The sequence below is a fragment of the Pan troglodytes genome, chromosome 21 (assembly GCF_028858775.2).
Source record: "Pan troglodytes isolate AG18354 chromosome 21, NHGRI_mPanTro3-v2.0_pri, whole genome shotgun sequence".
In the NCBI taxonomy this organism is placed as follows: domain Eukaryota; kingdom Metazoa; phylum Chordata; class Mammalia; order Primates; family Hominidae; genus Pan; species Pan troglodytes.
In genome coordinates this window covers 64,895,968-65,040,146 of record NC_072419.2, presented here as the reverse complement: position 1 = coordinate 65,040,146, position 144,179 = coordinate 64,895,968, and the positions used below count along the sequence as shown (strand labels likewise).

At 48.3% G+C, this 144,179-nt stretch overlaps 1 protein-coding gene across 14 annotated transcripts; it reads right to left on the bottom strand.

The window, feature by feature from the left end:
* Positions 1–28,708: 28,708 nt before the first annotated feature.
* Positions 28,709–94,707, bottom strand: NPEPL1 (aminopeptidase like 1). Of its 14 annotated transcripts, none has more exons than XM_063802670.1 (20): positions 93,799–94,637; positions 86,261–86,272; positions 78,290–78,397; positions 77,760–77,900; positions 76,438–76,600; positions 75,289–75,380; positions 74,595–74,738; positions 72,097–72,177; positions 54,041–54,097; positions 51,913–52,098; positions 51,242–51,412; positions 45,822–45,911; positions 45,317–45,398; positions 43,440–43,582; positions 37,396–37,473; positions 31,966–32,066; positions 31,006–31,198; positions 30,456–30,632; positions 29,879–29,989; positions 28,709–29,381 (listed from the first exon to the last, which is right to left on the bottom strand). In XM_063802670.1, the coding sequence occupies exons 1-20, from the start codon at positions 93,877–93,879 to the stop codon at positions 29,223–29,225; spliced, it is 2,370 nt and encodes a 789-aa protein (XP_063658740.1). In that variant the 5' UTR covers positions 93,880–94,637; the 3' UTR covers positions 28,709–29,222. The 14 variants fall into 14 exon arrangements, with proteins under 14 accessions (XP_063658740.1, XP_063658738.1, XP_063658742.1 ...); XM_063802668.1 differs by having other exon boundaries at positions 93,748–94,024; XM_063802672.1 differs by having other exon boundaries at positions 31,006–31,129; positions 93,748–94,024.
* Between the last annotated feature and the right edge of the window lie 49,472 nt (positions 94,708–144,179).

Sequence of the window (144,179 nt, the reverse complement as noted above, 5' to 3'; positions counted from 1 at the left end):
CTACCCATCCATCCACTCACCCATCCATCCATCCATTCACCCACCCACCCACCCATCCTTATACCCATCCATCCACCCACCCACCCATCCATCCACCCACCCACCCATCCATTGACCCATCCATATACCCACCCATCTATCCATCTACCTACCTATTCACCCATCAAACCACCTACCCATCCATCCACTCACCCATCCACTCATCCATTCACCCACCCATCCCTCCACCCTCCTCCATCTATCCACCCACCCATCCACCCCCTATTCACCCAATCTACCTACCTCCCTACCTGCCCATCCTCTTTGCCCAACTGTGGAGATAATCACACATGCCCATAGCACTTTCTTATTCCCAGTGTGGCTTCACATTGACTCCAACGTTTCCCCTCAATATGCCCCCATGACATAGTCAGGCTAGGGCTCACCACTGCCATTCAGTGGTGAGAAACCTGAGGCTTAGAAACAGAGCAACTTGCTTAGTGTCACACAGTGGAGACATAAACCTGGTACCTGTTCTTCCCCAGCTGCACTGGACTAACCCTGCAGCGTCTGTGTTTGGGTTAGTGCTGTGCAACAGCACTCATGGTAGGAGGAATTCAGGTGTTGTGAGAAAGAAGCCCGGCATTCCCCTGAAGATCGGTCCCTGAACACCAGAGTACTTGCCTTCAGTGCTCTTCGCAAATACAAGCTTGGGAAAAATAAACACATGTGCCATCCTCAGCTTCCCCATCTGTCAAACCACGGAGTGCTCTATGGCATCCTCCTAGAACCTTCCAGCTGGTTGTGAGGAATTGTCCAAATTGGGGGTGGCCCACAGCATCCTCCTCTGCCTTCAGGACCTTCCAGGTCTACCACCCCGTCTGCCAATTCTTCCACAACTTCACCCACCTGCAGGCCAGCCGGAGGTTAAGTCCTCACGTTCCTGGTGGACGTGTTCAAGTTTGCCCTCATCCTCTTTGGGTACTGACTAGGCCTTCACGGTAAGCAAATGAGCCCCGGGCCTATGCAGCTCCCCCCAGACTGTCAAGCTCAGCACTTTGGTTTCCTGGGAATCACTGCCCAGGACTCTGGATTCGTGGAATTTCCTTCTGCAATTTCCTTCTGTTGTTGGGGGCGGGGGCAGCCATTAGTTATCCTTAATAACCAGGCAGACGACAGGATAGCATTGCCCTCAGCTTTCTTAAAAGCAGAGAGTGGTCACTCTCTCTCTTTAGAATAGCAATTCCACCGACTCCATTACCGAAATGGCTCTTGCCTTCTGTGCCCCGTCCAAGTTGCTATGTTGTTGTTTTATTGCTTCTCTGAAAAGCTCCTACTAATTAAGGGGAAAGCTGGATACAAATCGGGCTGGGGCTGCGGTGCAAAGGACAGGCCCTGTGCTAAGCTGGCTACAGGGGCTTCTCAGGGGCCCTGCAGCTGCTGCCTCCTCCCTGTCCAGGGCTCCTGGTCTCCTTGAGAAGTCATTAAAGACTCTGGGAACCTGAGATATTTGCCAGCCAGGATGGGGCTGGAAAGAGAGACCAGACTGCCTCACAATGCCCTCAGCTCCAGTCTGTGCTCAGTGGCTGGAGATGGGATGCAGTGACCGTGGGGACAGCCAGGGTTCCCTCCAGCTCTGGATTTCAAGGAGCATGTCTTGTTCTGTGTCTCAGGGCTCACGGAAGTGTCAAAGGCATCTGGACCCCTCAAGAGACTGAGAATGCCACTGAAGAGACAGGACATACATCTACTAACAGCAAACCACAGTCCAAGCCAGAGTCCATCAGGGTCCCTGGGTCCTGAGGCCTGTGCCAAATGGGTGACTGCTCTGCTTGGGGATGGGAGGGAAAGTCTGGAGGGTTTTCTGGAGTCAGGAGACATTGGAACAGGCCTTGGAGACCAAGTCAAAGGACAGGAAGAGAGACAGAGAGAGAGAGAGAGAGAGACAGAGAGACAGAAACAGAGTGAGAAAAAAGATATATATATATATGAATATATATATATATACACACACACACGCGTATATACATAGAGACAGAGGCAGAGAGAGACAGAAACAGACAGATACACAGAAAAAAGAAATACACACATTTAGAGACAGAGACAGAGAAACAGAAACAGAGAAAATATATATATACATATACATATATATACATATACATAGAAAGAGGCAGACATAGAGAAAGAGAGACAGAGAAACAGAGACAGATACAGAGAGAGAAAAAAGATATATACACACACACACACACACACACACATATATATATAGAGAGAGAGGCAGAAAGAGAGAGAGACAGAGACAGAAAGAGACAGAAACAGAGAGAGAAAAGAGGGGCCCTCTGTTCCTGGACGGTGTCCTGCTCTTTCTCTGCCTGGGCCAGCAGTCCTGAGAGCAGCTCCTTCCACCCTTCTGCTGCAGAGCTGGTTCTGTCTCATCCTCTGTGCCATCCTTCAGGTCTTGGCATAAAGGCTTTCCCCAAACCCCCAAGCTGACGTACCCGGCCACTGCCTGGTAACTTCCTTTGCAACGCTTACCACGATCATACCTGGCTCCCTGCAGGTCATCAGTGTCATCCTACTCCAATGTTCTGTCTTCCTTCTTCACCCACATATCCTGAATACTTAGCACATGGCCTGCTGGAGAATGTGATTATTTGTGGAAAGGGTGGTGAACAGATGGGATCGCTGTGGTGGCTGGGGCCTGAGGTGGATGGGGATGGGATAAATAGGGTATATTGGGTTTTGAAGGCATTGGGGTGGAGTGGAACATGATGGGATGGATGAGGTGATGGATGGGTTGGGTGACAGGATGGGGAGAGATGACATGGCATGGACAGATTGGATGGACCAGTGCCCCCTGGTGACCTCCTGGTGGTCCTCTGTGCTCCAGGTTCTGCCTCGAGCCTTTCCTCTTGGAGCCGAGAGCTGTCATAGACTGGGTATGAATGGACACTGCTCTCAGCCTCTCTAACTGGATCCATGTGGGGAACCTGTGTGCAAAGGTCTTCATCATGAAGCACTGGTGGGAGTCTGAGAAGGTGGGTGCGGGTGGGTGGCGTGGGGGTGGCAATTTTCCTTGCCTCAGTCCTGTCCCTACAGCAGTGAGACTCATGTCTTGCCCAGTGTGCCAGGTGCTTACCTGGCAGCTTGACCCTGGCTCCCAGGGCTCATGGAGTTTGTAGTGAATCCTCAGTAAAATGGCAGAGCCCATGTTGAATTCTCCCCACCATCACTTGGGAGTGCTCAAAACCACCTGGCAAAGCAGGTATCCTTTCATTCCCATTTTATGGAGGAGGAGGAGACTGAAGCTTAGAGTGGCTGTGTGTCCAAGGTCACAGAGCTGGTTAGTAGTGGCATTGGGACATGACTCCAGCTCCCCCTGACCCTAGCGTGACATTCTCTGAATCACCCACCCTCCTCCGACTTTTAAGAGTGATTTGCCAACCTGCCCTCCCTTGAGTCCATGTCTGTCTGATCCAAGGCATGGCCCTGACCTGCCTGCCCTCTTCAGCAGAAACACCCCAGTCTCCTGAGCAGAAGAGGAGGCTGGGAAACATGGAGTTGGGGGTGTCATCACATTTGCTTTGATCTTCCTCATGCGGTTCCCCCTGGTTTTTATGTCCCTGTTGAAGACAGCAGGTGACATGACCAACTAGCCCCTGCACATGCCTGTCAAGATTGCCATTTATAGTTACAAGATCCCCAGAGTGGAGGAAGGGAGGTGCCTGTCCGTAGTGCTGTGGGGGTGCCAGTGCCTGCTCCCCAGCCTGAAGCCTTTGCTCCTCCAGCTATTGTCCTAGAGGAGGACTCAAAGCTCAGACAAGCCTCTGAGCTTTTTTGCCTTATTATCTATTTTGTGTTTTGTCGTGGATTTTTTTGAGGAGCAAATTTGGAACATTAAATGGGGCATATGAGGATGTGATGACGTTAATTGAAGGTTGAACAATATGTTTTCAACAATGTGATAACAATATGTCATAACTTTTTATTGAGATGAAATTTACATACAGTCAATTCACAGATAAGTGTACAATTTTATGAGTTGTGAGTGACACAAATAACCATGTAATCACTACCCCAATCAAGATAGATATCATTGCCATTGCTCCGGAAAGTTCCCTCATGATTCTTCCAGTCCACACTCACTAGACTGGACTAGCCTAATTTCCATAATCATAGATCAGTCTTCTCTGATCTGAACTATGTCATCATAGAATATGTACTTATTTATAGAACATGACAGTTTTGAGATTCATCTGTATTATTGCATATGTCAGTTTGTTTTAATGCTGAGTAATATATCATCATATAAATATATACAACAATTTTTCATTCTTCTATTAATAGATATTGGGTTGTGCCTGTTTTTGTGGACATACATTGTCTTTTAAGTAAACATGTAAGAGTGGGATTGTTTTGTGATGGGGTAGTTGTATGTTTAACTTTTAAAGAAATCTAGAAAGTTTCCAAAGTGGCTGCACCATTTTGCACTCTCACCAGCAATGTCTGAGAGTTCCAGTTGCTCCACGTTTTCACCAACAGCAGGTATCATCAATCTTTTGAATTTCGAACTTTCTGATAGGTATGACGTGGTATCTCATTGTGCTTTTAATTTGCATTTCCCTGATAACTAATGATATCGAGTAACTTTACATGTTTTTATCCATTTGTGTATCTTCTTTTCTGAAATATCTATCCAAGTCTTTTTCTGTTTGTTGTTGTTTATGTTGTTTTATTATTGAACTGTAGGGGCTCTTTAAATATTCTGGGTATAAATTCTTTGTCAGACATATGTATTGCAAATATTTTCTCCCAGTCTGTGGCTTGCCTTTTCATATTCTTAATGTTGACTTTTGATAAGCAGAAGTTTTTTATTTTGATGAGGCCAATTTGTTAGTATTTCTTTTTGTGATCAGTGCTTTTGGGGTCTAAGAAATCTTTGCTTACCTCACGTCCATGAAGATATTTTCCCATGTATTCTGCAAGGAGCTTTAGAGTTCTAGCTCTTATGTTAGGTCTATGATCCATCCATCTCAAATTAATTTTTCTGTGTAATGTGAAGTAGGAGTCAAGACTCTTTCCTCTATATATGTTCCTAGTTTTTCTAGCCCATTTGCTGAAAAGATGCTTTTTTTCCTCACTTGGCGTGATACTTCTGTAAAAAATCAGTTAACTGAGTATGTCTAAGTCTATATTTGGATTATCTATTATGATCCGTTGATCTGTCTATGATTCCATCAGTTCCACGCCACCTTGATTACTGTAGCTTCTGATATATTTTTAAACCAGTAAGTTCAAGTTCTCCAACTTGGTTGTTTATTTTAAAGGTTGAGTATTTTTTCTTTTTAACTATTCTAAGCCTTTTGCATTTCCATTTAAATCTTAGAAACAATTTGTCAATTTTATTTAAAAATTCTATTCATATTTGGATTAGAATTGTGTTGAAGCTAGGGAAATCTGTTCAGTCTGGGAAGAATTTGCATCTAAACAATATTGAGTCTCTAAGGCATACATGTGGTTTTTATCCATTTATTCAGGTTTTTAATTTCTCTGAGAAATATGTTCTACTTTTCTACATATAAGGCTTGTACATATTTAAAGTTATTCCTAAATATTTTATGGGCTTTGATACTACTGTAAATGGAATTGTTTTAAAATTTCATTTCTAATTACTTGCTGCTAAAATTAAAAATGTAATTTCATATATGTAGTTTGTATCCTATTACCTTGCTTAATGTGCTTATTAGTTCTAACGGTTATTGTTGTACATTCTTTAACTTTTTTTTTATGTAGGCAGTCATTTTTAAGTATAGGGAGGATTATTCTTTTTTCTCAGTCTATATGCTTCTTATTTTTCTTGCCTTATTGCACTAGCTAGACTTTCAGTGCATTGGTGAAGAGGAATGGTGAGTTCAGGCATCCTTACCGTGTTCCCAATCTTAGGAGAAAAGCCTTTAATGTTTCAGCAATAAATATGATGTTTACTAGAATTTTCATAGATGTCCCTTATCCTTTTGAAAAAGTTCTCTTCTTGTCCAAGTTTGCTGAGAATTTGTCATAAGTGGGCACTGAATTTTGTCAGACACTTTTTCTGTATTTTTTGAAATGAACATATTGTTTTGCCTGCTTATTTTGTTAATATGGTGAGTTATATTGGTTGATTTTTAACTGTTCCTTGGAAAAAACACTTAATAATGATGTATTATTATTTTGTATATCACTGACTTCAATTTGCTAATGTTATCTTAGGGATTTTTTGTGTCTGCTTCATGAGGCACATTGGTCTATAATTTTCTTATAATGTCTTTTTCAGGTTTTGGTATCTAGATTATACTAACTTTCTAAGATGATTTGAGAACAATTTTCTTCTCCATTTTCTGAAAGAGTTTATGTAAGAGTTGTATTATTTCTTCTTTGAGTGTTTGATAGTATTTACCAGTAAAACACTCTGGGCTGAAATTTCCTTGTGGAAAGGATTTAAAAACAAATTCAATTTTAATAGATATTGGAACAATCTGAGTATCTTTTCCAAGTTGTGTCAGTTTGGGTAAATTGTGTTTTCAAAGAATTTTCCCACTTCATATAAGTAGTTGAATTTATTGGCATAGAATCTCTCATAATATATTTTATGATCCTTTTGATGTCTGTAGGATCTATAATGATAACCCTCCTTTATTTCTGATACTGGCAATTTGTGGGGTTTCCCCTTTTTTCCTGATCAATCCTTCTAGGAATTTTAAAAGAGATTTATCAAGGTATACTTGGTATACAATAAACTGCACATATGTAAAGTATATAATTTGATAAATGCTGACACACTGTGAATGCTGACATCTGTGAAAATATCACCATCATCAAGATAATATTTTCATCACATATAAAAGTTGATTCATGTCTTACTATAATTCCTTTCTCTCTCCACCTCCGTCCCCATGCAGCCATTTTCTCTCTGTAACTATAGATTCATTTGCATTTTCTAGAAATTTATATAGATAAATCTACATAGTCTGTGCTATATTATTTAATCTGGCTTCTTAAGAAATACCAAAATTTTAGGTCATATTGCTTCATGAAAAAAATAAATATCAAAATTTGTTTCTTTATCACATGGTGATGGACATTGGCGTTGTTTCCAGTTTTTGTCCATGAAAAATAAAACTGATGTAAACGTTCAGGTGTAGTAAGCCTTTATAGGGATAAGGCTTTCATTTGTCTTGCATAAATGCCTAGAAGTAGAATGACTGGATTTTGTGATAGGTCTTGGTTAACTTAAAAAAAAAAAAAAGATTCAACTGTTTACCAAAGCAGTTGTATAATTTTACATTCTTACAACAGTGTAGAAGAGTCCCAAGTGCTCTACATCTTCTCCAATATTTTATGGCCAGTTTAAAAATTTGTAGCTATTCCAATGGGTGTGTAATAGTATTAGGTTATAGTTTTAATTTGCAATTACCTACTGACAAATGATGCTGAGCATCTTTTTATGTGCTCATTTGCCATCTACATATGTTTTTAGTGAAGCGTCTTCTGAAATCTTTAGGACATTTTAAAGTTGGTTGCCTGTTTTCTTATTAATGAATTGTAAGAGGTCTTTATTATGAATAAAAGTGTTTGTCAATTATGTTTTGCAAATATTTTCTCCCAAATTGTGGATTGCCTTTGCCTTTTCTTAACAGTGCTTTTTGGGGGAAACAGGGTGCTATTCTTTCTTTTCTCTCTCTCTCTTTTTTTTTTTTTTTTTTTTTTTGAGACAGGGTCTTGCTCTGTTGCCCAGGCTGGAGTGCAGTGGCACAATCATGACCCACTTCAGCCTTGACCTCCTAGCCACCCAAGGTGCTGGAATTACAGGTGTGAGCCACCATGCCCAGCCTTTTGGTCTTTTTAAAAGAATTTAATTTTATTTTTAATTGACAAATAATAATTGTATATATTTATGGGGTCAAATGTGATGTTTTGATACATGCACACATTATGGAATGATTAAATCAGGCTGATTAACATATCCAACACCTCACATACTTATCACTTTATGGTGAGAACATTTAAAATTTACTCTTTTAGTAATTTTGAAATATAAATTATTAACTATAGTCACTGTGCTATGCAATAGATCACTGGAACTTATTCCTCTCAAATGAAACTTTGTACCCTTTCACTAACATCTCTCCCTTCCCCAATGACTTCTCCCACTCTGCTCTCTTGTATCCACCATTCTACTCTCTACTTGTTTGAGTTCAACTTGTTCTGATTCCACATAAAAGTAAGACCATGTGATATTTGTCCTTCTCTTAACAGTTTCTTTTGAAGAACAAAACTCTTTAATTTTGATGAAATCCACTCAGCATAATTATCTTGTGATCCATCCAAGTTGTTGCATAAATCAATGCTTCGTTCCTTTCCATTGTTGAGAAGTATTCCATGTTATGGATGTTATCACAGTTTGTCCAACCATTTACCCACTGAAGTTCATCTGGGTTGTTTCTTTTTTGGTTGTTACAAATGAGGCTGCTATGAACATATGCATACAGGTTTTTTCATGAACATACATTTCCATTTGTGTTCAGCTGGTGGGTCATATTGCGTGTTTAATCTCACAAGAAACTACCAAACTGTTTTCCAGATTGGCTGTACCATTTTATATTTCCACTATCAATACAGAGTGATCTATTTTCTCTGTAAATAGTGATAATCGTGTTATTGCTATTTTTTATTTTAGTCATTCTGCTAGGTGTGTTAGTGATATCTCATTGTGGGTTTAATTTGCATTTCCTTAATGGCTAATGATGTTAAACAACTTTCCATGTGTTTATTTGTTCTCTGTATATCCTCTTCAGTGAAATCTCTATGCATGTCTTTGGCCCAGATTTCAATTCGGTTGCTTTTTGCTGTTTAGTTTTGAGAATTCTTTATGTATTTCAGATACTAGTTTATTTTTTGTTGAACATATGGCTTGCAAATATTTTTTTACAGTCCATATCTTATCTTTTCATTCTCTTAGCATGGCCTTTGGTAAAACAAAGATTTTAAATTTTGATGAGGTTCAATTTATCCATTTTTCTTTTTATGGATCATGCTTTTGGTATTAAGTTTAAGAATTCTTTGTCTAGCCCTAGATCCTGAAGATTCTCTCCCATGTCTTTTTCTAAAAGTTTATAGTTCAATAATAACTCCATAATCATTTTGAGTTAGTGTTGTGTAAAGTGTGGGATTTAGGTAGATATTCATTTTCTTGCCTATGGATATCCAGTTACTCCAATACCATTTGTTGAAAAGATGATCCTTCTTCTGTTGAATAGCCTTTGTGCCTTTGTTAAATATCAGTTTTGAGCATATTTGTGTGGGGTCTGTTTCTGGGTTCTCTAATCTATTCCATTCATTGATGTGGTTCCCTCCACCAGTACCGTACTGTCTTGATTACTGTAGCTAAAGTGTAAACCTTAAATATCAGAGTGTGTCCTCTCATTTTATTGTTCTTTGTTGTTTTAGCTATCCTTGGGTGGTGTCTTTCCATATATATTTTATTTTATTTTATTTATTTTGAGATGGAGTCTTGCTCTGTCTCCCAGGCTGGAGTGCAGTGGCACGATCTTGACTCACTGCAACCTCTGCCTCCCGGGTTCAAGTGATTCTCCTTCCTCAGCCTCCCGAGTAGCTGGGATTATAGGTGCCCACCACCATGCCTGGCTAATTATTTTGTATTTTTAGTAGATATGGGGTTTCACCATGTTAGCCAGGCTGATTTCAAACTCCTGACCTCCAGTGATCCACCCGCCTCAGCCTCCCAAAATGCCATATAAATTTTAGAATAAGCTTGTCTATGTGTATTTTAAAACTTAGAATTTTGATAGAAATTATATTAAACCTAAAGACCTATTTGAGGTGAATTTGCATCTTTATTATATTGAATTTTCCAATCCATGAATATGATATGTCTCGCCATTTAGTTAGGTCTTTTATTTCCTCAGCATTTTATAATTTTCAGCATAGAGATCATGCACATATTTTGTTAAGCTGATACTTATAGCATAGGCCTGTTTTGTTTTTTCTGTTTTGTTTTTGCTTTATTACAGTAGCTGGGACTTCTTGGACTCTGTTGAATAAGATGGTGAGAGTGTACATCCTTGCCTTGCTCTTAATCTTAAGAAGAAAGCATTCCGTAATTTACCATAAACCATAATATTAGCTGAAGATTTTTGTAGTTGCTCATTATTGGGTTAAGGAAGTTTCCTTCTATTCCTAATTTGCCAAGAATTTAAAAAATTGTGAATGAACATTAAATTTTGTCAAAGGACTTTTTCACACATGTTGAGGTGATTGTGTGTCATTGATATATGCATTTCACTGATTTTCCAACAATAAACCAGCCCTTTTGAATTCCCAGGATAAACTCCATTTGGTCATGAGGTATCTCATGTATATATATATATGTCTTTTATATATATACACACACATTATACATACATATTTCAATACACATATATATTGAATTTATATATAAATATATATTTATAAATACATCTATTTTATTTTTGTTTTTACAGTTTGTAAGTACATTGATAATTTTTGCACCTGTATTTATGAGGGATATTGTTCTGTAGTTTTCTATTCTTGTGATGTGTATGTCTCAGAGCAAAGCTAGCTTCATAAAAGAGTTTGAAAGTGGAACTTCCTCTTCTGTTTTCTGGAAGAATTAGCATGGAATTGATATTATTTCTTAAATATTTGGTAGAATTCACCAGCAAAGTCATCTGGCCCTGGGGTTGTCTTTGTGAGAAGGCTTTAAGGTACAAAATCAGCTTCAATTCATTCAAATTCAAATTTAAATTCAATTTATTTAGTAGTTATATTGTTATTCAGGTTATATATTTCATCCTGAGTGAGTTTTTATTCTTTGTGTCTTTTAAGATATTTGTTCATCTGACCTGTTGCTAAATTTATTGACAAAAAGGTGTTCATAATATTCACTTATTATCCTTTTCATTCCTATATGATTTGTAGTAATCATCTCTAATTCTCTTATTGCTAATTTATATCTTTCTTGTTTCCTCTCTGATGAATCTGGTCAGAGGCTTATCAATTTTATTGATATTCTGAAAAAAAAGCTTTTGCAGCCAGGCATGGTGGCCCATGCCTGTAATCCCAGCAGTTTGGGAGGCCAGGGCGGGCAGATCACTTTGAGGTCGGGAGTTCAAAACCAGCCTGGCCAACATGGTGAAACCCCATCTCTACTAAAAATACAAAAATTAGCCAGGTGTGGTGGCAGGTGCCTGTAATCCCAGCTACTCAGGAGGCTGAGACACAAAAATCACTTGAACCCAGGGGGGCAGGGTTTGCAGTGAGCTGAGATCATGCCACTGCACTCTAGCCTCGCAACAGAGTGAGACTCCATCTTAAAAATTAAAATAAGTTTTGTTTTGATTGATTTCTCTATAATCTTTTCTCTATTTTCTCTTGTACTTTGGGTTTAATTTATCCTTTTTTTCTAGTTTATTAAGGTAGAAGTTTAGATCATTGATTTGGGTTCTTTCTACTTTTCTAATGTAATCATCTAATGTTTGACATTTTCTTCTAAGCTTTAGCTGCCTACCACTAATTTAAGTCTTGCATTAATTTTTATTTAGTACAAATATTTTATATTTATTCTTGTAATTTCTACCTTAACCCATGGAATTTTTTTTAAAGAATGCTCTTTAGTTTCTACACATTTAGTGAGTTTCCAGAGATTTTTGCTATTAATTTTTAATTTCATTTCATTATGGTCAAAGAATATTATTTGTACAATTTCAGTTCTTTTAAATTTATTGAGAGGCTGGACATGGTGGCTCACACCTGTAATCCCAGCACTTTGGGAGGCTGAGGTGGGAGGATCAATTGAGGCCAGGAGTTTCAGACAAGCCTGGGCAACATAGTAACACATCTCTACAAATAAAAGCAAACAAACAAATAAATAAATTTATTGAGAGTTGTTTTATGATGCTGAACATGATCTATCTTAGTGAATGTTTTATGTGCCCTTGAAAATAATGTGTATTCTGCTGTCGTTGTTCAAGTCTTCCGTATATTTACTGTCTACCTGTTTTATCGAAAGGTTTCAAGAACTCCAACTAACTGTGAATTTGTCTATTTCTCTTTTGAAATCTGCCAGTTTTTGCTTCATGTATTTTGAAGCTCTATTATTTGGTGTATAAATTTAGGATGATTTGGTCTTCTTCAGGAATGGTCCTTTTTATGACTCTAAAATTATCCTCCTTTTCCTTCTAATATTTCCTGCCCTTAAATCCCCATTATCTTTATACTAACACAGCAACTCCAGATTTCTTTTGATAAGTGTTAGCATATACCTTTTTCCATCCTTTTACTATTTCTTACTTTCAGCTTTTGAAGTGGATTTCTTGTAAACAGCTTAGAGTTGGGTATTGTTTCTGTATCCAAGCTTATCATCTCTTACTTTTAACTGGTGTGTTTATACTATTTACATTTATTGTAATATGGTTGAATTTAAATTTATTATCTTGTTATATATTTTTATATGTTTCATTTGTTTCTTATTTCCTTTTTCCTCTTTTTGCGCCTGAAAAGATTTTTCTACCCCACAGCACAGGGAGTGGGTATGCAAAATTCAGTGGACTCTATGAGTTGAACAGAGAGTCTGAAGTTTAGAGAAGCCAGGGTGCTGATAATTTCTGAATAAGAGTATTTGATACTGTACTTCATCTAAAATATATAAACATTACAACAATATAGTTCCACTTATCCCCTCTCACATCATCCTTTGTTCTTTGTTGCTATATGCTTTACATATACACATGTCATACACCTTGCCATATGATGTCATAATTTTTGGTTAAGCAGTCAGTTGTCTTCTAAGAAAATTCAAAAAAAATTATTTTAAATAATCCATGTTTTACCATTTTAGTTGCTTTTTATTTCTTCCTTTAGATCTGAGTTCTACCTGCTGTCATTTACCTTCAGTCACAACATCCTTTAGAATGAGCCTGTCCAACCCGTGGCCCATGGGCTGCATGCAGCCCAGGACAGCTTAGAGTGCGGCTCAACAGAAATTCATACGCTTTCTTAAAACATTATGAGTTTTTTTGTGATTTTTTTTTTTTTAGCTCATCAGCTATCATTAGTGTGAGTATATTTTATGTGTGGCCCAAGACAATTCTTCTGTTGTGGCCCAGGGAAGCCAAAAGATTGGACACCCTGCTTTAGAAGATCTTGTGGGGCAAGACTACTAGTAATAAATTCTCAGTTTTTTGTTGTTTCTATTGTTACTGTTTTCAACATTTGGAAATGTCACTATTGGCTGGGCACGGTGGCTCATGCCTGTAATCCCAGCACTTTGGGAGGCCAAGGCAGGCAGATCATGAGGTCAGGAGATCGAGACAATCATGGCCAACATGGTGAAATCCCGCCTCTACCAAAAAAATACAAAAATTAGGTGGGTGTGGGGGCACACTCCTGTAGTCCCAGCTACTTGGGAGGCTGAGGCAGGAGAATTGCTTGAACCCGGGAGGTGAAGATTGCAGTGAGCTGAGGTCACGCCACTGCACTCCAGCCTGGTGACTGAGGGAGACTCCATCTCAAAAAAAGAAAAAAAGAAAATGTGGTGTGCGCCTGTAATCCCAGCTACTCGGGAAGCTGAGGCAGGAGAATCACTTGAACCTGGGAAATGGAAGTTGCAGTGAGCCAAGATTGTGCCACTGCACTCCAGCCTGGGTGACAGAGGAAGGCTCCATCTCAAAAAAAAGAAAAGAAAAAAATAAAAGCAAATGTCACTATTTCATCCTCATTTTTAAAGATGTATTTTTTGTTTGTTTGTTTGTTTGAGACCGAGTTTCACTCTTGTTGCCCAGGCTGGAGTGCAATGGTATGATCTTGGTTCAAAGCAACCTCTGCCTTTTGGGTTCAAGCGATTCTCCTAGCTCAGCCTCTTGAGTAGCTGGGATTACAGGCGGCCACCACCACGCCCAGGTAGTTTTTGTATTTTTAGTAGAGACGAGGTTTCACCATGTTGGCCAGACTGGTCTTGAACTCCTGACCTCAGGTGATCCACCCGCCTTGGCCTCCCAAAGTGCTGGGATTATGGGCTTGAGCCACTGCGCCCAGCCAAGATATTTTTGCTGCCTATAGAATTCTGAGTTGAGAGGTTTGCAAATTTTTTTCCTAATGCAGAAATTTGAAGATGTTGTTCTCTTATCTCCTAATCTTCACTGTTCCTGAGAAAAGTCGGTGTCATTTGTACTGTCACCCTTGATTGTAACGTCTTTTATCTCTGCTTTTGAAACTTTTTTTAATCTTGGGTTTTCAGCAACATGATTATGACCTTCTTTTCATGGTTTTCTTTACATTCATCTTGCTTGTGTTTTTGCTGGTCATTCTGGATCTTAATTGATTTTTTTCTACCAAATTTGGGGAATTTTTGGCGATTTTTCTTCAAATATTCTTTCAGTTCCATCCTCTCCCTCTAAATATATATATATGTGTGTGTGCCTGTGTGTGTGTGTGTGTGTGTGTGTGTGTGTGTAGCTGATTTATATTGTCTGAAAGGTCACTGGAACTCGATTCATTCTCCTTCATCTTTCTTTTCTGTGTTATGCTATTTACCTGTTTTAAGTCTACTGACCCTCTCTTTTGCTGTCTCTGCTATGTTGTTAAGTACATTTAGTGAATTTTTCATGTGAGATATTGCAATTTTTTAGCTCTAGACTTCCCATTTAAACCTGACTTTTGAAATTTTTCAAAATGGTGGTACAATGAACATATAAAATGTATCTTACCATTTTTAACTGTACAATTCAGTGGTAGTAAGTACATTCACATGGTGTGCTACCATCACCACCATCCATCCACAGAACTCTTTTCCATGATGTAAAACTAAACCTGTCCCTGTTAAACATGAACTCTTTAGTGTCCCTTCCCCTATCCCTTGGAAACCCCATAATGCTTTCCGTCTCTATGAATCTGACTAGGGAACTCATATAAGTGGAATAATAATAGTATTTGTCCTTTCATGACAATCTTATTTTACTTAAGCATAATGTCTTCAAGGTTCATCCAAGTTGAACCATAAGTCAGAATTTCCTTCCTCTTTAATGCTGAATATACATACATTGTATGCATGTATCACATTTTATTTATCCATTCATCCATTGATGGAGACTTGGTTTGCTTCTACCTTTTGGCTATTGAAAATAAAGCTGCTATGAACATGGGTATGATGCTGATTTTTAAAATTAATATTTGAAATATTCATTGTTAATATATAGAAATACAACTGATTTTTGATATTGGCCTTGTGTCCTCTGGCCTTACTAAAATCACTTAGTATTCTAGAGACTTTTCTGTAGAATACAGTAGATTATAGCATTTTCTACACAGATAGTCATGTTATCTGCCTTTATTTCCTCCTTGCAAGTTTTTTTTTTTTTTAAACTTTTTCATGCATTATTGCACATTCTAGGGCTTTCAGTATGGTGGTGAATAGATATCCTTGCCTTGGGAGAACTTTGAGTCTTTTGCCATTAAGTGCAATGTTAGCTGTAGTTCTTTTGTAGATACCCTTTACCAGGTTGAAAACCTTTGTGTTCATAGTTTGCTGAGAGGTTTTTTAATTTTTTTTTTTTTTTTTTGAGACAGAGTCATGCTGTGTCGCTCAGGCTGGAGCACAGTGGTGTGATCTTGACTCACTGAAACCTCTGCCTCCCGGGTTCAAGCAATTCTCCTGCCTCAGCCTCCCAAGTAGCTGGGATTACAGGTGGCTGCCACCATGCCCAGCTAATTTTTTTATGTTTTTATTAGAGATGGGGTTTCACCATCTTGGCCAAGCTGGCCTTGAACTCCCGGCCTCAAGTGATCTGCCTGCCTCAGCCTCCCAAAGTGCTGGGATTACAGGTGTGAGCTGCTGCACCCAGCCTGCTGAGAGGTTTTTTTAAATCATAAATGGATGTTGAATTTTCTCAAGTACTGTTCCCTCATTTATTGAAATGATCACATGATTTTCCTTCTTTAGCATGCTAACATGATGAATTACATTAATGTATTTTCTAATGCTGAACCAGCTTTGCATTCCCAGGATAAACCTCGTTTGGTCATAATACATTGTCTTTTTGTATATCGCTGGGTTTGACTTACCACTACTTTGTTGAGGATTTTTGTGCAGATGTGTATGAGTTATCGACCTTTAGTTTCCTTCTAAGGTCTTTGTTTTTGATATCAGGAAGGATAATGTTGGCCTCATTAAATGAGTTAGAAAGTGCTCTCTTATTTTCTGAAAGAGCTTGGATATAATTGGTATTATTACATCATTAAATGTTTAGTAGGATTTGCCTATGAAAGCATCTGGGCCTGGAGTTTTGTGTATTGGAATGTCTTAAAATAAGAATTCAATTTCTTTAGTACAAAGGCATATCAGGTTAACACTTTCTTCTTGGGTGAATTTTGGTGTTTTGTGTCTTTCAATGAATCCATCATTTTATATAGATTGTTAATTTATGAGTAGAGTTCTTCATAGTATCACCTTGTTATTCTTTTAATATCTGTAGTGTCTGTAGTGGTATCTCCTTTTTTATTTCTGATATTTATAATTTGTGTTTTTTCTCTTTTTATTGCAGTCAGTCTCCCTAGAGAGTTATCAAGTGTATTAAATATTTTCAAAAACCTAACATTTGGTTTAATTTATTTTTCTGTTTTCAGTATACTAATTTCTGCCCTTATCGTTATCATTTCTTTTATTCTATTTTCTTTGGGTTTAATTTGTTCTTTTTCTGGTTTCTTAAAGTATAATCTTAGATCATTTGTTTGGCACTTTCTGTTTGACACACAAATTATTTAGAGGTATGTTGTGTAATTTCCAAATGTTTGTGAATTTTCCAGATATCCTTCTGTTGTCGATTTCTAGTTTAAGTCCTTGATGGTCAGAGACTATACATCATATAATTTTTAATTCTTTTAAGGTTGTTAAGCTTTTAATGGCCCAGAATATGATCTATTTTGGTGAACGTTCCATTTGTACTTGAAAAGAATACATGTTCCATTACTGTTGGCTGAAGTGGCTGATAAACATCAGTTAGGTCAAGTTGACAGTGTTATTCAGGTCTTCTAAATTTGTGTTGAATTTCCATCTATGTATTCTATACTGAGAAAGAAGTGATGAAGTCTCCAAACATAACTGGATTTCTTGTTTTAGTTCTATCAGTTTTTGTCTCATATAGTTTGAAGCTCTGTCATTGGGGAATCTACTGTTTAGGACTGTTACATCTTCTTGGTGAATTGATTATTTTATTATTATGTAACACCCCTATTTGTACCTGGTAATTTTTTGTTGTTCTGAAGTCTTATTTATCTGATAGTAACATAGCCACTTCTGCTTTGTTTTGATGAGTATTTGCTTGGTATATCATTTTTATCCTTTTACTTTTAATCTATCAATTGAGGGGCCAGCAAACTTTTTTCTGCAAAGGGCCAGTTATTAATAGTAAATATTTTAGGTTTTGTGGCTATCTATGGTTTCTATTACCTCTTTCTTCCCCTCCTTTTCTTCTTCACGACCCTTAAGAAATGTAAAAACCATTCTTAAAAACAGGCCATGGGCTGCATTTGCCCTCTGAGCCATAGTTTACTAATTTCCAGTCTATACAATTATATTTAAAGTGTATTTCTTTTTTTTTTTTTTTTTTTTTTTTTTTTTTTTTTTTTTTTTTTGAGACGGAGTCTCGCTCAGTCGCCCAGGCTGGAGTGCAGTGGCGCGATCTCGGCTCACTGCAAGCTCCGCCTCCCGGGTTCACGCCATTCTCCTGCCTCAGCCTCCCGAGTAGCTGGGACTACAGGCGCCCGCTACCACGCCCGGCTAATTTTTTTTTTGTATTTTTAGTAGAGACGGGGTTTCACCGTGTTAGCCAGGATGGTCTCGATCTCCTGACCTTGTGATCTGCCCGCCTCGGCCTCCCAAAGTGCTGGGATTACAGGCGTGAGCCACCGCGCCCGGCCAAAGTGTATTTCTTATATATAGTGTATTAGTCTGTTTTCATGTGGCTGATAAAGACATATCTGAGACTGGGCAATTTACAAAAGAAAGAAGTTTAATTGGACTTACAGTTCCACGTGGCTGGGAAAGCCTCACAGTCATGGCACAAGGCAAGGAGGAGCAAATCATGTCTTACATGGATGGCAGCAGGCAAAGAGAGAGCTTGTGTAGGGAGACTCCTGTTTCTCAAAACCATCAGATCTCATGAGAGTAATTCACTATCATGAGAATAGCATGGGAAAGGCCTGCCCCCATGATTCAATTACGTCCCACTGGGTCGCTCCCATAACATCTGGGAATTCAAGATGAGATTTTGGTGGGGACACAGCCAAACCATATCATGTAGCATATGATTGGATCCTGTTTTTTTTTTTTTTAATCCAATGTGACAATTTTTTTTCATTGCTATATTTAGACTGTTTCAAGTTAATGTCATTATTGATATAGTTACATTTAGGTCTACCATTTTATTATTTTTCTATTTTCTCATTTTTTTCTATGTTCCTTTTTCTGGCTTCTTTTGAATTATGTGAATATTTTTAACATTCTATTTTATTTATTGGCTTTTGTTGCTGTATCTCTTTGCATTACTTTTTAGTTGCTGCTTTAGGCATTATATACATACCTAACTTTTCATAATCTATTTAGAGTTAGTATTTCATCGTAGCATGTAAAATATAGAAGGCTTATAACTATGTGGTTATCTTTACCTTCTCTGTGTCATACTTTACCCTCTTTATGTTATACTTTTAACTCCTCTGTTATAATTGTCATAAGTATTAAATCTACATACATTTAATCCCCTTGATAATGTTATAATATTTGCTTTTTATAGCTTATATACATTTTAGGTACTTTGGAGAAGGAAAGTAACCCATTATATTTACCAGATATTTACCTTTTCTGTTGTTCTCCCTTCATTCCTGAAGTTCCAAGTCTTATACCGGTGTAATTCCTTTGTCTGAACAACATCCTTTCTTTTAGAGTAGGCCTACTGGTGTTTTTGTTTTTTTTTTTTGAGACAGAGTCTCTGTCGCCCAGGCTGGAGTGCAGTGGCGTGATCTCGGCTCACTGCAAGCTCCGCCTCCTGGGTTCACGCCATTCTCCTGCCTCAGCCTCCAAAGTAGCTGGGACTACAGGCACCTGCCACCACACCCGGCTAATTTTTTGTATTTTTAGTAGAGACGGGGTTTCACCATGTTGACCAGGATGGTCTTGATCTCCTGACCTCGTGATCCACCCACCTCGGCCTCCCAAAATGCTGGGATTACAGGCGTGAGCCACCGCGCCTGGCCGGATTCTTTAAGTCTTTTCTTCTTCTTCCTCAGAGTGTCTTTTTTTTTTTTTTTTTTTTGCTTTCATTCTTGACAATTTTTGCTCTATGTAGAATTCTGAGTTGACAGTTCTTTTGTTTCATGTTTTTAAAGATGTGTTCCCATGTCTTCTGACAACCATGTTTTCTGGTTAATCGTCAGTCATTGTTTATCACTGCAGTAGGTATGTTTTTTCTCTGGCTGGTTTTTAGATTTTTCTTTATCTTTGGTTTTCAGTAATCTGATTATGTTGTGTTTGGGTGTGCATTTTTTTGAATTCATCCTGTTTGGAGTGCTCTAAACTTCTTGAACCTGTAAATTTATGTCTTTTCCCATATTTGGAAAGGTTCTGCTATCATTCTTTTCAAAAAATATTTATCTCCACCAATCTGTCTTCTCTTAGGGATTCCAATTATAAGAGTATTAGATGTTTTGATATTGTCTAACAAGTCCCTGAGGCACTCATATTTTGATATCTTTTTGTTCTGTTAGTTCTTCAGTTAGAATAATTTCTATTGATCTATATTCAAGTTTACTGGCTCTTTCTTCTGCCATATTGATTCTTTAGACTTTTTATTTTGTAATAATTTTCCATTTACAGAAAAGTTGCAAAGATAAAACACAGAGCATTTCCATTTACTTCTCACCCGGTTTTCCCTAATTTTGACATCTTACATTAACATACCATAGAATGTTTGTCAAAACCAACAGGCCAACATTGGTAGGTTCCTACCAACAAAACTCCAGATTCCACTTAGATTTCACCAGTTTTTACATTAATGTCCTTTTTTGTTCTAGGATACCACATCACACTTAGTGGTTCTTTTTTATAGTTTTTCTTTGTCAAACTCCTATTTTTCCATCCATTTCAATGTTTTTAAGTTTTACTTCGTGAAGGATAGTTATAATCATTTCTCTGAAGTCTTCATCTGACAATTCCAGCATCAGGGTCATCTCAGGATTGGCATCTTTTGATTGTATTTTCTCTTAAGAATTGGTCAGATTTTCCTGATTCTTGGTATGTCAAATAATGTTGGGTTTTCATCCTGGACTTGTAGTTTTTGTATGTTAGAAGACTGGATCCTGTTTAAATCTTCTGGAGAATGCTAATTGATTTCTCCTTCTTTTCCACCTTTCTCTTCTTCTTCCTCCTCTTCCTTCTGTCCTCCTTCCCCCACTCCTCATCATCCGACTCCTCCTCCTCCTCCTCCTCTTTAGCAGGCAATGAATCCAGTGAAATTCACACTGCACGTTCTTTCTCTCCCATGAGCGGTGGTTCAGATGTTAGTTCTCTCTTAAGAGCTTTGGCTGTGTGACTTGCAGGTGACCAGTGCATGCGCTGCTCAGAGGTGAGCCTGGAGCTTGAGTGCTGTTGTATATGGCAGTTCAGACCTCAAAGCCTTTGCTGTGCTCCTGCCTCTTGGGAATGTGGCCTGTTTGGGTGCTGTGTGAGTGGTCCTTGTCCCCTCTGCACCTTAGGATGGTTCCTTCCCTAGCTTGGGGTAGTGTCCTCCTCACATGTGCTGAGGAGTACTCAGTACTCCATGAAGACTCAGGGGAACCCCCTGCCCGTCTCTGGATTTCTTTCTCTCCGTGCCACTCTCTTCTTCCGAGTTCTCTGTCCAGCAAACTCCAGCTGCCTTGGCCATCCTGGATGTTCAACTCTGTCCCTTGAGCTCATGGAGGCCACCTGCCTGGGCTTGGCTTGGGTTTCTCCTCCCTGGGCCACACCTGGAAACTCTCCCCAGGCAGGGAGCTGGGCTGGTTGGAGGCGCATCTCATTTGTTCCATTTCTCGCAGGCATCACTCTGGGGCTGCATGTTTCTTGTGTCTGAAACAATGCTTTCTATATATTTGTCTGGCTTTCTAACTCATCTAAAGCAGTAGTTAAATGCAGCCCCTGCAGCTCTACCATGACCAGAAACAGGAGTCAGACCAAGCTTCAGGGTGCTCTGTCTCTTGCCTTGCAGGACATTCTCACTTCCCCCCATCCCTGGGACTTCCCTGGGCTCTGACAGCCCAAATTCCACTCCCTCACTCTCAAGCCAGTAAGCCTGTGGCTCTCTGCGGGAATTCCAGCCACCCCGTGCTGAGGACTGGGGCGTCCTCAGGGAAATGGTCATATTCACACAGCACTCTCTCGTGACCTGCAAGGCCTGTGTCCACCTCTCCCACCCCATCTCACTCCCCCATCCCCATGCCCCCCTCTCCTTTTCAGCAGCAGTGGCCTCCTTTGCATTTCTGTAACTTGTCACAGCCCACTCCAGCCCTGGGCTTTTGCACATGCTGCACCCTGCACTGGAACTGATTTCTCCCATCTTCTGCACCATTGAGTACTCACATCCTTGCACTCTCAGCTCATATATCTATACCTCCAGGGAGGCGTTCCCTACCTGGTCCCCTCCCCAAGCAAGGACAGGCCTCCCTTTAAAATGTCCTGATCACACCACCTGCCCATACTTCACGGCAGTCATCCCAGTTTGTGGTGTATTTCTTTGGGTAATACTGTGATGAGCACCTGTCCTCCTGGCGGGACTGTGAACCCTGGGAGGGCAGGGGCCATCTCTCCTCAACTTCGTCTCTCAGCACCTGACACAGAGCAGGAGCACAATGAATGTTCATTGAATGAATGAGTGAATACAAAACTACACACGGAGGGGAGGTGGGGGCCTGCAGTGTTCCCTGACACCATTCCCTCTGCCTAGAACTGCTGTCTGTGAGTCGTTTATTTATAGCATGGGGAGGAAATGGGACTGCGACATCTCCCAGCCATAGGAAGATACCATGTCTTCCTTCGGGGGCCCACGAGTTTGCACAGGAGTGGGCAGGAGCCATGTGTGTCTATTCTGCCTGGAATTTTCAGGGCCAAGCGAAGATTGGATGGAGGAAGCAGAGCTGAGAGGGCAGAGGGTGCAGGGTGCAGACTGGGATGGGGAAGGAAGCTGGGCCCGAGCATCTGGGGCTACCTTTGTTTCTCTGGATCTGCACTTGGCTTTTCCTTCCCCAATTCAGGAATGAGTCTCTGGTCATGAATGTGGAAGTAGCCAGCGAGCACGTGGTATACTACGTGGATAAGGAAACACGAGACCCACTGGCCTGCATGCTCACGCACACCCGAGAGAGCCTGTATGAGCCCCTCCTTGCTCCAGCAGTGCCCTGGCAGAGAGGGTTTTCTGCCGAGCACAACTGTTGCAGGGTGGGGTTTACCACGTGAGCAAAGGAGTCGTCTTTTGCCCATTTACATGGCACTTTCATGGACATATGTCCCCCTTGCACAAGTGAAGAATCTGGCTGACTGACGCCAGGACTCAAAGCTACAAAAGTGGCAGAGTCGGGATTTGAGCCCAGTTCTGCTGACCCGGGCATGGCACACGGACCCATCCTGCCTCCCGGGGCACAGGTGGCCAGAGGAGTCCAGGGCCCATCTATATTTTTTAAAATGTATTATCTTTTTATTGTGGTAAAATACACATAACATAAAATCTGCCATCTTCCCCATTTCTGAATGTATAGTCAAGTGGCATTAAGTGCATTCATAATGTACAACCCGCACCACCATCATCTCCACGACCCCTTTCATCTCGTAAAATGGAAATTCTATCCCCGTTCAACACTAACTGCTCATTCCCTCCTCCCTTCAGCTCCTGGCAACCACCCTCCTACTTTCTGTCTCTATGATTTTGACTGCTCTAACTTACCTCGTAAAAGTGGAATCCTACAGTATTTGTGTTTTTGTGACTGGCTTATTTGACTTAGCATAATTCCTCAAGGTTCATCCACGGTGTAGCCTGTGTTGGAACTTCCTTTTTAAGGCTGAACATCCACACCTTGTATTTGTGACATTTGATTATTACTTGTTCATCCACTGATGGGTATTTGGGTTGCATCCACATTTGAGCGATTGTGAATAATGCTTCTGTGAACCTGAGTGTGCAAATATCTCTTCGAGGCCCTGCTTTCAATTCTTTGGGGTGTATACCCCGAAGTGGAGTTGCTGCATCGCGTGGTCATTCTATTTGTAATCTTTTGAGGAACCGCCATACTGTTTCTCACAGCACCTGACCCATTTTCCATTCCCACCGGCCGTGAGCCAGGGTTGTGATTCCCCTACATTTTTACCAACACCTGTTATTTTCTGTTTTTGTGATAGTGGCCCTCCTAATGAGTGCAGCGTGGTTTCTCACCGGGGTTTTAATTTCTATTTTTTGAATGACGGTGATGCCGAGCATCTTTTCCTGTGCTTATGAGCCATTTGTGTACTTTTTTATCTATTGAGGAGTCCTTTGAGTGTTTTTGAATCAGATTCTTTTATTGTTGTTGCACTTTAGGAGTTTATATATTCTAAATATCAATGCCTTATCAGGTATATGATTTGTAAATGTTTTTCCCATTGTGTGGGTTGCCTTTTTACTCTGTGAATACTGTCTTTTGATGTGCAAAATTTCTTAATTTGCATGAAGTCCAATTTGTCTATTTATTCTTTTGCTGCCTGTGCCTTTGGTGTCATAGCCAAGAAATCAATGACAAATCCAAAGTCATGAAGGTTTTTGTTTTGCAAGGCCCATCCATTTTACAGATGAGGAGACCGAGGCCCGGGGTATTCAACAGTAATGAGTCTGGGATATTCAACAGTAATGAGTCCTTTTGGCCTGGCTGTATGTCTCTGTCCGGCCATCTATTTATTCACTTCCCTCCCTCCCTCCCACCTTCATCAGCCAGCATACGTGAATCTGCTGGGCCATCGGGGTTTAGATGCCCCCTTCCCTTTCACAAACAACCTGTGCGACCTGGGGCTTCTGCACCTGCTGGAATAGGGGGGAAGATAACAGCACCTCCCAGGGGCTGCCTTGCATGTGGCAAATTGCTTATGACACATTAGCTCTTCTGGTAATGGCTAATAACATCCCGATGAGGGGGGGGAGTCCTCAGTCACCCCCGCCCCTGTGGGTGCCAGGGGCACAGCCCTCCTCCAGCTTCCTGCAGGGCCGTGCCGGCTCCTCCTTCCGGAAGCCGTTCCACTTGCAGGCTGGGAAGACACACCTGCAGGAGGGATCTGCTTTTCAGGGACTGCATGCCAGTAGTGCTTAGCAAATATTGTTGGACAAGGAAGCTGGCTTTGGGCCTTCATGCACTGGAACAAGCTGGGTCATGGATGCCACAGAAACTTATCCAACTCATTAGGAGAAAGGGGGTCTCAGGCCCTCAAAAGAACTCACGGTTGTGAAGTTGGGGTAACTGCTAAACTGATTTAAGGGAGGCAAAGGGGTCCATGACATCACTGAGTTTCTTATGCAGCCAATGGGAACAGATCGTTTCAGCTGGAGGCTGCCGTGGGTTCTAACTGTGCCATCGGTGAACGTAAACCAGGCTTCTACGCTTTGTAATTGTGGGTTTTGGTTTTCAATGTTGTTTTCCTGACTGCAGAATGCTGCCTGGACTGATCCCCAAAGCCCTCGGGACTCCAGCAGGCACTGAAAGCAAAGATGGCCCATCGGTTGGATGTCAGGAAGGACTGTCACCTCCCTGAGGGTGTGTTAGCATCTCCTCTGCTGCATCCTTGTCCCCTTGGCCCTGTGCAAGGGAAGAAAGCAAGCCCAGGCCATGGGGAGGGGCACAGGTCTGGGCTTTGGGGACCAGCCTAGCAGCAGGGTTGCATGAAGGCAGCCCCACCCCTCCTGAGCCCTATTTGTGAGGCCGTGGGGAAGGACCCCCGCCTGGGCCAATGTTCCCCAGAAGCTGAGCCTAATGTGGGTGAGGTGGGAGCTTTGTGTGCTGCTGGCCTTGCCTCCGAGAGCTGCATGATGACAATGCCGTCCATGTGCGTGGGGCCTGGGCTGTACATGTGCGCGGGGCCTGGTACTTTTCCAAGGGCTTTTCAATGCATTATCTTGTTGAAGGCTCATTTGAGGCAAGGACTCGAAGCAGACGGGAAAACAACCAATTTACTGAATCCTGAATGGAGAGGAAGCTGAATGCAGTGTGTATTTTTGCTGAATCTCAAACCAAAACAACTTTTGTTAAAGAACAAACAAATAAACAAAAATGCTGAACACTAATTCGCCAGGGAACACAGTCTGGACCGAGGCTCTGGGCAGAGAATCAGGGCAGCGAATTCCACAGCCACTTGGGTTCTGGTGGGGGCTGTGGATGGCAGGCGAGCTCATGAACAAGAGCTTTTGGGGACCTGGCAGCAGGAGCGAGGCAGGAGATGCTGGTGGGAGGGGGTATTTCAGGTGGGGGACCTGAGCCTTGAGCGAGGCAGGAACGAGGAGCCTGTCAGGGGCCTCGGGTCCTGGTGTGCCAGAGTGGAGGTCCCATGTTGGGAACAGCCTGGGACAGCTTCAGAGGTTTCCTGGGGGGTCACCAGCCCGATTGGAGTTGCACTTACAGTAATTAATCTGCAGCGGGAGGTGGGGTGGGATTTTCTAAGATGATTGAACGTCTGAGCATTCCCCAACAGAAACGATTTCATTCCATTTGAGTTGCTTCTTTTAAGTGTCTATCTCTTCCATTTTTGGTGGCACAGAAGGGGAAGGCACAGATGGGTGTCTGTGTGGCACAGGGAGGGCCCGAATGGGAGGGGAGGTGGAAGACCCTCCACCTCACATGGGTCCTAGTGGAACTCACGCACCACAGGCCACAGACCAGTGCACACGCATGCACTCACGCACGCACCGCCATGGTGACACACGATCACAGAGATGTGCGCTTGGCCTGGGTTCCTGCTGGAGACGCATGCTCTCACGCACGCACCGCCATGGTGACACACGATCACAGAGATGTGCGCTTGGCCTGGAGTTCCTGCTGGAGACGGACTTCCCGGAACCCAGCTCACACGAGTCTGCTCCCTTAGGCAGCAGGGGCCAGAGGATGGCTGGTGAGAAATCCTCCTCACCACCAGCCAGAGGCCGAGTCCACAGGGACCAACACCCAGTCCCTTCTGAATGGGTCTCAGTGGCCTCTCCTGCACTCCTGAGAGTCAGGTGACCATCGATCCCTTCCTTAAACATCTGTCACAGCCTGTCAGGGGCAGCTGTCCGATGTGGTCACCCTGAGTGGCCCTGGGTCTTCTGAAGTCATTTCAAATGTCTCTGGAGCCTGGTGCCGCCGTTCCCCTGGTTTCCCACCTTTGCTGACAAAGACCTGACCTCTGGGGAGAGACTTTTCCGTCAGTTCTGGGGGCCTGCATCTGGGTCCCCTCCCAGGCCAGGGCCTGTACCCCTCACACAGCGCATCCTCGTAGGCTGCAGGATGTGGACTGGCCAGCCTTCCACAACGCCAGGGTCTGGCTGCAGCAGCTGAGGCTGGCCGATGCCCTGAAGACGGCCCGATGGCTAAGTGGTGGGTGGCGCAGGAGGATTGGTGGCCCAGCTGTGACCAGAACCGGGGCTGTGGCCACGACCTGGAAATGGTCATCTACAATGACACAGCCCCAGAGCCCAGGCTTCCTGGCGGATGCCGGTAAAGCTCTCTTCAGCCTGGAGGTGCAGCCTTCAGCCGGGCTTTCCACAGCCCTCTGGCCCTGCTCACCTGTTCTCACAGTGGCCTTGAGTGTGTACGTGCAGCCCTGTGTGCCCTCAGCCCCAGGTGTGCACAAGCTGCTGGTGGCCAGATCTAGGGCTCCCTTCTCTAACATGGAGGGAGGAGGGGCCTCCCTTTCCTTCGCCTGCTCTGCTCATCACCTCCAGCTCCTGCAGCCTTTTTCCCAGAGACATTTCCATCCTCTCATCTCTTGTCCCTGTCTCTGGGATAACATCACCCAGGTGGGCCCTGGGATTCCAGGGAGGGGGTGTGGGTGGGGTCCTAGCCCCGCCTACTTGGTGTGGCCATGGTGATGCTCTCGGCCAAGTTCATCTGGGAGCACTTCCTTGGGGCTGTGCGCTAGCCTGCCTGTGGGGGCTCTGCACCAAGCTCGTCTTCCTGCACTGCTCCCCGAAACCATGATCAAGTGGACCCAGAGCACCCACCTGCCCCCCAGCACCGCCAGCCGCCCCATGACCCTGTCGCCAGGGCTCTGGTGGGGCCTGGGGAAGCAGCCGTTGCCTCCTAGAGCCCTTTGGCCCCGGGGAAAGCCAGGCCTCTGGCTCACCCCCGTGGGCCCCCCGACGCCGGCAGGCAGGCCAGGCCAGCCAGCAGCTGGTGCCCAGCTGGGTCCCTGGTCCTGAGGCCGCCTTTGTGCCTGCACAAGGGAGACTCAGTTCCTCCCCTGCTCCCTGACCCTGCATCCTGTGTCCATGCGGGCGCACCCCTGGTAGCGGGAGCAGACGGTGCCAGCTGCCCTGGAGAAGGAGCCAGCCACCTCGTGACCTCTGCCTCCTCTGGGTGTCTCAGGGGAGGCCGGCAAGCGGGGCCTACTGCAGCACCATTAAGCAAGCTAATGACCCGTGAAGGCTCCTAACCCCGGCTGCAGCCGCCCCTGCTCGGGAGCTCCGGCTCCGTCTCCCCGGCTGCTGCCCACAATTGCTGTCATTGTGTTGGGTGACAGTTTCCTCAGACAGGGCCAGGACCTTGCAGCCAGTTCTTGCCTTTTCAGGCCCAGCCAGGGCTGTGTACACAGCAGGCAGTTAATAAATATTTGCTTGGGATCAGGCCCAGAAAGTCACCTTGATTTCCAGGGCTGTGGGGGCACATGGATTCTGGGGACCCTTGGGGTGGGGTGGCCAGGGGCTCAGGACACAGCCTAGGGCCACGTGTCCCACAGATCTGCAGCCAGGTCCTCACCCTCGGCCCTAGCTGAAGAGAGGTGGGCACTGTCCCCTTCCCTGTGGGGCCTCAGACCCAATCCCTTCCTGGGGGGCCCCAGGCAGCCCTGCTGCGACTGACAGCAAAGGGGATGTATGGCAGGGACAAGGTCCTGGCCTGTACTGTCACCCAAGCCAGTGGGAGCCTGGCTCCTGGGTGCCTTGGACCCGCCTCACCTGCTTTTCCTGGAGCCCAGGTTCAGGGGTTCCCTGAATCCTGGCGGGGCTCCCGGGAGATCCGAATTGGCTTCGGGGCCCTGCCCTTTATCACCTAGGACAGTGCCCAGGGGCACGGAAGCACAGTCGACCTCACACAGCGCAGGCTCCAGGACCCTCGAGAGACAGAACGGCCTCCGTGCAGGCTGCCGGGCTGTAGAGAGTTCAGGAGCCCACAGCACTTCCACCTGGAGTCTGTGCTGTGTGCACCCAGAAAATCAAAATGGTCAGGAAGGCCAGGCCTAGGCCCAGTGGCCCCCTGTCCTCCTCCCCAGGTCCTGGGCTCCTGTCATCAACACTGGGTTGACCAGCTGGGGCTCAAAGCCAGAGCCGGTCTGGGAGAAGCAGGAGGCAGCCCTGCACTACATTCCCTAGATGGGCTCCAGGACCCGTTTCTAAAATGGAGGGGGAGAAAGAAGAACGAGGCCAGGTGAGGGGGTGGTGTGACTGTATTTAATTGAACCTCAAGTGAATTCTGAGAGGCCAGAGTGTGACTTCTCTTGCCCTATAAATCAGGTCCCCTGCAGCAAGTCAGCTCCATCTTTCACAGGGCTGGGCTGGCTGGATGCGCTGGCAGCCCCGGCTGGAGTAAGAGCCTGGCTGTCAGCCACGCAGGTGCCCTGCACAGGACCTGGGGCTGGGACAGGGCACCAGGCAGGCAGGAGGCCTCACCCCGGGGTGCAGAAGGCCCCAGGGGTAGCAGTTTACAGAAGATGTCTCAGTCCTGTAAGTAACAGAAACAAGCCCCAGCGCTTCCCGGTCCCCTCCCCGTGGCCCGCACCAAACCCTAAGCCGTCTCCTAAAACTTTAGCTGTTTCCACCACCATGCTGACGACCAGAAAGACAAACCAAAACCCATATGAAGGGCAATCTTTCAATTGCTTAAAATTAATCAGTGCAAAGTGAGGTAAAAGATCCCCGTTTGTCAGGGCCGAGGCAGGAGGCTCACACAAGCCTGCGTCTCTTGGAGTCCCTCCCCACGTCCCCCTCCTCGACATCCACCTCACAGCCCAGTGGGGACACCAGGTTCAGCAGAGGGTCCTCAGAGGCACGGCCAAAGAGCGCCAGCAGGAGGGCCACACCGAAGCCTGTGGCTCGCTCACCCTGCAAGCAAAGGGCAGGACACAGACTCTGGGCGTGGGGCTGCAGCACAGGAGGGGTTCCTGGGGACCCCTCACCTCCTGGGTCCCCTCCACGTGCCCCACAGTCCCCTTCTCAGGAAGGAGATCCTGAGCACCAGCCGGAGCCCAGAGCCTTCCATGCTGCTGGCTGGACACGTTCAGGGCCGGCAGGCCAGGCATAGGCAGGGGGCAAGGCCCTGTGTGCTCTGCCTTCACCCCGGGAGCTCCTCAGGGTGGGGATGGGTGAGACAGGGCCCAGGATCCCCTATGGAGGACAGGCTGGCTGGGGAAGGGTCGTACACAGCAGCCACTCTGTTCCCAGGGAGGATGAGACCTGGGGGTGGTGGGGACAGTGGGCTGGAAGCTGGGTCACAGACAGAAGTTTCTGATGAGCTCTGCCAGCAGCTCCAGAGCCAGAGGGGTGCTGTTTGGACAAGAGGGCGGGAGCAGCCAGGGCCAGTGGGGAGGGGGGACACTCACGGCATGCACCGGTGCAGCAATGTCCAGGTGGACCCAGACTCCGGGCCAGTCGAAGCCGATGTGTGAGGCGATGAAGAGGCCAGCACAGGAGCTGGGGCTGTTGTCTCGGTCCTAGGGAGGCCAGGAGGACACAGTGCCTGTGGGTTGCTCCGGCCGGGCCCTCTCCACCCTGCCCCATCGCCTGTCACTATTGCTGTCTGCAAGGAGCTCGGGGTGGCTGGGAGGGAGCGTGTGGGGAGGCAGCTGAAGCTGGGCTGGGAGGGCCTTGACCATGAGCTAAGGAGTCTGCCCCCACCATAGGCCAAGGGGGAAGCCAGCAAAGGGCCTGATGGGGCAACTGAGCCAGACCCAAGACTGGGGGAGAAACCCCTGGCTGTGTGGCAGGGAAGCCAGTGAGTGGCCCACGCTGTCTGGGATGACTCCTGTACCCTGACGCCTGCCTCTCAAGCCCTCGTCTGCACTGTGGTTGCTTCTGGGGGGCCCCAGCTCCCTGGGTGCACCAGCACCCTGAAGGCAGGGCTCCGCCTGCCCGGCTCCACCCATGTGGCAGGCTCCAGGTTCAAGGCTCCAAACCTACCGCCACTGAGTTCTTCATGTCCGCCACAGCTGAGGTGAACTCGCTGAAGTGCAGCTCGGGGCAGTAGACCAGCGGGTGCACCAGGTCCCCACACTTCCTGCCCGCCTTCACACAGGCGGCCTCCCACTCAGCGCTGTTGGTGAGCACCGCGGCGTGGTACTTCCCTGTGGCAATGCCCTGGGCGGGCAGGAACCCGGGAAGCGTGTGGACGGGACGGCAGGAGAGAAACACCCAAGGCAAAAGAGGGACCGGGAGGCAGACAGAGAAATAAGGGAGCCAGAAAAGAGACGGTTGAGAAAAAAAGAAAAAACACAGGCAGAAAGGACCATGGCCATGAAGCACACAGGAGGCGGTTCCCAGCTCTGCATCCAGCCTGGGCCTCGGCACTGCCCACACCAAGCTTGACGGGCAGCTCCTCCTGCCTCCTCGTGCCCAGTTATGAAAACTTCCTGACGGCAGCCCCCACGCGCTGCCTTCCCCACCTCGAGGTCAAGAGTGGGGTGGGGTTCCCTGGGACCACAGCTAAGGGGTGGATCCAGGGAGCACTCACCTGAGCCCCGGTCAGGGTGGCCATGTCCAGGATGATGTCGGCCCCCAGGTCCTTGCAAGCATAGGACACGCCATCTGCCAGCACCAGCCTGCCCTCGGCGTCCGTGTTGTTGATTTCCACCGTCCTGGGGCATGGTAGAGATCCCCGCTCAGGGACGGGATTTCCTGGGACACTGGCGTGAGCCCCTTTGAAACTGGGAAGACCCCATTTGGAGCTGTCCATCCCTGTGGCTCCCCAAACCCCAACACGTTCCCCACTGGGAAGGCCGGGATGCCCCCAGTCCCTACAGCAATGCAGTGCCTGGAGCAAAGGGCTTCCAGGTGACATCCCTGCCCCGCTGCTCTGGAGAGCCAGGGACCAGCCATTTGGCTCCCCCATGCCTCAGTTTCTTCTTCTATAAAGTGGGTGGCATGAACCGGCTGGGCTGGCCTTCAGCACACTGTGCCTGGCACCCGGCAGATGAGGAAGAGCAGGAGATGCGGGGAGGCGCCCACTCAGGCACCAGCTCATGGGGCTGGGGAGAGGGCTCTTCTCTTTTGAATTCTGGAGCCACTTGCTCCTCAGCTGCCAGCTCAGCTTTGACTTTCCAGGGTCAATCTCAAGGGGGAGATGCAGGAGGTGTCCCCGAGCAGGGAATCTGGGGGTCAGAGCTTCACACACCCAAAGGTTTCAGGCCTAAATTTTGGAAAGGCCTGTCCTGGTAATGCAGGGTAGACCACGAGCTCCTGGGCCAGGCACTGTACGGGAGCCTAGCACCTCATCCAGGTGCCATGGGCCCCTCAACGTGAGCTGCGCCTGCTACCAAAGCTCCCCAGCCCTCCGGGAAGCAAGGAGCCTGCTGCCCAGGGGACCCCAACGCTGAGTGCCCTCCCGATATGCCTGGAGTGAGCTGGCATTGCAGGCCGGGAAGGGTCGCGAGTTCCAACAGTGGGCAGGAAGGAGTGGGAGGGCCAGACGTACTTCCCTGAGTACAGCAGGTGGATGTCATCTGGCCTTGTCGCGTTGGGCCCCACCGAGTTCTCAGCCAAGCAGAACACAGCGTGGAGGTTGTCTTTGAAACCCTGGAGGGAGAAGTGGGCAGAGGCTCCAGTTGTAGGTCATAGGTTTGGGGAGTGGGGAGGACGAGCTGGGGGTTCTCAGACCCACAGACAGCAGGAGAGAGACAGATGGCTCCAAGTTGCAGGGACCAAAGCTCGCCCTCCCTGCCATCCCGGGTACAGTCCTGGCAGATCCCAAGGCCAAGGCTCACCACTGGGGTTTCCTAGCCTCCCCTGGCAGAGCCCACCCGCCGCAGTGGATGAGCCTGGGCATGGGCTGGGCTGTGGGACTCTTGGACTGCATGGGCTGGGCAGTCATGAAGCCTCGCCAACCTGTGCCGACGGAAGGTGGCCAGCAGCCGCGTCCCCTCAATACACACACACACACATACACACACACAGGGGCAGGAAGAGCTCAGCCTCGTGGAAGTTTAGGTGTGAGGTTATGGCTTTCTGATGCCAAAAGTCATTTGTTCACTGAGAAATGTGTGGCCAACAGATGGTGGCAGTTCCTGCCCTGCACAGGCTCTAAGGGTGCCCCCTGACCCCGAAGCGGGCCACACCCGGGCAGCAATGTCAAATGGAGTAGAGCTCCCAGACCCCTGTCCCTGCCCTTCCTCTGCTCCCGGAGACGAATCTTTAACCAGAATACATCCTCCTAGCATGGAGCATGCCTCGAGAGCGCGGACACACAGCTCTATAGGATCCAGCGTCTTTCTCATCTCCTGGAACAGCCGACTCTTCCACCACGGGTGCAGAGCCCTCACCAAAGGCAAACACTTGGGATGGTGGGGCAGGGGCAGCCAGCAGGGCAAGGAGTGGCCAGTGGCAGGAGCTGCAGCAGTGGTGCTGGGCATGGCAGCTGCGAGTCCCTGAGACCTCCCTGGGTCCCCGCTCAGTCCTTGAGCCTCACAGATGGCCCCGCACCCCCACGCAGCACAGGGGAAAGAACCCCACCAGCCTCAGGGTGATGATATCGGGGCCACCTGTCAGCTCCACAAGGGCCCCGAGTCCCCCGCTCCCACTCTCACAGCCCAGCCTGTGTCAGGGACACGGGGCAGGGGCTTCAGGACCCTCAGCCTCCTCCTCTCAGAGCTCCTCCCCAGATACCCCAGCACTGACATTCCATCTGTGTGTACAGTGACCATGGCCTGTCCCTGTGCTGAGGCCTCCTGTGGTCATTCCAGGGAGAAGTGGGTGTTTAGGAACAAACGAATAAATGACAGCATGACCCTGAGGTCACATGATGAGGCCATGGGGCTCCAGGCCATGGACGCCACAGAGATGAGCTCCACCAACAAAGGAGGGGAGCCCTGAAGTCCTCCTAGAAAGCAGGGTTCTGGATCTGTAGCTGCTGGGGTGGGGGGAGGAGGAGGAGGAGGAGGGAGGAGGAGGAGGAGGGGGGAGGAGGAGGGGGGGGAGGAGGAGGAGGAGGGGGGAGGAGGAGGAGGAGGGGGGAGGAGGAGGAGAGGAGGCGGGGGGGGAAGAGGGAGGAGCGGGGAGGAGGAGGATTCCCAAATGGATGCTTTCAGCCTCCCAGGGAGGGCTGCTACCCGCTGAAGCCTGGGCCCTGCCCCTAATTTCTGATCCAGCAGGTCTGGGGCGGAGCTGAGAACCCATATTACTAACAACATGGGGACCCCACTTGAGAAGTGCTGGCTTAGAAGACGAGCGAGCTGCAGTCCTGGGGCAAACAGTGCTGAGGTCTGCACGGCTGGAAGACGTGACACAGAGACAGCACAGGCACGGCCCTGCCCTTGCGGCCCTCACGACCAGTCTTGGGGGTTTCTCCAATCACCAGGAGCGGCTGAAAAAATCCAAGACTCAGCAGAGCTGGAGGTGAGCCCTGGAGCTGTCAATGTTCACACACTTCCTGGGTGTTACCTGGCACAGTTGGGACTTGCTGGTCTAACAGAAGAGGGTGGCCAAAGATGGGGCTGGACTGTGAGTGCTTCAGGGACAGCGTGGGAAGGGTCTCCAGTGCTACGCCAGGGCTTGGGCCTGGTCCCCCAGGGCGGCCAAGGGTTTTGGGTTGGTAAGTGGGGCAGGGGCTTTTTTTTGGTGCCAGGCTTGGAGGGTCGCTAACACCCCCAGAGCCCAGGGCCACCGAGCTCCTGGCGTGCCCTTCCATCTTTGAATGGCACATCCTCTTTCTAAAAAGTTCAAAACATTTCACTGTGAAATAATTTCAAACTTACGAAAAAATTGCAGAAATAGTCACAAACAGCCAGGAGCAGTGGCTCATGCCAGTAATCCTAGCACTTTGGGAGGCTGAGGTGGGTGGATCACTTGAGGTCAGGAGTTCAAGACCAGCCTGGCCAACAAGGTGAAACCCTGTCTCTACTAAAAATACAAAAATTAGCCAAGTGTGGTGGCACATGCCTGTAATCTCAGCTACTCTGGAGGCTGAGGCAGGAGAATCACTTAAACCTGGGAGGCGTTGCAGTGAGCCGAGATCGCACCACTGCACACCAGCCTGGGCAACAGAGCAAGACACCATCTCGGGAAAAAAAAAAAAAAAAAGAAACAGCCACAAACAATTCCTCAACACCCTTCACCCAGATTCTGCCAATGTCAGCATCTTGTCCAGCCATGGGACAATGGGCAGCGGGGGGTAGTAATCACCAACACAGGACCATCACCTCTCGGGACCATCCAGATTCCATGTGCTCCTCAGACGTCCAGATCGGATCAGAACACACAACATGCCCGGCCTGCTTGCTCTCCTTAATCTGGGCGACTGCATAGTCTGGCTTTGTCTTTTGTGGCCTTGGCACTTTCAGTGCTGGGTTTGTCTGACGTGTCCTTGTGACTACAGGCAGGCCATGCATTTTTGATGGGAATCCTGCAGAAATGCTGTGTCCTTCCCTGCACACTGCCTCTGGAGGCATGTCAGGTGGCTCTGTCCCTGCCCTGGTGACATGCCCTGGGACACGTGGTTAGGCTGGGTCATGAGTGTCACCACTATAAAGCTGCGAGAGGCACTCTGAGAGCATTTGACTGTCCTGTTCCCATCCCACTCTCATGCTCCAGTTCCAGCACAGTGGGCCACTCTCACCTGGAATGAGGCCTGGCTGTGGGGTGACGACTTCCTGTTTCCATCACTACCTCTGCAGCCTGAAACTGGGATTCAGTGTGAGAAACGGTTCTCTCCCATTCATTTATTCCTTCAGTGATCTATTCCTACCAGTGTGGACACGTGGATGCTGATTTTATTCTCTGGGTAAATGCATAACCCTGAGGATTGATTCTGTGGCTCAGACAGAGGTGTATTCCTTTCTAAGAGGCCAACAAGGATATGTGAAGGCCAAGCAGGACATTCGCGTTCACAGTGGAGCCTCCAGGCTGGAGCTCTTGTGGGAGGGGGATCTTTGTCCAGAGTGGGGGTGGGGTGTCCTCAGCACCCCTCAAATCTAGAGGTGCTCCTCCACCTCTAGAGGCCGCAGCACCTCTAGAGGTGGAGGAGTGCTGAGAACACTCACGGCTGCTGCCTGATGAATCTGTGATCATTGTCAAGCGGCTTCCTGTGAACAGGGAATTCAAGCTCAGAAGAGTCTTCCTGCTGGGGCATTCCCAGACAGCCTGTCCCAGAGGCAGGACAGACCCTCTGTTGGAGGAGTAACCAGGGGTGAACGGCAAAGATGGCCACAGAGGGCTGGCCACATGGCTCCTCCAGAACCACTTGCCCACCCCTGCCCCCGTGCCACCCCAGAGCAGCAGCTGCTCCCTTCAGAGAGAGCTGCCCAGCGAGCACCACACAGCTGGGCCCGTCCGCCTCAGCATTCTTCCGGTGAGCCCATCTGCCACAGCCACGGGGCCTGGGCAGAGGCAAGGAGGAGGGCCAGGTAGTGGGAGCCCAGAGCCACCCTGCCCCGTGGCCTATGATGCTGGGGCAGTCAAGACCCTCCTTGAGTGCCAGCCGTGTCCCTTGGTAGTTTATAACCAGTGAAGGAGTAGCGCACAGAGGACACATGCTCCTCCTCCAGCCTCTTCCGACAGGCTCTGCAGTGGACGGGCCACGGCAGGTGCTCATGGAGGCATGGGGCTTGCAGGCTGCGTACAGCCCCAGCTGTGTGCTCAGCACGAGAGAAACACCCGTGAGCCCTAAGAGGCCGTTTCCAAACCTGTGCAGAGCACAGGTGAGGGCCTGCCAGCCCCTCCTGCCCAGGCCACCTCACCCCCGCACCTCCGTGTCCCCACCGGCTGGCCCTGTCAGCAGAAGCCCATCACACAGTCTGGAATGTGCACGGCCAGCTGGGAAGCCCCGGCAGAAGGAGCTCCTTCCTCCTGGGATTCCTCCTCCTCCCTCAAGGCCAGGAGCAGGACCCTCCAGATTGGAAACTACTTGCCAAGGCCTTTTTGTTTTTCCATTTCAAGTTTACCCCAAGGAACTGGGTTGCTGGCCTGAGAAAGGTAGCCTAGGAAGGTAAAACCTCGGCTGATGAGTCAGTGCACACTCCTCATTGGCCTGTTTCTTTAGACAGGGTCTCGCTCTATCTCCCAGGCTGCAGTGCAGCAGTGGGATCTTAGCTCACTGCAGCCTCAACCTCCCGGGCTCAATCGATCCTCCGCCACCTCAGCCTCCCAAGTAGCTGAGACTACAGGTGCGCGCCACCACGCCTGGCTAGTTTAAAAATTTTTTTTTGTAGAAACGGGGTCTTGCAAGGTTGCTATGGGTAGTCTTGAATTTCTGGCTTTCAAGCCATCCTCCTGCCTCCGCCTCCCAAAGTACTGGGATTACCAGCATGAGCTGGCCTCTTCATTTGTTTAATAAGCACTTTTTATGGCCCCAGGGACATCTGGGCTCCATGGGAAGGTCACTCAAGGTCACCCCCCCCCCACTCCCCCCGAGTGATTACTGCCACTGAGCAAGGGCTAAGCACTGGGGCACCTGCCCACGCAAGAGAGGAAGGGGGCCTGGCCAGGCCTGGGGGTTGGAGGTGGTGACTTGGCGAGACCAGTCACCAGAGGCAGCTCTGCTGCAAAGAAGGGTTGTGGGAGGGGTACGCAGAACAACGTGCCCCTGCCATGAGCTTCTGCCTGCCACATGCCATGCGGGTCTAGGCCAGGCTTCCTCATTGAGCCAACCGCTCATGGGGCTCTGGAGCCAAGTCAGGCCCTGAGCAGAGAACATGGCTGCACCTTGCCCTTGGGGCCTCCCAGAGCAGCTCTGATGAAGGCAGGAAGCTCTGGGGGCCCCAGAAGAGCCTGGGGGCAGAGGGGGGACAGGCATCCGCTGGGGAGACTCGGGTAGGACCCTGGTGGGGCCTGTGGCGGGACGGACAGGGGAGAGGGGAGCACCCACGAGGCACACCCAGGATGCCCCTGCAGAGGGCGGGCAGGGCCCACTCACCTGCTTGATTGCGGCTCTGAAGGCCCCCAGGACGGCCGCAGCACCCCCGCAGTCTCGCTTCATCCCCGGCATGGTAGTCTGCGGGTGGTACAAAGGGACCAGGACAAAGGTGAGCTGTGAGGTCCAGGCCTGGCAGCGGCAGCCCCCCACCCCCACCCGGCCCCACGCTAGCCCCACCTTCCCCAGCTCTCAGGCCTGGGCAGCCCCCACACCAGGCCTCCTGGGCACCCACAGAACTCATGAACCTCCTATTGGCCAAGCGGGGTGTTCTCCAGAAGCAACAGGGAGTCATGGCCATAGATGGTGAGGCTCCCTTTTGTTTTGACAGAACTTTGGGGTTATCAAACAGTAACTGCATGGAGGGGGAACCCGAGGAGATGCCCGGAGCTGCAGAATTCGCTGTGGCCGGTCTCTGACATTGAAACAGGGACCCCGTGCTTTGAGGCCGGGCACCCTGACCTCAGTCCCGGGCTGCCACGCCGCCTGGGGGTCTGTCTGCAGGGCTACTCTCTCTCCACTCCTCCGCACAGCGTGAGAAGGAAGCTGAGGTCCAGGGAGCCTCTGGGGCTTGCTGGAGGTCCCTGGCCAGCACCTCAGGGACCTGGGTGGGCTTGGGTGCTTCCTGCACCCATTGCAGATTCCTAGTGTGCTTATGGCAGGGAGGAAGCCTGAGGGGCTGCTGCCGCGATGCAAACCTGCCCTGGCCACCTGTCGCCCCCAGAACAGGGCCTAGCTTCCTCTCCCTGGCATTTAGAGGGCTTTACCACCTAACGAGACTTAGGCTCAGCATTCTCTGCCCCTCATCACAACCTTAAATGATGGTGAGGGTTGATTTGAACTCTTCGCCAAAATCAGTCACATCCACCCCCACTGACACCACCAGCAGTGAGGACACCTGTCGCTCCTTCATGTCACTGCCAGGTCTATCGCCAGAAGAAGGGGCCACCTCTGCCCTCCTGCTAGTTCACACCTCCTGGTTAATAGTTCACACCTCCCGGTTAACCTGGGTCTACAGAGGGGCCACCCTTCCCCCGCAGTGTCCACGCTGTTTCCTATACGCTGGTTGACAGTGTTACACATTTTTACATTTTACAGGTTCCCAAATCAAATTCACAAGTTCATATTTTAAATTAACAGCAGGTCCTCAGAGGTAAAGGTTTGGGTATGAAATTTACTGAATCATTTTTGAACCCTTATCTTATTACACAAGCTTTGAATTTTAGTGCAAAGTATTTTTAGATGTAAATTGAGCTGCTTTTATAATTGAGTGAAAATGACCCATCTTGTAGTACTGAAAATAAGCCATCTCTTCTGAGCTAATCTGTGAGAAAGCACAGGATTGTTTAAATGGAAAAACAGGGCCTCCGATCTGGAATCAAACCATGTGCAAAATGGGTCACACAGAAATGCCTGGAAACAGCTGCTCACTGTACACCATGTCTCCCCCGTCACAGCTGCCAGCTCCTTCCCATTTGCAGGTGGAGCCAGGACTGGGCTTGCAAATACAGCTCAATTGATTGATTGTGCAAAGTTTCACCAGCCCCCATATGTTGTTTCTGTTTTTATAGAAGAAACCATTTTCGCAGTGATTTAAGACGGTCTCTGCCTTTTTCACGAGGCTGACACTTACACCCCCTGTGCTGGAGTATCAGGCCACAGTCCCAAAGAGGTCGGGGAGCCGCTGTATTCGTTTCCATGCCCTCTGGGAAAATGAACCAATGCCAATTTCACGTTAGAATTTCCTTGCTGAAGCAGTAAAATTAATTTTTAAAACTCTCAACCCTTGGGTACGATACATTTTCCATATTCCGTGTGACTCATAATGCACTCCTGCTGTTGCTGACGGGCAGTGGTCGGTCAGAGCAGAAGCTCAGCTGTGATTGCTGGGGGAGTTCTGAGCTCCATGAGCCACTCTGGCCACGACACCATTTTTACTTGAAAGAAAAACTGACAGACAAATGGCATTTAATTGGATTTAGGTATCTGGCAGGTATTTCCCAGAAAAGGAACAAACTGAGCCTCTTACTTCCAGAAACAGCTGACATTATTTATTGCCAATGGTATACATTTGAGCTTTTAAGCAAAAATCAGAATTTTGAAAAACTTTCTCCTATCACCATGACAACTTCCTCATACTCAATGAGTTTTCTGATGAGATGGATGGTGATATTAAGTGATTTTTTGATACTATATAATGTAATGTGTCAAAAATTTGAATTTCTGGAGAACTCTGTGAACCAACATTTTTCAAGTGAACATTCATTTTTCCATGAAAAACCACACGTTCAAAGTGAGAGAGAACAGTGGATTTAACTGCCACAGAGCCCAAAAGTCTATTTATGAGGCTTCAGATTCCATGTTATAACCAGCCTTTAAGAAGCTACCACTTGTTGAGTTTTGGTGTAATAGCAAAGAATGTTCATAGTTAGTTAGCTGAAAAAGGTACTAAAATCCTTTTCCCTGTTTCAACTATAAAATGCGTGAGGCCAGATTTTCTTGATACAGTTCAACTGAAACAACACATTTCCATAGACTACATCGGAAGCAGATGCAAGGTCCCTAGCTGTCTTCTATCAAGCCAGACACTGACAGGATTTGTGAAAATGTACAACAATGCTACTCTCTCAGTAAATTATTTTTTCATTTTGGAAGATGGTTATCTTCATAAAATTATTTATGATAACATGCAATGGATTTATATGTTATTTTTAATGAATTATACATGTTATAAATTTCTCACTTTTAATTTCCAGTAGAGTAAATATCAATAGACATCATTGTTATACAAAAAACCTCTTTGGGGTCGGTACTTGTTAAGAGCGTAAAGGGGTCTCCAGTAATGCATTTGAGGCCTGCTAGTCCAGGCTGGTCTTGAGCTGCCCTTGAAATCTTTGAAAATGGAGCTGTGATTTTTTTTCTTGCAAAACTGGGAGCTGGGCTGGCTCCAGCCAGCTTGCTTTTTGAGGAGTGACCATTTCTGCACCATTTGCTCTACAGGCAGCCACTGGGGAGAATGCCTGCTGCGTTGCGTCTGCGTTTCACACCAGGCTGTTGGGGAGAGATTGTGAGCGCCTTCAGGTCAGGATTGGGGTCTTTGCATCAATGGTTGGAGCCTCAGCGCCCACTCCACACAGTAACAGCTCAGGAAAGGCCTGCTGGTTGATCCCAAATCCACGTAGAACGGTTCCAACTGCAGCGGGGAAGATGGGCTGGTTTAAAATAAAAAACCAGGTATTGTTTCACTGGTGCCAGCACACCCAGCTCTTCCTGGTATTATGGGGTCTGCAGACCAGTTGGACCCCGGGAATAGGCAGGGGCTATAGTCGCATTTTCAGAAGGTGATCTGGAGCCATGGAAAATGCCCTACTCTCTGGCAGTTCTACCAGCCACCCTCAGACCACAGCTTCCCTGAAGGCTGTGCAGCTGTGGCCTCTAGGGAAGGCCTGTGTGGTCAGGTTTTTCCTTTGTGTTAATTTCCAGGCCGGGAGCTGACTAACTGCACAGGTCTACCCACAGCCACATGAGATGAAGTCAGGTGCAACGATATTTTCCCTAAGTGACTAGAGTTAGTGCCACAAGCAAGCGAATGAATTCCCAGGAAGCTCATCTTCTCACATTGGTCCACAACAAGCCGACATCAAAAACAAGCATCTGATCCAAGGAGAAGAGGGTCCACGACTCTACCAGCCAGAATGTAGCGGCTTCCAGGGCGACCGTGGGTATTGAGGGTGCGTGCGAGGGTGGGAGCAGCCAGTACCAGGTGCAGGCAGTAGGGGGTGCACTATCTGTGGCGAATTTAGGAATCCTAACCGACTAGAAGTCAGTTTGCTTATTACCACCGTGTGCCGGTATCTCTGAACAAAGTCAGCAATAACATATTCCTCCTCCGAAAATCTGTTGTTGATTGAAGTTTAAAAAATTGCTGTGGCTACGGTTGCGTTTTAATCACACAAACAAAAGCTTCAAATTCGCATATCTTTGTTACTTATCCTGAAAGTAACATTACATGGACGTTAACAATGACCCGACACAAAATCTACTACCCACATTCCTTCTGAGAATCGCTCTGACAGTCAGATCCTGTGGGCTGGCTCTGGGCACAGTCGGGGCCTCCAGGGCCCATGATTTCCTACCTCCCGGTGTCGAAACAGAGGACCCAAAACAAAACACCAGAGCGCAGGATGGTCAAAACGAAGACGTGGAACCTGTATTCCTTCACTTCCCTCATTCCATGTGAACACTTGGAGTTACTGTGTCCAAAATGCTTTTGTTCCGCAGACATCTGAAAGCCACAAGAATCCACCCTGAAGAACTGAACACACGGTGGGTGTTGTGATTGCTGGAATTTACTGTGAAATGGGATTTTTAGGAATCTCTGCCAAATGATACCGTATTAAAGACTTTTCCTAAGTATCTGTTGCCTCACGTGATTGGAGCTCTTCAAAATCAAAGTTAACAGATAGTATTCTTGGACCAACTATGAGTGAAGACAGCTGGCAACTCTGCCTACTGAACATACATTAGTAAAGAAGATCAATTTAAATGAAACCATTGTCAAATGTGTAGATGCTAAGACCCAAAGCCAGAAACATTCATTCCACCATCTATTACCCCAAGAGACCCATAGGGAGGCATGTTTTTTCTATTAAAAAAAAACACCCCTTTTTATGATTAGTGTCATTTCCTGCTTAGTTCTAAACAGTTTTGTGGTTTAGAGGAGGGATGGGAACTGCTCATCCTTTCCAGGTATGAAATAAACTGGGCGTGCTAGAGAGCGCGGCGAGCTGCACCAGCGCCACCCTGAACAGCAGCTGACACTAGGGCTCAGTGTCAGGAAGGCAGCAGCAAGTGGTGGGGCCTACCGCAAACCAAACTGGAGAATGGGTGACACCAGGGGCAGGCCCACTGGCTGCAGGGGAATGCTGCCAGGCGGGAACAGAACGCCAGCACTGGCAGACCTTCTGAGTGCACAAAAGGCCGGAAATCCAGGCTTTGATGAGAATCCTTCCTGGTTTCAAATATTGGTAGCTAATTCAAATTTTAAAAATGCCAGGCCTCCGTGAGCCTTGCAGGCTGCTAGTTTGCAGTGTCTGCTGCGGATGCACTCCCTGCTCCTTCCAGACCTCCTGAGGTATGTACTTCCCAGTCTGCTCCCTCCCTGTCCTTCCCAGCCCAGGCCTGAGCACAGAGGCTGCTCACATGGTGTGTAGGATGAATGGATGGAGATGGTGTGGAGGAGGGCAGGGCTTGCTGGGGCGGGCAGACTTGGCCACGACGGGGGCTCCACAAGCACCTGTCCTGGGATGGCAGGACAGAAAGCCGTACCACAGGACAGGCTTCTAGGGCCACCGCACCGGGATGTTCCTGGGTGACTCGCTTCTGTGCCGTGCCCAGATTCCCCTCGCTCTTGGGGGTCACGTGCCTTTGGAGAGTCTTGTGTGGCCACTCTGAGCGTTTTCTCGGTGGGGACCATGGGCAGACTCAGAGACACAGGCGTCCCCTTGCCCTTCCCTTCTTGGGACAAAGCCCCCAAGCAGCAAGCCCTGCCTCCCTGGCCCTGCTTGCCATTCCTTCCGTCATTTCCAGGGCTGCTCTTGGGCCCTGGCCAGGCTTTTGTTTCCAGACCCTTCTGAAGGGTGGGCATGAAACCCAGGGAGCCACGTGAAGCTGTTGCCTCAGCACATGGGAACCCGCCCTGCGCACTCTCCCCAAACCCACCCCAACCCAGAACCCCCAGAAACCTCGCCGCCCCCCACCCCATGACACCTCTCAGAGGGCTGGCTGGACCCAAACTGGGCCCCTCCCCACCCCCAGGGCACCCTGGAGAGCCTGCCGGCACCTCACCTTCCCCTCCCCACCCCACCCCCAGGGCACCCTGGAGAGCCGGGCCCGCACCTCACCTTCCCCTCCCCTCCCCCAGGGTACCCTGAGAGCCGCCGCACCTCACCTTCCCCTCCCCACCCCCAGGGCACCCTGAGAGCCGGCCGCACCTCACCTTCCCCTCCCCACCCCCAGGGCACCCTGAGAGCCAGCCTGCACCTCACCTTCCCTTTGATGCTGAGGCCTCCAGTGTCATAGACGATGCCTTTGCCCACCCAGGCGATGGTCTGCGTGGCTCCATCTGGGGTGTGGCTGAGGACGGCCAGGGCTGGGGGATGCAGGGCAGCTTTGCCAACCCCATAGATTCCTATGGAAAGCATGGGGAGAACTGGGTTAGGCTCGGGCTGAGCTGAGCGGGGAACTCCCAGAGGCCCCTGGAAACTCTGGCCGGCTGGTGTTTCTCCTGGAGAGCCGCCTGCCTCAGCCTGGGGCTCCCTGCCCCTTCTCCTGTCCCTGGCCAGTGTGGGATTGGGGAATGCAAATTAGCTCCAATGTCTGAGATTGCAAACAAATTCTATGCAAAGTATTGTTAAGCAAGAAAACCCACTAAGGGAAAAAAATATTGTATCCTTTCCAGAAAGAAAAGAACAGGATTGCAGAATGAAACGATGTTTGGATAACACCTCAAGGCTGCCCCAGCCCATGCTCGTCCCCACTTCCTGAATCCTTTGAGCACTCAGGGACCGCACCGCCCTTTCACACTCACTCCCACAGTCCCTGCACCACTGCCTCTTTGGTTTACATGACACATCTTCTCAAGAAAGCTGTGGCCTGTGCGTGTGCAGAGTCTATGGCTCAAAGTCCTGCAATAATTGAGTCAAACAATCATAGCAACAATGACGAGAGCTAATCATGGCTGCCTGACAAACTCCAACTCATCCTGTAAGATCCACAGCAAATGCCACCTCCTCTGTGAAGCTTTTCCTGACACAAGCGGCCTCTCCCTCCACTTGTAAATGGCTCCTGTCTAGGTAGACACCACCAGGATGGCCCCTGTGGCCCCCACGTCTGGGTATTCATGTCCTTGTGCAGTCCCTCCCCCTCATGTGAGCAGGTCCTGATGTCTCACCTCTAACCAAAAGAAAAAGGTAGAAGTGATGAGATATCACTCCTGGGATTAGGTCACAGAAAAAGATGGGAGTTTCCATCTTGTTTGCTCGCTCTTTATCCCTATCTCTCGCTCAGAGACCTTGCTCGGAGGGTGGCTCAAACAGCAAGGACCTGCTGTCTCCAGCTAATGGCCTGTGAGGCCCTGAGACCTGCCAGCAGCCTGTTGTAAGCCTGCCCGGAAGCACATCGCCAGCCCCAGGCAAGCCCTCAGATGACTGCAGCCCCAGCCAACAACCTGACAACAGCAGGCAGAGACGCTGCACCAGGGGAAGATTCCCCAACCCACAGCACAGGGAGGGGATAAGTGTTGCTGCGTTCAGCTGCTATCTTCCGAGTGATTTGTTTTGTAGCCACACATAACAGAGACAGCCGCCTTCCTCTTGCCAGTCTACAAGCACCACGGGGCAGCTGAGTCATACTTATCTGCCCCTCTGGTTCCTGGGCAGTGGGGAAAGGTGGGTCTGGGGACTTGGGGAAGGCCTCTCTGAGGAGGGGGCATTGGTTGAGATGGCCTCCACCAAAAATATATCTTGGGGGAAAGTATTCCAGATAGGGAGAGCCATCCGCACACAGGCCCTGCCTGCCGTGATGGGAACTTGTGTATTCAAGGAACAGAAAGGCCCTGCTGAGCCAGTCCCAGGAGTAAGGGTGTGCAGCACGCGAGGACGCTGGAGAGGCTGCAGGCAGGGAAGGACTTGGATCTAGCAGCTTCCAGAATCCAAATCAGAATCTGGATTGCCTCCCCTTCTCCCCCAGGGACGGCTGCTTCCCAGGGTCCGGCACTGGGCTTGGACACAGGCTGATTCCTTTCAGATCACAAGCAGGATGAAGTTTGGGACGATGTGCCATGTGGCCCGCCAACCCCCTGCCACCCAAGTGCCCCTGGCCACTGCCCGAGGCCAAGACCTGCAGGGATGCAGCCCCCACCCACCTCCAAATCCTCTCGTCTTCAGTTCCTCATCTCGGATGATGGTTGGGATGATCCCCAGCTCCTTTCCAACTTTGTTAATCTCCTGGACATGTTCATGGAAAAAACAACAGCACAACAACACATGAAGATGGCTGGAAACAAAAGAGGCCGAGGCTGGGGCCAGGGATGAATCGCTGCCTGTGTGGCGTCGGGGAGCCGGGCTTGGGAGCCAGCTTCGCGTGTGATGAAACCCAGAAGAGGGGGCTCACCCTCCACACACTCTCATTTCCTGTAGCTCTGGCTGTGGTCTTGCCAAGGGGCCTTGAAGAGGAGGCTCTGTCCTCCCCACACACCCTTTCCTGAGGCTTCCTGGAGCCCGGCAGACAGCAGCGCTCCACCGAGGGCAGCCCTGAGGTTCCCTGGCCACGTCAGGGTGTGGACAGCCCCAGGTTTCCTCTGGCTCTCCTGGGAGTCTATGACACCCACCCCAGCCTGGTCCCACCCCTGGCATGATGACGCCACAAACCTCGAGGAAGGTGTCGGTGTTCATCTCATTGCAGGGTGTGTCCACGATGCGGGCCGCTAGCCGCACGCCGTCTGTGGCATTCGCTAAGCACTAGGGAGAAAAAGGCCATCACTGGGGACCAGGTGGGAGGCAGATGTTCTCCACTTGTCCATCCCCCAGGAACAAAAGGCATCAGAGGCAAACACCACCCACAGGGCTACTGACAGGGCAGCAAAGAGAGGGGAGAGGGGGACCATGGCTCTCGCTGCCTGCCCCACCCCCAGCAACCCAGGGCCACCAGCCACCTGTAGAAAGAACCTTCAGCACAGCCACCACCCTGCGCCTCCACAAATATACAGGAGTCCCCAGCCTGGGGTCCTGCCCTTCTGTATCTGGATCTTTTCCAAGCCCTGTGTCCTGTTTCTCCCCTGATTCCAGCTACAACTGAAGGTAGGTGGCCCTCATGCCAGCCCCTGAGTATGCCCTGAGCTTCCCACGCCTCACCTCTGCAGATCCCACAGTCCTTTCCCTCCCACCAAGATCCCAGTCATCCTTCGAGGCACTTCTCATAGGCCGTATCTACCAGTAGCTTTTCCAGATCCTCCCCACCAAGCAGAAGCACTCTACATCCTGAGTGCTTGAACCTGCTGGCCCTCCCAGACGCCTTCCCTCTGGGCCGCTGCTTTCCTCATGAGTCCCACGCAAGTCCCTCATAAACCCTGCAAGACAGATAGGGGTCTGGCTGCCCTAGTACTGTCACTTGACACAGCACGGTTCTGGGCACGGAGGGGAAGGACACAGAGGGAGGTCTCGCCTCATGGAACTGACGTGTCCACCCAGGAACTGAAAACATGGGCCCTGCTGGCCTGGCAGGGCTTCAGAGCCCACACTCGAAGGCAGGGCAGAGAGGGGCACATGCACCAAAGCACACATCCCGTGGGTCCCAAAAATGTGTCCTTCAGCTCTGGCTTGGGCCATTCTTTGCCTTCTCATGTGTGTCTCACATCTGCCCTGGGAGCCTCACTCTCTCTCAGCTGAATCTGCGGGCACCCCTTCCCCACCCTGTTCCCCACCGTGCATCCCCAGGCACAGAAGCTTCAGACAGCTGGCTGCTTGCACGGCCTCCCTCGCTCACCAGAAAGACAATATTAAGAGAAGAGCAGCGCTGTTTTGCGGGGGTGCAGGACAGCAGCAAGTTTATCATCCCTGCCTCTAGTCTCATAATGTCAGGGCAGCAGGCGCCGGGTCGATACTGCAGCCTGGCCACCTCCCCCGCCCTGCCGAGGTAATTAAACCCCAAAGCCTCAAAGGTAGAAACCTGGACCTTGACAGCTCTGATATGAATGTGCCTGAGCCGTCCCTGCCGCCTGTCAGCGGGTTCTCTGTCTGTGAGGGCATGTGGGGACTCGACAAGGACTGTCTGAGAAGTGCGTCAATGCTGTGTGACTTCCAGGTGTCACCTGGAAGACCCCAGACCACGGCGAGCTCGGGGCTCTGACGCAAGAGCGCTCCTGTGGGAGGGAGGGCAGGGCTGCGGGTGCCCTCCACCAACACACAGCCATGCTGTGCTGGGGAAGAGTGTCCCTTGCCATGAGAGGAGGACCGCTCATTCTGTCCACATGTGCCAGGCATCATGCAAGACTCTGAGAATTCAGAGACGTCCAAGGGAGTCAAGCTCAGCAGAGACTCACAGTACACAGTCCCAGTCCCTGCTACAGAAGAGGATGAGGCCACAGAATGCAGAGGGGACAGGGTCCTGGGTGGGGACTGGAAGGTTCCCGCAGGGAAGAAAAGGGAGAAGCTGAGTACAGGCCACGTGGGTGTCAGATGATGGTGTGCTCAGGACCCAAGAGGGCTGCGTGGTGGCAGCTGCAGCTTAACACCTGGCTCTGCCCCTTGCTGCCGTGGCCCCGGGGAGCCACTCAATGTCGGCAAGCAGTTTGCTCAGCCCTAACCTGGGGACAACAGGATGTATCTCACAGGGCTGTAGTGAGAATTCAGTGCACCAGCACGTGCTGTGTGCACACTCCTGCCTCAGCGCAGGGCCTGACAGCTGACAGCACTCAGAAGATGCCACCTTGCACACACACAGATGTGCCTTTGGAAGGCGAGTGACCCAGGAGCTGGAAGGAGGCCATCTGTGGCAGGGTGACCAGGAGACTGCTGCCACAGCCCAGGAGAGCACCTCAAGGCATGGCACTGGGCAGAGCAAAGACAAGAAACAGGACACACTAGCTAGTTGGGACCAATGGGGTCGGGGGCCATGGGGACTGACTGCCCCCACTGGTTCCATCACCAGGTGTTTACTGGGCCTTTGTCATGTGTGGGGTCGGGTGCTGGGATCGCTGTGCACAAGGCCAGGTCCCTGCCCTCTGGGGACTCCCAGCCCAGTGGGGAGCACAGGAGATCAACACAGATGTGACATGTCTAGTAGTGATGCTTTAGCTGACAAATGGGAGGGTGGTGCTAGCCAAGAGGGCCAGGCCTCCCTGGGGAGGGAATGTGGGCAGAGGCCGGATGGAGACCATGCTGGGCTGGAGAGGGAAGGACCCCTGCAGAGGAGCAAGAGCAGGAGTGGGCGTGGCCAGTCTAAGGGACAGCAGGAAGTCCACAGGAGGGGAAGGGACTGAGGGCAGCAGAGGTCAGGGTGCCCTGCTGTCCTCGGAAATAAGGGTGATGCTTGAGCCCCCGGTGGGCTCTGCGGGCACCCGTGCCCACCTGGATGGCAGGCCTGGAAGTCAGAAGAAAATCCCTAAAGACAGAGAGAAGAGGCGGATGCTGGTGTCTGACCTGGAGAGGGCTGAGCAGGTCGGAACGCTGGAGAGGCCATGAAGGGGATGCTGAGAGGTGGCAGCAGTCTGGGGAGCAGCGGGAGGGAGGGAGACCTCTGGATGGGGCAGATGCACTTCAAGGAGGGACGGCAACACCCCATCCAGCAGTCCTTAGAAAACAATGTCAGGATGGGGGCAAAAACTATGTCTCCATGGGTTAAGAGGGAAAAGAGGATTAAGCAAGGCAAACCAGTTAGACTTTTTTAAAAGCTCAGAGACGAAGGGGAAAAAGGGGAGCTATCTCATGCTGGTGAAGATGGAAGAATTTGGGTTGAGGGGCAGTGGTTACAGGCCTCAGAGAGGACACAGTGAAAGAAATGAGGTGTGGCCCAAGTGCTGATGTGGGAGAGCTTGCCTGGGTGAAGGCGACAGCCTTCCAGGGCCAGAAGTGAAGAATGAGCTCTGACACATGAGAAAAGACAACCTGGGTGGCGCTGTGGGCTCGGGGACTGGAGGTGGCAGGCGCAGAGGCTGGGACTGCTGCCGTGGGGACAGGAGCCTGATGTCAGGCCCATCCAAGGATCTGGAGCTGGGAAATCACTTCCGGCCTTGCAGCCTCAAAAGGATCATTCTCAGCATTGAGTGAAATAACACATGTAGAAGTGCTTCCTGTAAAGGGTGCAGCAACACACATGCACACACACCACACACACACCACTCATGCACACACCAGCACTCATACACACACAGCAACACACACACCACACACACCACTCATGCACACACCAGCACTCATACACACACAGCAACACACATGCACACACAACACACACACACCACTCATGCACACACCAGCACTCATACACACACAGCAACACACACAACACACACAACACACAACCACTCATGCACACACCAGCACTCATACAGCAACACACGCCACACACACCACTCATGCACACACCAGCACTCATACACACACAGCAACACACACACCACACACACACCACTCATGCACACACCAGCACTCATACACACAGCAACACACACAACACACACCACTCATGCACACGCCAGCACTCATACACACACAGCAACACACACACCACACACACCACTCATGCACACACCAGCACTCATACACACACAGCAACACACACAACACACACACACCACTCATGCACACACCAGCACTCATACACAGCAACACACACAACACACACACACCACTCATGCACACACCAGCACTCATACACACACAGCAACACACACAACACACACACACCACTCATGCACACACCAGCACTCACACAGCAACACATGCTGCTCATGCACACACCAGTACACACACAACACACACCACACATGCACACCACACACACACACCACTCATGCACACACCAGCAAACACACACACAGCAACACATACCACACATACACCACACACACCACTCATGCACACACCAGCAAACACACACAGCAACACATACCACACACACACCACTCATGCACACATCAGCACTCAAACACAAACAGCAACACACACCACACATACACACCACACACGCCACTCATGCACACACCAGCACTCACATATACACAGCAACACACACCACAAATACACACACCACAGACACACCACTCATGCACACACCAGCACTCATACACACACAGCAACACACCACACACACACCACTCATGCACATACCAGAACTCAAACACACACAGCAACAGACACCACACACACCACACACACACCACTCATGCACACACCAGCACTCAAACACACACACAGCAACACACACACGTACACACAGCACACACACACCACTCATGCACACACCAGCACTCATACACACACAGCAACACACCACACACACACCACACACACACCACTCATGCACATACCAGAACTCAAACACACACAGCAACAGACACCACACACACCACACACACACCACTCATGCACACACCAGCACTCAAACACACACAGCAACACACACACGTACACACAGCACACACACACCACTCATGCACACACCAACACTCATACACAGCAACACACACCACACATACACACAGCACACACACACCACTCATGCACACACCAACACTCATACACAGCAACACAACCACACACACGCCACTCATGCACACACCAGCACTCACACAGCAACACACACCACACATAAACACACCACACACACCATTCATGCACACACCAGCACTCATACACACGCAACACACATCACACATGCACACACACACACCCCACACATACAACACATGCACATACACTCATACATGCACAGCAACACGTGTGCACGCACACACAACACACACACGTGCATACATCACACACGCGCACACGGAGCTCACATAAGCGGGCAGGGTTATTTGGAAAACAGCATGGACGTTCCTGGCACTGATTACGTGCTCAACAAACACTGCCTGTATACAACAGAATCCTGAAGTCACAGACCACGCTGAGGCAGAGGCAGGGGGCCTGGGTTTGGAAAAGCCTCTGCCGCTTCCCAGGAACCAAAGCTCCTGGGAAGGGCAGGAACCCCCTCCTGCCCCCGCAACAAGCTTTTCCCTCTCCCGACCTCCCTCCCACCTGCCCGATCTTGCCTGGGCCCAGGGGCAGTGTCTGCTCTTCCAGACACCCACCTGCAATGTGGACACCTCCACCGGCCCGTTGTCTTGTCCCACCAGGAAAAACTCCACGGTGACCGTCTTCTTCTCCAAGCGCCGAGAGGCACCTGAGCGGTGGGTGAACAGCGGGAAGGCCCGGGCCAGGGCACAGGCGGAAGCAAAGACCTCCGGCTGCTCGCAGACCATCTGTGGCACATAGGGAGACGGCGTGAGGGGTGCAAGGGCCGCCACCAGGGAGTGCAGGGAGCTGCTCTTTGAACGCCTCCGGAACATCAGCTCCCTGGCAGATGACATCCAGACAGAGATGTCCCACAGCAGCCGCCACCCCATCCCTCAGGTCATCCCTGGAACCATGGGACCACCATTGGTCATGCTCCAAGAGAAATAACACATTGGCCACCAGATGTCAACAGCCTGACCAGCCATGAAAATGAGGGACAGAGGGACAGACACTAAGTGGGCCTCAGGAAATCTAGGTTTGAGTCTCTGATTTGCCACCAAAACTGATCTGGGGCAAATCCCCGCGTCTCTCTGGACCTGTTTCCCTGTCTACAGAGCAGGGATGATAATGTCCACAGCCCTCTGGGCGTGCGCTGCAGTCTGAGCAGGGGCTGTGAGCTCCCCAGGCCCGAGCTCACCGCTGCCCGACTAGGAGCACCGTGGCTGCCTCCTCTCGAAGCACTCACCACAATGCAGCGATGGGCTCCGGGCGGCAGGCAGGTCCGCACCAGCCGCGTGATGAAGTGGGCGGCCGAGGGGCTGTTGTGCCGGCTCACCCTGCAGGGCAGGGCAGCCACGGTGGCGTAGTTCAGGTAGAGGGGACAGCTGTCCGTGGGGTTGGGGTTGAGCGTGCTCAGGGCAGCCTGCCAGAGCTAGATCAGAAGGGAGAGACAAGAGACAGAGGCTTCAAACAGCGGCCACGTGCCAGGAGGCCCTGCCCTGCAGCCACGGCCACAACCACTCCTGCAGTCCTGGAAGGGCACTGCGCAGCTCCCGGACACCGTTTTCCCATCCTTAGGGAGATGTGTCGCCTCTCTGCAGAGCTAACTGTCTCTAGGCTGGCTCGCATCCCCCTGGTGGGATGAAGCCACCAAGACTGGAAGGGCCAGGCTGGGGGCTGCTTTGCTTCCAACACTCGGATAGGGCTTAGGCGGCTTCCACCAGAGAGGGGGCAGGGGCCAGGTGTCCCCAAGGAAAGGCAGCTGGGGACACTGCCATGGGAACTTCTGGAAGCCAGGGCCTGTCGCCAGGCAGGGCCGACGCGCGGCCCTGGGAGCGGCCACGTCTCCCCCCCGCCGTCCGCAGGTGTCGCGGCCTCGCGGGGCGCAGGGCTGGGCTGACAGGAGGACCACCGCGCCGCACCGGCGACGGGGCCTGGGGCTGGGCCTCCGCGGGCGAGGACTGGCCTGGCGGCTGAGCCCTTCAGGGAGGCGGCCCGGCCTCGTTGGGCCCGGCCCGGCGGCGGCGGGGGTGCGGCGGGCGAGGCGGGGCCTCCGCGGGCCGACCGGGCCTGGGCTTCCGCGGCGCGGGTCGCATGGCGGCCGGCGGCCCGCTCACCTCCTCGGTGACCCGGGGCTGCAGCTTCCCGCGGACGTGGCTCCAGGGCACGCGGTGCAGGTGGTGCAGCTGCCCGAGCAGCAGCAGGGGCCGGCTCTGTGGGTCCGAGTCCCCCGCGCTCGCCTGGAACTGCAGCCCCACGTTCGCCATCTTCCTGCCGGCCCGCGCCCCGGCCCTGCCCTGCCCGGCCCGGCCCGGCCCGCCGCTCGGCCCCCTTCGCCCCGCTCCGGCCCGGCCTCGGCACCGCCCCGGCCCTGCCCGGCAGCCCGCGGGCCCCGCCTCCCCCGCCGCTCCGGGCTGCTCGCGAGACGTGCAGGGCCCGCCCGGGGCGCGAGGGGGCGCCGGCCAGGCCGGGCGGAAGGGTGCGGGCAGGCCCGGCCGGGCAGGCCCGAAGCCGGCCCCGAGCAGGCCCTGCCGAGTAGGGCCCGCGCGCCCGGCCTCCAGCGGCGCCGCCCCTGGGCCTAGCGGCCCGGGCGGCCCTGCCCAACACGCGGGGCGACGTGGCCCGCCAGGCAGCGCCTCCAGGACGGGCCTGGCCTCCAGTGGGGCCTGGGCCGACGTAGGCCCAAGCCCACCCGACGCAGTTCCGCCCGGTCAGGCCTCAGGCTGGCCCCAAGCAGGTCCCCCGAGGTCCCTTAGCAGCTGCTTTTGATCCCCAGGGACCCCGCACCCTGGCCACCCATCAGTTAGGCCGGAGGGGCCCAGTGACTCTTGGACCTGAGTCAGGTCCTTTTGTCCCACTGCCTGGCATGGTGGGTACAGCGTGGACGGTCACTTCCTCCTCAATCGGAGGTTCCCTGGCGTTTATCAGACCCCGCTCTGCCAGGCACTGCCCTGGATGTGAGAGGGTGACAGGGACGTGGCTTTCCATCCAGGGCACTGCTGCTGGGATGGCCAGTTACAAATCCAGGCACTGCCTGGCTGCATGGGGGGCCTTCCCGCCCACCCCTTTGCAAGAAGGGTCATCTGGCACAGTCTAAGCAGGAAAGGAGGGAGGAGATGAGACGAGGAAGGAGCAGGGTGACCTGAGTCACCTCAGTCGCCTTACAGGGGAGGAAAGGCCATCGGGGGTGTGGGGCAGGAGCCGGGTGGTGGAGGAGCCAGGGGTGAGCCGTGAGTGGATGGTGGAGGATGGTGGAGGGTCAGGGAATGACCATGCATTGGGGAAGCTCCACCCAGGAGTCATTTAAAAGCAAAAATCTGTTACCCAACATCCTGATTGCTCAAGGGCCTTTGGTTGGTACCCTCCTCTGTTACCTCCATGTAGTTCCATAAGCCACTCCTGTTATTTTGAGTTTCTTCTTCATAACCAGCCTAAAAATAAAAAAAAAAAAAAAAACAGAAAAGAAAAAAAGAAAAAAAAGCACTGTCAACTCCCTGGCGTGGTGTGGGAGGTTTTCCACCACTGACCTCCCAGCTGGCCCCCTAGCTCCCTAACTTGTAGCCCAGCCACAAGCCAGGCTTTCACCTTCCCTGTCCACAGGCTCCAGGTCTCTCTGCTCAGCTCTGAGCCATGGTCCCTGGCCCCTCGGAAACACCACATAGACTAGAGCTTCAGCATCCTGAAGGCAGGTCTTTTTGTCTTTTTTTTTTTTTTTCCCTCCAGTGCCTGGCACAGAGCAGGCACTCAAAAAAAAAAAAAAAAAAAAAAAAAAAAAAAAGCTGTTGAATGACTGAAAGGCATTCCTTTGAAACCCTCAGCTTTCCCGACATAAAAGTCAACGCTAATTGGATCTTATTTTCTTCAAAAGATTTTACAGCAGCTGAATGTTTTCACACATTGGTAAAGGGTACTAACAGTGTGTATGAAGATCTCTCACTCTTTTTTCTGTTTGCAAATACGTTGCAGACAGGCACACGACACTCCAGAGGACTGAGACAGCTGGAGGATCTTCCTAGAGGGTGAGAGACTAAGGCCATGCCCCGACAGATGTAATAGGACTTCCACAGGCGAAGAGATTGAGAAAGAAGGCCTTCCACGTGGGAGAAGTCCTGGGAGGAAACACAGACGCAGAATATGTCCAGCAGGCTCTGAAACCTGTGTGGTTAGAACAGAAGGTTCCTGGAAAATAGGAGTGGGTGAGGAGATCGACTGGGGAGCCTGGCTCACTCTATAGAATTTTGCAAACTGAAGAGGGATCCAAGAAGCATTTCAGAAAGCCAGATCTAGCAGGTTTGTGTACAAGGAGTTGGAAATGAGATAAACTGTTGGTGGAGAGGTCATTTTGGAGATGTTTTTCTTTTAGAATTCTTTCATATTTAAGAATAGACTGAATAACCCTGACAGTCCCCAGAAAGGATGAACAAAATGATTCAATTCAACCAACATTTGTTGAGCACTTAGTGTACACAAAGCAAGAGAAAACGTTAGATGCTTGTTAAAAGCAAATATTGGTGATTCTGGTTTTAAGCCACCCCCGAATTGAAGAAATCCAAACTAAACAGAACGCTAAGGAATTATTCCACTTCAAATGCCTGCCAATTTCCTCAAGATTCAGCTTGTGACAGATACAAATACATTCCAGGAAAGTACTTTCCCTTTTTCACTGCTGACTTTACAGACTTTAACATAAATAAGACAGGCAGCACTTTGTTTAGATAAATTTTTATGAAGGTATTAATCCATGGCTTAGTATATATTTCACTGTCAATGAAAAATTCAACTCTATTTAATTTTCCTTAAAAAATGAAAGTTTAAAACAAATTACCAGATCTTTAATGCAACCCAAAAATCAACTTATGTTTTTGATGACTTGAAACCTATTCCACATTCAATTGGATGTTCAGACTTTGCTCCAAAGTTGAAGAAAAGATTAAAAACTTCTGGGACAAATCAGAATAAAGCTCCTAGAACTTACTAGGATGTTTTTTGGTACAGTTCACATTCTAGGACACATTTCTGAAATCCTATCTTGTAAGATGGCTCTAGGTGTTTGAAATGTACATTTATATGTTAATTTCATGTCAGACTTCACCCCTGTAAAACCTAATGCCTGCTTAGACTCAGCTGATTGCCACGAGGCTCTCAGATTCCATTATATCCGATACTTCAAAGAAACATTTCCTCGGTGCATCTGCTTCGTATTTTCTAGCGTTTTCATTCATTCATTCATTTGACATACATTTGTTGAACATCAGTTCTGAAAAGCTACAGGACCCGTGAGGCTTTGGGGACGCAATAGCGTGTGTGTGTGTGTGCACGCATATGTGTGTGTGGCCAGGAGGAGGAAGGGGAAGCAAGTAGAACAGTAAAATCCAGAGATCCAGTCACTGGGAGAAGATTGAGTTAGGGAAGGCCCCTTGGACTACGATGAGACTTTTGAGTTGGGCCTGGAGGGATCGGTTAAAGTGTGTCAGGCTGTCTGATCCCTGACCAAGGAATTGTTCATGCAAAGGCCTGAAGTAGTAAAGGACATGGTTCATTCTGGCACTGTCAAAAGCTCATGTGGAACCAGGCCCCGTGGCTCAGGCCTGTAATCCCAACACTTTGGGAGGCTGAGGAGGGTGGATCACTTGAGGCCAGGAGTTTGAGACCAGCCTGGCCAACATGGTGAAAACCCATCTCTACTAAAACTACAAAAATAAGCTGGGCATGGTGGTGCATGCCTGTAATCCCCGCTACTCGGGAGGCTGAGGCATGAGAATCACTTGAACCTGGGAAGCGGAAGTTGCAGTGAGCCGAGATCGCGCCACTGCACTCCAATCTGCACGACAGAGACTCTGTCTCTACAAAAAAAAAAAAAGAAAGAAAAAGAAAAGCTCCTGTGGCCAGATATAAAGTGCGCATAAAATATATACTGACCTTGCAGGTTGTACTTGACCTTGCAAGTAACTGGAGACCAGTGGAAGTGCCTCAGGCAGGCCTGAAGTGGAAGCAAGGAAGGGCTCCTTCCTGCTTCAGAATGACCTGCTCGTGAGCCCAGAGGAAGCAGAGGCAGGCTCAGCTCCAAGGACCTCCCTCCACCACATGGTCCTGGAGCAGCTGGCTGAGAAGTGAGCCCACAACCAGTGAAAACTGTGACAGCCGCACGACCGCCTTGAATGCTGCCCTGCGTTGTGGATGTTTGTGCTGTCCCTTGCTGCAACCTGAGGGAGGGCCTCCGTTGCCTTTTGCAACTGGCACCAGACATGCCACCTAGATTTGCACTAAATGTTCCCTGAAGGGAGGAAAGAGAACTCGTTGCCATGAAAACACATTTCTCTAGAAACTTTTTTGAAAAGTTCATTAACTTTTGGAAAAGATGAAAAACTAGTATAATGAACACTTGTATACCCTTCACCTAGATTCATACATATATATACAGATACACACACACACCACACACACCACACAGACACACCACACACACACATGCACACATACATGCACACACACCACACACACATACACACACACCACACACACACCACACACACACATACACACACACATACACATATATACACACATACACACATGTATACACACACAGACACACACATACACACACACACATAGACACACACACACACACATAGACACACACACACATATATACACACATACAGGCACACCTCGGAGATATTCTGGGTTCAGTTCCAGACCGCCACAGTAAAGTGAGGTATGCCTCTATATACACAAACATCCGTATATGTGTATGTGTGTGTGTGTATGTATATATGTATATGTATATGTGTATATGTATATGTATGTATGTACACATATTTTTCCCTGTACCATTTAAAGTAAGTTGTATACACCCCTACCTCATTGTGTATCTCTTAAGAACAAGGACACCAGCCGGGCGTGGTGGCTCACGCCTGTAATCCCAGCACTTTGGGAGGCCAAGACGGGCAGATCTCCTGAGGTCAGGAGTTCAAGACCAGCCTGGCCAACATGGCAAAAACCCGTCTCTACTAAAAACACAAAAATCAGCCAGGCGTGGTGGCATGCGCCTGTAATCCCAGCTACTCGGGAGGCGGAGACAGGAGAATCGCTTGAACCTGGGAGGCGCAGGTTGCAGTGAGCCGAGATTGCACCATTGCACTCCAGCCTGGGCAACAGGAGTGAAACTCCATCTCAGAAAAAAAAAAAAAAAAAAAAAAGAATTAAACTACCATCAGAGTGAACAGGCAACCTACAAAATGGGAGAAAATTTTCGCAACCTACTCATCCGACAAAGGGCTAATATCCAGAATCTACAATGAACTCAAACAAATTTACAAGAAAAAAACAAACAACCCCATCAAAAAGTGGGCGAAGGACATGAACAGACACTTCTCAAAAGAAGACATTTATGCAGCCAAAAAACACATGAAAAAATGCTCATCATCACTGGCCATCAGAGAAATGCAAATCAAAACCACAGTGAGATACCGTCTCACACCAGTTAGAATGGCAATCATTAAAAAGTCAGGAAACAACAGGTGCTGGAGAGGATGTGGAGAAATAGGAACACTTTTACACTGTTGGTGGGACTGTAAACTAGTTCAACCATTGTGGAAGTCAGTGTGGCGATTCCTCAGGGATCTGGAACTGGAAATACCATTTGACCCAGCCATCCCATTACTGGGTATATACCCAAAGGACTATAAATCATGCTGCTATAAAGACACATGCACACGTATGTTTATTGCGCCATTATTCACAATAGCAAAGACTTGGAACCAACCCAAATGTCCAACAATAGACTGGATTAAGAAAATGTGGCACATATACACCATGGAATACTATGCAGCCATAAAAAATGATGAATTCATGTCCTTTGTAGGGACATGGATGAAATTGGAAATCATCATTCTCAGTAAACTATCACAAGAACAAAAAACCAAACACCACATATTCTCACTCATAGGTGGGAATTGAACAATGAGATCACATGGACACAGGAAGGGGAACATCACACTCTGGGGACTGTTGTGGGGTGGGGGGAGGGGGGAGGGATAGCATTGGGAGATATACCTAATGCTAGATGACGAGTTAGTGGGTGCAGCGCACCAGCATGGCACATGTATACATATGTAACTAACCTGCACAATGTGCACATGTACCCTAAAACTTAAAGTATATAAAAAAAAAAAAAGAACAAGGACACCAGCCAACATAATCATGATCATATGCTGATCATACCCATGAAATTTAACATTGAAACAATACTATTATCCAGTATACAGTCTGCAATGAAACTTTAATTGTCCCCTTGTCCTTCATGGCTTTTTCTTTTTAAATCCAGAATCCAAATAAGGCATTGCGTTTGGTTGTGAAGCCTCTCTGGCCTCCTTTAATCCAGAACAGTCCTTACCTTTGTCTTTCATGCACTGGTATATCCTACAGAAGCTCTCACCATCTGGATTCGTCTGTTTTATTAGATTTGGTTTGAACGTTTTTGGCAAAAATACGGGTTATGGTTCCCATCGAACCTCATCAGAAGGCACATAAACTAAGTGTCCCCCATCATTGGGCAAGTGGGGTCTGCCAGATCTCTTCATGGTAAAAGTGCATTTCCCCCTTTTATAATTAATTGAATTGAAATAATTTTCTCTTTATAATCCATGGAGTGACACTTTGAGACCAAGAACCGTCTGGGTCCCAACCATCTATTCCTGAATGTCTTTGGTATCCAGTGATGATTTCTGCCTGAATCAAGTATTGGTTGAGTGACTTTCCAGCTCTATCCTCCCTTCTACACTTACTACCTGGTGTTCTTCAGCAAAGACCTCCCCCTCCCCAGGGCTGGCAGCATGATTTGTGGAGTCCAGTGCAAAACGAAAATGCAGCGCCTCTCTTTCAAAAAGCAATTTCAAGATGGCAACAGCTGAGCACTAAACTAGGCACAGGGCCCATGTGGCTATGGTGGCTGCACATCCTTGAAGCCAGCCCTGCCACAGCCCATACGTGTGTGCATCTCATCAAACATCACTGCTCCCAAGTGTCCCCACTTAGGCCAATGAGAGCTGCATCAGGCGGGCTCCTTTTTGATGTGTTCTTATCCATTTTCAAGGACTTTGTCCTTTCTGGAACAGTAAGATGATCACAGGCTCACTTTGTTCCTTCCTTGACCCAAATCCAGAGTCAGCCATTTCTCCGAGAAACCCTAGCTCCATTCAGTGAGGGGAATGGTTGGTTAGAGCCAACAGCTTCAGAGTTAGAGACCAAGCTCTTGTGCTGGGCATGCTCCCTGCCACTTGGGCATCATTGCTCCTGGTCCTCTTGGATCTGTTAAGATCAGGTTTTCTTTAACATCATGAGTTGATACTGATTCCTCCCATTCAAATCCACGTGACAGGGCTTTTCCTCACCTGCCCATCTTCCATAATCGCATCTCCCTCTGCCACAGTGAGGACCCTGGTTCCCAGCCCCTCCTAGGGTTTCTCACTCTGTTTCCCACAACACTCACCAATAGCCTCCGCTCCCGACAACAAACCCACAACACAGAGTTCAAGACGTTTTAACTTTTTGTTCCTAAGAGTATATTCCAGGGATATATTCCACATATACTTGATTTTTGTGCAGCTTACTGATTTGATGTACATTTAGGTTCATAAATCTGTGCTTCACAGAAAGGTTTGCCATTTTCCTTTTTTCTACATTTTCTTTTTTGACGACGTATAACATTTTGTATCATTCAAGTCACACCTATAAAAAGGAAATGTTCAAAGATCTCCCCATCCTGCCCTTCCCCCCTTTTCTCAGTCATCCTTCATAGGTAGCATTTTTTACCCCCACAGGTAACCTTTTTTACCCCCATAGGTAACCATTTGTATTAGCTTTTATCTTTCATGATTCTATTTGAAAAAAATAAGATTATTCATGGATCTTAAACAAAAGGTAGCATACTACATGCCATCTTTTGCACTTTGCTTGAAAAGCACATTTGGTAGCCTCATCTGCATGTACTGTGTCTATACTTTCTGGGATCAGTGGGATGAGAGAATGTGTTAATAAAAATGTACCAGCAGAATCATTTATTAACAACAAAAAACGTCTCTTCTAGCATCAGTTTTTAGGACCTCTCGATAAAATGAGGGGGCTGGGGCCAGGCATGGTGGCTCACGCCTGTAATCCCAGCACTTTGGGAGGCTGAAGCGGGCAGATCACCTGAGGTCGGAAGTTCAAAACCAGCCTGACCAACACAGAGAAACCCTGTCTCTACTACAAATACAAAAAGCCAGGCATGGTGGCACATGCCTGTAGTCCCAGCTACTTGGGAGGTTGGGGCAGGAGAATCGCTTGAACCTGGGGGCGGAGGTTGCAGTGAGCCGAGATCATGCCATTGCACTCCAGCCTGGACGACAGAGCAAGACTCCATCTCAAAAAGAAAGAAAGAAAAAAAAAAAAAAAGAGCAGGCTGAACTAGTTGCTCTCCGAGGTCCCTTGCCATTCTAGCAGCCTAAATTATCCTCCCAGGAAGGGCACAGTGTAATACAGCAATAACCTTCATGTCTCAGGAACTAAACTATTTACTTCTGAACACCAGCAAAATTATTTTTGTAGTTGCAAAAGTTTTCAAGGACATGTTGAAGACCTGGAGCCTTTGGATAGGGAGGCTGCGAGAAGGAAAAGAGAAATAATTAACAGACCAAATGTGGTTCCACATTCCTTTAAGCAAACTCAGTACAAGAAAATGGAGACTTACAGAAAAGCAAAATTAGGGGCTAAATGTTTATTTTGATCAAGGAATCTTTTGTTAGGAAAACCTTCACTTATAGGATCCTTTTAAATAGTATGTTTCTCTAGAGCATTGAAAATGATTCAATCTTCAAAAACCTGAGTCACCTTTTTTTCCAGAAACACTCTTGTGTTTATTATACATCTATCTGTAGTATCTGAATGTAGATCTTTTAAAAAGTAAAAAGAATTGACCTGGCGTGGTGGCTCACGCCTGTAATCCCAGCACTTTGGGAGGCCGAGGCTGGTGGATCACCTGAGGTCAGGAGTTCAAAATTAGCCTGACCAACATGGTGAAACTCCATCTCTACTAAAAATACAAAAATTAGCCGGGCGTGTATTTTTAGTAGGGACTGGGTTTCACCATGTTGGGAAGGCTGGTCTCGAACTCCTGACCTCAGGTGATCTGCCCATCTCAGCCTCCCAAAGTGCTGGGATTACAGGTGTGAGCCATTGCACCCAGCCAAAGTCTTTTTCTTTCTTTTCTTTTTTTTTTTTTGGAGACAGAGTCTGGCTCTGTCGCCCAGGCTGGAGTGCAGTGTTGCAATCTCCACCTCCCTGGTTCACACCATTCTCCTGCCTCAGCCTCCTTAGTAGCTGGGACTACAGGCGCCCGCCACCATGCCTGGCTATTTTTTTGTATTTTTAGTAGAGACAGGGTTTCACCATGTTAGCCAGGATGGTCTTGATCTCCTGACCTCGTGATCCGCTTGCCTCGGCCTCCCAAAGTGCTGGGATTACAGGCATGAGCCACCGTGCCCGGCCGAAGTCTTTTTCTTAATGCACTATGAATACACAGTAAATACACACTATAAAGTACTATTTTTAAAACAGGATTTATTTGTTACATTATAAACTCAGCAGCACACAAAACCAAGTAGTGAATACATCTTTTTCCCCCCTTTTAAATGAGAGGCAACTTTTCATCTCCCAATGCTCTTGGGGCCACAGAAAAGGGGGCCAGGTAGACGGAAGGACTCAGCACTCTGGGGTGGGGGGTGCTTCGGGGATCTAAGTGGAAGAGGTGATAGGGCCAGCGGTCAGCTCAGGGACTCCCCCAGTTGGGGTCCAGGGTCTGCTGGTGTATCTGTACCACTGCTGGGACTTTGGTAGTTCAGTGTTGTGCAGATACAAAATGTATGCCTCTGTGAGGCACACGATGTAAGTGCTGAAGTTCCGTGCAAATTTATTAGCACGAACTGAAGGTACTGTCATTGTTTAACTCATCCGACCTTTTAAATGGATAACCAACCTTGAGGCTTAATTGGATTTAAAAAAAAAAATCAATTTCTAGCCATTGCATAGTGTTAAAATGAAGTGCTGCATTCTCAGGCAATTGTAAAATCAGTTTTGCTCAGGACTATTTTTTATTATTTACCACTTTAAAATGACATTATCCATCTTGATAAGCATTTTATGTACACACATACCTTTCATAAACAACCACAAACGTACACGTACGTGCACTGACTCACGTCACAAAAGAATCATTAGTTTCTGTTGAGCAGCAGGCTGATTCATCAGCAGCAATCTCTTCACACCAATTACACAAAAAACTGAGCTGGGGATAATGACATACCACTGCTTGCAAATCTCTCAGCCTCGGCCGGTCTCATCTTTGTAATAAGAAAAAAATCCTTGAGGAAGCTTTTTACCAAATCGCATCTTGACCATTAAATCTTTCTTGAAGAAGGTCATTTAATTTTATGGAAAGAAATGAAAAATTAAAATGGCATAAGCAGTAATAGTCCTGATCTGGAAATCAGAAAACTGACGATTCTAGTTCTAGTCCTGTGGCCTTGGCAAAAGGGAAACTTGGGTCGCAGTTTCCCCCTCTGGAAAAGGGGGATGTTGGGATGGGGGGCGTTGTTCTCATTCCCCCACCGTTGATGAAAATGGAGGTCTATTATGGTGTTGTGCGTCAGAACACCAAGTTAAAACACGGACACACACACACACACACACAGAGACACACAAAACATTTGATCCCTCAGCACTTCCTCTGAGAAAAAGAGACCAAATGATGCATACGAGGGTCTTCTGCCTCCATTACAACATGTAATCATTTGGATGATTAGCTAAAAGCAATTATAGAATTATAGTTGACAAATTGAAAACGCTAAGCCCAGTGGTCTCTTGCAACTGAGCCTCATTTAAATGTGCATTGTGTTGAATGGAGCCTCATTTAAATGGTCCATCTTAGCCAGGTTACGGAACTGAAGTGGAGAACCACACAGCTACCCCGAGCATTCAGGACAATCCACAGAGCTAATTTGGACAATTGGACAAATGATTATTTTCTTTTGCCTCAATTGACCAGATAATTGTACACAAGTCTCTGCCATTTGACTCCATGGAATGTCTCTTTGTGTAGTAAGAAAGCCTGGCCATAGACTGGTACCATGACGTCTGCCCGAGGGTGGCATGGAGTTGGGGACAAGACACACGCAGCTGACACCCACCATGTAACTCCGAGTCCTAAATCAGAAGCACTTTCATACGTGCTAAAAGTCTCTGCTTGCACCCAGGGTTCTCATTAGTTCCTTCTAATACCCATCACTTGGGAGGAGGTTGTTTTCAAAACAGAATTAAAGAAAATCATCAGGCAACAAGGTTAGAAGTGGCATCTGGGTGGTCAAGAAAATTAGTGTTTTTTTTTTTTTTTGAGACGGAGTCTTGCTCTGTCGCCCAGGCTGGAGTGCAGTGGTGCAATCTTGGCTCACTGCAAGCTCCGCCTCCAGGGTTCACGCCATTCTCCTGCCTCAGCCTCCCGAGCAGCTGGGACTACCGATGCCTGCCATAACGCCCTGCTAATTTTTTGTATTTTTAGTAGAGATGGGGTTTCACCGCGTTAGCCAGGATGGCTTGATCTCCTGACCTCGTGATCTGCCTGCCTCGGCCTCCCAAAGTGCTGGGATTACAGGTGTGAGCCACCACGCCCGGCTTTTTTTTTTTTTAGACGGAGTCTCGCTCTGTTGCCCAGGCTAGAGTGCAGTGGCACAATCTCGGCTTACTGCAACCTCTGCCTCCTGGGTTCAAGCAATTCTCCTGCCTCAGCCTCCCTGGTAGCTGGGTTTACAGGCGTGTGCCACCACACCCAGCTAATTTTTATATTTTAGTAGAGACGGGGTTTCACTGTGTTGGCCAGGCTGGTCTCAAACTCCTGACCTCAAGCGATCCACCTGCCTTGGCCTCCCAAAGTGCTGGGATTATAGGCATGAGCCACTGCACCCAGCCAAGAAAATTAGTTTTTAAGAGCTAATATACACCAAGATATACAATTCTAGGCATGCATTTATGTGCATGCACAGTGCTAAGTTCTGAAATGTAGTTCATGTTGGATGAACCAGGCCTGCCTACCTAAATCTTAGAAGGAATGGAAACTTACCATAACTAATCGATGAATTAGAACCACAGAGAAGCAGGAAGTCTTTGTGATGAGCTGTCTTCTCTACACCCAACTAGGGACATCCCTTCTGTGAAAAGATCTTTCCACATGGTCCCACATGGCTTGACTAGAGTTAAGGGATGCTGATGATCACAATTAAGGCCCCATGTAGAATGACATGCTATCCTATTAGATTTAGATAGAAATGGTGCTAGGCTAGGTAAATTTTGTTGTGGCTACGTAACTATGGCAGACGGACCAGGAAGGATTCTAGATTGCTCAAACGTTGGATCAGGATCAGACTTCTTATAGGATGGTTGCTAAATTTCACAGAGGAAATCCATATCCAGCCTGTTTACCTGCTGTCAAAGTGAGCATTCAAAGGGACACCCCAGTGGCTCCCCACTTCCAGGCCTCCTGGCAAGTCATGCCTCCAAGTCATTGGTGGCATCCTGCAGCTCTCCACTGACAGCAATGCTTCTGCAGACTGCGTCTGCATACTCTTGTAGTGCTGGTTCAAGACTGGGCCACCAAAGACTCAGCTGAGAACATAACCCAAGAGGTCACCAAAGAGGTGTTGCCACCTTTATGTGGTCCCCTTCGGGATGGAGGATTTCTTCAATGTTATTAGATAGCATTGCCGGTCAGAATATTCTTGAACCCTGTGGCAAACGTCTCTCCCTCGAGAGTGGATTTGATTCTTGGACAGAGCCAGTGGCCAACATGCGAGTTGGGGAAATGTAATTTCTTAACAAAAAACCGGTGAGAGTGCAAGAGGAGGAGGTTGTTTCTTTTGTGTGGTTTGTCGACAGGCTCTGAAGGGTACTGCTGTTGAGTCGCCGCAACACCTCAGGACCAAACGCCAAGGGCGCCAAAGAGACCTGGCATGACAGCTGCTATTTTTTGTTTGCATAGGTTCTGGTGATGAAACCACATACCTCTACCATCACTCAGGTCCACATCTCCCACCAGCAAAACAAATGCATCAAAGTCAAGTTTCAGGACAAAGGTCCTCCTTGGAGGACCCCAGGACAGGCACAATCAAGGGGAAACATAGTCTTGGCTTTGAGTTAAACTGGCAGACACTTGTCTCTGAAGTTTTTGGTGTAACAGAGTAGGAAACAAAATCATTTAGAAAGTCAAGTCTCCTAGAGCCTGTGTGTAAGAATTGCTTCTCAACAAGGCACATCACAGTTTTATTTGGAGATTTCCAAATGTTTCTTGGTATGTATATAAAGCATATATTTTCATAAGAAAAATACTTATCTGCCTTTTAGGCAGTTGTTCTTTTTGTATATCAGATAGTAAATAGATTGTCCCTTTGAAAGCATCCATTAGATAGATCTACTTTCGGACACTGAGGCAAAGGCCTCAGGCACAAAACAGAGTCAGGGGCCCAGAGGATCACAAAACTGGCCAAGCCCTCCCCTAACACAAATGCACTGGAAGAAAACATGAACCCATTGTTAAAATTAATACTAGGATTGCAGGATGTTCTTTAATCTGCGTGATTGCTTTATTGTACAAAAAGTTTCCAGTAACAGTAAATTGGTTTTAAAAAAGGACAAAAAAGTCATTTTGGATAGAAGTGCTTCACTAATTGCTTTATTTAAGCATACAAGAAAAAAAGTTTTATCTGACCAATTACGTTGGAAGGGTTTTATTACCTTTAAGAAGCCATTAGCTAGGATAAAACACTGAAAGCACTTGTGTCAAAACAAATAAATAATGTAAATAACGCTCTCTCAATTAGCAGAGAAAACAGTGAATCCGTTAAATCAGAGACACACATCACTTCACAAGCATGGCCCAGCCAGCACCACCACCCCCAAAACGAACAAAACAAGAGACAGCAGTTTTCAGTTACAATCTTGGGAAAGATCAGGAGCTTTGGAAAACGCGTGGTAAACATGTCTGTTTCTCCTTCCACCTCCACTCAACCTGAGCCGCACCCGGACACTTTAAAGGAGGCATGTGTACAGAGGCTGCATCCAGGGATGCCCAGAGGGAGCCTGCCCTGCTAGGCCTCCTCTCAGAGGGCGCATCCCAGGCAGAGGAGACTGGCCTGGGTGATCGTTACCTCCACGGCCCAGTAGAGTGTGGAAAAACATGAGGTGCCCACAGACAATGGCTGCCAGCGAGTAAAGGGAAAGAAACCCTGAGGTACCATGATTCTTTTCTCTTACTTCCTCAAATGCTACTGATCTCTCCTCAAGTACAGGCTCAACAGAAAAATACAGTGGTTTGAGGACCCCAAGAAGTCAGCATACAGGCCCGGGGCCAGCTCCAGGCTGGGTCTGTCTCTCCCACCTTGGGAAACCCAGCGCTAAAACAATTTTTTTTTTTTTGAGACAGAGCCTCGCTGTGTCACCCAGGCTGGAGTGCAGTGGCGTGATCTCGGCTCACTGCAACCTCTGCCTCCCGGGTTCAAGCTATTCTCCTGCCTCAGCCTCTTGAGTAGCTGGGATTACAGGCGTGTCCCACCCGGCTAATTTTTGTATTTTTTGTAGAGACGGGGGTTTCACCATGTTGGCTAGGCTGGTCTCGAACTCCTGACCTCGTGACCGCCTTGGCCTCTCAAAGTCTGGGATTACAGGCGTGAGCCACCGAGCCCAGCCCCTCCTTAAAACAGTTTCTAATCAGATCCGTTATTTTACCCAAATGGGTTGAGGGAACAAAAACCAACCCTCATCACCCTATTTGGTGAAAATAAATATAAATAAAAGATGATTCTCTCTTAAAGGGTCACTTTCCTTCAGGGGTTTGTAAGACTCAGCACTTTAAAAAGCTTGAACAGAAATCCGGTATTGCTACTGTGGACTGTTTTTGAGGCAAGTTCCCTAATGTGGACAGCCCCACACCTAAGAGCAGCAGATCTAACTTGGAACGTCTCAACCATGGGTTAAAATCAGACGGGATGAAAGAACACCTGCAGTGACTCTCAACAGCTATGGAAGTCTCACATTGCACGGCTGACTGATGAGGTGCTGGCTGCTTATTCTCCGGCCCTCTTTCCTAAGCAATGTTTGTCAGGGAATACCAGGTCCGCTTCCTGAAATGCCAGGGCCCCTCTAGGACCTTATCATTCCACAGCCACATCAGTAATAGGAAAACCACCAATGGCTACCTGGAGGTGGCACCAACTTGGAAAGGGAAGGCTGGGCAGGGGTTTGGACACTAAGCCCATGAGCTGTTTGGACAACTTCAATCTCTGGAATTGAGTTTAAATTTCTGTAAACAACTTTAAAGTCAATTCTAGAGAGACATTTTATGTGACTGGTCCAAATAAAACAGCACATTTAATGAGGTCATATTCTTCTTAAACTTTTTAAGAGAAGCAAAAACAATGGAAAAGCCATTAAAATTTACACAAAGACCATTAAAACTCTACTGGTGTCAATTAAAACAAAGCCAATAAAACATGAACAACTTCAAAGTTACCATCACTTTCCACACTGTTCTACAGTTATAGGAATATATTCAAGCACCATATTGATAATAGGTAGGTAAACGATGAAGTCCTACTTTGGCGGTCTGACCCACGCTCACACAAATGAGGAGCTTCCTAGTCAAGATGCCCCCAGTCCTTGGCAATGTGCCTGCTTCCTGGGCATTGCTCAGTGGCAATGGAAGAGCCAATAAATCAAATCGCTGGTGGAATATTTTACTTTGAAATGGAGTGATGTTTGGTTAATAATTTGAGATCCACTAATCCTAAATGGGGTGACCCATTTAAAATGGCCTCTGTGTAAATTCACAGTTCATTAAATAGAGTCTGGTTTGAACAGGTCATTATGTAGTTAGTATATAAGTAATGGATTGAGCAAGGATGGCTGGGGATACCCATGGGGACACACTGGCTGAGTCTGGTGGCTTTCATAACACTGTCAAGCTTTCTTTTAATGTGAGATTCATTTAAATCACCAACTTAAATTTAGGTGGTTTTGCTTAGTAACCTCTTTTGGTTTACAGTAGAAAATGCAGTGCAAAAATTTTAAATGAGGAATATTCCATTTACAATTAATTTAAAACTTATGAAGCTGTTTTAACTGGCCCATCTAAATGTGTTAATTAACATCAATGATGGTTTCTTATTTTTCACACTTTGTTACTCTGATCATTAACAGTGATGGAAAAGCTAAATTAAGTTAATGGGGAACGGATTATACATTCTTAAAGGACTTCTTAGTTTGTTTTCAACTGGAAAATATATAGAGAAAGATGAAGGGGCATTTTTGCCTCTACTCATCAATTTTTGGTACCAAATTTCTTAAAAACCAGATGGTTTAAAGAAAATTTTTCCAAAAATTATTTTAACATTCTGCTCAGACATGGCTGCTAAAAAAATAGCATATACACATATAATACTGAACAGCTTCTGCAGTGCCTGTAAACTCTCAGCTCATTTTCTCTTTCTAAAAAAAATATATATTATAACTGATCCCAGAACTCAGTCTCTATTGTGCAGCAGTATCAAAGGTCCTTAAATTCTCAACAATGAAGGAAAAACAAAAACCCATTCCCCGGACCGCTTGAGCAGGACTAGGGAAGGAGGAGTCCGTGGATGGAAAGGTTCGCTGCCCCGACGCCCTCAGATTCCTCGAGGCTGCACCTCTGCGGGCAGCTGGCGGGGCGCAGGCCAAGCCCCTCACACCCGGGAGATCCACACGCGCGGCACACACGAAAACCCAATGCCACTTATCGAGACTTCACGCCAACGAGGACAACAATGAGCACAATGATGATGACAAATAATATTAAAATCACAAGCATCTTCCGATTCTTCTTTTGATACTGTTCTGCCTACAAAAAGAGGAGGGAAAAAAGGCCGTCATTTTCCCCAAAATCCCAAATCAAGTCCCACTCGTTTCCAGAATGAGGCTTCCAGATCTCTCTGCACAGTGACTGAGGTCTCTGCTACAGGCTACATGATTGTAATCCCTCCATCAGTCCCACGGAATTCAATCACCAGGAGTGGAAGAGCCCCATGATGCCGGTGCTGCTTATTTACCCTGGACGTGGAAATGGATTTGTTGGAAACCTACTACTAAGACAAAGGCTGACAGGGAAGTGAAAGCTCATGCTTCCGGGTGCAGCTGGGCCTGCTTCTCCCTGCTTTTCCTCCTGCAGGCCGTGGCAAGCGCCCCTGCAGCACGGGTCGCCTGTTCCCGGTCCGTGTTCCTGGAGCGAATGCACAGTTCCTTCACCGCGGAAGGAAACAACGGGCTGGAGGACCGTACCTGGCAGGTAGGCAACAGACTCCCGGAAGAGGCCCCATTTCGACCTCCCCTAAATTTGGAAACAAAAACTCATCCTTTGAAATAAAAACAGACACGTGTGCCCCATGGATGTCATATGCAGAAAGATCCCTCTGAGGCGCGTCCTCCCAGTGCCGCTAACGATAAAGCAAAGGAGCCCTCCAAGCTCAATCTGGGGACGAGGCTGCACCCTGCACATCTCTTCACCTTAACACCACATCCTGGAAGCTCGGCAGGAGCGGGAACTCCATCATGCCTGGTAGAGAAATGCCAAAGGGCCCCACCTGGCTGGCGAAAGACACACAGCACTGAGAAAGGAGAGCCAGAGGACAGCAGAGTTCAGAGGGCGCCGGGAGGCACGTCCAGGGAGAGCATGCGCTGCCTCTTCCAGACCTTGCTATGGCACAGGAGGGAGGAGGAGACAGCGGGAAGGCAGCCCTGGCGAGAATGGCAATCTCTCCTGCTCCATCCCCCGCGGTGGGCTTGTTTCCTAAGTGAGCCTGCCCGCCCACCTGGAGGAGCCCCTCATCCACCAGGAGGAAACATCAGGCAGGGGACAGCACCGAGAGTCCGGTCATGGCGAGCAGCTCCCGACGCTCAATCACCCTTAGACTAGCCGACTGCCGAGCACGCGCGTGCCGCCTACAGCCTTGTGGCTGGAGGGAAGATGGAGCACGCTGACTTTTCTAATAAGTAACCCAGAACACCAGGGAAGCCAATACTAAATAATATACTGTAAAACCTCTCAAAATGATTTATAAAGTAGAACCTAAAACAAAATTTTTAGTTCCCACTAGATTTGCTCACTCCCGCAGAGAAAGCTTTTCCTTTTATCTGTGTTATATTACAAAACATATTTCACTAGTTTTTATTTAAGAAACTTCAAAACCAATGCATAATTCAGCAGCACATCAAAACCTGGGTATTACAGAGTGAGAAACTTAAGTTAGTTTTCACTTTTAATAGACAGGGCTTGGCAACCAAATTAATCTAAATGCTTAAAAAAACCCTGCATAGACGAGGTCAGACTTCTCTTCCCACCACAGGCTGGAGTCTCATATCCACCCACACGTGGCAACAAGCCCCCTGAAAAGACAGCTCAGGGCTTCTGGTTAGACTAGTGCAAGGGCTGACTTTTTATAAACCCAATACTGCTATTAAATGGGGCGATCTCTGGTATAGGAAGCGACTGATTTCAGAAAAATGGTAGAGCAGTCCAATAGTGAATTGGCAAAACACTCATTATATGGCTAGAAACTCCACTGGGTCTCAAAGATACAAGGAAATGGATATTATTTAATTTGTGAAGTATTGTTATATTCCTTTTAAAGAAAATATGTAACCAATTATATATGAGAGTCTCAGCCGTTTATGCATGTTTCTCATAACTGATAAGATTCCTAAGATGCTTTCCATCTATTTTTTTAAAAGAAAGAATATCATAAAAACATCCCTGAAACAGCTACCTTATTAGCACAGAATAAAAGAATTACTACTCTCACTTCAACAAACTTCTCTTTTCTCAAGGTAATACAGATATGCTGTGGTAATTAAAGAGAAAATTAGATTTTTATCTTCTGCAGAATGATTCTCCATCAGCAATTCATCAGGAATGTATCACAAGAGAGGCCCAAGTCAACGGCAACAAGCAGACAGATTTTCAACACATATTTTAGCAAATGCCCAATTGATTTCCTAAAACAAGAAGCATCAGAAAAGAATGAAATATTTTCTAAAAGGAAGAACTCCAATCTCTTTAGAATTTACTGTCACAAAAAGGAGTTCTTAGCAATTTTGGATTTAAGTGTGAGATACACCTGGAATCATTAACTGCAATAAAATGGCAACAGCCCCCACAATTGGCTTTAAATGAAATGATGAATCCCTTTTTACACTACTGTATTGAGAGTGGACAACACAAGAATGCTGAAGATCGTTATGGTGGAAAAGAACCCTCTTACCAATTCTTGATTACTTGAAAATAGTTCCTAAGATTCCCAAGTCTTGAAAGACATATTACCTTGTGAAGCTGTTTCAAACCATCTTCAGTTTTGATACAGGACTGTTCAACGTTATAGTCAATTCTGTCAAGGACTGTACCCTAGGTAATAAATGACAGTTACAGACGATCAACAATGGCAACTGGGAAAACTGAACGTCAAAAATGAGATATGCAAATTACAGACATCATCATCCATAAGATGATGTTTTCCTTCCCTGTGTGCTGCAGGTACACACGGAGGGCTCTGGAGTTCACCCTCAAGCAGTGTCAGGAGCTCGATGGCAGAATGCTGGTTAGTGCCATCAATGGCAGAATGCTGGTTAGTGCCATCACATCTAGCTCACGAGAAAGAAGTACTGACAGACTGAGGTTTCCTTATTGGTTTCAGCTGCCATAGAAATGCCATATTCGGACTTCCTGGGGCCCTAAGAAATCTATGGTCCAGTGGACAGAGGCTCTGAGCAGCACAGAAGCTCTGCGCCCATTTGCTGCCTACGTACTTGGATTCAAGTAAGCAGAGAACACCAGGTAAGCTCGCCCCTGTCATAAGTAGACCTGCAAATTGACTATCACGTCTATAAACGTGGATCCACATCTCTATGGGTCAGAGCAGGAAATGGTAAACTCCAGTCTACCACCTAAAATTAAAAATTTGGACTCAAGGGGAAGATGTTTAATTGTTTAATCTCTTAAACAATTAAATTGGAAGACGGGGACACTGGGCTATGAGGAAGAACAGAGCTTTTATTGGAAACATGCTGGATTAGAAGAGATAGCAGTTCACTGGGAACCACTGGAGTAATTAATGTAACTGGATCTTCCAGAGCCTGAACACTCCATTCTGCAGTTGGTTTCAGGGGGATCAGGACCCAAATCCCTGCTGGCAAGATAATAAAATGCCCTAATCAGATTTTAACGGTGAACAACAATTTAATTCTACTTGAACGCTAGTGGTTCCAATTGCCATTACACAATAACCTGCCAGAATTAGAAGGGAAATCTTCTATAGCGTCAGAATCATTGCTGAGCTCGGTCAGAGTCAACTAGGTCTCTAGAGTAGTGTGCTCACATGAGTACCCTCGAGGCATGGGAAGAGAATATTAGAACTTCATTTATCAAAAAAAGATTTATTAATATTCTTATAGGGAATGACAGTAGCCTATGTATATAATTTGTAAATACACACATATACAGGCTGAGTATCCCTTATCTGAAAAGCTTGAGACTAGAAGTGTTTTGGATTTGGGATTTTTTTTTTAGATTTTGGAATATTTGCATACACATAATGAGATATTCTGGATGGGACCCAAGTCTAAACACAAAATTCATTAATGTTTCTTATACCTTTATGTTTCATATACCATTAATGTTTCATATACATGGCTTGAAAGTAATTTTATACTATATATATATATATATATATATATATATATATATATATATATATATTTTGAGACAGAGTTTCACTCTTGTTGCCCAGGCTGAAGTGCGATGGTGCAATCTCGGCTCACTGCAACCTCTACCTCCCAGGTTCAAGCGATTCTCCTGCCTCAACCTCCCGAGTAGCTGTTACAGGCACCTGCCACCATGCCCAGCTAATTTTTTTGTATTTTTAGCAGAGACGGGGTTTCACCATGTTGACCGCGCTGGTCTCGAACTGCTGACCTCAGGTGATCCATGTGCCTCAGCCCCACAAAGTGCTGGGATTACAGATGTGAGCCACCGTGCCCGGCCACAATATTTTTACTAGTTTTGTGCATAAAACAAAGTTTTGACTGCATCCTGTCACATGACGTCTTGTGTAGGGATTTTCCACCTGTGGCATCATGTTAACACTCAAAAAGTTTTGAATTCTGGAGCATTTTGAACTTCATATTTTCTGATTAGGATTGCTATGTATATATTCATAAACATATGTATATATGTGTGTGTGGGTATATATATATATATATATATATCCTTTGAGTGTCATATTGGCACTCAAAAAAAAGTTTCAAATTTTGGAGCATTTTGGATTTCAGATTAGGAATGTTCAACCTGTATTATCATATATCATATTATTATTGCATTCCTCTCATTTAATCCCTAACAAGCATCCTATGAGGATGGTACTATGATTATTAGTCCCATTTTACAGATGAGAACACTAGAGTCAGAGGGATTAAATGAGAATTGTGTAACTGTTAAACTGCTAAGAGCCAGGGTTCCAACATTCCAACCTCCCAGGGCTTTTCTCAAAGCACCACACTCCTCTGATAATTAGCACCCAGGAGACTTCAGTAAAAAATGTAAACACTGAGGTTTCAACACTAGTCCTATTATTTTAAAATTAATCAAATTTAATATTTGATTAATATTAATATATATACACACACACACACACATATAAAAGGACAGGTGCACACACATGTTGAGAAAATTGGCTCCAATTTTTTTCCCTGAAAGGAGTACAGGAAAAAGAAGGAACAGATAGTATGGCAGAAAAACCTATTCACGAGGAAGGCCAGCTCACGTACCTGTTCTACAATCATCGCTCCTAAGTCCCTGAATATTTCATTCAGGTCAGAAATGGACTGTACAATCTGGCGAATCTCTCGTTCCCGCTCTTCCACCATCAGTGTGTTCTGCTCCACCAGAACTAACTGGTCCTCTGTAAAACCCTAGCAAGACAGTACACAATGTGTTGGATAGATTGTTTTCCCTCTCAGGAAAGCTATGGTATACTTGTTTAGATATAATTTAAAGACAATGAAAATAATTTAAAGAAAATGAATTCTGAAAATATTTCTACAAAGCACAGTAAGCACTCATTTTTCCCTAACAGGAAAGATTCAAACTCCCTAAACCAGCAGGATCTAAAGCTCTGAGGCCATAGCAGGGAAGACAGAAGCCCACGTCTGCCAACTCCACAAGGGCGGATAAACAAAACCCCCGGGATAGCCCTCTGTTTCTCTGGGCTCTTCCTAAGAAGGCAGGGTGTTGACCACTTTCCCAAAGGCTCTGGAAAGCAGATTACAAGGTCTCCCTGTGGCCTTCGGAAAGGAAGAAACAGTACGGCTGTTCTTCCACCTGCTGCAAAACAACCTGATGAATATACAAGTCAACTGTATCAATCCACTGACACTGCACAGAAGTTCGAGGTCTAGGAGGTGAAAGAAGCAGAATGGGGTGCACAGACACAGCAATCAGCTTTGCAGCCCCTTCACGTACCCGATGGTAAAGAGTGTTATCGTCTCCATCATCCATTAGTGGTACTGATGTGTCGAAAAAATGCTGGGATCTTTCCTCTCGATTCTTCATGCCTATCACAGATAGGAATTCATTTTACTTGAATATGTAAACCATCCTGAGTATTGTTCTACCATTAAAAGGGGGAATTCTAGAGTAAACTCCAACAGTCAAAATTGAGATATTCTTAGCCGCTTTAAAGAAGCCTATCTCCAATGGGGGTGGAGGGAGAGTAAAGGATTACAAACATACAACAATATGCAGGCATTTGGGATTATTCAAGACAAAAGTCACAGTGTAAATGTGCACAATTCACTTGATGCCAAGATAAAAATGACACAACCATCTGAGAATCTCTAAGTGAAGCAGAAAAATTTAATCTAACTGCTGTTACAAAACATTTTAAAAAATCAGTATTTCTCTCTAGAAGCATCTCTAGTATGAATTCCATATGGCCCTAATCAAATTTTGGAAATAATAAAATTAAAATACAAATATGCCAGTTGTCAGAGGGAGGGAGAACTAGTTTTTTTGGAGTATGTGGGGACTTTATTGATTGCAATGGCAATTTTAAAAAACCCAGTTTACAAGGTGATTAGAATGAGAAGAGAGCTGAAATCCGGCTTTGCACTATTTGGGAAGAAAAGGTCTGTTGGGTGAACCCGTGGTGCCAGCAGAGGAAGTGTTTCAAGGACCCTGGGGAGGGTTTCTCAGGTGCTCTCAAACACTTCGGTTGTTATGCAAATATGTGGCTTTCGGTAATAACAACTGCTTTTTACCTGTTGAAGAGCAGCTCTCCCAAACCCCAACATCCAGAAAACAACAGGTTTTTAAAATGTGCTTGGTTGATTTTCAAATTCTTGCAGCTTGACACAAAACAAATTTTGTTTGCTGAGATGCTGAACTATCTTGGTGCCCTCCCCCAGCCTTGGTCGGTACCCCACGCTGTGCCTTCATTCCAAGCCAGGGTTTCACATGGGGAGGAGGCTTCCCTTTACTGTACAAGGTATGAACATGTTCAAAAGCTAACAATGAAAGGTACTGGACTAAATGAAAAAATAGTCGCCAAAAAGAAAACATAAAGTGCTTTTCTTACTCAAAATCCCTTCACTAGGCCCGGGCAGCACTCACGTTTGAGGTAGCCTGACTGTGCGTGCCGGAAGCTGGTGGAGAGTTCCTGCAGGGCCTGCGCCAGCGAGGCCACCACGTTCCCAAGCAGCCGCCCCTCCTGCTCGGAGCAGGCCCGGGACCGGCTCGGCAGGGCCTGCACGGCACGCTGGCACCTGTGGAAGAGCTAAGAGAACAAGCCCGAGGCTCAGGGCAAGCCTGGGAGAGAAGCCCCTCTGCTAACACTGCCACATCACAAGCCAGAGTGAGAAGTGAGAGGCTCTGTTCACTCAGTCTGGTTTAGAGAAAGGTGAACAGATAAAAGGAATCTGCGGCTTAATTTATATACACTGAAAGATTTCACTAGATTTCAGCTCCTGCTATGTAGGGCCTGCTGTGTGCCCAGCTGCTCACATATCATCACGTTAGACAGGCTGAGTATCCCTCATCCGAAATGCTTGGGATTGGCAATGTTTAGGATTTCAAATTTCGGGAGATTTTGGAATATTTGCAGAATACCTACTAGTTGAGTACCCCAATCTGAAAATTCGAAATCCAAAATGCTCCAATGAGCATTCCTTTGAGTGTCATATTGGCACTCAAAAAAAAGTTTCAAATTTTGGAGCATTTTGGATTTCAGATTAGGAATGTTCAACCTGTATTATCATATATCATATTATTATTGCATTCCTCTCATTTAATCCCTAACAAGCATCCTATGAGGATGGTACTATGATTATTAGTCCCATTTTACAGATGAGAACACTAGAGTCAGAGGGATTAAATGAGAATCGTGTAACAAACTGCTAAGAGCCAGGGTCCCAACATTCCAACCCCCCAGGGCTTTTCTCAAAGCACCACACTCCTCTGATAATTAGCACCCAGGAGACTTCAGTAAAAAATGTAAACACTGAGGTTTCAACACTAGTCCTATTATTTTAAAATTAATCAAATTTAATATTTATAAAAAATTTTTTCTAGGATACTAAGTTGTTTTTTCAATTATGAGGACTATATTTTAGCATTGAAATTTCTTAACACTAGTATACGATATTAGTTATACATTTTAAAATCAAATGATTGAACTCGATAATGTTTGAAATTTCATATTTACTTAATCCGTCCACAGCAGTTATCTGCCAACAATTGAAAAACAGTCCCCACACCTCCAAGGCCTCACAGGTACCTACGCTGACAGCTGGAGGACTTCAGGGCCTCTTGAGGTCCCTCTGAGAACTTCAGGTTGGGAAATGACTCCAGGAGACTGATTCTGAATAACACTCTAGTTTCTGAGATTGCCATGAGAAGGCTCGCTGGTTTCCCCAGGACTCACTTGCACTCCTCACCTGAGTGATCTCTTGGGTAGTTATCTCAATGGCATGTTCCTCTTCGCTGCTGTCATCCAGGGTGGGTCTGTTTAAATGCTTGTCATGAAGGCTGGCCAATTCTTTCATCTTCTGCTTAATCCGGCCAACATCATACTGAATCTAAGCAAATGAAGTCACAGAACTCCACTGATGCCAGGCAGGCTATGGTCTGCCTCCATCAGCTACACTCAGCATACAGAATTCGGTCTTCAGCAAACTTGTTGGCTTGCTGATGTGTGAGCAGCTTTTAATTCAAATTACCAGAAAATCACATTCTTCCTTGTTGCATTGGGTTTCAATTTCTTCCTATAATTCAGGTAGTTACTACCAATGTTAAAACTACAGCTAAAATCATTAACACACACATAGACAACTTAACCTAAAGCTAAAGTATTTCTAGAAATATACATTCAAGTGTAGCCAAATTCGTTTATATGACAGATATCTTAAAATGCGTTGTCATAATTACTTAAAAAAACAAGATGCTATGAAACTAACATGCAACTTACTTCATCCACTCCATCCACCCACTTAGGAGGTGGCCGTTTTGTCACACCAATCGCTGCTTCTGGATCTAAGCTGATGCCTGACACCAGTGCCATACGGTCATCAGCAAGCTACAGGAAAGTAAAGGGACATGAAAAAAATTATTCTAATCCAATTTAGATACAAATACTCTTACTCTCTCTTAAATGTTACTCCCTGAAAAGATACAGAAAGGAGTGAATGTTTACTCTCTCTTAAATGTTGCTCCCTGAAAATATATAGAAAGGAGTGAATGCACTTGCCTGTATTATAAACTTGCTTTTGATAACTGCTAGGATTTGGATTGTTTTCCTATCTTTTCATGCACCAGCTCTTAATTTCCTTGGACATACTTCAGAACGTAAATTTGACTTGATCTGGCTATAGAAATGTAATGAAAAAGTCAACAAAAGATCCTTAAAATAAAGACCTCTTACTACTAGTACTGTGATAGAACGGCATGAACCTCAATGATTCATGTGATCAGTTACAAGTGAAAAAAAAAAAAACTAGGCAGTAAATGAAACAACTACAAAATGCTCAATAGTAGCAAGGTTTACTTAAATACACTTAGCTTATTTTGGAAATAGGGCTGATCCAGTTATCTCAGTCACACAATCATTAACCATGTGTTAAGATGTGTGAAACAACTGCCTAAAACCGCTAGCAAATTATCTACCATTTGGCAAAAGCAATCCTTAAGATCTCAATGCAATCTTACACTGTCATTTCTTTTCTTCAGTTAAATGTCCACAGGGAACATTTCCCCTTATTTTGAAATGGTATCGATGGTTCCTGTTTATTTTAACTATATAACACACTGCGGTAGAAAGCTTTTAAGAATGGGAGGGAAATCGGCTGGGCGCGGTGGCTCACGCCTGTAATCCCAGAACTTTGGGAGGCCAAGGCGGGCAGATCATCTGAGGTCAGGAGTTCGAGAGTAGCCTGGCCAAAATGGTGAAAACCGTTCTCTACTAAAAATACAAAAATTAACTGGGCATGGTGGCTTATGCCTGTAATCCCAGCTACTCGGGAGGCTGAGGCAGGAGAATCCCTTGAACCCAAGAGGCGAAGGTCGCAGTGAGCCATGATCGTACCATTGCACTCCAGCCAGAGCAACAAGAGCGAAACTCTGTCTCAAAAAAAAAAAAAAAAAAAAAAAAAAACACACACACACACAAAACAGAGGGAAATCATGGGTTTGGCATGGTTAAGCTGTTTTCTTGCCTGCAGGCAGTGAATGGGTTGAAAAGATTTTGAGGTGCCCTCCAGAGCTCAGAATTTTTAAATGCCAGTTTCAAAAGATCCAAATGATGATCAAAATATAATGGAAAATAATCTGTAAAAGCCCTTTATAGATAATACTTTGGAAATTTTCTAAATCACACTGTAGAGTTGGGTGAAAAATTCATATTGCTTTTCTTCCCTCTTCCTTGCATTTAACTAAATTTATTTTTTCATTCATTAAATACTTATTTGCTTTTCTAATAATAAAGGAACAAGACAAAATTTTAAAATCCACAGATGAAGGGGGAAAAATATCATATAAAGAAAAACTTAGAATAAAAGACCACTTCAAGTAATAGGCCCTAAATCCTAAAGAGTTCACAGTAAAATTCTTAAAAGCAAATTGGTATCTTCACCATCAACCTCCCTGCATGCCCTGGAGTGGTTCTGTCACCATCTGCTTCAGGCTTTCTGTGTGCTCTGGGGCACGTGTCCACTCAGGGAACGCATCTTAGGCAATGACCACGCTGGAAGGACTAGGCCCCATTCACTAATCCCAGCGCGTCCAGGAGCCGTGATTAAGCCCACCGGTGCTCAAGCGTGGCACGGATGCTGCAGGGCCAGTGTCATTTCTTAAACAAATGGTGTGTCATCCAAACCCGCACTGTCTGGGGCTCCCGGGCTGTGAAGTGGTAATTCTCCACCACCACTACCTTCTGTTTGGTTTTAAGAGTTCATCAATAGGAATTTTACATTCTTGACATTATTTTAATCCTCATAAAAACTAGGTGAGTTAGAAACTATTATTCTAACCTATAAATATGGAAATTGAAACTCAGAAAAGTTAAGTCGCTTGCCCAAGGTCACAGAGCTATTATGTGACAGACTGAAACCTGGGTCGGCTGACTCCAGAAACCCTTTCCACCCTCGAAGGTGCCAATCACTCCACAGGCCCATAAACTATAACTGCAATTTGCTAAGAAAATGAATCAAGACAAGCCATCAGATTAAAACAACGAAACACAGTAGTTTGATTCATTTCCCACCAACTACACCAGGGACTATAAGACAGGCCCCCAGTGAGTGACGTTAGTGTCAGTAAAGATCATCCTCTCTTACTGACCATCCATGGACAGAGAGGCGCAGACCTCACCCTCTACAGAGCAGGCACAGAGAGGGCCTGTACCAAGCACTCAGAGGCAGACTCGTTTATTCCTCAACACTCCTGCTCCAAAGTCACCAAGAGGTACACAACTCTGTGGAGGACACACTGACTAAAAAGCAGGGGGACAAACCACAGGCCCAGCTCCCAGCACCTGCCAGCCATACATCAGGTGCTGTCTACAGTATTGCTGGACTGGAACAGAACTTGAACTCCAGCTGTTTATACAAAGTAAAATCTAAAATTGCTAAAGGACCTCTTCATGGGTCCTAGAATTTCCACTACACCAGTTTATTATCGAATCCACTATATTTTATTATTACACATTTCAATCAGTAATTATTTATAGTGATTTTAGAGTTTTTAAGCTCATGATCTTATTTTGTACTGTTTTTACTGTTTACAAATACACATTAAACTAAAGAAGACAGAGAGATGGTATCTATCTAAATTTACCTGCATTGGGATTAGTATCATTTTATCCAAAACAACAAATTATAAACCACATATGAAAAGTCGGTTGAAGTGAATACAACTCTTTGAAGCAGTACTTGATTTTATGCATGTGTTCCCCTCAAATTAGATGTAAATCAAAAGTGGGGAGAACACACTCTTTGTTAAGGGTCCTAAGGAAGCTTGCTAATTAGAGATTCCTACATGAACGGCATGGATGCCAGCCTGCTCAGCTGGTACTAGCTTTCCCACACATTGTATCAGAGTTTTGCCAGTAAGATAGAACAGCTGATTCTTTGGGAATGAAAACTTTAAATAGCGAATAATTTGTCTCTTTTATGATACAGTCTATAGCTATAGTTCATTATAATAAAGAAACACCACCCTATTGAGAAGAAATGTGTCATTTCTTTTAGCAGTATGGATTTGTAATGTGTATCACAGTATGTACTATTAAAAAACAAGACAGTATGTTTTGGGAAGGGAAAACAATTGTTGAAGATAAGCGTCAACTATTTGAAATGGGAACAAATAATGGACATAAAAAAATTTTATGTGCAACATAAGCACCCTTTTAATTTCAGAAACCTCACTTCCCATTTAAAAACATGTCTTCTTATTGTTGAAGATCCAGCATATGTATCAATTTTCAAGCTGCCATCCTATTTCATACAGATCTTAAAAAATGGCCAGGTTTCTAATTCTCTCTCCTTACCCTTACTGAATTTCAACATGGTGCCCCCTACAAATATATGATGTTGGTTTGTGCGGCTGGCCACGGTGGCTCATGCCGGTAATCCCAGCACTTTGGAAGGCTGAGGCAGGCGGATTGCCTGAGGTCGGGAGTTCAAGACCAGCCTAGCCAGCACGGTGAAACCCCGTCTCTACTGAAAATACAAAAATTAGCCGGGCATGGTGGCATGCACCTGTAATCCCAGCTACTCGGGAAGCTGAGGCAGGAGAATCACTTGAACCTGGAAGGCAGAGGTTGCAGTGAGCCAAGATCGTGCCAATGTGCTCCAGCCTTTTATTAAGACAGAGCGAGACTCCATCTCAATAAATAAATAAATAAATAAATTTGTGCTTCTGAAGTAAAAAAAAAAAATCTTTCCATATTTTTTAAATAAAAATTGTACTTAAGAGAATTAAGAATTCTTGCCTCTTTGATATGTAGTTCCTCTCTCCAAGAACTACTGGGGTCCGCTACCCTAACCTAGAGCCATCCTTCCTGAGAGAAATGCAGAAAAAATCCAACAGATGTTCAAAACAGCACACCCAATGGCTTTCCTGCCAGTCTCACTAAAGGTATCTTTTGCCTTTGATCCACTTCAAATGTTGACATTTGCCATTTAAAGAGTACCAGCCAGTATGGACAAGTTCTCCATCTATGGAAAGAACATACACATTCTCTCTTATAAATCTTGCTGTTCCAAATCTATGGCCCTCCTACTCTTAAAAACCCTGCCTTTCCCTGAAGGCTGATTTAGTGTAGACTAAGATTACAGAAATAGCAAGCCTCTGTGGAGATTGGAAAAGTCAGCTACACCTCCTCCCCATCTAAAAAAATCAACTAAGTTTAGCCGTAACGCATTGGTAATGAGAACAATACCGATAATTCTGGACTGTCTATGGCAATGAACACTTAGAAAGTCCAGAAGGGACACTGAAAATCAACAGACTGGCAACTCACGCTTCCACGTGAAACTCTGGGAGACCTGTATGATGAAGTCAGACTACTTCGCTAATAGACAATTAGGCTTAAGAAATCCGAGTTGTTGGAGAAGTGAATAAGCATGTGGATAAAAGAAAAAAGTGATGTCAGCACTACATTTTTCTAAACCCGTAATAATTTTAAAATAATGCTTACCTTTTCTAATTATGAAATTAATAAATGGTCAAAATAAATACTTTTAAAATGGCATAGGATGACGCAGTGGCTCACGCCTGTAATCCTAGCACTTGGGAGGCCAAGGCAGGCGGATCACTTGAGCTCAGGAGTTCGAGACCAGCCTGAGCAACGTGTCAAAACTCCGTCTCTACTAAAAAATACAAAAATAAATAAATAAATAAAATAGCCACGCATGGTGGCACGCACCTGTAGTCCCAGCTACTCAGGAGGCTGAGGCAGGAGAATCGCTTGAACTGGGGAGGCAGAGGTTGCAGTGAGCCGAGATCGCGCCACTGCACTCTAGCCTGGGCAACAGAGTGAGACTCTGTCTCAAAAAAATAAAAATAAATGATACAAAAAATATAGAGATAAAAACACTTGAGAATCACATCACCCTGATACTGTTGTTAAGTTTCACTGATTTTCCTTTTTTCTCAACTAACATACATACTCTGAGGGGAAGAAAAAGGAGGGGAGCAATCCGTCCCTCCCTGCCTTCTGTGAGCACTGTACTGAGCACTGCTACTGACCTGGCCCATGCCAGTCCCAAGAACAATCCTTCAGAGGAGCGCCGCTCCCTATTTCACCAACATGGACACTGGGGCCCGGCCCAGGCACTCCCAGATGTGCAGTCCTCCAGGCAGTGTGGTTTGGGGGCTTGACATTTGTTATCTTGTGACTTTTAAAATAATTCTTATCTTGAGTTTAAAAACTCCCAGAGATTTATTTGTCATAAGACAGGAAGTAGATTAAAGACAGAGAACAAAGGAGAGGGCCAGACACTTCCCTGGGTAAGAGAACCAATGGTGGGCTCGGGTCCTCCTCAGGGAACACCTTACTTAGTGTTTTCTGAGAAGGAAAAGTGACATCTCCAGGGTACTCAGGCTAGAGGAGGAGAATGACAATCAAACATGGACAGACTGCAGGAAGCCTCTGAAGTGAGGCTGTCAGATGCCTTTACTCTGGGAGATGCAAGTGATATTCACTCAGGGACATTTGCTCAGGCCTCCCCTATAAAGGGGTGGCTAACATCTAATCCACTCTGGAGCTGGGTGTTCACTATTTCCAGAGATGCCAACGTGAGGCCCTGCTTCAGCTTCAAAGAAGCCTCTGGACACTGTCCCCAACCACACCCCCTGCTCCTAGGCCAGTACCTGGCACTTCAGAGTCCTGAACGCACAATCACAACCAGCTGAGTGATCCGACAAGAAACGAGTGGAATGAATGCACGAGGTAAATAAAATGTACGTCACAGACAATTGTGGAAGCCACACTTCATGAAAAAGATAACGGCACTGCACAAAAGAGCAAAAGAGGCAAGTGAAACGCACAAGGAAATGAGGTGGCCGTGGGCACCCACGATGAGGCAGCAACCTGCATTTCTAATAGCACTGGGGTGCGCGTGGAGGAGATAGTGCTCTCTATGCAGGGCCTCTGATCACAGAGCGTGAAGACTCCCTTTTAAGCCCTTAGAGGTGAAACATAAGAAAAGCAAAAGGGCCTGCCAAGTTCATGCAGTGAGTAGCCAGTTTCTGGAACTTGCTGCCTGAAAAAGGAAGTAGGAAAGATTGGAAATCGGTTCAGACAGCAGACCCCGAAGTAATTATGACCACTTATGTGCCCCTCCTTGGAACATTATTCAAATGGTTCTTCAACCTAAGTGGTTCCATAATTTGTTACCCTCCCTCGCATCCTATACACTTCCTTTTGAGGTCATAAGCTCCATATCTTCAAACTGTTCAGCCAGTAGCAACATCTATTTTAACTCAGAATGCCTGCTCTCCAAGCCCCCAAGCCCTCTCCAGGGCCCCGTGCCCAGGCGGGGAGCTGGCAGTGAGGTTCCTGAATGGGAAAGGAAACCCCCACACAGGCATGACCATGACACCTGGCTCAGTCAGCTACCCGTTGAGTGGTGTTTTTTTTTTAACTAATTGTTTTTAGTGGCAAAGTATACATGCACATGGTTTAAAAATATATATCCACCCTAAGAAAAGGGTTTGCAATAGAAAGGAAGTTTTCTATCCCAGATGTTTCTTGGGGTGTATCCACTGTTAACAGTTTCTTGTGTATCTTTTCAGGAATTTTTTAAGCACACACAAGCATAAATATGAGTTATTTTTCCTGAAAAATAAAAAATAAAAAAAAAGGAGCAGGAATCATATTATCCATGCTGCTCTGCATCTGAGTCTTTCCACTCCGCCATGTGTCTGGGGCTCATTCCACTGCAGCTCTCATGGATGGGCCTCACTATTTACCTGTTACAGAGGGTCAGAGATGCTACACAATATATTTAACCAGTTCCCAATGAAGGCTATTTAGGCTGTGCTCAGTCTGTTGTCATTATCAACTAGTTAAGGTTTTTAGAATATATAGGTAGATCTGAATCTACTAGTTAGGACCCCACTGGTTTTAAGGACAGTGATCCTCCTAATCCTACTTTACTATTCATACTTCTAAATGAAAACAAACAAGAACAACCCTCACCTCTCCATCACTCTATTTAAAAGGTCTATACTCAGGAAAAATATTCTTACCCCTTCAATGCTGAAACAGACAATAGACACAAACATTAACAACAGTTTTAATCTCATTTTTTCTCAACCCTTTTACTCGGGCTACTAAAATAAAGTGCTTTGAATATATATTCTCTCCACCTTCTGGGCAAGATGCTAGTAGCTAATAAAAAGGCCAAAGGCACCCCCAGCTAGGAGATGCAGAACTGGGCCCAGGTGACAATAGCTCCAGGTGCATCCACTGGGTGTCATCTCATTCCAGACAGGAGTGACAAGGAAGACCCTCCCACAGTTGCCGTGGCTACAGTCCTTCTCATTTAGGGCCTTCACAGACATGCTGGCCTTCTATACTGTCTACCTGAGGAAGTGCACGACTCACCTCTCAGAAATCAGGAAGCTACAGACATTAATTCTCAAAACATTCTGGCTTCCTTGAAGAAAGTGTTCAACCTTTACTGCTTCCAAAGTTAAGACACTTTCCCAAGACTAGTAAACGATCTTCCCAAAGCCTTTTTCAAATCATCAGTTCACATGGTGTGAAAATAGATTAAATTCTACATATTAAACTGTTAAAAAAATTATAAAGTAATCAAAACAAATGCTAAATATGTATAAGCTGTTAGCATTTTATATATGAGCAAAGACTTCAGGAAAAGTAGGTATTTTATAAACTCAAACTACCCAACATATAAAAATATTCAAAACACAATACCTCGTCCAGCTCCTGAAGAGACATGTTGTCCCCATCAGTCCCATCCAGTTGGGGAAAGCACAAAGAAAGCAGCATGGGACAGACAGACAGACAAGGCATGGTCAGTTGAGAAAACACTGAGATTTTAAGCTGACTAAATATAAAGATCCACTAAGCAAGGCATTTTAAAATCTCCTTTACTTTTTTTTTTTAAATTAAGCTACATCAATATATGCTTTAATTTTTATTTACTGTGGTTGTTTTGAAAATGAGCTAGGAAACAAGCAAAAAATGACTGTAAATATTAAAATACACTGGAAACAGATAAAACACACTTGCTTTGGTTTCACTAAAATATGCTGTTAATCTGTTTCATAAACACCAAATATCACATACAATACCACATTCTATTTTCCCTCAGGAAAATAAAATAAGAGAGCAGAGCTAAAATGTAATTTTATCATGTTAAATAAATGTATATTTTAACATGTAAATCAGACCTGCAAATGCAACAGAATTAAAAAATAAATGACCCACAAAAATTGTCTGTAGCTGTATTCAGATAACATGTGAGTGACCACATATGTAAGGTCTCTGCAAATTACATCCCGCAGACACGGCTTCATCCCTGGTAGTAAGAGAGCTGAGAAACCACTCTTTCCCGGAGAGAGACACAGGTGGCAAAATAAAAGAAAAACTCTTACCATCTCTTGGTATGTATTATTATTAGCTAGAAAGCGTACAGTTATTCATAAAGCTCTTATAAAAGCAAGCAAACGAGACAAAACAAAAGGTAAGAATAATTTTTTTCTTTTAAGGGGAGGGGGAAGGGAGAAGCATGACACCAGAGGGTTAAGTTTCAATTGAAAACTAAAGGTTCTTTTTTAGATCAACATGGAACTCTATCTTCTGGACAGACATTTACTAATGACAGATAATCTAAACAACTAGGTCTTTTTTTTGTACAGTATTGATCACTGAAATAATTAGTGGTGAAATTCAATAATCAATTGTGTTTTTTTATGTTTAGCAGTAAATTTAGAAAATAAAACATAACTTTCTTATTTAAAAATAGTGCAAATGAAGCTGCTCTATCAGGGTCAAAATATTATTAAACAATGATAGCAATAAAAATGTAATCAAACTTTACTCCACGTAAAAATTCAATTAGATGACATTATGAAAAGCTGCAAATCCTCTTCATTCCTTCCACAATTTTCTATGAGAGCAAAAAAGAACTCTATACACACCCTGCCATAATAGTAGTACTAGATGATATTAATAAATCAAATGGAAAGCTGATTTAATTACCTTTTACTTTACAAAGAAAAAATGTTTTTATTTTTTAAAAGCTTAACATTAAGAGAACATTAAAATCTTTTATTAATAAAACATGATGCAAGACAAAATCCCTAACTTGAGTATCTCAGTCTTCTTCCTATTCTGCAGCGGCTCCCTGGCATTTCATCTTTGAACGATGTACTATTGCAAACCTCGGTTAAAATCTCTGCTGCACATGTGCCTGTGCTCTTGGATTATTAACCGAGCACACACACCCTGATCTTCTGATTTCTACAATTATTAGTTGATAAGAGGTGAAATCAGAATCATGGGATTCTAGGGCTAGAAATAACTCTTTTCTTACAAATAAGAAAACTAAGCTTCAAAATGTATAAATGCATTGCTTGAAGCCACAGAGCTTGTTAATGGTCAGACTGGGGACAGACCCAGGTGTTCAGGTCTCTTTCCACCCCACCCTCCAGCCTCTCTAATTTTATTAACAATTCAGGGAATTACTTGTGATAGGCAGCTACCACCACATCAGGAATATTAAATTAAGGTCACCTTTTCAAAGACCCTCCCCACCATTCTGCTATTTAAAAATAGAAGGCTTTCAAAATTCTGTCTGCCACCAAATTACCAGGAAATTTAGTCAAGACCTGAATTAAAACATTTAGAATTACCATGAAGAAAGACCAAAATAAAGCCAAATGAAAACACGTTACTACACATCATCACCTTCTAAATCTTTATAATGTCTAAATCTAGGTTTTTGACCTGCCAATGGCATGCAATCAAGCAAACACTGAAAACTCCAAGTAGCATGTGGAATTTATAGTCTAAAGAACTTTCTACATAAAACTGAAAAATAAGTGGAAACCCATCTGTGTTTACTCAGGAAGTCTGGAAAAGTTGAGCAAAATGAGTTGGAAACACAGGTCTATGCTATAGTGATATTTACTTTATTTCCGTTACTGCCAAAATAAAAGTTTGCTTCACTTTTATCCAACAAAGTACCCTTATTCTCAAAGTAAGCCTCACTGCTCCCATGGAATCTTTAAAAGCAGAAAAGCAAGTAGATCTAAAGAGAAATATATAATGATTTCATACTTGGATTCTAAAGACAGAGAACTAATTTTCCAACAGACTCAGCTTGTACTAAAACTTAGAATCTTCAATCTGCAAGTTAAAATTGACTATGTAAGGTTCATAAAGTGAGATAAAGACAGATGCTAGCCTATTGCAAGAAAAAACATTGTTTTAAAACAATAGGTCCTTCCATTTTCCAGGATCTGCAGCACAAGTTCTGAAAATGCAGCCAACACCAGAGTGGCCCAGGAGGTGAGCACGGGGCTCTGAAGCCAGGTTTGCCAGAGTTCCAATCACAGCCCCCAACCATCAGGTGGGTGACACTGGGCCAGTTTCCTACCTCCTCTAAAATCTGTTTCCTTATCTGTATCTGAGAAAAACAATAGTACTTATTTGATAGAGCACTGTGAAGATGAGCTGAGCTTACACACGGAAAGGGCTTAGCCCAGAGCCAGGCACAAAGTAAACTCTCCATAAATCTTAGCTAATATTGTAGTCAAGCCTGAATAAGGACCTCAGGTTTCTTATAACCATAGCTAATCCTTAATTTCCTTTTTCCTAAAGCACACATTTTATTAAAAATAATGTGCTTATGTTTCAAACCAATCTAAGACCAATTAACGCTAGCTTCCAATTATAGATTATGCATTATTTTAAAGCAGAGTATAGATTAGGCAGTAAACACTAACAAAGTAGCTCCAACCCCTATATTAGATCCATTCCCGGAGATCGAAGGAAACCACACAAATCCATACAGAATTTCAACAGATCAGAAGAGCATCTCAATATCTACCTTTCATTCATTTCTTTATGACTTTACAATTTGTTTTGAATAATTGTTTAGCTTCATAAATCCATTTCAGTTTCCTAAAGCCAAGCTGCTTGAATGAGTTGCTACCTTAAAACCTGCACTTGGCTGGCATAATAATGTGAAAGTTACTTTTGCACAGTACTGGGGCTACTTCTAAGGATTTCTGTCAGTAACCTTGGACTGACAGCTACAACACTGTTGACTATGAATTTCTCCTTTTCAAATTAAAGCTAAAGTCAGGAGAAACAATGTATTAAAACAGAACTTGAGAAAATACTGTTGAATCGATAGGGCTGCTGGAAATCACCTAACTCAAACCCCTCAGTTTACAAATGAGGCAAAAAATGTCCGAAAAGATTAAAGGCTTGCCTAAGGACACACTCTGAGCCTGCAGCAGAACAGGACTTAGGCCTCAATTCTCAGATTCAATTCTCAGTGCTCTTTCCTTTATTTCATGCTGCCCTGAGGCATGAACGTGATGGGGCACTCAAAACTGAGGCCAAAGTAAAATGCATGGGAAATACAACTGTATTTTGTTAGCAGTGCATAAAGTCAAACCTGTCTGTTTTTTAACAATTAGTTTTACTAACTTTAATACAACTAAGAACACAAAAAAGTAGAATTTTGCTCAGTTCTGGATGCTGAAATCTAAAAAGGATACAGAAAAACTAAACATCATTTATAGGAAAAAAGCATAACCACTCTGAGCCGGGAATGCTAGGCCTGGAAAGAACTCTGGGTAACAAGGCTGCAGGATTACCAGACAGAAGGAAGACCCGAAGGAACAGAACTAAAAGCAGGACCCCAGGACACAAATAGTTGGGATTAACAGGCAAAGACTTTTTAGTGGTAAAAATCATGGAGCTGCTGGCATTTTCCATCATTGTCATACACCACGGCCAAATAAGATAGGCATGAGGGGTTATCACAAATGGGGACATTAGGCCAAATGACCTTTAGGTTCCTTCTGGCCCTTGAGGCTTTGTGTTTATCTGGTCACTGCGTATCCTCCTTAAATTCCTGTTTATTTGACATATTTGCCTGAATGCTGCAAAACCCTGTATGCACGCACAGGGACACACAATAACCCCACTACAACAACCAAATTCTAGTTTTTTCCCTCAAACTAGGATGCAAAAAATGCATGTTTAAATTTTTTGAATGGCATGGCTTTAGGTGTGCTTTGCTTTGAGGTGTAAGATACACACTACTCTGCAATTAATTTCTGCAGCTTTTTCCTGAAATAAGATGTCAAAATTCAGGATTACAATTTTTTTTAAAAAGTCTGTTATTTTAGGTGTATTTTTAGTTGGTATCAAATGCATCAAGATCAAAGTCTACAGCTTTTTCTTCTAATTGGAAACTTAAAATTCCAGGTTATTATTTTTTAAATTAAGTTAAACTTAGGTTTAATTTCTTCCTTTCAAATTGCCTGAGTGTTAGACATGTATTTACAAATTGCCTCTTTTTAACTGTTTTACTTTACTATAACAAATATACTTAAGTTTCTATTTAAAAATTTTCAAACATGCAGAAAAGCCTACAAAATGGTAAAATGTCCCACACATACTCATCACTAGACTCAACAATGAGTAACAATTTGCCTTATTTGCTTCCTCTATTTTTGGAGGGGTTTAAGGACTTAGGTAAGACGCCTTGACATTTCACCACTAAACATTTCAGTAGGCATCTCTAATAAAATTAGCAAATGTAATGTATTATAATTAATTCCTTAATGTCACCTAATACCTAGTCCATATTCAAAATTTGACAGATACGATTTTGTTTGGTTTGCTACATGGCTTTGAAATTTACAAGTCAGAAACAAGGCTTTAAATTTTTTGTGAGCTAGATATGCAGTGAAAAGCATTGCTAAGAGTTACTCAATAGATTTTACAAATTGTGTTAAACATGGCTTTTGCTTCAAAATGTTTATAAAGCTTTTCCAACTTCCAGAAAAGTTGAAAAAATCATAACCTCTATTTAGTCTTGTTAGCATTTCGCCGTACTGTGTGCAGAATAGATTTTGTTACGAATCACCTGTAAGCAAAGTGAAGATGTAACACTTCAACCCTAAATACTTCAGAAATTTATGACATGTCATTTTTTAACACAATTAAAATATATAAATCTGTGTTTTCTTTTTAAATTTTAATTCAGGCAAACTATGTTTGTTAGACTGCAAAACCTATTTTTTAGATAGTATGGATTGACTATAAGGATATTTTAAATGATATGACTGCTTTCAATGATCTGAGAAAGATTTTAAATGGTCAGACTAATATAAATATTAACATTTTCAATGCTATGACATTTAGAAAACATTTTTTAACGTTCTTAGAAATGTATTTTTAGTTGGGTTTAGAAATCTATTTTCAAAAAACTCTGAGTTAGCTAAATGTATCTGTATATACCCTGACATATCTATTTTTCCAAACTGTATACTTTAACTATCCATTTTTAATTATTCTGCTTAGCTTAAATATTTTTTAAAATTGCCTAACTTAGAAAATAATTTTCTAAAGTGGTTTGATTCAGAGATGCACTTTTAAAAAGCTTCCCGTCTCAGATACTAGGTTTTTAAACTGTCTGACTTAATCGGGGAAAAAAAAAAAAACCCTCATGTTACCCAAAGGTTCAAGGTATTTTGAACCTTAATGATTAAAAATTGAAAAATAAACAATATGTTTTTCAATTAAAACTGATACCTTAGAAATCTTAATATGAGTTTCAGTAGTTTTTGAGGCAGCACAAAATCAAGTCATTTAAGGAACATGCAGTTCTTATTTAACATTACTGAAGTTCCGTTAAGGAATTGAATTCATCCAATTTCTACTCGATTTCTTGGATTATTTCTTCTTCAAAATTAGCGCTAGAATTAGCCTGTTTCTATGCTACCAGACATCTTTACATTTATTTCAATATAATGTAATTCCTTTCCGTTTATAAATGTAAAAAAAACCCTTCAACTTCTTAATTAATTGAAATCTCACACACACTCTGTCCCTAGTTCTAGGCTGTTTGACCTGAGTTTACATGCTTTTATTCCTGAAACCGCTCACACGGCTTTAAATGACTTTTCTATCAGTTATATGGCCAAAGACATTCTCCACCTGTGACTTACAAAAAGGAGAAACTGTCTTTGTAGACATGATAATCATGACATATGGCAAAATTTTCCTGAAGCATTTAGATAAAGCCATAAAGAAAAAAATAAACTGGCAATACAGTCCCTAAGAGGTGAAATGAATGTTCCAAAATTGCCTAATATCAAGTATAACCCCCAAGAATGTGGTCCTGGGATGGCTATTCCCCGCCTGTTCCAACGCTGCTTCTATTCCAACCTAGCCTGCCTACAGCAGGTAGCCTGAACTACAGCCAGTTTCATAACTTCACTTTTCAATTGAAGACATTACAGAGCTAACGATCACTGTCTGGTATAGATCATCCAGACTCGCCCCTTATTTAACAGAGCAGTAAACTGAGGCTCAGAAAGGGAAAAGTAGCCCCCATTAAAAACAAACCCCAAACAGTAATTTTTCCAGGACCACCCTTAAAAAACGCTACTGCTAGGCTAACTAAAGGTTCTGGTTAATTAAAAAAAAAAAAGTGCTATTTTACGGGGTTAATTTTCACATATACCTCCTCAGGCTTTTTTTAAAAAGTTCGAATGGAGAGGAAAGCTTAATTTCCTGTCTGGGAAATGGAAAGTGAAGAGGCTAGCACCTTGAGTCTCACAAACGCAAGCCCCCAGGAAGAACAGTGAGGCAATTACTCACAGGGAACAAGGCCACACAGAGGGCTGCGGGGCCGTTAAAAGAAAACGGGCGGAAAAACAAAACAAAACAACAACACAACTCCCTCCTCTTTGAGGGGAGGGAGTCGTTCATTTTGCAAGGATTTGGGTCTACGATCCCGCGACCCAGCCATTAGGACCAAACCGAGGCTCATTACTGGGGGGAGGGGAGCTTCAAACAAAACGAAACAAAAAGGCTTCAGAAAGGCCCAATGCTTCCCAATGTTAGCGTTAAAACATATGTAAATTACAGGCGGCCTGTAGCGCAGTGACGCCAAGGCGGGGGGTGCGGGGGGGGTGCTGCGGAAGTGAGGAGAAGACGGGGCAGAGGTGGAGCTGCGGCCTCACAGCACCGCTTCTTCCCCATCCAGGGCTACAGATGCCCCCTGACTCTAGCCAAGAGATCTTATTATTCTTAGTCTTATTATTCTTATCTTCTTTTTTTAAACAGAGAGACAGACAGAGACAGACAAACAGGCAGAGCCGCAGTGCACACGGTCCGTGTGTCGGAGAGGCCGCCAGGAGACTCACCGCAGCAATGCTACGTGAATGCAGAGGGCTGGAGGTGGTGTGACTACTCACTTGCTCGGCTAACAGCTGCCGGTTTTGGATGGAATTATTCCGCAACAACAAGAAAGCGTCGGTTAAACGCCTGGTGGCCATGTCTCACCCTTTGCGACCCCCCTCTCAGGGGCCCCCCGCCCACTTATATTCCTGATTTATTCACTTTCTTTCTCGTGGCCCGGCTGGCCCACCCTTTCACGGAAGCTTCTCGACAAGGCCTCAGGCCTCAAGCCAAAAAGATGCAGCTGTGCGCTTCGCCAAGGCGTAGAGACCCCTCCCCAAATAACTACCTAGGCTTTCCAATTGTCTGACTCCCCCTACCCAGGACAGACTTCGATCTCTAAGCACTTGAATCCCCCCAATCCTTGCGTAGCGATCCAACGTCCCAGAGACCCCCACCCCAATCCAACCTTGGATCTACAAGCGTCTAACTCGCCAATCCGGCTCTAGACTGGGAGGCCCTGAAGCCCCCTACTCCCTGAGACCCCCCAAAGGTCTCTGCTCTCTACCCCTAACTTTGGCTCGTAAGCGTCTAGGCCGTGCCGTGAGGTCTGGCTGTGACTCAGTTTCCGCACCAGAGGCCTGGCCTAGGCCCTCTTTGGACAACCGGAGCCAGGCTTGGGGCCTGGACTCGAGGGCGCCTGCAGCTCCCTTCTGGGGACTTGTCTGAACCTGCTGAGGCCCTGCCCGACCTCCTGACCCCTTCCTTTCCTGGACGGCCTGGTCCTCCACTGCCAGCAGGCTGCCGGCCTGCAGGAAGACAGCAGGGCCTGCCTCCCCGGCCTTCTCACTCCTCTTCTCCGGCTCCCTCCATCCCCGGATCTGACTGCAGCTCAGCCCCGGGCCGTTTCCGTGCTGTGGTCCCGGGTTCTGGCGTTCCCCCCTGGCCCTCTTCCTGTCCGTCCCTCGCGAGTGCCCCCCTGCGACGCTCGCAAGCCTTGCTCGCAACGTTCCGGGCGCGGGAGCTCCCTGCACTCCTGCCCCGGGGCACGGGAGTGCTCCGCCCTCTCCCGGGGTGCTCCTCGGGCGCCCTGTTTCGCCTCCCCCAACTGGGTCCAGGCACTAGGAGCAGGCCAACGAGCAGGCCTGAGCCTGGGGAGCGTGGCCCCCAGGCTGCAAACCGCTGCCAGGGCCCTTGGTCCCTGAATTAGAGTGGAAGTTGCGCGGCAGGCAAATTTGGGCTCCCCAAGAACTGAAGTTTTGGGCGCGGGGAGTTGGAGCGGGAGAGGAAAAGTTGGAGACGACTGCCTCTGCAGGCCGAGCACGCTCTACTGCAGGCGGCGGCGCTCGCTTTTTTTTTTTTTTTTTTTTTTTTTCCCACTCTGGAAAAAGATGTATCCGACAAACAACCAGGAGGAAATAAAAGAAAAAAAAAAAAAAAAAAAAAAGGAAGCGAGAACTCCAGGCAGCCTGGCCGCGCCGCCGCTGGCAGTCGGGGGTCTTCGGGGGCGCCCGCCCTCCCCAGCTGCCGCTTTCTGTAGGGGGCACTGCAGGGTCGTGGAATCTCAAGTGGAAAAGTTCCCCCGAAAACTTTGACACCTCCCACCCCCCTCCCCGCGAAAAAAATCTCTGTTCTCTGCCTGGGCCCTGGCCCTGCGACCCCCGCGCCCCCCCGTGCCCCGGGCCCGGTATTCCACGCTTGGCCGGGCCCGGGGTGTCCTAAGCACCTCGACTTGCCGCCCCGGGCCAGGTCGGCTGGGTTCGTGCAGGGGCTCCGCGGGGCCGCGTCGGGCAGGGGCCGCCCGGGCCCGAGCACGGCACCCACAAACAGGCTGGCGCCCCGCGACGGAGACCCGGGTCCGGCCCGGAGCCGCCCGGGAGGCTGGAGGCCAAGGGCCTGGCCCAGCGCGCGGCCGGAGCGGGTCGGGGGCGCAGAACTGTGCGGCGGCGCCTTCCGGGCCCCGGGCCTGTGCAGGGCCGGCTTCCCCTTGCGGGGCGAGGCTGCGGGCCGGGCTGCGGTGCGGGGTTCCAACAAAGGACCGAGGCCCAGAAGCGGCCCCCACGCGTCCTTTGTTTCTGCGTGGAACAAACTTTACACACGTGTGTGTTTTCCGAGGGTTTCCCGTGTGCTGAGCGCTTGCAAAGCGGAGTCGCGCCCGGGGAGACGCGAAGCCGGTGCCCGCGGCTCACCCAGGGACCCCAGCCAGACAGCGGCACCCGCGGGGCGCGTGCGGGACCCCCAGGCGACCGGGGGAAGAGCCGGTAACCGCCCCCCACCCGTGCTTTTTCTCTCACGGAGAATGTTCCCGCGCGTTCGTTGTGCAACTAAAAATTAATGTGAAACATCCATTGAGTCAAATAACAAAATGCATCCAACGAAACCCACATAAAATCGAGAGAGCCGCGAGCAGGGCTGGGCGAGTTCACTGTGAGGACCGGCTCTGGCTTCCGCGCAGCGCGGAGAGCAGGGCGCTCGCCCGGGGACGCTTCGCAGCGGTGGAAGATTCGGGCGACAGGGGACTGGGTCGCCGCGCGGGCCGGGCTGGAGGCTGCAGGGACTTGCTGACAGGCCATCCAAAGACAGAGGCCCTGGGGAGGGAAATTCGGGGAGCCCGTGTGCTTAGCGTAGCGCCCCGGAAAATATTTGCCCAATAAGGGAGAGTTTGTCCCCACACCGCGGCAGAAGCCCCCTGCGAGCTCTGACCCCAGTAGCACGGCCAAGCCCCCCCAACCCCGCTCCCCCCTTTAGGGGACAGGTATTTGTAAATAATAACTGAGCTGGTCGTCGGTAGGAGAATCAGGTTAGAAACATGGTCCCCACTCTCTTCCTATCTCCCCAGCGCTCATCACCTCACAAAGCAGGGGGGGGACTTGTTTACTTTTCCTGGCGCTCTCCCCCAGGCTAGAACGTGATCTTCTTCCTACGCAGGGACAGTGTTTTATTCATCTTTGTACCCACTGCCATCTCATCTGGCTTGGAACAGGCTCCGGATAAATATTTTTTAAATATGTGCATGAATTAATGAGAGACTCGAGATTTAGTCCCCAAACTCTCTGACCTCCCTCGAGTGACTTTAAGCCTTTAGAGCCCTTATCTGTTAAGAAAGAAAGAAAAAAATGTGGGTTTTTCGTAATCCTCGTAATCCGCGCCCTGTCTACTTCTCTGGGGTTATTGTGAAGATCAAATACGATAAGTGAAAACTCTTTGTAAAACTACCAGGTGCTGAGCAAATATTATATAGGATGGTTATTCATTCATTCCCTCCGTTCAGGAAGCTTAGCAAAGTAATTCCTGGTCTTGTGTTTCAGCAGATGGTGGTCGCCTTTCCTGGTCAGTCTTAAATATTTATTACAGGACAATCTCATTCTTATATTTAGGAGATCAATCAAGCTTCCATTTCTTTGAGCGAAATGAACACTGCTTGCACACAAATAATGGAAGAAAAATCCTGGTATTCCCAAAACAGCCACCCCAAGCAACCCAAGAGCCTAACAGCGGGGAGGTCAGGAAAATCCAAGAAATTGGCATAGCAGCCCAAAGGCAGCACCGTGCAGCTCTGACCAGGCCCCAAAGACAGCACCGTGCAGCTCTAAGCAGGCTGTGTTTAGGTATGGGATTGTGTGCCTGAAATAGTGTTAACCAAGAGGGAGCCCAGAGAGGGCATGCACCCCTGGCTCCAGTCACGTCCATGGTCCATGTTCGCCCTGACCCACAGTGGAAGGGAGTTGGGGAAGGATGTAAATCATTATATTTGAATGTTCCTTGGCTGTTTTATTTTCCTGTCAAGTGACTTAAGCTCGATTTTTTGTTGTTTTTTTTTTAAAAGCATTCCCCCATGGCCAAGTATGTGTTTCCTTGGAATTGAAATCTAGGTTGATGGTTTTACATTTTAAAAGCTTTCATTGTGACTCATTCTTGGCCTGGGCTAGGATTCGGTAATACTCCTCGGGCTTGGTGAGGCTTCGTGTCCTGTTTCTTGGGCTTCATACCCACTTTCTAACATTCTGCCAACGAATCCAATAAGTCACTTTTGGGGACAAGTGTTTCATTGTTTTCTTGTCATCTCATTCAGTGCAGGAGGAAGCCCCAGTGAAGCCAGGCCATGGCTTGGGCAGGTGCAGGTTTTCAAGTACTGAGAGGGGATGGTTAGCTCAACAGGTCAGCAGTGGGACACACACCCTTTGGTGAAAACAATTTAGATGAGATAGGGCTCATGAAGCCCTTATACAACCTCAGCATAGAGTAAGTGCTCCACAAATGGGCAATATGATTTATTACAGCAGTAGTCTTACTGTTGGAAAGCTCACGTGGGCTCTGCTCTCCCTGGAAGGCATCATAAACTCCAAAGAGAATGGCATGGTATTGAGAACTGAACACTTGGAAATCTAAGCACATTTCCGAGCTTCTTGTTCTGGACCTTGGGAATCCAGATGTGTCTGCAATGCACACTCATGTGGAAGAGGGGGCTAAACAGTCTCAAAGACACCTTTTAACACTGGCCTTTCTCCCACCTATAGAAAGACAGATGGTTGTTTGCTTATCAAGCAGCAAAAGCCCCCAGGCCTAACATATGTCTTGTCTGCACAGATCTGACATAACAGACAGATTCGGGCCAGGTTCGGGTAACAGGAGTTGTGTGTTCTATGTCCCCAAATAGTTCCTCAAAACCTTGAGTATTTCCAACAACAGAAAACTCCCTACTTGGGTCTGTCTTCAGCTATGATGCCTCTCCCAAGAAGGGAGACTCTGGAGAGAGGCAACAGTTTTGTTTTGTCTGGAGTCCCGTAGCTTTTAATACCAGACAATTCTATACAGTAGGCATTTCTAAAAATCTACCAGTGGCTGTGCCTATCTCTTGCCAGGCACTGCTGAAAGAATGAAACAGCAAAACTCTTGCCTTCAGGGAATTTGCATCTCCACTGTCTCTACCCAAATTCTGGTTCTCATCGTGTACATTTTCCCAGCAGCCTGCTAACAACCACCCGTCTCTTCCCTCCTCATCCTGCAGCCACAGTGACCTTTCCAAAGCACAAATCTGATCATGTCACTGCCTGATTGAGGCCCTGAAACAGCTCCCTCTGGCCCATGCCAGCCGATCTCAAATGACGCTCAGCAGAAAACAGGTGCTCTAAGTTGAACCAAGCTGGGCATCATTAATGTTAACTAATGATGGACTTTTCTTGGTTGTCAGAAAAAAAAAATGAAGCTAATTAATGGAGTAGTCTCCATCTTAAGTGTTTCTCTTCTCGCTTTCTCTTAAACCTTCAGTCCCTGCCACCACTTGGCTGTATTAGAATATAGTATAAGACTAGATCTGATTTATTCCAGAATCATGGATTTCATTACAATTTTTTTCCCATAGATCAGTATTTCCTGGAGTTCTGCATTTAGGTTTTCTACGCTTTCCACATGGCGGAGTGCCCCCTGGGCATTCAAAGCCCTGCCCAACAGGCCCCACCCAAATGGTGAGCTTTTTTCTTTCCAGGACTTGGCTCACAGGCCTTTCTCTGCCTGGTGGGGGTAGTGGCGGGGGATGTGTCTTGCCCCTTCTGCTTGGTGAACCCTTCATTCAAGACTTAGCACCCCCTACACTGTCAGGTGTGATAAATGTTTGTGGAATGGATGAATGGGTGGATTAATGCACAAAAGGTGAGATTAACCATATTAAGCGCTAGAGAATACCAGACGGTCAAGACTCAAAATGGGTGGAGAGATTAGGGCAGTTCTCTGTCCCCCTCGCTCACCCCTTTTCAGCCACACTAGCCTTCCCACCATTCCTCACACCTCCTTAGCACCTGCTATGCTCTCCTTCCTAGGTTCTTCAAATAACTGGCTCCTTCTCACCACTCTTGTCTCAGACTATTCAATAGAAAGTAATCCTCCTAGCCTGTCCACCGTGTGGGGAGAGGACTCTCCTCTCCCAGAGCCCTTATGTCACCATCATACCAGGTGCCTGCCCATGCTTGGTCAAGTTCAAGACTGAAACAATGTCTAACATCGTGGCTTTTGGTCTTTGAGGCCAAGAAGAGGCCTCTTGGGTCACAACACATGCCAGCAAAGCATATCTGCATTTTACTTTTTTTTCCAGGATGATGTGGACACATGTGTACTCAAATAAATCAACCCTCCCATCTTAACCATCTCCCTTGGCAGGAACAATAAGTTAATGTGCCAAGCCAGGACTGACCTGGATGACTCAAACCCCGAAAAGCATAAAGGAAATCATTGTGTTTTTCCGCTAGCAGGTATTGAAACATAGCCAACTCACTCGTTTCTAGTTTTTTTTCCCATGGCCATGACCACTGACCTGCTCGTGGTAATTTGTGTGATGTGCAAGTGCAGGGCTGGACTCCAGCCTTCTCCAGATGCTGCCTGTGCAACCAGCAGCCCCTTATTAGCTATGTGGCCATGCATGGCTCAAGACTCCTTTGGTCGCAAGGGACAGAACCCAAATCAAATGGACTTAAGCTTCAAAGCAAATGTGTTGGCCCAAACATCTATGCGTAGCTGGATCCAGAGGGGGGAAAATATCAACAAGGAGTTTCTATCTCTCAGCTCTTCCTTCCCCTGTGCTGGTTTCATTCTCAAGCCAGTGAACCCCAGGAGGTGGCAGATTGCTCTCTGGAAGCTCTGCCCTGTTATCTCACAGGACAGCAACCCCAATAGATTGAAATTTCTCTTTTCCAGTGGTTTCAAAAGTCCTAGAATGGACTCTCATTGGCCTGTCATGAGTTATAGCCTTATCCCTGAATTCTTCTTTTTTTTTTTTTTTTTTGAGCCAGGGTCTTACTCTGTCTCCCAAGCTAGAATGTGGCAACACAATCACAGCTCGCTGAAGCCTCAACCTCCCAGACTCGGGTGATTCTCCCACCTTAGCCTCCCAAGTAGTTGGGACTACAGGCATGTACCACCATGCCTGGCTAATTTTTATACTTTTTTTTTTTTTTTTTTTTGAGACAGGGTCTCACTCTGTCACCCTGGCTAGAGTACAGTGGCACTATCATAGCTCACTGCAACCTCAAATGATTCTCCCACTTCAGCCTCCCAAGTAGCTGAGACCATGGACATGTGCCACTACACCCTGCTAAGTTTTATATTTTTAGTAGAGATGGGGTCCAGGCTGGTCTCGAATTCCTGGGCTTAAAGAATCAACCCACCTTGGCCTCCCAAAGTGCTGGGATTACAGGCATGAGCTACCACACTCAGCCATAATTTTTTATACTTTTTGTAGAGATGGGGTTTCACCATGTTGCCCAGGCTGGTCTCGAACTCCTGGGCTCAAACTATCCACCTGCCTTGGGCCTTCCAAAGGCTGGAATTGCAGATGTGAGCTAGTATCCTGAAATTCTAAACTTAGCCAGAAAGTAGTGATCATCAGATGGGTCAGACCAGGATCACGTGACCACTTCTGAACTCAGGGAGGGTGCCAGGGTCTGATCCACCCAAACACAATGGATTACAAACTCGCCTCTTCTGAAATCAGTGTGTTAGAACCAAGAAAAGTGATGTTGGGTGCTCGCATGCAACAGATTTCTACCTTGGGTCTGTTTTCAACCCACTTTGTGCCCTTTGCACACTGCTATATGCCTCTCCTTCAAACCCACTCCTCTGGCTTCTGGAACTTTGGTCATGCCTGCTTCTCCTCCTTCATAATCCCTCTGAGGCCCAGCCCCCAAATTTTGATTTTCCCCAGTGTTAAGTCCTTGCTTTTCTGTTACCTTTCACCTAACCACAGTGGCAGGTCCCGCCTACCCATGGGCCTCCTGCACACACTCTACCCATGGGCCTCCTGCACACACTCTGCCTCTCATTCAGAGCATCCATGTGCACGGAGCTGCCTAGGTGTCTTACATGATCAACAGTGAACCACTGGCTGCCCATCCGAGCATGCTCTTCCTTCTCCTCTATTCCTTATCTTTCATTGGCACCCCTAAATAGAGCCTTTGGTATCATTTACCATCCTTGCTCCCATTTGCCCCCACCACCTGCCAATGTACCACTCAGGACCACATCATGACAGATTCTGCATCCTAAATATCAACAGTCTGCTCTCCTCTCCATCTTCACTGCTCTTATCACCTCTTTTGCCTGGAAAATCACAACAGACTGTCTAGCTGGTCGTCACACCTCCAGTGCTGGTCCCTGGTGTGGACTGCTTTCCAAACCATCACCTTTCTAAAAATATCAATCTGTTCATGTTCCTTTCCTGATTAGATAACTGCTTTGTCTTCCTACTGCCTATTAGAAAAAATTAACTCTTTAACTTTGCTCTCAAAGCTGGATGTGTCCAGGGTCTTTCCAGCCACCCCTGCCTTGAATCCTGTGTCCTGCAGGACATTCTCTGCATACTCCGTGCTTCGACCTTTTTTTTTTTTTTTTCCAAGACAGGGTCTCGCTCTGTTGCCCAGGCTGGAGTGCAACGGTGCGATCTCGGCTCACTGCAACCTCCGCCTCCTGGGTTCAAGTGATTCTCCTGCCTCAGCCTCCCCAGTAGCTGAGATTACAGGCATGTGCCACCACATCCAGCTAATGAGGTTTCACCATGTTGGCCAGGCTGGTCTCAAACTCCTGATCTCAAGTGATCCACTCACCTCGGCCTCCCAAAGTGCTGGGATGACAGGCGTGAGCCACCGCGCCCGGCCTTCATGTCTTCTTGATGGAAATCAAGGCTGATTGAGTCAGACTGTGTCACATTATCTCTGGAAATATGACTGGACAGGGGGTCTGGGTGAGTCTCATTTGATTCTCTCTGGGTGCTCCGTTTCTCCTGAGGAGCTAGCTATTACAGAATCTGGGGACCCAAGACACATGTTATCTGTGTCTTCCAAAGGAGAGACTTCCATAGGATAGATATTTTTGGGGTCCATAAAGACGTTAGAGTGATAAAACGTGGTGTAACTGAGAGGTTCATTCTTGCAGAAGCTCCAATCTAGGTAGGGTGCGGTAGGAGGATAAGAGGAGCTGCACTCCAGTGGACTCCCCCATCTAAGGGTGCCTCCTACTGTGACAGTTACCAGCACGATGATTTCCGGCACCTCCGTAGTGCCCCAAGGACAAGGTTGTTAACAGTCGGTACCGGGATCTGACTCAATCCATGAAAGAACCAGTTGACTGACCAACACAGAAGTATGGAGTAGCTACCATGAGCCCAGGCTTGTGGGAGATGCAAGAGTTTATAAAGCAGTTCTGCTCTCAAAGAACTCACAGTCTAGCTGGGGACACAAAACCAACAGACGGGAAACAATTAGTGAGCAACGGAGCTTGAAAAAATATGCAAAAGTGACTATAAAGGCAGCAGCAGTTCAGAAAGGGGAGAGATGATATTTCAATGAAGGCATCTTCATGGAGGAGGTAGGGGAAGACCTGTGCCTTGAAGGATGGAAAAGGGCTTCAGAAAGGGAAGGGTGTTCCAGACGAGAGCAAACAGTAGGAGCAAAGCTGAAGAAGCAGGGCTAAGAATAAGGCAGGCGAGAGAGCCTGACTGATCTGTGCGAGCCTGGGCAAGGTGTGGACACATAAATTATAATGGAGCAACCAGGCATGGTGGCTCACGCCTGTAATCCCAGCACTTTGGGAGGCCGAGGCAGGCGGATCACCTCAGGTCAGAAGTTTGAGACCAGCCTGGCCAACATGGTGAAACTCCGTCTCTACTAAAAATACAAAATTTAGCTTGGCGTGGTGATGGGTGCCTGTTATCCCAGCTACTCAGGAGGCTGAGGCAGGAGAATGGCTTGAACCCAGGAGGCAGAGTTTGCGGTGAGCTGAGATGGTGCCACTGCACTCCAGACTGGAGCACAGAAAGAGACTCTGTCTCAAAAAAAAAAAAAAAAAAAAAAATAGAACGAAGCAAGATTTGGAGGCCCCAAGAGTTAGGGGTTTAAATTTGATGTATATTGAATTCACAAACATTTATTGAGTATCTACTGTGTGTCAGGTACTGTGAAATTGTGCAGGACATTCACAGATGAACAAGTCACAGGGCAAGTCAGACACATCAATAGCTCATAGTAAGTGTTGCAGTGCAAGTAGCTGCGTAGGAGGCAAAGTGGGGCAACCAGCCAACCCAATTTAGGAAAGATTTAGGTGGGCTTCATGGAGGAGGTGATATTTATGTTAATCCTATAGAGCACTGGAAGTCGGCCAGGTGTAGAAGGGGCAGGAGCATGACCTAGGCACGTGTAAGGATGTTCACTGCAGTGTTGTTTATCGCAGTGAAGAATGAGAAACAATTTAAACATCCAGCAAAAGCAACAAGTTAAACACATTTGGTCCACCCACATGAAACTTCAGGCAACCTTTAAAAAGAATAAAGAATTTCTGTATATTTTGATTTGGAAAGATCTTCAAAATATAGTGTTAAGAGAAAAAAATCACAAGATTCAGAAAAAATGTATTGTATGCTATCTTACATGTGAGAACAAAAGAAATATACATTTTGTTGGTAAATGACTAGGCCATCTCTGGAAAGAGACACGAGACATGTGGATAATAGTTGTTTCCAGGTGGGAGAATGAAGAGGGGAGTACAGCTGAGGCTGTGACTTAATCTTGATGTGAAATGACTCCAAAAGGAGGTATTGCTTAAAGCTTGAGTCTTAGAAGGTGCTGAGGGTTACCCAGGCAGATGGGCAAGGAAGAGGGTTCTGGACAGAGGGGACAGTCCAAATGAGCCCAGGGGTTTAGAGACCCTGATGGGGGTTGGAGAGCAGATAGACTTTGGATAGGTGGCTGATAGGCAGGCAGAGGCTGGACCCTGAGATTGGTGTGCCAGATAAGGAGTTCACACTTTATTCTAAAACCACTCCCTCTCTTCATCCATCAGCGTTGACGTGGACCTATGATGGCTTCAGAGACTATTAACTTGGCCAGGCTCAACTGCATTTCCTGGAATTATCTTTCCTGCATGTTTGCAGTTCAGATGGACCACAAGGAAGATTCTTGGAAGATTCTTGCAAGATTCAGAAGGCAAGAGAGGCTGCAGCCGTGTTTTGCAGTTGACACACATTGCTGCTGATCTGCTGACTCACCTCACTGGAGTGAAGCAGCCTGCCACAACACCCGCAACCTTCCCCGGCAACTTCTTGCTACTTTTCGACTCCCAGCCGCGTGTATGTGTTCAGCTCTGTGATGAAGGGCTAGGCTTCTGCAGGACAGCCTCATCACTGTGGTCAGAGGCAACAAGAATAGCCACGGGCTTCAGGCTGCCATCCTGGGGCTCTAGCTTGTGCTCGTGGGTTCTTGCTCTCCCTACTTGACACCTGCCTTTCCTCTCGACTGCCTATCCTGTGGACCTGACACCAGCATCAGACTTGACACGCAGCCTTACAAAGACTGCTTACCTGGTTCCCACAAATGCATAAGGCAATTCTCCATAACAAATCCCGTAAAATAATTTACATGTATATAACTCCTATTTCCACTTTTCCAGTTGAACTCTGGCAGATTTACCCATCCTGTGCTAGGCGCTGTTGAGGACTCTGAGGATACAATGATGAACAAAACCAGTGTAATTCCTGTCTTCCTCTCCCCCACCCCACCATTCACTTTCTAGGAGGAGGAATCAGAAAATAAACAACGAATAAATAATGCAATCCCAGAGAGTGATAAATGCCAGGAGAAAACCAAAAAGAGTGGCCTGCTTGGACCAGGGGTAGTTCAGGGATGCTTCTCAGAACAAGTGGCATTTGAGCTGAGCCCTGAAGGGAAGGAGGGGACAGCTATGCAGGAGCACTCTGGACAAGAGGCACTTCAGGGCGATGCTCCTAGGTGGCATGAGCCTGGAGTCTTCGAGGAACAGAAAGGAGCCAGGCGGACCGGAGGGCCTTGAGGAGGGAGAGTGTGCAGGGTAAGCTGGAACCCAAGGCTGGCTCCAACTTTGTTGGGCTTGGAAGACAAAGCAGGGAGTTCGGATTTTACTCTAAGAGCATCCTGGAGTTAAGGGATCTTTCAAAGTTGGCTGAGTGAAAGCCCACACACAACTTTGCCTTTGAAAAGTGGGGATAAAATGTGGTCTTGCTCTGTGTGTGTGTGTGCGTTGGGGTGGGGGGCGATTTGTGTCTTGGTTTTTGCCTCGGCATGACTTACAGACCTTTCCATCCTGCATCGGTGCCGGGAGAGCCCAGCTCCCTGCTGCTGTCACCAGAATTCCATCTTTCCAAGGAAATCAGGCTTTCTCCTGCTAAGGAGTTCTGTCCAGGACTCTGATAAAAGCAGTATGTGAAGCTGAATAACTCGTGTGATTTTACACTTCATTTCCTTGGGATGCCATTAGGAACATCAAGCACTTCTGTCTTTATTTGACGCGATTTCCTACCCTGTTCTGCCTTGGAACAGAAGAAAAATGAAAAGAGAGAAATGGTATTGGGAAGTTGCATTGGGAGTGGTAGGGCAGCTGTTTCAAGGCAGGGCTTTTGGAGTCCAGCAGAGGGAGAGGCTCCCGAAACAGGACAGATGGCAGCCACCTTCCTAAGGGGTCACTGGTCAGCCTCACGTTCTCTGGCTCCTGTTCCAAGCCTCAGCATTTCTGTCTAATTGATTTAGAAATAGTGTATTTATTGGACAGATGCCTAGAGATCATGTAGCCCAGAGAAGGGAAGCTATTTGCCCAAGGTCACACAGCAGCTCAGTAGCATAGTTTGGCCTTGCAGCTAGCTCTTTCGACTGCCAGAGCAGCCCGGAGCACCCCTTAGAGAAGAGTTAGTGTCTTCCCCAGGTCCCCTATAAAGACCAGCACCTCCTGCATTTGGTTCTCTGGGACAATTGGTGTCTTTTCTCACTGTGGAGATGCGATCACTTAGATCTTGATTTAGTTCACAAGCAGGGGTGGAGCAGGGTGGGGTGCACAGGCTGGAGGGAACCAACGCAGGAAGCATATGGCAGAGTAAAAACACAGCCCACCCGGCATGCTGTGCCATGTGCCCTCACTGCATTGGATGAATGGGTCAGCAGGTGGATGGTGGTCACACGTGAGTGCTGGCTTCACTCTCTTCTGTCCCAAAATTTAAAGACCTGAAGTTTCACCTCCAGGAAGACTTCCTGGACTAGTGGAAGATCAATCTTTGGCCTGAACCGGTTGCCTAGGCAACTTCCACTGTTTCTGGACTCATGAGTCCTTCTAGTAAGGGTCCCAGGACTGAGCCTCAATGGCCTGAAGCAAGTCATGTGCCCTTACCTGTGACTACTTAGTGGCTATCACCAGGGGTGTGAGGCTCATCTGGTCTAGCCTGGTCACCTGCTCGCGACAGAGCTAGAGCTGGACCAGGCCCTCCAGATTTGTAGACTGAAGCAGCAAGGTGCTGTTCTGAGGAAAATCAGGGTGCTGTTACCAGAACACCCTGGCAAGCAAGAAAGAGCAGCGAGCCCTACAGACGGCGAACAAGGATTTCCTTATCTCCTGGCCAGAACCACTAAGAACCGTGGAACCCCATGTGTACTTAATTCATGTCTGTACTATCCTCACGCAGGGTGAGGGCTTTGTAAATATTTGCTGAGTGAATGAAAGAATAAATGAATAGTAAATGAATGAATGAACCTCCCGAGTGATAAAGGCAGTCTTTACGGTGGGCACGAGGCAGGGACTACTGTGCGCAGGGAACGGCCGCGGGCTCCACACTTGCTGTGATTGGCCGGCGAGACAATCTCGGGTGCCCAGGCTGTTTGGACAGTGTGCAGGCCCACAGCAGGCAGGATGGCACCCCTGCCAAGGGCACTTGGGCTTGAAGTTAGAGCAGGGAGGCTGGCGTGCTGGTGGCAGGGCTGAGGCTCAGGGTGCAGCTCAGTGTGAAATGAGGGCTGCTCTTCTCAGACATGTCAGCCTTGGCCAGCGGCCCTCGTCCTAGGGAAACTTTGGAGGCAACAGATGGATCCGGAGTGATAGGAGAGAGCCCCTGGCCATGCTAATTTCTCTCACTCTGCGGAGGCTGAGCTGGCGCAGATCAGAATGGAGAACCGATAGGCATTTCTGCTGCGATAGGGGTGGTTGCAGAAGGCCCGTAGAACATCCGGGAGTGAGGGTGGGGCAGCATCTCTATCTACCCTGGAGGCGGGCCTCAGCCTGGCTGGTGTCCCCTTGCTGTCCGGTGTCCCCTTGCTTTCCTTAGTCCAGCCCTCCAGGTCCCAACCAGCAGGGCTGGGCCAGTGGCAATGGCAATGGAACTGAAGATTTTTGTTTTCAACGCAGGAAGCTCCAACAGGCAATCTTCAGCCTTGGGAAGGGGTGGGCAGAAGGGGCCACTCATGTCCGAAGGTGAAACAAGGCTGCTTTGGGATGCGTTTCATGCAAGTCCTGTGATTGAGTTTCCCATACGCAGGGAGCAGCTTTTTCACAGCTTTTGGGTCTTTTAAAATGAGAGGCACATGGAGGGTGGAAGAATTTGGTGGTCCCCAACGACCTACTGGGAAAGAAGCATTCCCAGGCTCTTGGCTCAGGCTGATGAAACATCCAGTTTTTCAAGAACTGGCCTAACTGGGCTTCCCCTAGTGGGGAGGCAGGATGCCGCAGTTTCTTCTGTGCTCAACACCGAAAATGGTCTGTCTCACTCAGCTCTCTCTTTTACAGACAAAGAAGCCGTTTCAGAGAGCTCGGGTGACCTGAGGTCATGGAGAGGCAGAGCCAAGATGGAACTCAGGTCAATCTGGCTCAGTGCCCACCTCCTGGCCACTCAATCATGTCGATTTGGGGGAAACCTACCAGCATCACCCATGATAATCTTAGTTAAGGCCACTCAGCTGAGAGCACCTTGTAACCAAGTCCTTGGGGACCTCACAGAGCTGCCAGGAATAGGAGCTGGACTCAACCACGGACAGATATTGACAGAGCAGCTACTATTGCCAGGCAGGGATCTGGCTGCTGGGGATGCCACTGGCAGCCAGACACAAGTTCCCTGCCCTGTGACAGACAGGAGACACACACCAAGGGTGATCAGGGAAGGCTTTCAGGAGGAGGTGACATTGATGCAGAGACCAGTAGTAAGCCACAAAGCTGTCGCGGGGAAGAGTGTCACAGGGAGTGGGAAGAGCAGGGAGGGGAGGGAAAGCCGTGAGGCTGGAGTGTGGCAGGGGCCAGAGGTGAAGAGCCTGCCAGGCCGTGAGGACTTCGGGTTTGTTGAGTGTAGTCAGGTATTGCTGTTTCCTGGAGTGTCTACATGTGGGCGTCTCAGGGGCTCCCTCTTTGTCTCTGAAATGCTTCAGGCCCCTGAAGGGCTACGGTTCCTGAAGGGAGCAGTTCCTCCAGGCCAGACACAGCCATTCAGGCCTTCCCAGCTACTGCTATGGAGGTTTGGGGTGGCCTTTCCTTTTAATGTCAGTCTGGTGAGCTCCCACCAACTGGGCGGTCTCATCCCTACATCCTGATGGTCACCTGTGCTTGAAACCACTTGCGATGAAAGGATTCCAAAGCCCTTCTCCTGAAATTTCTACAGAACATCTCTCTATAACACACGCACAGAGGGCAGCCAGGGAGATTTACCAGTGAGAACCCTGCTTCCTTCCCTCCCTCCCTTCCTTCCTCCCTCCCTCCCTTCCTTCCTTCCCTCCCTCTCTCCGTGCTCCCTCCATCCCTTCCTTCCTCCCCTCCCTCTCTCTGTGCTCCCTCCATCCCTTCCTTCCTCCCTCCCTCCCTTCCTTCCTTCCCTCCCTCTCTCCGTGCTCCCTCTCTGCCTCCCTCCTTCCTTCATTTCTTCTTCCCTCCCTCCCTCCCTTCTTCCTCCTTCCCTACCTTCCTCCCTCCCTCCCTTCCTCCCTCCCTCCCTTCCTTCCTTCTTCCCTCTCTCTTCCCTCTCTCCATGCTCCCTCTCCCTCCCTCCTTCCTTCGTTTCTTCTTCCCTCCCTCCCTCCTCCCTCCCTCCCCTCCCTCCCTGTTTTCCTTCCTTCCCTCCCTCCTTTCCTTCCTTCCCTTCCTTCCTCCCTCCCTCCCTCTCCTCCTCCCTCCCTTCCCCCTCCCTCCCTTTCTCTCTCTTTTTCTTCCTTCCTTCCTTCTTCCCTCCCTCTCTCTGTGCTCCCTCTCTCCCTCCCTCCTTCCTTCCTTCATTTCTTTTTCCCTCCCTCCCTCCTTCCTCCCTCCCTCCCCTCCCTCTCTGCTTTCCTTCCTTCCCTCCCTCCTTTCCTTCCTTCCCTTCCTTCCTTCCCCCCTCCCTCCCTCCCTCTCTCTCTCTTCCTTCCTTCCTTCTTTCCCTTCCTGCCTCCTTTACTTCTTCCTTTTCCTCCTTCTTTCCTTCCTTTTCTCCCTCTCTTCTTCCCCTCCCTCCATCCTTTCTTTCTTCCCCTTTGATCTTTTTTGTCTCTCAGCAACAATGGACCTCCAGTCGGCCCTGCTTTTTTCCCAGGAATGTTTATGGCACTCTTTCCCACTTGTTTTTATTTCCAAACGTGTAACAGGCCACCCATCAAAGGATGGAATAGGGAAGAAAGTGAGAAGAGAGAGGTCGAGGGAGCAGTCATCGGGTAGCTGCTCCTGGCCTTTGAGTAAGCCCTTTGCCCACTCGATTTGTCAGTTTGTTTGGCCCTCGATGGGGAGGCATCCATCCTTGACCCTCGGTGAGTCCTGAGAGACAGGAGGAGAGGGGTTCTCCATGGCAGTGAGGGGTTCCCTAGCAGGGACCCTAGAGAGAAACGGCTCCAGACCAGGCTTTCCCGGCTTGGTGCTGTTGACAGTGGGGCTGGTCTGCTGTGGGGCTGTCCTGTGCACTGTAGGATGTCTAGTGACACCCCAACCTTAAACTGTGACAAACAAAATTGAATCCAGACTTGGCCAGGTGTTCCCTGGACACAAAATCACCACTGGCTGAGAACCACAGGTCTCCGTGTCCAGAGGCCCTTCAGGGTGCCCCATGGCCAGTGGCCGCGTGGACTTCGTGGCCCATAAGAGGCTCTCGGTGGCGCGGGGCTGCAGCACATCACACGACATGGAGCAGATCTGCCAGCGAGGCCCGGACCCAGGAGAGACTCTGCCCCACAGCAGCAGGTGTGAGGCAGCCCCTCACTCCTGGGCCAGGAGCGTCATCGCCCAGAAGGCCCGTGTGGGTGTCCTGGAGTGGGTGTGGCCTCCTCTGATTACTCAGAAAGGCAGCAGAGGTGCAGAGAAGCCTCTGGGGCCTGCTGCTCTGTGTCCTATGGCAGCATCAGCCCCTGAGGCGGAGGGAGAGATGCCGGGACAGGCAGTAGTGTGAGTGTTTCCAGCCATCAGGTTCTGTAGGGGAGCACGCAGTCCCAGGGGAGGCCCACTTGGGTCCCAGCGGACCGTTAAGAAAGCTCTCCTCTATGGCTGCCCGAACTGTGGTGGGTATGGCCTGACCTTGACTTCCTGTACACTTTCGTTTTTCATTTTTTTTTCCTGGTTCTTGGCTCTGGAAAAAGTGGGAAAACATATACAGTGACCATACTGTTGACGTCTCAGTTAGAGAAAAGGAACGATTTCACAGTAGGTGGGGGAAAGCGCTGGATACCACGTGCACTCATAAATCACGCCCACGTTTATGCATCTGCGGGTGTGGGGCCACAGATATTTTTCCTTCCTGAAGAAGAGAATTTAAGCTCTAGAAACTCTGACAAGGCCCCAGTAAATGGGGGCTTTTCTCCTGCCTGCAAAGGGCAGCTTTCAGAAGAGCCGTTTGTCAAATGGAACCCGAGTCACCTTTTCCTGCTCTGCTGGATGGGCAGGAGCCGGGCACACCAGGGCAGGAGTCTCCCCTCTGAAGACCTGACCCCTGGAGAAGGAAAGCAAGATTTTCTTGCAAAAAGTTCACGGAATTAGAGACAAGCAAGGTGTCTTCCTGGGGACGCTCGTGGTACCCTAGCAGCAAGGGCAGTGGCAGGCACAGCATAGGGACTTGACAGGCATCGAATGAGTGACTTCGTGTTCCCAAATTGGCAGGATGGTTGACTTCTGTGTGCGGAACATTTCCCATCGCCCATCTGGCAGCCACGTGCTTCTACCCCGTCACTGTCACTCCCTCTCTGAGTCGAGCTCGCAGTCACCAGGCTGCGAAATGACTGCTGAATACACTATCGATCAAACAGCACGTTTTGAACATCTGTCATGTATATGCCACTGGGTTAAGACCTAGAAAATATATGGGGCTTTGGGGAGGGGAAGGAGGTTCTTTTAGGAAGGAGGGCAAATGCATGGCACACCTAACCCCACCCTCCCCTCCCATGCTCCTAGCAGACGCTGCTAAACCATCACCACATGTGGTGCTTCAGAATGCTGGTTGACAGAGAGCTCTGGGCTGCTCCTCCTTGGGAAGGGCTTTCTGTGCATGGCTCTGGGAGGTAAGGGGCCACCCACTTGACTAGCCAGATGTGCCACAGGGATCCTGGTGATCAGTGATGTAACAGACATCACAGAGCAATCACCCACATGTCACCCTATTCTGCTATTCTGAGTATTAGAGACCTTTAGGAGGTCATTACAGCAGTGGCAGTGAGAGAATTAGAGGCCTTTGGGAAGACACCCACCCCTCATAATACAAAGAATCTTAAGAGGCAAAGTCACAGATGATGACGGCCAGTTGAGACCATGACAGTAGGCCCAGGCTTTCTGTGGTATGGCGGCTCACCTCCACAAAGGCAACCCTGAAAGACTTCCTGGAGGTGGTGATGTGCCATTGCGTTAGCAGTTTCCCCTCTCCTAGGTGAGACAGTGCCAAATTCCTACTCCTTACCGGAGCCTTCCAGACCTTACTGTTTTCCAGCCAAAGTGGCCTTGGGCGCATGCCTAGAACTGGCCAAGCCCTTCCCCACCTCAAGGACTCTGTTCTCTGGCTGCCTCGGCCAGGAATGGTCTTGCCCTAGCTCATTTGATGGCTGGCTCCTTCCTGTCCTTCAAGTCCCCAAGTCCCTTCCTCGGAGAAGCCTTCCAGCCACACTCTCTCCTGTAAGTCTCTGTCCTGGTACCTTGTTCATTTCCTTCATATGTGTCTCTTCTACTAGGATGTGAGCCGGCCTGGCCTGCTCACCACGGTGGGCCTAATATCTAGTGTTAGGCGTATTTAGGTCCTCCACAAATATTTGTCCAAAGAATGAAGAATGAGTGCACCTGCAGTGGTCTCCACGGGAAGTACCGGCCACAAGGCCAGGGCTCTCAGGTCACTATAGAGCAGTACTTTGCGTTAAGTATTTTACCGAATCCTGGTTGCTACTCTGAAGTTGCCCATAACTCTTCCCCTGTGGAAAGCCGCACAGCAACTTGTGTCCCCGGCATGAGCTCATCGGTCCTCTGCGAAGTTACTTCTGCATCTCCCCCAACCCCAATCAGTGGGGGCTCCGCTTTCCCTAGGTAAGCACGGGAGGCAAGGACTGGTGTGGCCAACCCACTGGCTGGTGGCTAGAAAATCATCCATAAATCATGTTTCCTTGACATGGAAAAACATACACATCAATGTATTCACTTGGCCCAGGCCCAGTTCTAGAAACCAGAAGTCTGAAATCGAGGTGTGACCACGTTCCCTCCAAAAGCTCTAGGTGAGGATACTTCTGGCCTTTTCTGGATGGTGCTGGTTCCTGGTATTCCTTGGCTTCTGGCCGCATCACTCCCATCGCTGCTTTGTCCTCACATGGCCCTCTTCCCTATGTGTCTTCTGTCCTCCTCTGTTCTCAGAAGGACAACATCATTGCATTTAGGGCCTACCCTAAAACCAGGATGATTGCGCCTCAAGATCCTTTACTAATAACATCGGCAAAGAACTTATTTCCAAATAAGCTCACTCTGAGGTTCCAGTGGACATGGAATTTGGAGGGACTCCCAGGGTCATCAGGGTGTTGGCTGGCTATGGGCAGATGTCCCTGGGTACCCAGGACTTCCCGCAGGCCCAGAGGACCCCAGAAGAGAGGCCAACATGGGCAGCCAGACTGCTGCTGTTCAAGTCCTCCTGGTGGTCCTCACACCTCCAGCCCTGCTCCTCCTTGGCATGGAGCTCCTTCTCAGTGGGGTCTACTTGCGCCCCCTCACTTTCCGGAATAGCTTTAGAGAGGCCACACATTGCATTTCTTTTCTTTTGGGGCCCGGTGAAGATAAGGTCACCTTGGATTCTATCATCTCCATCACCATCATCAATTTTCGCTTTGTATTCTGTTGTGTATGTGTGTATGTTTGTTTTGTATTCTGTTGTGTATGTGTGTTTTAAAAATTTGGTTTGTTTCTTAAAGGCTCACTAGGGCCAGAGAGTGTCTTTAGGGCCTTGTAACATTTGCTGCAGGCTGACAGAGGATCCATTGTCCATGGGGCTGGGGTCTTCCGGGGAGATGTAGGTCTCCTTTCTCCTGGGGCCTGGGGCTGATCTCAGCTGCCCTCAAATCGGGCTTTCCTGGGAAGTGGGCTGCAGAGTGGACTCAAAGAGAGTCATAAACCCCAGGCGGGAATGCAGCATGGGTCAGAATGCTTGGGTTAGAATGGAACAATTGACAGCCTGGGAGATCAGCCTTCTCCTCTCATTCCAGGCCTGGCTGTCACAGGCCGCAGATGCAGGGACTGTGAGGAGCTCAGCCTGGAGGGTACGCAAGACCAGGCCTCCTTTTCTTCCTGTTGGGGTCAGTGAGCAGGGACAAGTAAACCAAGGCTCTGCCCTCATGGAGCCCCCCATCCATGAGGCCAAAAACATGCTAACAGGAAGCCCCGATACAGGGCGAGGAGGACTGGGGACAAGGGGAGTGGAGGGAGTGGAGAGACCCTGAGCTGGGGTCCAGGGGGCCAGGAGGAAGGCTTCAGAAGGTCCTGGCTTTTCTTGCTCTCCTTTGCCCTGCCCACCCCCACCTCCCTGGTCCAATCCAGGTCATCTGGGCCACTGTGAAGGCCCCCCACTGGACTTCTGGGTTCCCTCCTGTACCCCTAAACATTCTCCACACAGGAACCAGAGGGAGCTTTTATAAAGAAGGTGGAGGCTGGTATGGATGAAGTTATATCAGATCGTCTGACTTGACGTGACCACAGCAAAGTTTCCATCTCTGTATCTCCCTAAATCCACCCAGCTCTCCGACCTCAACCTTCTGTACTGTCTCACCTTATTCCTTAGCCAGTGAGAGGAGTAGCTGGGACACGAGTGAGTTCCAGCCATGATGGGCACGGTTTGCTCTGAGCTCCCCCAGCCCAGCCCACTCCCCTTTGGAGAGCTCCCTCTCTTCTGGCATTTCTCTGACTACTTTGGGGGAGAGGTTGACAAGGATCTCCACCTACAAATCCTCTATTCTATGAATATGGTATTTGTATTTGTATTCACACACCGCTATGGAGACCAAAACAACCAACTTCACCTAGACTCGAAGGATCCTTGACACCGACCAAGGGCCTTTGAAGAAAAGACTTCTCACTGAGGGGATACGTGTCTCCCTTCGGTAGGAAACAGAGCTAGAGTTTCCAGCTCGATTCCAGATGGCTTTGGGGAAATTCACAGGTACCATTTTCAAGTGGCTTCAGCAGCACCAGGCACAGTGTCCCACACATGGAGGGTGCTCATTAGCTATTCTTGTATACCAGATAATAATATGAATAACAAGGTAAACACTAGTGGCTCTTTCTTGGGCCCTTGTGAGGTGCCAGTGTCTGTGCTAAGCATTTTGCATGCTAAACACTTTACCTGTAAAGGCAGGACACAGTCCTACCCTCTGATGGTGATGACCAGACGTGTACAGACCATGGGCACAGGAGACGGACATGGGTGGACATTTGCACAGCCCTCTGGAAGCTCACATCGAGTTAGAAAGACAAGATATCGAAAACTGCACTGCTGATAAGGGTTAAACAGCCGTTTGATACAACAATAGAAGAGATACTCAAGGCAGGGCATGACTAATTGCCCGGCAAATCATAGGGATGATAAATGTTTTAGGAACTCAGAGGAGGAAGCCGTTTCTCCAAGCAGGGCAGAACAGACAGACACCAGGGGGGTCACTGTGCCCTTTCAAAGGGGGCCCATAAGGCTGCTCTCTGAGGAGGTCATTGTCACACAGTGGGGGTTGGAAGGGTGCCCTTTGACCGTTTTTTCTTTTTAAGGACTAGGTCTGTATTCGGTCGCCCACTTGCCACAGTCTACCCACACTGGAGTCTTCAGGAAACCAGCTAGTTCAGGGAATTGGAGGAAGAGCAAGAGCATGCTCTTTATTTCCTTTCCCACTGTTTCAACTTCTCCAGGACAAGCCTTCCATCTGCAATCTCCCCTCTAGAAAGTGGCACTGGAATTTGGTGTTCACATTATGTGAGAAAAGGCTGAAGACACTGGCTTGGAGTCCCAGAAGCATCTGGGGCACCTCTCCCTTGGCAGATAGATAGGTCCCACATAATTTTACAAAAACATATCATTTTCATGGTGGTGGTAAGACTGATACGTGTTTGGATTTTGCCCGAAATTTCAAGAGGCTAGAGCTGAGAAATTCCTTTGAAGCTCTCAGAGCCCCGAATTGTGTTCTGTTTGGGTATCTATTAAGAAAACAGCCATTTCATCACGGCTCGTAACATAAATTGGTTCATGGATGCCCAAGGCTTTATCTCATTAAATCCTGTCGCTATCTGTAAATGGTGTTCAGGCTGTTTCTCTGTGAGCAAGGTTATCTGACTGTTTAGAAACTCCAACCCTGGATGGTGAGATGCTGCTATCTGCAGATTTGGGAGAGATGACTGGCATTTCCCAAAATGCAAACAATCTCAAAAAGCTCATAGGCCTGGAAGTGCGGCAATGGGGCAGGGGGCAGCTGCTGCCCAGCCCAGTGGGGGCTGCTCTGGGCTCTGGCTGTCCCCAGCAGTGAGAAAGCAGGTGGCTGATGATAAATCACAGGGCTGTCATCTGCAGAGGCTGGCTGGTGACATCACAGCTGGGGAGGGGGCTTCTGGAGCCAGAAGAGGCCCACAGAGAAGTGTGTTGGTGGCTGAATTAGACATAATGGCTCTACACACACTGTCTCTCTCTTTTCCTCTTTCCCCCTCAAATCTGACTCGAATTTCTCATGAACAAACCAACATCTGCAAAAGCACATCCTTGTCGCCAACGTTAAGAGCAAGTAAGTGATCCTGGAGCCCCTCCCCGAGCTGTGATGCAGTATTAGAAAGTGGCCACCATGGAATCCTGGCCAGTGCAGTGCTAGGGGGCAGTCAAGGGCCAGGCTTTGGGGTCAGAATTCGGGTCAAGTCCTCCCTATACCACTGGACTTTGGACGAGTTACTCAGCCTCTTTGTCTCAGTTTCTCCACAAGTAAAGTGGGCTTGCGATGAGGACAAAGTCAAACAGTGCATCCCAGGGTCTGGACAGGAGCAGCCATGAGTGGGGTGGTGTCTGCAGGATGAGACCCTCACACTCTGGGAGGCTTCAGCCTTGCTGGGACAGCAGGTACTCTTCGACTGAACCCCCTCTAATTTTTGTCCAAACCATCTAAAGATTTGGGCCATGGTGTTCTTTCCCACAGCCCTCCCAAGGACAGGCAGAGGACAGCTGCTAGAGAAGCGAGTGGCATGGGTCAGCTTGCCTAGAAGTCAGAGGGATGCAGGGGGCAGAGATGGGGAAGGCTGAGGTGCCTATGGGCTTCCTTGGTCTGGCCAGGACCTTGGCTTGGCCCCTGAAAATGGCCCAGCAAGAATTTCCAGGCTGGACATGATGGCAAAGCTGAGAGGTAGCAAGAGCCTGGTGTTTACCGCATAGCCAGGAGCAGCAGTGGGAGGCAAGGGGGGGAGGGGAATGGGGTTGGGGAGTCTGTTGTTCTTTTAAATTAAAAATAAGTTCCACATGTTGATGGTCCCCGAGGAACACGGACTTGGCATTGAAGGCCCTGGCAGCCATGTGAAGGCAGGCCCTTGGGAGGACAGGTCTTAGGGAGAACAAGGCACCAAGTATTTCATCAGTTGTCTGAGTCGTTAGAGGAAAACAATATTCCGTGAGCCCCCGGCACACAACGCCATCAGGACATGAGGCTGGAAGGAAGTAAGAAGAGAGCCTTCCAGAAACCCTGGACAGGATGCTCCTCAGTGATGAGGTTGGGGAGAGAGAGAGAGGTTCCTAGAAACAGGAGCAATAGTGGCTGCTCCACAGCCCCCAAGGCCCTTTGCCCCAGTGGCCACCAGTAATGAGACTGGACCTGGTCTCCACAGACACTTTCAGAGGCTGCCCACCCCTTCTCCCCTCCTGCCAGGATAGAGCCCAAACCCCTCATCTGGCCCCTGAAGCCCTTCAATAGGGAAGCAAGAACCACAGTGAGAGGAGCATGGCTCCAGAGCTGACATGCCCAGTAGGACGCCGGCTCCAGGGGCTGCTGGGCGGCCGCTTTCCCTTCAGGGGATCCACTTCTTCAGCCATGTGGGCATCATGGTGGTGAATCCTTCCCATTGAGTCCTTGTCATGAGCACTGAGTGGCAGGACACCCACGGCTTGTAGAACGCTGCCTGGCACATATAAGTGCTCATTAGCACACAGTAAGTGCTCATTAGCAACAGCTTCTAGGATTACCTTTCTAGGCTTTTCTGCACGCCCAGCGATGTCGCATGCACAGGTTGCCTCTGTTGGCAAGTTCATAAAGATATCACAAACCACATTCTGAGGATACGCCAGGCAGGGGACAAACACACAACAAACGTCATCTTATGCCATTCCTTTGCAAGGTAGGTCCCCTTTCACTTGCCAGAAAACAGGATCCAGAAGTGGAAGCGGCTTGAGCAAGGCCACATGGCCAGAAAGCTGTGAAACCAAGATCTGAACCCAAGACTAAATCTTCTTATCCACTTCCCTTTTTCACCTCCTCCTCAAATGACTTTCTCTGCCCTGTCACCACTGCCATACCCATGAGCACCTCCCCCACTCAATTGTCCTGGCCCACTCCAAGGCCAACCCCACCTGGCGCCATCTTGGTTCACTCAACTGGAACTGGGTGTCATTCTTCAGCTCCTCCCCTGGCTTTGCCCTCCTCCATCTTGCACTACAGTCTCCTGGAGCTGTGTCTGGTTTCCTTCCAAGAAAAGGACCCCCTGGCAGGTAGCTGGCACCCAACCCATAGTGTTTAGTGGAATTAGGAATCACATGAGTCTCATGGTCTCAGTGGGCCGCACTCTGCTGTTGTCCATGGGTGCCACAGACTCTTCCAGAAGAGCCACTTCCACAGATGCAATGGGCCTTTTGAAGGAGCCCAGTTCTCAGCATGAGCCAGGATGGTCAAGGTGAGAAACCCTATGAGCCCACACTTCTCATTTCCTTAGAATTTCTTGGACTCTGTGAAGAGGAAGGAAAGGAAGAAAAAGAGAGGCAAGGAGGAGAAGACAGAGCAAAAGAAAGAGAAAGAAGATGAGGGAGAGCAGACACAAGGGCAAAGACACAGCAGGAGGGAGTGAGAACAAGAGAGTCAAGAGGAAAAGACACAGCGAGAGAGACAAAGCAGCCTCCGACTGCGGACGCGCCAGCAGCTCATGCACCCCCAAGAAACCCGGACCTAACACCAAGCTTCGGTCAGCCTTGAGCTGGGAGCCTGGGGGGCTCTGGCTTGGCTACAGAGGAGAAAATCACCCCAAGTTCTCAGTCAAGGGGGGTACCAAGCCAAGGGGAGCGTGCATGGCAGGGAGGCTCAAGCCAACGTGTGGCCTCCTCACGCAGCACTGCAAGGACGCATGGAGCATTGATTCCCAGCATGGCATTCCCAATCAGAAATAGCCAATACCCAAACCTCTTAAAGCTCCTGCCTCTAATAGCAGCATTTCTTCCACTGTCGTCAGTGGTAACACACTGATCTATAAAAGGTTTTAAAAGTGCTACAAATAGCTCCTCCAGTCCCCTGAAGTCAAGCTCATTGGGGGAAATGGCTGACTTGATTGCTCCCTGCACAGTGGCATCTGGATGTGATGAACAGAGTGAGCTCATCTCAGGACTTTTAGGGCAGCCTGGGTACTTCCGGAGTTGGGTGGAGAGCCCCCTGGGCTAGCGGCTGCCTGGCCACTGTCCCTCTGCCCTTCACTTCCTTCCTCTCTGGGGTGGGACAAGGGCGAGGCAAGCAAGGCATCATATTTAAGGTGGCACTCACTCACAAGGGGTGCTGGCACAGGGTTGGACTCTGAAGGTGAGCGCTCCCTTAAATTAGTACCCTGGGCATCTCACTTGAGTGGGAGAGAAGGAACACAGGGCTCTGCCCACGTGGCCTCACTTTCCTCATCCATAAAATGGGATCACCTATCCCCATCTTGGCAGCTATTTATTGACCTCGTACATTGCACCAGATACTGTTCCAGGTGCTGGGTTTCCAGAGACAGGAAGTACATCTGCACTCAGAGCTCACAGTCCGGTGGAGCAGGCAGAGGGAGGGAGGGAGGGACCCTAGCCAAGCACCCCTGTGTTGCATGTGAACCCCAGTTTAATAGGTCCAATGACTGCCAGGTGGCCAGGGATACAGGCTGGTGCCAACATCTGTAAAGCATGTGGGAAGTGTGGGGAAACCGTGTCCCAGCAGTGATAGAAAAATGCAGGGACACCGGCTGAGGGGAAGCCAGTGAGGCCGGGCTGCAGAGGGGGAGGGCAGGGCAGGTCACGCCACCCAGGAAGGTGGGCCTGCCTTGGGTCACACTGAGACGTGCAACTTAGGGGCCCCTCTCCGCTGTCACCCTTAAGGCTCACAGCCACTAGGCCACTTCCCAAACAATCTGTGATCTGGACAATTCTGAGCTGTGTCTCATCCAAACCTACCTCTCCTGTGTCACCGGGTGCCTAGTCTCTTGCTAAGTGTCGGCAACACATTTTTACCTACACTAAAGAGTCATTATGCTGCTACTATTTCTTCTAGAAAACATAGGTCCATTTTCAACAGGGCAGGCTTTCTGCCTGCTCTCTCGTCTCCAAAGGAGGCCCCTAATGATGGAGATGTAAGTCTGGTCTGGGCTCAGCCAAGAGCAGAGGACTCACGTTTACCATGCTCTTCCCAGCTGCCTGGCCCTCAAGGATGTTTCCAAACTTGCTCTTCTTTTCCGAGCCGGCCTCCATCCTGCTGGTGGGCACGTTAACACCAGCTGACAGATAACAGGCATGCATGTGGAATCACACCTTCCTGCTTTCTGAGGATGGACAAGAGTCTGGGGCTGGTGCTCCATGACATCTTCCTCTAGAAGCTTCTGGGCCGCATCTAGAAGAACAACCCATCAGGAGGAGAGAATCAAGATCCACCCTCCTCATCACAGCCCACAGGTTCATCTCTGCAAGCGCACCTCTCACCGCCTCCCCCTGCTCTCCAGCCCTGCTGACCTCCCTAGAATATGGAAGCACGTTCCTGCCCCAGGGCCTCGGCTCCGGCTGCTCCCTCTGCTCAGATGCCCTCTTTCAGCAGCTCTCCCAGTTGCTCTTTCTTGCACCATTGCACCTACTTTTCTGCCTTGCTGTTCACACGAGCCTTCACTCAGCATGCATCTGCTGAGTGCCTACTGTATGCAAGCCCTGTACTCAACACAGAGACGCAGCAAGATCAGCATGGCTCTGACCATATGGGGTTTGATTCAGTCCACAAATAAGCATGGATGGTCATTCCAGGCAGTCCTAGTAGCTCTGAAAACACATGAAGCACGGCCCCTTGATATCGGCTCTGTTTCTTATTATTTGTCTGTTTCTGTTTGCTGTCTGCCCTCCCCCTGGACCGTCAGCTTCATGAGGTCGGGGGTTGGTGCTGCCATTTTCTCTCTAGAAGCTTCTGGACCATGCCCAGAAGAGCAACCCTTTGTGGAGGAGGGCTGCCCCTGGTGGGGATGGGGGCAACTTTTCCCAGGAAGAGCCTCCCAGAGTCTCAGGCCTCAAGCAAGGCTGGAGAGGCCCCACTGCCCGCATCTGGGGGACACCCCAGAGACATGGACTGGAAATGGTTCGAGCCTGGCCCACAGCCCACGGAGCTTCTGAGAAGAGCAGTGCTGGGAGCACATCTGTCTGCCCTCGGACCCCCGGGTTCCAGCTGGGCACAGCGTCCACTGGCTCTTCAACCCCTTTCCCATCCTCCTCAAGGAGAGGAGAGTTTAATTCCACAACGGCCCTAAGCATAGGTGTGGGTGACTCAGAGCGGGCGGATGAGAACAGGAGGCCAGCAGGGATTCCGGCTGAGTGCGGCCCCCGCAGCCTCCAGCTCAGCCAGTGACTCACTCCAGACACTGCGTGAGTCAGCGGCTCTGCAGCTCTGGCCAGCTCTGACGCCCTCCGCACACTAATGAGACCCCAGCAGGACAGAGTACATGGAGAATGGGGCGCTCAGGCAGAGGGCACGGGAGGGCACACACACACCCTCAAATGCACACACGTGTGTGCACACAGTTCACACACATCACACACTATCACACACACTCCTACACAGGTGCACACACACCTTCCAATGCACACATGCATGTGCACAGTTCACACACACATCACACACTATCACACACATGTGCACACACACCCTCCAATGCACATACTCATGCACATGGTTCACACACTTCACACACACTATCACACTCACTTGTACACAGGTGCACACACACACCCTCCAATGCACACACTCATGCACACAGTTCACACACACTTCACACACTATCCCACGCACTGGTACATACACACATGCACACACACCCTCCAATACACACACACGTGCACCCAGTATACACACATCACACACTATCTCACACACTCATACACATGTGCACACACCCCCTCCAATGCACACACATTACACACAGTTCACACACACTTACACCCACCCATATACACATCACACACACTCATACACACGTTCACATCCACATTCACAAACACACCCTTGAATGCACACACTCATATGCACAGGGTTCACACCCACCTCCATGCACCCTCATACACACTCATGTTCACATCCACATTCACACACATGTGCATACACACCCACATCCACATCCACACTTACTATACACACATTCTCATATGCCTACACAGCCCCTCCCTCTTTCCTTCCTTCCATCATCATTCCTTCCTTCCTTCTTTTCTTCTCTCCCTCTCCCCATGCCTTCCTCCTTTCCTTCCTGGTTAAGCACATGGGTTTTGGGACCAAGGTCATCCTACCCCAGCCCTGCCAACCAGCAGTGTGACCACGGACGTGTGGCTGTGCAGCTCTATCTGCCTTGACTCCTCATCTGTGAGACGTGGAGACTGTGAATGCCCCTTCCTAGGATGAGCCTCCATGTGAAGTGCTGATCGCAGCTGGACACACCACAGCACACAGCATTGGCTCTGGCCCCTGTGGTCAGGATCAGTCACTGAGCTGTGCTTCCGACGACCGTCTGCTGGATGCACAGTCTGAGATGCTCAGTCTGAGCTGCACAATCCTCCTCTTTGTAGACCCAGAGTCCGGGAGTAAAGACCACAGGTACACAGATGAGTGACACTCCAGACAACAAGTGAGCCACCGAGCTGGCACCAAGTGGGGTGGGCGTGGGAGGCACAGAAGGCTTGGGTTTTGGGGAAGAAAACCATAGGGGTAATGTGGAGGAAGGGTTGACGATGATAAACAACCATTCAGCTTTCTCGTTACTGCTGCCAACAGTTCAGGGAGGGTGGTCAGCAGGGATCTGAGAGCTGGGGAGTGGCCTTCAGCCAGAGGTGACCAGCACTGAGCAGGAAGAACCACTCAGAGGTTTTTTGTTAACCTCCGGGTGGAGGAGAAGGGTGTCTTCTTGTACTGACAATGCTCTTTTGGTTGTCAAGAGCAGAAACCCACTTCAGTGTGGCCCCAGGAAAAACTGGGACTTTATTGGCTCATGAAAGTGCATATCTGTGGTGATAGGGTGGATTTCAGGCATGGCGAGACCCAGGAACATCAGAGCTGCCACCAGGAATCTAGGTCTTTCTCTACTCTGAGCTCTGGTTTCCTCCACATTGGCTTCATTCCTAGGCAGGCTCCCCCTGTATGGGGTATCATGATGGGTCCTGACTTGCAGCCACCCCAGTCGGCCTTCCCACAGAAAAAGCTTGTTTCCCTACAGTCCTTCCCAAAGCCATGATCGCATCTTCTTAACTCACCGGCTCATGTGCCCATCTCTAAGTCAGCCCTAGTGGCCAGAGGATAGAATGCTCTAATCAGCTCTGGGTCATGAGCTTCACGCAGACATCATGGGTTGAAAGCTGGGGAAGGGTGGTCCCTAAAGAAAAACCAGCGCACTGCCACCGGAAGAAGGGGATGCAGGGCTGTTGGAACAACAGAGTCCATCTTCTTTAGTAGCAGGGCCTGGGAGGCCTGCTCTCTAAGAGATAGAGAGATGGTGACTGGTGCACTGGGGGAAGATGGGCTGAACTTGTGAGTGGAGAGCAATGGGGAGATGGGGACAGGCTACGTCCCCATTTAGAGACTAGATTTCATCTGGACAGATTTCAAGATGTGGGTATGAAGCGTTAAGGTCTGTGGTTGGTGGATGGAGCTCCTTGGGGTGGGGGTACTAGACTCCATAAGGAGGGTGTGTTAATTTTCTGGGATTACCACACCAAATTGCTACAAATTGGGTAGTTTCAAACCACAGAAATTTACTGAAGTCCAAAATGAAGATGCCATCCAGACCGTACTCCCTCTGAAGGCGGTGTGGAAGGACCTGTCCCTCCCAGCTCTCTCCCAGTGTCTGTTGGCTGCGGAGATCCTGGCATTCCTTGGCTCGTAGACACATCACCCCCAGTCTCTGCCTCAGTCTTCACACGGCCTTCTCCTCATGTCTCCTCCTTTTTAGCTTCTCAAAAGGACACCTGCCATTGGATTTAGGGCCGTCCCCAATGTAGGATGATATCATCTCCGGATCCTTACCTTAGTGACATCTGCAATGACCCTTATTCCAAATTAGGTCACAATCCAGGTGGACCTATCTTTTGGGGAGAAACAATTCAGTGCACTTCAGGGGGGCTTGATTTTTGAGGGGCATCTACAAAATGCTATGTTAGCGAGAGATGAGAGTTCTGTGGTGAGGACAAATGAACACACCCACTTATTTACTGATTGATTCTAAATGTTTATTAAGCATCTGTCAAGTGCCAAATGTTCAGTGATGTGACAGCATCCTGCCCTCACGCTGCTTACTGTCCAGCTAAGACACCAATGACACAGAAACCGGCAATGACACGGCTGAGTGGACGCCATGCACAGATGGCCCCTCCTCCAATGAGGTGGGAGTTTGGTACAGAGGCCAGTGAAGAGTTCCTGGAGGAGGAGATGTGGACCATGACCTTGTGGTGAGGGACTGGACGGGAAGGGCTGATGGGGAGAGCATTCGGGGAAGCCCAGGAGTTAAAGTCAGGCTGCGCCCACCAGACGCAAGCAGCAGCTGCCTGTGTGTCTCCCCAAGGCCCACAGCTCTTACCTGATCGCGGCTGTAAAGCACACGCTGGTACCTGCACGGCCATCCCTTCCCACCACCAAAGGACACCTGCACGTGAATGTGTGTGCACATGTGTGCGTGTGTATGTATGTGTGGGTGTGTGTATGTGTATATATGTGTGTGCATGTGTGTATGTGTGTGTGTGTGTGTACGCGACGCTCTAGCTCAGGGGCAGGGTTTCTGTGTGGGGTGGGGTTCCTAGGGCTTCTGGCCCAGACTCCAGGATTTAGGCATTCCCATTTGCTTGCTGACATATTTCATTGTCCCCAACCAAAGAAACGTGTGCACAGAGGCCGTGTCATTCCATAGCAATGATTTGGGAGCACAGTTGTCCTCAGTGGCCCCTGTAAATGTCTTGGCTTCAATATGGAGCCTGAAGGATGTTGGGGTGGCCAGCTCTGCCAGCTAGACCAGGCTCTGTGCCACCGTCCCCAAGGCAGGAGTCCAGGGGCCTCACTGGGGACCTGCCTGGGAAGCTCCGCTTCTCCCACCCCAGCCTCATCCTGGGCAGCGTGGAGGGCACAGACAGGACTGCAGAAGGCTCCTTTGCAGGGTCCCACCAGCTGGGGCTTGAGGGGCCCTGAGGGTTGGTTTCTGTCCCAGGAGGAGGCTTGGCATCTCTGTGCCTTCATTTCCCCAGCTGCAAAGCATCATGCAGGGCATGGCCCCTGCTTGCGAAAATGCTTAATGCTACTCTCACCACTAGCTCGGCTCTCCCAACCAGCCTTGAGACCTCGGGCAAGTCCCTGAGCCTCTCTGTGCCTCAGTTTCCTCATCTGCAAAATGGAGATAATGACAATACTTACTCATACAGTTCTTCTCAGCATTAAATAAGCCAGTCCATACAAAGTCGATGTATATTAAGTGCTTACCACGCCATCAATGAAACACTCAAAAAATGACTATTACGATGATGATGATGATGATTTTTACTGTTGCCCATCCTTTAGGTCTTGGCAAAAATGTGGCTGTCTCCAACCACTTTGTCTAAAATAAGTGGGCTTTGTGATTACCTCCCATCGCGTTCTTTTTTTTTCCTTCGTGGCTCTTGCACATTTGTAATGAGATATTTACATGTGCAATTCTTTTATTTCATGTGCTTCCTCCACCAGACTGTGAGCCCCGAGGGGGTGGGGGCTGAAATGTGCTCCTCACGGCAAGCTCAGGGCCCTGTACAGCCCCAGCGAGTGGTAGAAATCAATAAATATCGAATGAAAATAGTCCTTGGATGATCGAATGGCTTTTGATCTGGTTTGATCAGGCAGCCGTGCCTTGCTGCACGGTGGCTGCGCCTGGCCCCTGCAGTGCTCCGCCAGCCCCGCCTGTGCTAAGGGATGGGGCTGTTGGAGGAGCCGAGAGCTACAGGAAGGCCCTTGCTGAGAGGCTGAGAGGCTCTGGCCCACCGCTGACCACACGTACTTCCGGCCTGCAGGAGCGGGGACAGACTCTGACCCCAGAAGGCAGTTGCTCCTCCGTCCTCCTGTCCGAGCTTCATGGGGAAAGTTGGGGCAATTTAAGCCTGTCTGGCAGCAAGGGGTTGGGTCAGGCGAGTCCAAAGCTGCTTCTTCCCTGGGGGTCTGCAGGGACACACCCCAGTCCCTTGTCCTGGGACTCGACACCCTTCAGGGCTTCCCGCCCCAGTTCCTTCTGCCCCTGCCTCTTTCCCAGTGATGCCTCTGAGCCTGGGCAGAGTGGCCCTGGGCTGCTCTTGCTGTTGGCTCCAGCTCTGGCAGGGGCTACTCTTGAAGAAGCTTGTCTGAAGTCCAGGGTAGGCACCCCAGGTACAATCCATAGAGAGCAAATTGCCCAGCAACCAAAGGCCAGGGCAGCACATGCCTCACCATGGGAACACCAACCGCGAATCGTCTCGGTTACACAGTCCATGTTGTGACAAGCTGGGATAGATCTTGAAATATAATGAGTGAGCCAGGCCTGCCGCGTTTCTCCTCCCAATGCCTCTGGAGCCAGCTCTGTGGCTGACGACCTCCTGCAACGGTCTTCATTTTCATACATTCCAAAGGCGGAACTGTTTTTCTTTGCTGACTTGTTCAAGACATCTAGATTAAGAAAGAAAAAAAAAAAAAAAAACCTCCTCACATCCCCAACACAAAATCAACAAACTGACTTTTTTTCTCAAGAGTCCGAACAGAAACAAGTATGTAAGTATCCAGAAAACATATCTGCCATTAGCTGAAGCCTGAAAGACAGAAAGCAGATGACGGGGTAGGGGGCAAGGGAGGAAGGGAGATACTTGTGCAGCTATTACAGTGACACTTTATGTAAAGCTGGGCACTTGGCAGGAACCCAAATGGTGACCATGGATGAGACCATATGCTTTGGCCAAACCCCTCAGTCTCTCAGGGGCAGGAATTGTCCTCCAAAGGAGAGCTTAAGACCTTGAACAAAATAATTGCCACATACAAGAGTGTTTGTTGTAAGGAATCTAGAAGCCCCATTGAACAAAAATCTAATCGTGAGGTTTGGGGCAGGGAGGTGAGCAGTCATCTACATGGAACTGTTCTCTCAACAGTGAAGAAGCTTCTATTACCAAGATGGAAAATATCAAGATCTTAACACACGATAGAGCCTGGTGCTGTTTGGACAGACCTGACTGAGCCCCAAAGGGGATATTCCATACAAAAGAGATGCAGGAGCAGTTAGAAGCCCACTGCATGGTCCACAAAGGTGCTGCTGACTGCTTCTGTGAGTCCTGTCAGTGGCAGACATCCCCTGTTCTCATCTCCGTGGTTTGTATGGAATCGTCGCAGACACAAGCTGTCCTGCAATTTAGGGGCTGCTCGCACAGCTGGAGGGACCCTATCCAACTCGAAAATAAGATTACCTTCACCAGGTCCCACCTACCTAGAGGGAAGGCAGAGAGTGCACACAATCCCACCTCTGGGCCTCCCGCTGATGGACATGATGCCTAGCACACTATCAGTGATCAATACACACTTACGAAGTGAAGGAAGGAAAACATGCTGAGCTTCTTATGCCTCCCTGTCTTTCTATGCAATTCTTTTTGTCTTTCAGAGCCCTCCTAAAAGGACATTGACTCCATGTGTGTTTCCGCCTCTTCCAGTATGTGCCCTGTGTCAGTGTTGGCTTCTGCGTGTTCTATGAGGGTGAGGACCTCTCCTGGCTCTCACCTTCAACCCTCACCTCCCGAGGAGGAAGGTGCAGATACTCCATAGGTGCTTAGGAGCGTAACTGTTGAGTGACTGCTGACAAGAAAAGAGGAGATACGATCTGATACACTTAGACTTCAAATCCAAACCTTGAAAGTCCCACCCAGTGGGGGACTCTTGCCGCCTTGAGAGAAGCACAGCTGATGTACGGAAAGCAATATTGTAAAAGTAACAAATAAATACAAATCAAAACCACCAGAGACCATGTCATGCCCATGGCTGAAATAAAAAAGACAGACAATAACAAGTGTCGACAAGGAGATAGAGCAATTGGAACCTTCATTCACTGCTGATGGCAACATAAAAGGTGCAGCTGCTTTGGAAAAGGATCTGGCTGCTCCTCAAAAAGTTAAACACAGAGCTACCACATGATGTACTATTCCACTCTACTCCTAGGTGCATTCCCAGGAGAAATGGAAACATAGGTTCACACAGAAACTTGCAGACAAATGTTCACAGCAGCAATATTCGTCCTAGCCAAAATGTGGAAATAGTCCAAGTGTGCATCAGCTGATGCGTCGCACCAACAAACATGGTTCATCCAGATGACAGGGTATCATCCAGCCACAAAAAGGAAGGAAGCGCTGATCCCGGCCACAGCATGGATGAACCCCGGAAATGTTATGCTAAGTAAAAGAAGCCAGACACAAAGGAGCACATATTGTATAAATCCATTTACATGAAATGTCCAGAATAGGGAAGGCCATAGGGACAGAAAATAGATTTGTGTTGGCTTTGAGCTGGAGAGGAGGGCAGAAGCAGAATGGGGTGACTGCTAATGCAATGGGCTTTCTTTTGGGGGTGAATGCTCTAAAATAAAGTCTGGTTAGGGTTACACAGCTCTGCAAATGTACTGAAAGCCATCACAGTGGGTGAACTGCATGGCCTGTGAATTAGATCTCAGTGCAGCTGTTAGAAACAATGGTGGGTTCAGGTCTGGACTCAGCCACTTCCTCGTCCTGTGACCTCAATGCTCCTCTCTGAGCCCTGAGTCCTTCATGGCACAGCCACGAGATCTGTCTCGAGGTGGTCGTGGGAGATGAAATGAGATACTACACAGAGAGGACTTGGCTCCCAGCTGGGCAGAGAGCGAACCCTCGGTCCACTTACACAGCACCTATTCAGGGAGTGCTTCCTGACATGCCCGGGGACTGGAGAGGGACAAGATAGGGTCTTCCCTCTCACACTGATCTGCATGGCTGGCCCACACCTCTCAGTTCCTCAAACCTTCCAAAGAACACCAGCAACCAGAGATGCTGGGTTGCTCCATCACTGTTGGCCAAATGACCTCGGGAGAGGAGAAGCAGAGCAGGGTTTGGGGAGCAGACCCCCACGTCTGACAGCATGCCAGCTCAGAGTATGGCGAGAATTCCAGCACAAGGTGCACACATTTTTTTGCCCATGGCTGTGGTGACCCTGCTGTGTGCCAGCCTCAGCCCCACAAGGTTGCCTGAGCTATGTTCCTGGTCCCAGCTCACCCAGCCCCTCCAAGGAAGCCGTTACCTGCACCGTTTGATGGGTTAGGGCCCCTGAACGCAAACACAGCCCCTTGATCTGCCTCCACCCCACTTTCCTTGCCAGGTCTCTAAGATCTAGCATTCCGTGGGCCCCTGCCCTGCCTCCGTGGCCCCAGAAGTGCCAATCATGCTGGTGCCATGCTGCCTCCAGCTCTGAGCTGGGGTGTCCTATACTCAGCCAGTGGCTTCTGCCTCTCCCCTGGTCCTTCCCTCTTTCTCCCTCCAGCTCTGAGCTGAGGTGTCCTATACTCAGCTAGCGGCTTCTGCCTCTCCCCTGGTCCTTTCCCCCTTTCTCCCTCCCTTTTGCATGGAAAGCATTTCACACTCATTCCTCTAAAAACAGCGTCATGGTTGGGCCCAGGCACCAACGTGAGCTCTCCCCGCCCACCTGCCTCGCTGCTCTTGGTCAGAGGAAACACACTAAGGAGAGGAAGAGCGTGTGGACAGCTGTCCTGGCTACTCTTTCCTGTACTTCCCTCAAAGCAGCCCAGCCCTGGCCTGTTGGGCAGAGGAACCGTTTGCACCCTGCAGACAGTGGGGATCCCAGGTGTGGGTTCGTGCTGCCTGCATTCTCGGAGTCCACAGGCCCGGCGGACACACACACAGTGTCCATGATGACCAGGAAAGCACACCATGGTCCGTTGTGGGGCTGTGGGTGATGATAGTGGGGAGGGGGGGTACACTCTGGGATCAGCTTGACTGTGGGTCCCCTGCGCAATGGCTGTGAGACGCTGGGTCAATGGCTGGGCCACTAAAACCTCTGTTTCTTCATTGGTGAAATGAGGATGGCTGTTGTGAGGTCACAGTGAACAAAGGCAAGCAAAATGACTTCGCCTTGCACCCGGAGGACACTCCGGTGATTGGCAGCACATTGTTGATTGACACATATACTGCTGAGGTGGCACACACAACCACATGGTCCGTGTCTCTCATTTCTAAACAAACATGAGCTCATGGAAGGAGCTGGTGCCAGGCAACTTGGATCTAGGCCCACAGTGAAGAGGATCCTGGGGCCAGAGGGGAGACGCGAGGACGAGGTAGGGGCTCACCTGCGCCAGGCACAGTTGCAAATGCCTTACGTATACCCATCACCCCCTACTCCCCACTGTGACTCTACAGGGGAGGCACAGCCATTAGCCTCATTTGACAGACAAGAATGGTGAGGCTCAGAGAGCTGAAGTCACCTGCCCCAAGGCACAGAGTGAGCTAGTGGCAGAGACTCATGGAAGTTGTCCTCCAACAGAAATCCCAAACAACATGGGCTCAGGTCCCAGGTGTACTGCTTAGGAGCTTGGTGGCTTTTGGGGTGCCCTTTGCTCTCCTGTGCCTCAGCTTCCTCACCTCGGGACAGAGGTGCATGTGCCCACTTCTGACTGAGCCTCCAGGGTGGAGGAGGATGAAGGGCTGCAGGGCTGCACGTTGCATATACCCCAAAGTGGTGGAGCATCCCTACTGCCTTCGGTGCCATTGGAGCACCCAGGGACGCATGGGTGAGGCAGTGAGCCGCCCGCGTAGCCTCACCTGCTAGAGGTGGGAGCACATGGAGGCCCTGGTGCGGCCCTGAGCAGTCGGGTGGGTCACCCTGTGAAGAAAGGGCAAGCAGCCTTGCTAGTGACCCCGGGACCCAGGGAGGCTCCGTGCACAGGCTGCCAGGGCTACTGCTGCTGCCGGAGCCCCTCTCCCAGGCCAAGCCTCTGCCCGCTCCAGTGCGGATGTATAGGCAGATGTGTGTGGGTTGGGCTGCTGAAGTTAGGGCTCTCTGAGGCCCCTGTCATGTCAGGGCGGCTCCCAAGCAGCCTGTTCTCTGCTGCCAGCAGCATCTCCCACCCCACCGTGAGGCTGCAGCTCCCTCCTCTCATCCCTCTAAGGAGACAGGCACCCTGTTCTTTGTATGTGCTAAAGCACCGCACCCCTATTTTTGCCTAGCTCACTCCCGCTTATCTTTCCTCCAGCCCCAGAAGGGCCCTGTTGACCCCTAGCCCCGTTCTTTGCCCCCAAGACACTCTGTCCTTTCTTCCCTAGCTCAGGGCTGCTGGGAGAGCCTGATTCCTCGTCTCTCTACCCACTAGACTGCAAACTCTAGGGACTTGTGTGTTGGGGTCTCTGGGCCCCCAGCATCCAGTGCTCTAGGAAGAATTGTGGAAGGACAGGAGGCAGTGGGGAAGGAAGGTTTCCTCTCATACCAGCCAAAGCCAGAAGGGCCCAGTGACTGTTAATCAAAGAGTCCTCCCTGGAGGAGGTGGCCGATGGGGCCTAAGAGGTCTGGGCCCAGCCTCAGGACCCATTGTCTGCTGCTGTTGCCCGGCTTCATGTCTGATCCCCACACAAACCCTCCTGCCATTGACCTCTCCTGGGGCTGGGGCCGACACAGCCTTGGGCCACTGTGTCCCGGGAGAACCAGGGCCAGTGTCAGGCCTTTCCCTCCTTTCCACCGGCCTCATCAGGGCATTTTTGGAGAAACAAATTCCCGGCATCTCAGGGCTGTGGGCTGCTGGCGGCCAGCTTCCTGGTTTGCCCAAGACTAAAGCAGGCCCAGGGGCCTGGCATCTAATCTGGGGACCCTGATGGTGTTGGCCGGCCGCATAATTGGCATGAGGTGGCAGCGGCAGCCACTGTGCCAGGGGACAAGTCCCTGAGGCTCCTGAGTACCTGAAGTCCGGGCCTTATTTAATTTTGTCCTTTTCAATTAAAATCACCCCTCTCTCCCTTCTGCAGAAACAGGCTCAGACAAACATGGAGTGAATTTCATTCCAAGATGGTTCCCCACCACCTTTTTTCTTTTTCTTTTCCTTTTCTTTTTTCTTTTTTTTTTTGAGGCAGGATGTTGATCTGTTGCCCAGGCTGGAATGCAGTGGCACAATCTCAGCTAGCTGCAGCCTCCACCTCCCGAGCTGAAGCAATCTTTTCACCTTAGCCTCCCAAGCAGCTAGGACCACAGGCATATGCCACCACGCCTGGAGAATTTTTGTATTTTTTGTACACACAGGGTCTCACTATGTTGCCCAGGTTGGTCTCGAACTCCTGGGCTCAAGTGATCCTCCTGCCTCAGCCTCCCAAAGTGCTGGGATTACAGGCATGAGCCATTGCACCTGGCCTTTTTCCCGTTTTCTTTCCTGACTACATATCTCTAACCTTTCTCCCTGGAACATTAATCAGGGTCTGTGCTCTAGGAAGCTCCCACCTCTTCTTCCCTCTGTCCCTCTCTTCCTTTTTCTTTTTTTACTAGGGAATGGCCAGTGGCTGTGTCCTCAGAGGGTGGGGAGGGAGAAGCAAGCACCACACGCGGTGAATACAGCTTCAAATATCTGGAGCTTCGGGAAGCCAAAGCCATCCAAATGGTGTCTCATGTTAAAGCAATAGAGGAAAAGTGAGAAAACTTTTCTACCTCCACCTCCCACCCAGCCCCCTCCTTAAAAGGAAAAAAAAAAAAGGTTTCTGTACACTCAAGTTCCCACAGTGATACAATGTAAGTTTTTAAAACAACACAAACATTGACCTTGGCAGATGGCCCCGTGGAAAGAATAGGCATTATCGACACAACGGAATGACTTAAAAAGACAAGGTGCCTCCCCAAGGAAGCGGAGAACATGGCGGCTTTGCAAGAGTCTATTCACAGGACGCCAGAGTCAACAGGCCCTGACCCCTCCGGGCCTGAGGGGGCCCCAGACAGCCCCTCCCGCAGCTGCCTCCTGGAACTCTCTGCCCTTGGGTCCTCAGGGTGCCTTCACTTGTTGATTGTGACCTTACGGATTTAAGAACCCAGCCAGGGTGTGCTTTCTGCCAGGCACGGGGGGCCACAGTGGCACCCTCTGCCCCTCAACCTGGCGGGGGACACAGGCACGCTTGGTGGCCAAGACTTCTGTCCCATTTAGGGTTGAGGAGCAGACCCTGGGGAGCTAGCCAAATACTGTTAGCTGATCAGTGAAAGCCCTAGTCACTAGAAAAGAGAGAGGGAGGAAGAGGGAGGGAGGGAGGAAAAAGGGGGAAGGAGGGAGGGAGGGAGGGGGAGAGTCTTCGTCTCAAGCCAGCATGGGTCCGAAATCCAGCTCTGCCCTTTCTAACCATGAGACCTTGCAGGCGTTCCTCAAACCACGTTTGTGACACGAGAGCCAGTGACAGTTCCTGGCTTGCGGGTTGTTGGAAGGCAAAAAGGAAGCTACTGCTTTACAAACACACACTTAAGTCAGCGCCTGGCCCAAGGCTGGCACAGTGACTGTTTTACCATGGGGGAACGAGGCCAGGAAGGCATGGCAGGCAGGTGGCTCCAGGTGGGACCTGAGGGAGGCCTGCAGGTTCTGGCTGGGGGCTGTTGGCAAGAGTCCTGCTCCAGGCTCCAGCTCTCTGGAAGGGAATGTGTGTTCCCTCCATGCCCTGGGAGACACCAGGCTGGGCCAGAGCCAGTCCTGGCCTCATGGACTGTCTGCAGCACAGAACATTTCCTAGGACCTCAGGGCCAGGAGCCCAGGCCTGTACTCATCACCTCTAGAGAGGGGGAAACTGAGGCCCAGAGAAGTCGTCACCTGCCCAGTTCAAGCTCAGTGTCCCCCACTGGCTGGAGACAGCCAAGAAACCCTGTGCAGCCCCACCTCCCTCCCCTGGCACCTCCACCTGGGGGCTCAGTGGCAGGGTGCATGCCACATGGTCTCTGGGCCTGTGCCCCATCCAGCCACGTCCCAGCCAGGCAGGGTGCTGCTGTGGCCATCCTCTCTGGGGACCGGGCAGAAGGAAGTTTCCACAGAGGTGCTCTGAGCTCACAGAGCCTGAGGGCTTCCCAGGCCTTGTCTAATCGTCAGCTCTGATTAGTGCCACCTGTCCTGTTTATCCGGATTTGCTGCCTAATCAAATCCTGAGTCCCTTAGTCACCTTGCTTACACGTCCAGAGGCAACAGACAAATTTTAGGAAAATGCTCCTTGCAGAGAAATGTAAGTGCCGGGGCCTGGGCAGCGTTGCATTCCTGTGCCCTCTGAAAGCTCCCAGGCAGAGTCCTTTCCCTGGGTTCTGGGTAGGGGTTCCAGAAACTTCCCTGAGATATTGACACAAAAGGAATCTCTGCTGTCAGTGTCTACAGCTGTAAAATGGGATGGCAACTGCAGCAAATGATGAGCGCAGCCAAGGTCTCGGTGGGCTTCATCCCCACAACAAGCAGGTACTGAGGGCTGGCGGGGCCCCGGACTGGGAAGTGGCAGGCAGGAAGCAGGCAAGACAAAGCCCCCAGCCCATGGAGCTTGTCATCTTTCACAGGGAGAAGGACAAGAAACATGCACACAGAGAATGGTTGTTCGTGATTAGAGCAACACAAAAATGAAACAGGGATATGATGACGAGAAGACCTGGGGAGGGGAGGGGAGGGCATGTGACGTCCACTTCACCCTGGATGGTCTGGGAAGGCCTGTCAGGGGAGGGGACGGTTGACTGGGGGACTTGGAGGCTGAGAAGGCCCCAGCCACGGGGAGAGAGTTCCAGGCAGTGGAATGGCCTGTGCTAAGGTCCTGAGGCGGGACAGGCTTGCTGTGTTCTGGAGCAGTGGGTGGCCAGTGGGCTGATGAGCAGGGATGGGTGGGCAGGCTGGACCACGTGGGGCCTCGTAAGGTCTCCGTGGGATCCCAGGAGAGCGAGTCTTCACTGTGGATCCAGACCAGGAAAGCGAGGGGCTCACCTTCTGGGAAGTCGTGTGAAGGGGATAGACTCCTCCCTCCCCACCTCAGCCAGGTCAGGCATGGAGAGGGTAAGGGGGCAGCTGGCCGCAGTGGCCCAGGCTCCCTGCATGTGGAGCTGGGTTATGCATGGAGGACACGTTGCTCTGAAGTCAGTGCTCACATAGGGGTGTTCCATAGAGTCCTGAGCGCCCTGCCACTGTGCAAAGGGCTTCACGTGCTCGGTTGGTGCTCCTGCCCTAGGCTGGCACCCGGCCCCTCCTCTGGAGCCCAGGACAGCCCTTAGTGGTTGAGGCTAGAGCCAGACCAGATGCCCAGGAGAAGCAGTTAGGGGCCAACCTTGAACCTCACCCTTCCTTACAGTTTCCCCGCAATGAGCACCATTGACCCCCAAGTTCCTTGCATGTCATAATTAACAATCTTAATTAATAATAATCATAGCTTGCATTTACTGAGTGCTTACTGTGTGCCAGGCACTGAACTACACATACCACACAAATCATCCCATCTAATCTACACAAAGCTGCACGAGACAGGTGCTCTAATTAGCTCTGCTTCCAGATGAGAGAAACTGAGGCACAGAAAAGTCAAGCAACTTGCCCAATGTCACACAGCTGGCAAGTGGCAGAGCCAGGAAAGGACCTCCAACAGTATGGCTCCTAAACCCAAGCTTGCAACCAATCCTTCCTCTGTGACACTTGCTGTGAGTAGTAATAACAGCAAAGCAGCTGAAGTTTGCTGAGCACCTGCTGTGTTCCAGGAACCATCTTTGTAAGCTTTTGCCATTCTTCACCCCTGCAAGGAGGCTTTTAAGGCATTTTTTCCTAATAGCTCTCTCTGATGACACTTTAACGCCACAGGTATACTGGGTGTCTGTTTAGGTACTGTTCAGGTATCCATGCTTTAAACGTAAAGAGTAAAATATGTTTCTCCCCCTTGGGAAGCAAATTCCGTCCTGTTGGGACTGCATGCTCTGCCCTGATGAGCTCATTCATTCCTCACCAACTCCATAGGTGAGGAGGATGATGATTCCTGTTTTGTGATGAGCCTGAGGTTCAGAGAGGTCCAGGGCTTGTCCCAGGTTGCATGGCTCGGCAGTGGTGAAGCGGCCCCACCCAATTCCACCTGTCCTGGTGGTAATGCTGAAGTCAGTCCTCCAGCCTAGGCAGGCCACAAACCTACACCAGAATCATCTGATCTGGGGCCTCTGACCTTTCTGAAACCAAATGCCTCCATGCCCATGTGTGTGCGTGCTCCTAGAAGCAGGTGATTTCGGGAGCCCCTGACCCAAAGAGTGGTCTGGAACGGCTGTGACACTCGTGCGGGCTTCGGAAAGACAGCTTGATCCCGGCTGCGGACTGAACATAGGACGCATGTGCTCTATTACCTGGCTCCATGTGCCAGGCGCTGCACCAGCCCAGGAGTTCCTAATCAGGGTTTTTCAAGCATCGGGGGTCTACAGGTGGGCTCCCTGAAATGGAAGGGGCTCATTGGAGGTGGTAGGTGCTTCTGGGAGGCCCAGTGTGGCCTCTGCAGTTGGAAAACACAGTCACTGCCCCCCACCACACACCCAGACCTCCCGACTGGCACTGCACAGACACCCTGGCCCCTGTCTTTTGCAGAGAGGACGTTGAGAGCATGGGGAGAATCGGAGCCAAGTGGGACTGGTTGACTTCCCAGGCTGGGCCCACTGACCTTCCTTCTGAGAAAAACGCTTGTGGCAAGTAAATCCAGGCCTTCGCCCAGCACCCAAAATAGCTGGCATCTCTGGCCTGGGCCTCCACGTCCTGATGAACAATGGGGCATTTTGTGGCCCCAGGCCTTCCACACAGCAAGCTAGGACCTGCTGAGCCCATCCCGACAGTGACCCCGGGCCCCAGGCCCACACATGCGACCCCAATGGCAGGTGTGGGCTGCCTGGTTTCCTTCAGCTGGGGCAGGAAGTGCCAGGCAGCAGTCTCAGCCCACGAGGCAGGGCCTGGGGCAGAAGCTAGGAGGGAGTGAAGAATGAACAGACAGACAGACAGCGAATGAGGCCAGACCCTTAACGGACCCTGGCTGGGACATCCCCCAGGAAGCTTCCCTATGATGATGGGGACAGCGCTGTGTCCTAAAGCCTCCAGGTGCTGCCTCGGTGTCTCCAGGTGCTGCTGCTGTGCCAAGGGCCACATCTCCCATGGGTGGTTTGTAATGGAGCTCAGCCACCTCTCGGTCCTCACTCCCATCCTCTCAAGCCCCTGCTTTGGGGCCTGTGGACCTTTGCAGTTCCCCCGGCTCAGGGTGCAGGTTCATGCCCTAGGACCTCGGCACTCACCGCTCCCATTCCCTGAAATGATCGTCTTCTGGATATGTTTCTGCTCTGTTCCAATGTCACCTCCCCAGAGAGGCTTCCCTGGCCAGCTCTTCCCTCTCTGCCTTCGCTCTACTTTCCTGGCGTGGCACCTGTGTGGACGTGACATGATGGGGTTTGTTTACCGGGTGATCACCTCCCGTGCTCGCACAGAGTTTGGGAAGGACCGGGCTTTGCTGAGTTTCTCCTTGTCTACCCAGGTGCCTGCACACAGGAGGTGCTCAGCTGGCATTTTCTGAGCCAATGGCTTAGGCTACTGGTGCAGTTTGCATGGCTGTCCCCATCATTCCACTTGAATGGTGAGCCAGTCCGTGCCCTTGCAGAGAAACTCAAAAGAAATCCAGCATGGCCTGAGTGCAGCGCGCATCGGGCAAGAAGGGGGGACCCTGTGAGCCAGGGTCTGAGCTGCGCTTTTCCCTCAGGCCCTCAGAGGCCCTCAGGAGACTTTTAAGCAGTGGGTGTCTTTGTTGCAGAGTGGAGAATAACCAGAGGAACCAAGACCAGCCAGGAAGCTGTTGAGATACAACAGGCAAGAGACAAAGGTGACCTGGCCGGGGAAACAGCAGGGCCACAGTGCGACGTGGAAAGATGTGGTCCAGCGGGACCCAGGGCCTCCCTGGAGCCCTCCGGGTGCAAGTGATGATTCCTGTATTTGTTGCCGTGTGACCTTGAGTGAGATGTTCAACCTCTCTGAAACTCACAGGGACGATGACAACAATAATGCCAATGATACTACTAGGGGCCTGCCTGTGTGATCAGAGCCCTGGAAATGGTAGTTGTTATTGGCTGAACCATAGGAAACTGCTGTTTTATGTAGATCAAACAAGTCCAGTAGTGACAATTTCCTAGGGCTCAACCTAATAGTATTAACTGTTCAAGACATTTGCTATAGTTGCAAGCAAGGTAGACTTCAATACAAAAATGTCAACAGGGTACACAGAAGGACATGCAGAATCATGTATGAAAGTCATTAGCAAACTCTTAGCATGATGCAAATGTTATTTACAAAGATACATGCAGAATTCTCTTTGAAATAAAGCCCAAAGTTTGGTGCCTAAAGTCAAGAGGGGTGAGAGTTTGGCCACCCAAAGAAAGCCCTCAAAGGAGGACCACATCTTTTCAGGTGCAAAAAATAAGGTCTTACAGGTGCTCCAGAATTTATTGGTGTTTTTTGGGGGGATGGACTCACATCAACCAAAGTCACAAGAAACTGATGTATAATACACTCTATGCCTGCTTATCTGTTTGAAAGGGTAAATGTGACCCTCCATCAGATTGGAATCCTTGGTTCTGCTCCCCGTGACTTGTACTTGTAGCTGTGAAGGACTCCAGGGTTGTACTTGTAGTTGTGAAGGACTCTGGGGTGTCAACGGGCCTTCAAAAGGCTGAAATGAGAGCGGAATGAGAGCGGAAGTCGGAGAACTACCACCCAGGAGATGGAAACATTAAGTGACAATCTACCAGGCCCTAAAGGAGTCTGACGAAATAACTGATTCACAACAGAACCCACCAGAAATCATGGCCTGAGACTTAGCACCTCTCTTTCAGATGGTGTTGGCTAAATGCCCATAAATCCTTGTCCCCTGACCCCCTCCTCCTCTTCAGGGGTCTTCATGAACCTTATCCGCCTGGTAAGGACCCTCTCCCATTTGCATGGGAGCTCCCACAGCCTGTGGCAGGAGGGGTAATCGTAGACCAGGCCAGAGTGAAGGGAGGCAGGACAGAACTGAGGGCTTGGAATTCGCATGTGGTGCTCACCATGCTCCGTCTTCTGCTCCTTCCACTGTGGCTTATGTCCCCGCTTAGACGCATTTACTTTCACATGACATGAGCACGCCAAACCTGCTGCCAGCTAGTTGAGGGTTGTCCTTTAACATCCTTGGAAGCCCTTGTTTGGCTCAAATGTGGGGTGGGGATGGGGAGATGTGGGAGGTGAAGGGTGGAGAGTGTGGGTGCCTGCTGCAGGCTTGGGATTGTGTTTTCCCTTTGGCCTTTGTTCTGCCACCCGGTGATATCCTTGTGTCCTCTGGGCCTGGGATATGAGCCCGGAAGCAGGATGTGGCAGGGAGGTGGGTGGTGGGATAGGGAACCCCCTCTCTTCCCTGCCACTGACCAGGTTTCGTCCCAGGTCTGCAGGGTGCCTTGGGTCTGGCCCACATGCTCAGCCTATCCTGGAAGGAGGCAGCTTTTGTCAGCAGGAGTGCTGTAATTGCCGTGTAGCCTGAGGACCCCGTGCTAGGGGCCGAGGGAAGCCAGAGTGAGCCCGGTCAGGATGAGGACTCCGAGCATAGGCAAGCAGAGAGCTCACTTAGTGAATGCAGTGTTTGCGACAGTGCCAGACACAGGGATGCTCCATGTGTCGCAGCAAGGGCTGCTGTTGTCACTGTCTTTCCGTGACATCATGATTCATGGAAGCACTGTGCTCAGCAGTCCCCAGCTGTGGCCTCCATCCAGCCTTGTGGCAGCCTGGGAAGTGCTCCTGTTTCCATCTCTCTATAAGAAACTGAAGGCCAGAGAGGCTCAAGGACTTCCTCAGATCTGAGTAGAGAAGATGGGATGTGAACCCAGGACTGCCTGACTCTGCACCCCAGGGCTTTAAACCATGTTTCTGAGCGGCCCCACCATGCTACCCACCCTGGCCCTGACAGGGAGGGCAGGGAACGTGTTGTGTTAACTGGGGAGGCGAAGGGAAGACCTGCTCCTCCATTCATCCTCAACTCCTGAGCTTGGCCCCAAGGAGACACTGCATGTGTCTCCAAGTGTGGATGAAGGACCCTGAGCATCAGGATGTCCAGGAAACGAGACAAAAATGCACATTCCCGGGCCTCACCTCGCCTCCACTGACCCTGAATCTCTGGGTAGCTGATACCTTCCCCAGGTAGGGAGTTAGCAAATGAAAACACAGGATACCCAGTGAAATTTGAATTCTGAGTGAACAATGAATAACTTGTTAGCATAAGTATGTTCCAAATATTTCCTGGGATATACTTACATTAAGGGATTACTCATTATTTACCTGCAATTAGAATTTAACTGGGTGTCCTGCATTTATCCTGGCAACTCTTTTTCAAGATAGCACAGATGCCTGAAGAACAAGAGCTCTCCTATGGACTCATACCCTTTAGGAGCCCAAATTGAGCAGGTCCTTGTGAGTCCACTGCACGCTGACCCTATTCCAAGTTCATGGCTCCAACATGAGAAACACAGGTGAGGTCCCTCCCCTCAGGAAACTCACATTCCAGCTGCACCTCCCAGGGTCCCTGCCGGCTTTCACAGGTGGGAAGACTGAGGCCCAGACAGGGCAGGCTCGTGGAGGAGGCCCACAGGCTGGTTGGACCCCCGGGGGGAGCCCCTGCCCCAGGCAGGCCTTCCCGGTAGACCAGGGCCATCTGGGCTCAGACTCCAACACCTGGCATCAACCGAGCGAGAAGCGGCTCACCCTGCCCCACTGGGACCGCTTCCCGCCCGCGTTGGCCAGATGGCTGGGCAGAGCTGGGGAGCAGGGGGGCTAGGGGCTGCACCGGAGCCAGTCCAGATGCCTTTGCAGGGCATGGAGCAGCAGTCAGCTCTGTTTTCGTTCCAGCCTTGGAGAGCAGCCCTTTCTGGGCAGGGGAATACGTACATACGCATAACTCTCACAGCCCTGGGGCTGTTTCATTTCAAAGAAACCTAAGGTTTGGAAAGAATCTAATTAAGCGTCTCCTCTGCAGTTTTATCTTGCACGAAATATAATTGCTTGTGAAACTTGGCTCATCCCCGACCAGGAGCCACGGGGTCAGCAGCTCTGCCGGGATTTGTGTGCGCGTGGGTGGAGGAGGCCATGGGGGTCCCGAGGGGCTTTTCGGGAGCCATGCCAGAGCTCATGAGCTGGTCCCCTCTCCTCTTCAATCCGGTACCCACCCTACCTCATCCAAAGCCCCCTCATTGGTGCTTAGGAATTTTAGGAGTTGACTCTCTTCCCCCAGGTTCTAGAGGCGGACAGTGCAGAGTCCCAGTCCCTGGACTAATGCTATGACCGTGGCACATCACTTCATCTTTCTGGACATTTACAAAATCCATAAAAAGGAGCTGATCATTGCTTCACTGTAGGACTGTCACAGGATTACATGAAACCCAGCGCCCAGTGCTCCATGGATGCCGTCCGAGCTATGGTGCTGCTCTGATCAACTTTCATTTTTGTGTTGGCCCAGTGTCACTGTCCTCACAAGAAGCCCCATGAAAGCAGGAATTTTCTTTTGTCTGCTGTGGAATCACCAGCATTTAGCATCTGGAACAGCTCAGGCTCCAGGAATGTTTTCAGTAAATGAATTCATGAGAAAATGGATGTCTTAGAGTCTGGGAGAAGCTAGAGTATAGTTTCAAGGAGCTGATGGCAGCCTGGAAGGAGAAGGGAGATGAGGGACTGTGTGGTCCACAAAGTGCTTTGAAAAATATTCCTGCCTGAAGATGGGATCATCAGCCCCATTTCAAGGTAAAGAAACTGAGGCTGAGAAGGGAGAATCAAATTCACTCAGGATGCTCTTTGAAAAACACTGTTGAAAAAATGAAAATACAAACACGGTTTCCAGTTACCAAGACAGTCTTCAAATAGTCTCACATATTGCCATTCATTCATGCCCTTGTACAATGTCCTCCTAGATTGAATAGGGCTGACCTGTGTTAACCTAAACAGGTTTTTGTAGAAATGACCATGTGTGACTTCTGAGGCTAGGTCATGGCTAGGCCTGGCTTTCTCTTAGGTGCTCACTCAGGGGGAAGCCAGCAGCCATGTTGTAAGGATGCTCAAGCAGTGCTGTGGAGAGGCCCGTGTGGAAAGGAGCAGAAGCCTCCTGCCAGTGACCAGCACCACATGAATGAGCCACTTTGAAGGCAGATCCTCTGAACTTAGTCAAGCCCTCAGATGACTGCAGCCCTGGCTGATACCTTAACTGCAAACTCATGAGAGACCCCAAGCCGGGACCACCTAGCTGAGCTGCTTCTGAATTCTTGGTCCACAGAAACTGTGTGAGATAATAAATGTATATCATTTTAATTACCTAAGTTTGGGAGCAATTTGTTATGCAGTAGCAGATACTTAATAAACAATGCACAATTGGAAAAAAATGATTGCCAGACACATACCTAACAACACATATATTCAGAATATAGGAGGAGCTCTCTCAGCACAGGAATCAGAAAAACAACTGAAGAAAATGGGCAAAAGATTGGAACCAGCATTTCACAAAAGATATATGAATCGACAATAAACACCTGCTAAACATCATTACTCATTTGAGAAACTTAAATTAAAACCATACAGAGATATATCTACACACTTATTAGAATAGAAAAAATAATTTAAATCTGACAATAGCTAGTGCTGATGAGGATATAGAACAACCAGGCCTCCCATTTATTACCGGTACAAATGTAAAATGGTGCAGCTGCTTTGGAAAGCAGTTTGGCAGCTTCCTATAAAGTTAACCATATATTGATTTTATGACCTGGCAATCCCACTTACAGGTACTCACGCAAGAAAAATGAAAATTCGCGTGTACAAAAACTTGCATGTGAATGTTTATAATGGCCTTATTTGTAGTTGTCCAGTCTGGAAACAACAAAATGTCCCTCAACAAATTGTGATATATCCTTGCAATGAACACCGCTCATTATTAAAATTACGGATACAGGCACCATGCAGATGGATATCGGGTGCATTCTGCTGAGTGAGAGAAGCCAGACTCAAAAGGCTAAGTACTGTGTGATTCCAGCTCCATATGATCCACCACATGCCAGGCTGGAAAAGGCAAAAATAATAGGAGGACAGAAAACAGACCAGTGGTTTCTGGGGGCCAAGGACTGAGGGATTTTAGGGGCAGCTTGACTCCAAAGAGGCAGAGGACGCTTTCCGGAGTGATGCCTCTGTTCTATATCTTGACTGTGGCAGTGGTCACAAGATTGTATGTGTTTCTCACAATTCCTGGAACTATGCACCTAAAAAGGGTGAACTTTAATCTAGATAAATTATACCTCCATAAACTCGACCTTTAAAAAATCTGCCATTTGACAAGAGTGTCAAAACCATTCAATGGGGGAAAAGAATAGTCTCTTCAGCAAATGGTAATGGAACAACTGGACATCCACATGCAGAAGAATGAAGTAGAACCTCCTACCTCATGCCGTACAGGAAGTTGATTCAAAATAGATCAAAGAGCTAAATGTAGGAGCTACAACTATAAAACTCTTAGGGGAAAACATAGGAGGAATTCTTCATAACCTGGGTTTGGCAAAGGATTCTTAGATACTACATCAAAAGCATGAGCAATAAAATAAAAAATAGATAAACTGGACTTTTCAAAACTAAAAGTTTTTGTGCTTCAAAGGACCCTATTAAGAAATTGAAAAGATGACACAGTAAATGGGAGGAACTGTTTGCAAATGATATGTCTGATAAAAGACTTGTATCCAGAACATATAAATAACTC

Excerpts from the sequence above, each read along its gene's own strand:
- NPEPL1 (XM_063802668.1), bottom strand. The coding sequence starts at position 93,879 with ATGGCCACCAGGCGTTTAACCGACGCTTTCTTGTTGTTGCGGAATAAT. Across the intron at positions 43,583-45,316 it reads GAAGACGAGAGGATTTGGAG|GAATCTATGGGGTTGGCAAA; the intron begins GTGGGTGGGGGC and ends TGCTTTCCATAG. Across the intron at positions 37,474-43,439 it reads GCCTCAGCATCAAAGGGAAG|ACTACCATGCCGGGGATGAA; the intron begins GTGAGGTGCAGG and ends TACCACCCGCAG.